Genomic DNA, 141,782 nt, shown 5'->3' on the forward strand with positions numbered 1-141,782 from the left:
AGAAGGTCCAGCCATAGAATCCAAGCTTCTGGGTGATTTGCTTCAGTGTAATGACCATATTAGTCAGGCCATATGAGATCTGTGGATATATGCCCTGAAGGGAAAGTACATTAGGAGCTGGGAGTCAAACCTCACAAACCCTTAACTACCGTCTAGGGTATCCATTGAGACTGACTGCTTGGCTTCAATCCTCCATAGACCAAAGGGAGGTGGAAGAAGCTTATCTGATATTCCATATGTAGTAGCAACACAGGTGGTGCTCTCCTCACTGGCTTCAACTACTCCCCTAAGAGCTTGATGTGACAATAGTTAATCAGATGGCTCGGTATAACCAATGTAATCAAAGCTGGGGTGTGCAGTGATGTGGCGCCACTTGTACCATCTCCAGATGAGCTTTGGCTGCTGCTCAGGTGACGAGAAGTGGAACTGGTTCATTCTGATGTCTTTGGTACCTGCTAAGAACAGGCCACAGCTAAACCCCCAAAGCACAACTAGCCAAGCATAGAGTTTTCCTTTTCAGCAAGCTTATTAGCAACTATATGTGGCTGCTGTGTATCAGTCAGGGACCCTTAGGAGTGAAGAATGTACTGGGGATGCTCTCTCTTGGGAGAGAATCAAATCTGAAGTCAAATCAGGGACTGCAGAGGCTAAAGAGCTCTGAAATTCTTAAATGCATAATGAAATTCTAAAAGAAAAGTTCTGCAGCAGGAGAGTTCTAGTTTGTCCTGTCTGCACCATGGAAGCAGAATAGAAGCAGAGTAACATCTCTAGACAGGTGTGACCAGCTATGCCAATGATGGACATATCTGGTCCTATCTTCTGTAGTACAGGCTGGAAGACTAGTTAGTGGATCTATGAACCTTAATGTGATGGAGAAGGTCAGTTTTCAGCAAGGGGTTTATTAACAATACATCTGTTAAGATTAATGGAATTAGAGTGAACATTCAGGCTACATATGTATTTCAACGCACTTGTTTTGTGTACTACAGATGATTATAGTACATTTCTATGTATCATTAGCATACAATAGAAGGGTTATACTGCCTAAAGGCCATTCTCACACACAAGTTCACAAGATAACACCTCAAAATAACAGGTCTCAATTACCCCCATTTTATTAGTTCACTTAAATGATATAATTGAAAATAAATGGATACGCCCACATTTTTGGAAAATGGAATGTCCTGATCTATTCAATGGCCTTCAGTTAAGTATGTTGTAAGTTCAATGAAAAACTAAAATTATTTAACAGTTGGGATGCAGCAGAAAGCTGAATGGCTATTTGTCTACTTATTTATAAATAGATTAAAAGGAAAACATTGAGAAGACTCCCTTATTTTCCTAAAAATCAGCATTAAAAGCTTATCTTTTTCCAACTGTAAGGAAATAGCAACAGACAACTAAGTGGGACTGCACCAGCAGCAGTTTGCTGTATGGTCACAAAAGTGACTTGCCATCATACTGCAAGGTATATCATTTAATTGCTATGGGAAAAAGTGCCATCCCAAGCAACTAATGTGTTTGCAAGGTGACTGTTTACCGTTGCTTCCACAAAACTGTGATGTCTCCCAGTAAGTACAATACCTGTAATTAATTTCTGTGGTCTTTACAGTCTGGTCATGACAAAGTGGAAGTCCCAAACTCAATATGTGTGTGACTTTCATAATAAAGTCAAAAAAGTTTCGGACTGTCATGACGCAGTATAAAACATCCTCCAAATGACAGCAAACCCTTCAGTTTGGTTTAGTAAAAGCAATACCATTACCTCATGATTAAACATCCTCTGTTCGATAATGTGGCTGTTGCTTAATATGACCCTTTATAGCACTTTACATCTTCAGTATGCTATAAAATGCATTTGTACTCAACACCTCTATTGAAGTAGCTATGTATTCTCCCCATTTTAGATAGGGAAACAGGCACAAAGATTAACCAATTTGACCAAGATCATACCGAAAGTGAGTGGCAAAATGGGATAAGATTTATGAGTTTCCAACTCCTAGTCCCAAGCTAATTCTTCTACACCATATGTTGACTTAACGAACATGAAAGTCTCCATGGAAAAGAAAAAAATTCCCAGTTAATCCAATTAGTATGGATTAAGCCAATGGATAATAAGTATCGGAGTTATAACTTCTGGAATAATTTAAAAAGGAACAAAATGCTTATGTAAATCTGTAAAGTGAATTAGAGAATAAGCTTATGAAATGTCTATCCCCATCACGTTAAGTTTGCATTAGTAGCTGAAAACCATTGTTCCAGAATACAATTTTTATAAACATGTTTTATTTGTCTTGCTTATACCGTTAGAACTGTAACTGCTGGCTGTCATTTCCCTTAAAAGGGGAAACCGATCCAAACACATACTGGTGCTTTTCAAAAGATAGCAATTAAAAGGGCAGCAGCAGCGGGCATTTGAGATTTCTTAAAACCTTCAGGCTGCAGGAAAGACAAAAGGACATGTGACCAAAAGTGTTATGATTATCCATTAGAGATTTCCATCAGTACCTGTATCAGTTATTTAGGTGATAATACAGCAAGGTCAAGTATTAGTGACAGACAATGTGCAAGTCATAAGGAATGATAGAGACAATACCAATCCTTACAAAAGTCATTGCTATCAAAGAAACTTAAATATGTTCAAGAGAGATATCTAAATACTTCACATCAAATATACAAGTGGCCATCCAGATTATATCCCATATTTGTTGCAAAAGTTTTAAAGTGCCAATCAAAGCTAATTTTTTTGGGGGGGAAAAGGGTTAAAAAAACCTTATACAATTATATCAGCAGTTACACAAAAGCAATTTATGTATCCTTAGCCACAGTAAACTGAGCCTGGTGATGGAGAATGCTGTAGCTAAGGGTGTGTCTTGTCTATCAAAAGCTGGCTGTCAGCTTATTTGTCTAGTTAGGGATATATGCATCATTATGCATCTTAAACTGTTCAGTGCTTCATTTTAACATGAAAAAGCTGAAATGCAGTTGCTCTGCCAAACCACACTTCACTTCTTCCATCCTTCTTTCATGAGAAAGTTTAATTTTGTCAACTGCCATCAGAATAAAATCTTTAGGGATTTGCCGATTTTATTTGTTGCATCACTATAGAATGTCAGAAGTGAGGCAGTCTTGCTTTTTTCTGCCACTTCAGTTAACCATGGAGATTTGATCACCCTGAAATTGCCTTTTTTGCTTTACTCATAGCAAGAATAACAAATCTGAATCTCATGTGCAAGGCTCAAGATGATGCTTAGGACAGAACATGCAGAGTAAACGTTGTTTCTTTCCATATCCAGGTAATATAAAGCTGACAACTGTAGTCCTGTCTTTATGGGTAATGAAAAAGGTCCCATTACAATGAACTTCCTGTAAGGGAGAACAATAGATAATAACTCTTCTGGTAACATGTATGGTACATTGGCCAGTGTGTTTTTGGCGTTTAATATAATCCTGTGGATTAGTTTAATTCACTTGTTGAGCATTCATTTGAGGCATCCCTCTGTTGGGTCTTGGGGGCCCTCCACGACCTAGAAAATAAAAACAGCATTTAAATTTTGTATCAAATCAGACCATTATAGAGTTCATAAAGGGTGTGACTCAAGTTTGGTCTCAATAACTTTGGTTTAGAATTCATAGGTATATGTTTACTGCACTAATACTTGGTCAATATCCTTATCCATTCAAACACAATTGCACGTGTATGCCTATTAAATCATTTAATCAATTCCTTGGTTTCCCCCCTCTTGGTATTTTTCATAATTTTCTCAGAATCTTAGATGAATTTAACTTAACTTCTAAAGCGATTTTCCCCTTCAGTTAACAAACAGCAACTATTGACACAAGTCGCCCACACATGTATGGGATAACAGATCCAGTGCAAGTTAAACTAAGACTTTTTAAAAATAATTTGTTAGCATTTTAAAAAAATTCTTATTTTAAAGCCATTAAGCTAAAGGGTCTCTTAAATTATCAAACAGCAAGACGCAGGTTTGCTTTCACTTTCCTGCTCCTTTGTATCGAGCCACTTTAGAGTCTCAAACAGCACTCTGAAAATAGATCACAAGCTATTGTTCTGTTGAAGATAGACATACCAATTTTAAAAAACCTATCTTCAATCAATCCACCCTTCTGCTAAATACTTACCTGCATTTTACTGGCAATGAGCCCTGGACTTTCCTATTTGGAATATATTTATGGACAGCTTTGCTATAACTTCACCACAATTAGATAGACACTCAATCCCCATTCCCATCACACCATTTATTAGGACAGTTCCTTTTGACAATGCATACAGACATTTCCACGAGGTGGCTAATGTTATAGATTTCAATATTTTAGGCTGCAGAAATAGAGAACATGCAATGTAGTTACCAAATGCCTGTTGAAAAACTATGGAAGTATTGTTGAAAAGTAATTGAAGTTCAAATGCAGAAAGATTAGCTCAACTACAGTTTTGGCTATTCAATAAACGTTTAGCTTAAGCTCATACATGACTGAGTGATTTCAATATATTAATATTTTTGTTTCATTCTCAAAATAAAGTATAGTATGCAGCTGCAAATAAGACCGGAAATATTTTAGGAGATTTTACAAAGGGAAAACACATCCATCTCTATAGGAATAAAAAAAGTACTCCGCAACGGGCTGCAGTAACGCAACACATCTTTACTGAAATTGAAGAAACATCAATATACAAATTCAAAAGTCAAGGGAGCTTTAAAAAACGCACAAAAAAAAGCCTGCGGTCAAAATTCTTGCAAATCTTGTCAGCAAAAATTTAAAATTCCAAATTGGGCTAGTAGGGGCAGCAGTGAAATAGGTGCAAAGCTTTACCAAAAAATATATTTCAAGTTTTATGGGCTCATTTTGTTTTAGTAAGAAAAAAGGCAACTGAATAGTGTGGATGCAAAGATAAACTTAATCTCAGCAGACAATGTAACTTCTTACGAACAAAAATACTTCATTCAACAGCCAATTAACAACTTCCAACAAAAGTTCCAGGAAAGTTTAAATGGATTGTGACCTATTAGTTGTATATGATAAAATGTTTTCTGATCCACAACCCTCTAAGAGATTGCATCAGAAACTCCAGTTCAGTAGAATTAGGAATGTATCATTTGAGTATTACCTCGAGGGGCTCCCCGCGGTCCACTCTGTCCAGAGCCACGTTTAAAATTCTGTTGATATCCATCCTAAACAAAGTGTAAAAGTGAGAAAAGTAAATTAAGTTATATTCATTAAACCACCACAGTCATTTGTTGTGCCTTAGAAAGTTAAATATTTGCTATTAAAAATAGCAAGTTTCAAGAGTATTTAGAAATAACCCATCCATTTTTCAGTATATGAATTCAGTTAAGTGATGCCAGTGGGGGCACTGACAACATACAGAATTGTAATTCTTAGCAGGAAATTCTAATCTGCCTCACGAGACTAGAAAGGAGTTAGGTTCATTAGCAACTAATAAACACCTTAAACAGTTTTCACAGACTAAGTGATTAAACTTTACGTAACATATCTAGGCTTGGAAGGATTACAATTTTTATTGGTAAATGAGGATGTCACTGAACACACACAAACTAACGAATAATATTGATAAATAATCAAACTTTACAGCTAGGCAAAGAAAGAAAAATGCTGCTTGAGAACTTAAAGGCCAAAATCAAGTGATTCAGACTTCTGACTTAGGTTTGTTACAAATGGACTAGCAAATGAATAGTAAAAACAGATATGATTTGCTGATTTACAGATATTGACAACATGTTTTAACTGTTTATAAAGCTTTAACTTTTTGAATCTCAATGTTTACTGTCATTAATTAGTCTGACATCCCCCCCATATAATTTATCACAGTTGTGAAAATTTGAATAAAAATTAATCGCGCGATTGAAATATTGATTTCAATTATAACAATACAAAGTGTATAGTGCTCACTATTTTTATGACAAATATTTGCACAGGAAAAAAACAAAAGATAGTATTTCTCAATTCACCTCATACAAGTACTATAGTGCAATCTCTATCATAAAAGTTGAACTTACAAATGCAGAATTATCTACAAAAAAAATAACTACATTGAAAAATAAAAATGTAAAACTTTAGAGCCTAAAGTCCACTCAGTCCTACTTCAGCCAATCGCTCAGACAACCAAATCTGGTTACAATTTACAGGAGATAATGCTGCCCGCTTCTTGTTTACAATGCCACCTGAAAGTAAGAACAGGCGTTCACATGACACTATTGTAGCCAGCATCACAAGATATTTACGTGCCAGATGCGCTCAAGATTCTTATGTCCCTTCATCTTCAACCACCATTCCAGAGGACATGTGTCCATGCTGATGATGGGTTCTGCTCGATAACAATCCAAAGCAGAGCAGACTGATGCATTTTCATTTTTATTATCTGAGTCAGATACCACCAGCAGGTGGTTGATTTTCTTTTTTCGTGGTTCGGGTTTTATAGTTTCTGCATTTGAGTGTTGCTCTTTTAAGACTTCTGAGAGCATGCTCCATACCTCATCCCTCTCAGATTCTGGAAGGCACTTCTGATTCTTAAACCTTGGGTCGAGTGCTGTAGCTAATTTTAGAAATCTCACGTTGGTATTTTCTTTGCATTTTGTTGAATCTGGTGTGAAAGTGTTCTTAAAACAAACATGTGCTGGGTCATCATCCAAGACTGCTATAACATGAAATATATGGCAGAAAGCAGGTAAAACAGAGCCAAAGACGTACAGTTCTCCCCAAAGGAGTTCAGTCACAAATTTAATTAAATTATTTTTTAACAAGCATCAGCATGGATGCATGTCCTCTGGAATGGTGGCTGAAGCATAAAGGGGCATACGAATGTTTAGCATATCTGGCACGTAAATACCTTGCAACACCAGCTACAATAGTGCCATGCGAACGCCTGTTCTCACTTTCAGGTGACACTGTAAATAAGAAGCAGGCAGCAGCATCTCCTGTAAATGTAAGCAAACTTGTATGTCTTAGCCATTGGCTGAACAAGAAGTAGGATTGAGTGGGCTCTGAAGTTTTATATTGTTTTGTTTTTGAGAGCAATTATGTAAAAAACCTGCAATTGTAAGTTACACTTTCACAATAAAGAGACTGTACTTGAGGGGTTGTACTGTACAACTGGAGAATTGCTAACATACTTCCTATTTTTTAAGAAACGGGAAAAAAGCAATCCGAGTAACTATAGGCCTGTTAGTTTAACATCTGTAGTATGCAAGGTCTTGGAAAAAAATTTGAAGGAGAAAGTAGTTAAGGACATTGAGGTCAATGGTAATTGGGACAAAATACAACATGGTTTTACAAAAGGTAGATCGTGCCAAACTAACCTGATATCTTTCTTTGAGAAAAACAGATTTTTTAGACAAAGGAAACGCAGTGGATCTAATTTACCTCGATTTCAGTAAGGCATTTGATACGGTTCCACATGGGGAATTATCAGTTAAATTGGAAAAGATGGGGATCAATATGAAAACTGAAAGGTGGATAAGGAACTGGTTAAAGGGGAGACTACAACGGGTCATACTGAAAGGTGAACTGTCAGGCTGGAAGGAGGTTACTAGTGGAGTTCCTCAGGGATCGGTTTTGGGACCAATCTTATTTAATCTTTTTATTACAGACCTTGGCACAAAAAGTGGGAATGTGCTAATAATGTTTGCGGATGACAAAGCTGGGAGGTATTGCTAACACAGAGAAGGACTGGGATATCATACAGGAAGATCTGAATGACCTTGTAAACTGGAGTAATAGTAATAGGATGAAATTTAATAGTGAAAAGTGCAAGGTCATGCATTTAGGGATTAATAAGAAGAATTTTGGTTATAAATTGGGGATGCATCAGTTGGAAGTAACAGAGGAGGAGGACGACCTCGGAGTATTGGTTGATCACAGGATGACTATGAGCCACCAATGTGATATGGCCGTTAAAAAAGCTAATGTGGTTTTAGAATGCATTAGGCGAGGTATTTCCAGTAAAGATAAGGAGGTGTTAGTACCATTATACAAGGCATTGGTGAGACCTCATCTGGAATACTGTGGGCAGTTCTGGTCTCCCATGTTTAAGAAGAATGAATTCAAACTGGAACAGGTACAGAGAAGGGCTACTAGGATGATCCGAGGAATGGAAAACCTGTCTTATGAAAGGAGACTCAAAGAGCGTGGCTTGTTTAGCCTAACCAAAAAAAGGCTGAGGAGAGATATAATTGCTCTTTATAAATATATCAGAGGGATAAATATCAGGGAGGGAGAGGAATTATTTAAGCTTAGTACCAATGTGGACACAAGAACAAATGGATATAAACTGAACACTAGGAAGTTTAGACCTGAAATTAGACAAGGTTTCTAACCATTACAGGAGTGAAGTTCTGGAACAGCCTTCCAAGGGGAGTAGTGAGGGCAAAAGACATATCTGGCTTCAAGACTTAGCTCGATACGTTTATGGAGGGAATGGTATGATGGGATAACCTAATTTTGGCAATTAATTGATCTTTGATTATTAGCAGGTAAATAGGTCCAATGGTCTGTGATGGGATGTTAGATGGGGTGGGATTTGAGTTACTACAGAGAATTCTTTCCTGGGTGCTGGCTGGTGAGTCTTGCCCACATGCTCAGGGTTTACTGATCGCCATATTTGGGGTCGGGAAGGAATTTTCCTCCAGGGCAGATTGGCAGAGACCCTGGAGGTTTTTCGCCTTCCTCTGCAGCATGGGGCCCGGATCATTTGCTGGAGGATTCTCTGCACCTTGAGGTCTTTAAACCACGATTTGAGGACTTCAGTAACTCAGACATAGGTTAGGGGTTTGTTACAGGAGTGGGTAGGTGAGATTCTGTGGCCTGCATTGTGCAGGTCAGACTAGATGACCATAATGGTCCCTTCTAACCTTAAGTCCATGAATCTATGAATTGAAAAGAGAAGGTTACTCACCTTGTGCAGTAACTGAGGTTCTTTGAGATGTGTCCCCCTGTGGGTGCTCCACTTTAGGCGTTCATGCACCCCTGCCCTTATAGTCGGAGACTTTTAGTAGCAGTGCCCAGTTGGGTTGCATATGCGTGGTCCCTTTCTCGTGCTGTTGCAGGCAATTAACCAACACTGTGTGACCAACTCCGAAGAAGTAGAGGGGAGGAGTAAGGGAAGTGGAGCACCCACAGGGGGACACATCTCAAAGAACCTCAGTTACTGCACAAGGTGAGTAATCTTCTTTTCTTCTTCTTGTGCTGTCCATGTGGGTGCTCCACTTTAGGTGACTTCAGAGCAGTGCCCTCCGATGGAAGGAGGGGCTTTGGAGTTGAAGTTGTGACCTCTGATAGTAGAGAGCATCTGAAGGAGGTGTCAGATGTTGCCTGTTACTCTAAGGCATAGTGCTGTCTAAAGGTATGGGCCGAGGCCCAGGCAGCAACTCTACAAACGCCCGTCATAAGTACATTGTGCAGGGAAGCCGGGGAGGCTGATACGGCTCTAGTGGGATGCGAGTGAATCCCCATGAGGGATTGGCAGTTGCACTGATAGCGTTTTGTGCGATTATGGATCTACGTGGAAAGTCTTTGTTTAGATACGGTGCTCCTTTTGGAGCATTCAGTGATGGATAAAAACAGTGTGGGTGATTTATGGAATGGTTTAGTCCTGTCTATGTAAGAAGCCAATGCGCTCCGAACATCAAGATTATGAAGTGATGTCGCAGAGGTAGGCAAGGAGTAAGCCTTATGGCCAAAACTGATCAAGTCTTTTCCAGTCCTTATCATGAGTTGTGTTTCAGGGCTGTTGTTGCATGCCAACGTCGCTGGACTGCATGTATCACTAAGAAATTAGGCACTGGATGTGAAGTCCATGCCCTTTGTTAGTACACACCTCCTGTCGGACCTCCCGCCGGCTGGAAGGGCACCTGCAGGGGTCCACAGAATGACCCTTACAGGGTCCATCAGTGCCTCATTCATGTGAAAGGCAAATTTTTTTATTTTATTATTTTTTTTTTTAAATGAAGCAGATGTATGCAAAAAGTCCAATAGCCCATGCTGTATCACAGAGACCTCCTCAAGGGAAATATCCAGAGAAGGCCACCCTCTCAAATGAGCCATGGAACAGTTTGAAATCATCCCCTATATTAGGAGGGAAGAGGCATTAAAGCAGGGGTCAGCAACCTTTCAGAAGCGGTGTGCCGAGTCTTCATTTATTCACTCTAATTTATGGTTTCGCGTGCCAGTAATACATTTTAACCTTTTTAGAAGGTATCTTTCTGTAAGTCTATAATATATAACTAAACTATTGTTGTATGTAAAGTAAATAAGATTTCAAAACGTTTAAGAAGCTTCATTTAAAATTAAATTAAAATGCAGAGCCCTCCCAGAGCAGTGGCCAGGACCTGGGCAGTGTGAGTGCCACTGAAAAATCAGCTTGTGTGCCGCCTTCGGCACACATGCCATAGGTTGCCTGCCCCTGCATTAAAGTGTCCTCTGTGGACAATGATGGCAAGTGGGTGGTTCTTCCTCGTCTTCCCCTGGTACCACTGAGGATGCTGGTACAGAAGCTGTGGGGAATTACTGTGTGCTGGGTCTGGCCGTGGCAGGCACTCCCCCCTTGTGTGGGGCATATGACCCATGGAGTCCAGTATGCCCACTGGGATGGGAGCGGGATGGGAGCGGCATGGGGGTCCCCATACCACTGTAAGTACTCGGAACAGCATAATATGCCCCAAGAGACTCCTGGGTTGACTGACTCCTGATGGATAGGAGCCTATGCAGGAATAGCTCCCTGTTCTTCCTCATTTTCCTTCTTCAAATAAGGAGCGAGACAGCGAGTGATGTTGGGGACGCAGGAAACTTGGTGCCGAGGGAATCATTCTCGTATCGGTACTGCAAATAGGGGGATCAGGGCCAGAGCTGAATACCAGAACCCTCTGTCTGAGGAACTGCTGCTGTGCTGGTTTGATTGGCCCCTGGGGCTGCCTCCTTGTCAGTGCCAGAAGGCGGCACTCCTGGCTGCGCCTGTGCATGCTGGGTGCACCTTTGAAGAAGCTGCTTTTTGTAGCAGCACCGCCCTGCTGTTTGTAGATCACGGTGCGGAGGCACAGGTTTTTGGTTTCCCCTTAGTGCCTGTGTTGGAGCCAGCTCTTGTAGAGTCTCCGGCTCTAGCAGTGCCGGGAATTTCCGCTACTTCGGCTCCGGTGCTGACAGCACAGCTGGTGCCAGTATTGAATGCCTGCCCACGGAATGAACATACATCGTGGTGCAGAGGCATGGGGTTTTGATTTCCCCTTAGTGCCTGCATCGGAGCCTGCTCCTGTAGAGTCTCTGGCTCCAGCGGTGCTGGGGTTTACCATCATCTTGGCTCCCGGCACTAAGAGCACAGGCAGTGCCAGCACTGGATGCCTGCTGGTGGAGCGGCTGTAGACTGTGGCGTGCAGGCATGGGGCTCCAACCTCCCCTCAGTACCTGCACCGGAGCCGTTCCCCGAAGTCTCTGTCTGCAGCAGTGCCGAAGCTCTCAGCGACCCGAGTTCCCAGCGCTGACAGCACAGCCGGTGCTATTACTATCCACAGGACGGCTATGGGATTCCCCGCCCTGTGGAGGGGACCCGAGTGCTTCCTCGAGCAATGCCCAGCGCAGCACTCCGATGTAGGGTTGGAGAAAGCATTCCTGTCCAAAGCCAAGGCTGGTGAAGTGTGCGCGCACTGGGGGGTGGTGTCCCACGCCTCATGCCCCAACGCAGGTCCGAGAGACTGCTCCCTCCCTGCCTTTCTGTGAGCCTGAGGCAATGCAACACTTTGTTAGTGCCTGCATCGGCGGCACTAACACACAGGCAGCAAACACACTGACCGTGGCTGTCAGGGACAGGCACTTTGAGCCTGGAGGCAAGGCACTGAGAGCCCAGGAAACCGGGCATTCCCCCCACCTTTTTTTTTTTTTTTGGGAGGGGGGCGCAGCCTTTTCGCCCTCAAAACAGCTGTCTTTCTGAAGTTCCTGTCTATGAGGGGTTTTTTTGGTTTTAAGCAAGGAGAAAAGAAAAAGGAAACAAGCTAAGTAGCTGCTAATAAGGAAACTAACTAACTAACTGACTGTAACTAATTAACTACAAAGTAGCGAGAGGCGCTGCTGATTGCTCCCACTCGTAGACACGGAAGTGAGTGGGGGTTAGTCACACAGCGTAGGTAAACTGCCTGCAGCAGCATGAGACAGGGACCACGCATGTGTGATCCAACCAGGCACTGCTACTAAAAGTCTCCAACTACAAGCGCAGGGGCACATGAACACCTAAAGTGGAGCACCCACAGGGACAGCACTCTAAGAAGAAATACTATTTATTTTGTTTATATTATTTTTATTATAAATAATTGCACTGTAAAAATGATAAAGTGAGCACTGTACACTTTGTATTCTGTGTTGTAATAGAAATCAATATATTTGAAAATGTAGAAAAACATCCAAAATATTTAATAAATTTCAATTAGTATTCTATTGTTTAACAGTGTGATTAATCGCAATTAATTTTATTGTGATTAATTTTTGAGTTAATCACATGAGTTAACTGCCATTGACAGCCATAATAAAAATCTAAAAAATGCTTAAAGTCCATAATTTTGTACAACTGTGAACATTTAAAGTGATAAATCTAAAAAATGCTTAAAAATAAATATTAGCAGCTGAAATTTAAAAAAAGCAAATTCTGCCAAGCATATAGATATATACAAATATAAACATAGGGAGTGTATCTGTTTAGTAATACAGTTATTACATTTTATTTGTTAGCACTGCAGAGCCAAAACTTGTAAGAAAGTAAACTATTTCATTCTGGCTCATCCATCAACAGAATCATTAACCAAGTTCCAACTGCAGGATAAAAATATATTTTCCAGTATGGCTGTGTGTAAAGGGTTGCCCATAGATAAATGACAGAGGAAAAAAAATTATATTTTTACTGGTGAAGTCACAAAAAAAAGCTTTATTTTCAAATCCCAGGGTGAGTAAGGCTGGCCATTTGGATGGTTGTGGAGCAGGGAGCTTTACTTTCACTTGTAAACTAAGCACATTTTATATGGAGTCGTCGAGATTTTGCAATTAAAACTCTACGAAGAATACTTACTAGTTATTTTAAGCAAGTTATTTCATTTAGTTTAACTAATTTTTCTATTCCTATAATTTTAGTTTAAATGTCAACTCACCCGTTGGTAGTTGGAGTAGTCCCGAGGAGCATTAAATTGGGGCTGCGAGTAACCACTGTTAGGAGTGTTGGAAAATGAAGGGCGGTAGCCATCATACCCTCCTAAGGATTAGAATACAAATGCTTACTGAAGGGCACATAACCTGTCTTCATAAATTATGCTACACACATAAAAGGCCACTGAGGGACTTAACTGACTTTTAAGAAAAAAAAATTGAATAAAAAAAAGTGTGTGCCAGCAGACTGTGTAAACATCTGTAAAATAACTTATATCTTCTCATTAAGACCTTGTAAAAAACTGGGGAAGTGGTATCTGAGGATGTTTCTCTGATAATCTTTAGTACACGTGCTTAATCTGTTATTTATTATTTGTATTACCATATGCCCAGGAACCCTAGTCATGGACCAGGATCTTGTGCAAGGCACTGCACAAACATTGAACAAAAGATGATTCTTCATTCAGTTCTCAGAGACAGTCCAGCAGAAGCCTAGAATTTAAACTGCTTTGTTAAGATAGAACAAGATGAATACCACCACCACAAGCTTAAATATCTTCCCAATATATTTCTGTATTAAACAATAATAGGGTCAACATAAAACATAAGGTGTTGTACCATTCTGTGGTCCTGAAAAAAAATTTCATATAAAGTCTCAAAATTTTGATAAAAAATATATATATTTATTTTTTTACCTCTAAACCCATTGGCAGGTCCCCTGTATCCATTCATTAAGCCCCGAGTGCCGCGTGATCCACCACGAGACACTCCCCGGCTGTTATAATAAGGCTGACTGTTACGTGGGAACCCAGTATTCTGTTGTGGAGGCTGCTGGTGGTTACCTGCCACTTGATGGGACTGGTCCGGGGAACCATGGTAGGTGCCAACCACTATAATAAAAAACCAACAATGGAAGTTTATGTTTTCTATGTTCTCCAAAGATCGAAAGGTATCAATTTAAACCAATCAAGTCTGCCTTAGTAGCATCAAGTAGAGCAGTAAATGTTTATGAACCCAAAGAGATGATTTTCAGAACTAAAAGTTGCTATTCTGACACACTCCACAATATTAAAATAATGCAAGATGTCTAGAGTTCAGTGAAGTCAGTGTCAACAGGCCTCAAGTTAGTACACTGGTGTTTGTCGATTTAAAAAACAAAACAAAAAAAACCCACCACAATGAACTTCACACCACACAAGCCTGAAACAAGTGGAAACATTCTCAAGTGACTTCCACAATCTTTCTAGGAAGTTACTAAACACAGGGCCCAGAGGCAGCGATACTTCTCCACAAAATTTTTTTATTCTGCATGCAGAACTTCCCCTCATTAAAGAGTTTCGGTTTTGCAGAGACTCCCCCGATGAACAAAATTTTACATATTCTAAATTTCATTTAATTTTAAGTTGGCTGCCAGGTTTCTTGGAATTTGGTGTCCATGATTATCCTCCACTGGAAGCCTCCCTTTTAGGCTAAAATAATGTTTTAATTTTGTCTAACAAGTTTACCTGTCTGGAGCTGTTCTTGCTGAAGTTCTGATTGTTCTACTTGGTGAGGCTGGTTGGAGAAACTCTGGTTGTAACTGGCCTGGTACTGATTTTGTTGCTTTAGGGTTTCTGGCTCATTGACAGGAGGAACAGGTGCATTCATATTGAATACCTACAATGGTAGGAAAAAACTAAATATCTCTCTGGTCTACATTTTCCCAGTTTGTACTTACGTGTCTTTTGCATACAATCCAAGACTATATGCTTTATAAACTGACGACAGAAGCAATTACCTTCCTTTCTGTAACTGTTCTTTGAGATGTGTTGCACATGTCCACTCCACTGTGGGTAGGTGTGCACTTTGTGCACAGATGTCATTCCCCCCCAGCAGTGCCCATCAGGATGGCTGGAGCGCCCCGTCCCATGCCAATGCATGGTGAGGTAAGAAAGCAGAGACAACCCAACCCCCCTCGGTTCCTTTGTACTGAATGTACTCTGATGGAGAGGGGAAGGTGGGCAGGCTGTGGAATGGACATGTTGAACACATCTCGAAGAACAGTTACAGAAAGGCAGGTAACCGTTTCTTCTTCGAGTTACTGAACATAATTTCCACAGTAGGTGATTCTCAAGCAAACATCTATGGAGGCGGATTTGAAGTTTATCTGAATAGTGATTGCAAGACCACCCGTCCGAAGCTGGCATAATCCCTGGACTGATAGTCAATGGTGTAATGAGAAGAAAAGGTGTGGCTGATGACCAAATTTCTGCTTTATTAATGTCAACAAGTGATACGCGAGCTAGGAAAGACGTAGAAGCTGCTTGTGCTCTAGCAGAACATGCCAGTATTCCAGATGACAAGGTCACATTAGCCAGCTGGTAGTATAAATGGATGCCTGGGATTCTCTAGGAGGAAACTGGCTTGGCCCTTAACTCTATCAGCAACTGTAACAAAAAGCTGTGTAAAAGTCCAGAATGATTTAGTATACTCCAGGTAGATAGCTAATGCTCTTCTCACATCCAATGAGTGAAGTCTTTCTTCATGCTTATGGTGATGGAGTTTTGGAAAAAACGGGGGCAAATATATTGTTTGGTTAACGTGAAAACTAGAGAGTACTTTTGTAAGTAACTTTCATTGCAGCCAAAGATAAACCTTATCTTTCTTTAAAAAAATGTATAAGGGGGTTCTGAAACTAAATCTCTCAAAATGCCACCTTCATAGAAAGGTGAAGGAGAGAGCTAGTCACAAGGTGTTCAAAGTGGGGTCCCATTAAAATTGCCAGGACTAAGCTGAGATCTCAAGGAGGAATGGGCACCTGCACTTGAGGGTATAATCTATTATCCACCCATACATCAAAGCTGAGATAGCAGCCAAATGCACCCTTACAGAAGAGTCAGATTCTGTTTTAGATCTAAAAGATAGTCCAGCACAATATTCAGGGGTGCTTGCCAAGGAGATAAACGTTTCTCATTAACCCAAATGGAGTAGCACTTCCATTTAGCCAAGTAAGTGACCCTAGTTGAGGGTCTTCCATTATTTAGAAGTACATTCTGGACATCCTGTGAGCAGGACCTTTCAAAGGGATTCAGCCATGAAACATCTATGTTGTGAGATGGAGAGCTTGAAAGCTGGAGTGGTGAAGACAGCCATGGTCTCAAGAAATTATGTCTGGAGCCAACAAGAAGAATAGAGGAGGCTCTGTTGACAGAATCAGGAAAGCTGAGTTCCAGTACTGAAAGGGCCACACCGGTACTTTAAAGGATGAGACAAACATGGTCCTTTTTTATTTTTGAATATTACTCTGAAGAACAAAGGAATTGTAGGGAAGGCATATAGAAGGGAATTCTCCCAGGATGGGAGAAAGGCATCTGTTGGGGGCCTGGGCTGAGACCCCTGCGAACAGAACTGGCAACATTTTCTATTGGGTCTTGTTGCAAAAAGGTCCACTTGGGGAAACCCCGAGAGTTGGAGGATAAACCTGGCTACATCTGGGCATAACGACCACTCGTGTTGATCAGTGAAGGATCTTCTCAGCTGATCTGCCACTGTGTTCTGTTTCCCCTGAAGGTAAGCAGCTTTGAGGTGAATCCACTGAGTTGAGATGTACTCCTTGACATTTATGACCAAAGGCCTTGTCTCTTCAGGGACCCATGTGAGCCCCGCAACCTAGAGATGATGTGTGCGCAACTAGAGTGCATGTTCATAGCATGGGAAGGAAGCCAACTTCCAAGCAAACTCTTGGAGGGTCTATCCACCAATCCACAGACAACATGACTAGCTCTGGCACTTGAACCATCTTGTCCAAATGGTGGCAATTCAGGGCATACACTGATGTTAGCCATGTCTGCAGCTTCCTGAATGGCAGTTTGGCATGCTGCACTACAGAGGTTCATGCTGCCATATGACCTAGCAATCTGAGGCACTTACATGCTGTTATGAGCAGGTAAGCCTTCATTCAAACTATTAGGTCTCAAATGGTTTTGAACTTCGTTTGTGGTAGAAAAGCTCTGGCTTTATGGAGTCAAGGATTGCTCCACTGAAATCTATTGTCTGTACAGGCTTCCATACTGATTTTTCTCAATTCATTCAGCACCCCAGAGCACTGAATAAGGATAAAGCAGTGAATATGCTGGACAGGACCTGCGACTCTGATCGACCTCTGATCAACCAGTCACTCAGGTATGGGAAGACATGAATACCTAATTTTGGAAGATGAGCTGGTACCACAGCTGCCAAGCCAAACGGAAGCACTATGAACTGATCATGATGAATATCAGGCATTAACCTGATAAATTTTCAATGATCAGGACATACTGCAAAGCAGAAGTATGTGTCCCTCAAATCAAGGGCCCCATACCAGTCTCCTCCTCCTAGGGAAGGTATAATTGACACTAGGAACAGTGTGGGATATTTTCTGCAGGAATTTATTCAACTCTCTTAGATCTAAGATGGGCATGAGATCTCCTTTTGTCTTGGGAATCAGGAAATAACAGGAATAGAAGCCTTCTCTCCTGAGGCTCAACGGTACTTCCTCTACAGTCCGTCTGAAAGAGATTCTCGACATTGCCCTTCAGTGGGAGGTCCAGAGTGGTCCCTAACGGGGGGAGCGGGAGTATATAGAGAGGGGCAGGGTGTATTAAACTGGATGGCATACCTCTGTTCCACCACACTTAAGGCATGCCGGTCTGACATTACGTGGGTCCAAGTACTTAGGAAGCGGGACAAGCATTTAGTAAACAAAAAAAAGGGGGAGCAGACAAAGTGAAGAGACTGGTATAATGTCCTCAACTACCCAATCAAAATGCCTGTTTGGAAGGGGCAACTGGATGTGATGATCTCATTGACACTGAAGAGGAGGGCGCCTTCTATAGCTCCTTCTCTGTTTTCCTAGGCCAATCTTGGGAACGGGGAGCAAAGCTATGGTGACAAAAAGGTGGCTGTTGATGAACATCCGTCCTTTTTGTCACAGGGATTTAAGTGTAGTCCTGGAATCTTTAAGGCTATGAAGCTTGCCATCAATTTTCTCAAAGAATAGGTAGGCCCTTCAAACAGATGGTCCTGTATCAGCTGTTTTATTTCTGGCAGGCAGTTTGGATGACTAGCGATAAACATCTTCTCCCAGAAATCGCTGGTGCCATGGTTCATGCCACTGACTCTACACTATCCAGATTGTTCTGGCAACCAATTTACCCTCCTCCACCACTGCAAAGAACTCTTGTTTGTAATCCTCTGGTAATTTGTCCTAGAATTTAGCAATGTTCTCCCAGTGTGTATAGTTGTATCAACTCAGGAATGCCTGCTGGTTTGAGATCTTGAGCTGCAGGCTCCCTAAGGAATAAAGTTTGTGACCAAACAGATCTAGTCTTCTTGAGTCCTTGCTCTGAGGTGGAGATATGCTCACCCTTTCTTTCCTGCGCACTGGCAGTTGAGATACCACAAGAGAAGTGGAGGAGTGATTGCAAAAATATTCATACCCTTTAGAGGGAGTGAAGTATCTTCTCAATCTGTTTTGCTGTTGCAGCCAGGGAAAAGGGTCGTGATGACAGAGTTGTGATGAGCTCCATGACGGCCTCATTGATTGGCAGAGCAATCTCAGTCAAGGTGGCAGATACACCTCTCCTGCCTGGATGCTAAACACCTGAGACCACTCTTTTCAGGAGATCATGGGGAGCACTGTAGCCTTCTGGAGGAGGTGTGTGGGCACAGAATTCATGCCCCCCCCCCCCCAAATTACTTTGCTTCTCTGCCAAAAAAATGACACTCTGATGGGGAAGCAAAGGGAAACCTCAAGAGCGGTCACGTGCCCCTCCCCAGCAGCACATGTGCATCTTTTCCAACACCTGGGGCAGCTGAAGGAGAGAGAAATCACTGTGGGCTAGGGGAAGCAGAGAGGCAGTGGCTGAAGACGCCCCAGCCGGTGCTGGGTCAGACCCATCCAACTGGTGTGCATCCAGACTCTACCCATACCCAGAACCCCTGCCAAGCCTCACCCGCCTTCACCCAAAAACACCTCTCCACACTGAAAGGCCCCCACCCCACCTTGCCTTGGGGACGCCCTGGCCAGTCCTGGCTGGGCTCGAGGAAGAGCACACGTCCCCTGCACAAAGTGGCCAGGGCCGGGCCAGACCCCCCCTTGCAGAAATCTCCCCCTGCTACAGGAAGCTCCACATCCTCACACCCCTCGCTTCCTGCCCCCATTGCTCCTCAGTGTAGGGGGAGGGGTCACTATCGGGGGAGCTGCTCCTCCATCTGCCCACCCTCATGTATCTAAACACCCCCCCCATAACCAGACCCCTACACCCAAACCCCCACCAAGCCCCACCCCCTGCACTCGGCACTTCCTGCCAAGCCCCACCCCCTTGCATCTGCCCTACCCCTGAACCCAGGCCATCCCCCCAGTGAGCTCAACCTGCCCGCACTAGATCCCCCAACACAACAAACTCCACACCCTATGTACCTGGACTACCCTGACTGCCCACACCTGGGGTGCCTGGCACAGAGGGACAGGCCTGGCCCTTGCGCTGTGTCAGGGTGGGTGCACCCTCATTGCCAAGTCCATGTCCCTGAAGGGGATGGGGAGGGGAGTGGATGGCCTGCAGGGTGATCTCCCACCTCCGTGCAGCCAGTGGCCCATGCTCGCCGCTGCCATGCTGGAGCCTCCACCTTTATTTATTTACAAATAAAATTTGCAGAATTTTAAAATATTGTGTGCAGAATTTTTAATTGTTTTGCACAAAATTCTATCAGGAGTACTATTTACAAGGCGTGAAGAAGGTATTTGAATAAACAAGTCTGAAATCGCAGACAATGATCACTGTCGGTAAGAAGGAACTGAAAAGAGTTAAGGGTGGCTCCTCTTATACTAGCACACAGTGGTGAGCAGCCGCAGGGGGCACTCCAGCCACCCCAACAGGTATCACTGAGGGAAAAAAGTCTCTGACATCTGTGCACTAGGCACACACACACCTACAGTGGAATTAACATGTGCAACCACTCGAAGAAGAATAGAGCCTATTCTAAGTGCAATTATACAACACATTCCAGGGTCAAAATAATGGCTATCAGAAGATTTGATTAACAAAACAAAGTGATTCAGCATTAAGTTCATTTAGTACTTACTGTTTGCATGGATTGGAATGGAGCTGCATTAACGTTGATTCCACTGCTATGTAAAGGTTTGCTAGACCCAGCCTGGAATACCTGTGGCTGGGGTGCAGTAGGAAGTGGTGACGATGCTGGGGTTTGGTCTGCACTCAAAGACATTGAAGCCTAGCAATTGAAATGAAGACCACTTAAGCAATAATTCATACAGCTACTGATTACGTCAAGTCATCCTATACCAAATTATAGGCAAGGCCTGAAAAATATTGCTATTGACATGTGGAGGTTCTGCCTCAACTAAACTATAGCCCCCACCCCCCCTTCACAGGACAATTGGATGAATGAAAACAAAGAAAAAAGTTCTCCCACTCATGAACCTCAGAGGAGGACAGAGAAGTGAGTGAATGGAGGAAAAGCAAGTGACCTACTAGCCATAGTCAATAACATGCCCCTCTTCCTCCAAGCTAGCATCCTGCATGCTTCTGCGATGAAATTCTCCACAAGATGCTCCACTGAAAAGTACTAGCCCCTCACCTCTTTATCAGCAACTAGCTGACGGTGATTTAATGAATTTAAGCCTTGACTATAGAGGACTCAAATAACTGCTACCAAAAATGTAAGATTTCACAAAATTTGAAGTCACAAATAAGGTCAAGGCATTTGTAAACAGTTACTCACCTTTGTAACTGTTGTTCTTCGAGATGAGTTGCTCATATCCATTCCAATTAGGTGTGCACGGCTGTTGGAGAATTTTTACCCTAGCAACAGCCGGTGGGTTGGCTGTGGAGCCCCCGGGAGCGGCGCCTTCACAGCACTTGATATATACCCCAGCCGACCCAGCACCTTCCCAGTTCCTTCTTGCCTGCTACTCCGACAGAAGGGAAGAGGGGGCAGGTTTGGAATGGATATGAGCAACGCATCTCGAAGAACAATAGTTACAAAGGCGAGTAACCGTTTTTTCTTCTTCAAGTGCTTGCTCATATCTATTCTAATTAGGTGACTCCCAAGCCTTTACCTAGGCAGTGGGGTCGGAGAGAAGCAATGTGGATTGTAGGACTGCTCTACCAAACACTGTGTCATCTCTGGCGTGCTGGATGATGGCACAGTACGAAGCAAAAGTGTGTACCGAGGACCAAGTCGCGACTCTGCAGATCTCCTGGATCAGGGCCAGAAATGCCGATGACGAAGCCTGGGCCCTTGTGTGTGAGCAGTGAGGGGCGGGGGCGGTACCGGCCAGATCATAGCAAGCACAGATGCAGGATGTGATCCATGAAGAGATCTGCTGAAAGGAGACCAGGAGGGCTTTCAACCGGCCCGCCACCACAACGAAGAGCTGGGTCGTCTTCCTAAATGGCTTCGTACCCTCAGTGTAGAAGGCAAGGGCCCTATGAACATTGAGGGAACGCAGCCGCTGTTCCTGGCGACTGGCGTGCAGTTTTGGATTAAAAAAACTGGAAGAAAAATGTCCTGGCTGATATAACCTTGGCAAGAAAGTCTGGGTGAGGCCGAAGCTGCACCGTATCTTTATGGAAGATCGTGTAAGGTGGTTCCGAAGTAGAGGGCTCTCAGCTCGGAGACCCGCCACGCCAACGTGATAGCAACCAGGAAAGCCGTTTTCCAGGAGAGGTAGAGAAGGGAGCAGGTGGCCAGCAGCTCGAACGAGGGCCCCATAAGTTTGGAGAGGACCAGGTTAAGGTCCCATGTGGGGACTGGCTGTCGAACTTGTGGGTAGAGACGATCCAAGCCCTTGACGAACCTGCCAACAGAGGTGGACGCCCCATCCCAGGGCTGACGCATCCGTGACGAGGGAAAAGGACGACTGCGGGCTGTGAAAAGGAACTCCTTCGCATACCGCCTGGGGATCTAGCCACCAGCGGAGGGAGGCCAGGACTCGCTCCGGGACAGTGACCACCAAGTTCAGGCATACCAGTCTCCAGGATCCAGGGAAGGTATAATGGTGCCCAAGGAGACCATGCAGAACTTCAACTTTACCATGAACTTGTTGAGTCCACGCAGGTCCAGAATTGGCTGAAGCCCACCCTTCGCCTTGGGGGGGATTAGGAAATAATCGGGAATAAAATCCCCTGCCCCTTAGCTCTCTCGGGACCTCCTCGATTTTCCCCCATGGCGAGAAGCATTTGAACCGCCTGAATAAGGAGTTGCTCATGAGAAGGGTCCCTAAAGAGGGATGGGGAAGGGAGGTGGAAGGGCGGGAAAGAAGAGCATTGGGGAGAGTATCCCACTTCCACCATGCAGAGGACCCAGCGGTCCGTGGTTATCCGAGACCAAGCACAGTGGAAATGGGATAAACGATTCAAGAAAGGTGGAGCAGAATCCTGAATGAGGTTCAGGGCGCCGTCCTCGGGTGTCCCTTCAAAAGGCCTGTTTTGAGCCAGACAAAGGCTTGGTTGGACCCTGGCCATGTCCTGACGGGGGGTTGGAGGGCTTCCTCCTGCCATTACGTCCCTACCACCTATAGAAATCCTGCCTCAGCCAAGGACGATACGGGAGCTGTTGTAACTACTGAGGCTTGAAGGGTTTCTGCTGGGTAGCCGACGTGTGCATGCCCAGGGACTTCATTATTGCCCTTGAGTCTTTAAGGCTTTGTAGCCTTGAATCTGTCTTTCCCAAAAACAGGCCCTCTCTATCAAAAGGGGAGGTCCTGCCGTGTCTGCTGAAGTTCCAGTGGTAGGCCGGAGGCTTGCAGCCAGGAGATATGCCTCATTGTGATCCCTGAGGACAAAGTATGAGTGGCAGAGTCTGCAGCATCCAGCAAGGCCTGCAGCGAGGCCCGTGCCACTGTTTTGCCCTCTTCTGCCAAAGTCCCAAACTCCTCTCTGGACTTGGGAGGTACTAACTCCTTAAATTTCAGCATGGAGTTCCAGGAGTTAAAATTGTACCAGCTCAGGAGCACCTGCTGATTTGCGATCCTGAGCTCAAGTCCCTCCTTCCCCACCCCCCCAAGGAATAAACTTTGAGCCCAAACAAATCAAGGCACTTGGCGTCCTTCAATTTGGGTGCTGGGGCTTGCTGGTCATGCTGTTCTCTTACTGATGCCACTACAAGCGAACAGGGCTGTGGGTGGGTGAACAGATAGTCATACCCCTTCGAGGGAACAAAGTATTTTCACTCCATTCCCTTAGTCCGATCCCAAAGAACGAGAAGCAGAACATGAGGGCCACGGTGGTGCCAAGCGGATCTGCATAAGGTCACGTCTACGTGGCGATGGGGAATGGTGCCGCGACACTGGGGAGCGGTGCCAGGATGTGGACCGATACCAGGACCTGAACCAGCGCCTGGATTTGGATCACGGTCGAGATTATGACCAGTGGTGAGAGCAGTGTCACGTCCGGGATCTGCTCCTCAACTGCGATCGGCAGGCAGATTGGCGCCGCGACCGGGATTTGGAGCAGTGCCGTGAGCATGACTGGCACCACGAAGGAGAACTGTGCCAGGACTGCAGGCAGCATCAGGAACGGTGCCGAGAACGGGATCAGTGCCATGGCTCGACCGACAATGCCAATGGGTGGATTAGGGCCGGTTTGCCCTGGATCAGTGCCGCACGTACAGGAACTGGTGCCTTGGCACGAGGCTGAGGGGATGCTGATGCTGTCATGACAATAAGATCCCTTGAGGCAGCAAAAGTATCCGGGGTGGACGGCAACTGGACCTGAACCACGCTGCATGTCGGGGAGTCCAGAGGCATCAGACTCAACAGCTCTCCCCTCGGGTCCGGAGTCAACGGTGCTGAAGCCATAGGCTGTGCCCCTAGATGCTCCCCTGCGGGACACTTCTCCATGGACAGTTCCAAGGAGGCTGGTCTCTGAGGAGGCGGGGCACCTTTTTCCGGCTTCCAGTGCTGCTTCTGGCCAGAATGGGAGCGGTGCCAGGCTGATGAAGTTGGTTGCAGTGCTGGAGAGCATTGGTGCCGCGGGTCTCATTCAGAGTCCAACCATGGTGCAGCTTCTTCCGCTGCCGCCGGGCTGCTACGCACCGAGGTGCTCGGTCCTGGATCTTGGCACGCCGCAGGAGGCTGAGGGGTAAGAGCCGCCTCCATGAAGAGCTGTTTTAAACAAAAGTCCCGCTCCTTCATAGTCCGGGGATGAAACCCTTTGCAGATCCTGCACTTGTCTGCTTGATGAGACTCCCCAAGACGACACTTGAGGCAAGAGTCATGGGGGTCGCCCTTTGGCATGGGCTTAGAGCAGGAACCGCAGGGCTTGAATCCCGGAGCCTTGGGCATGAGCCCAAGAGAAAAATCATGCAGGAGGGGGAAAAAACCCAACACCACTACTACTAACTATAACTATCAAGAACTGTAACTACACAGGACCCTCGCTAGAAAGCGAGATTTGGGATCCATGTGGGGGACCGCATTAATGCGGGGACCGCGTTAAAATGAATTGCAATTAAAGTAATTGAATTTGGGATCCATGGCGGTGACTGCGTTATATGCGAATTTGTGCTATATAGACGCGCATTCTATAGAGGGTCTGGTGTATTAACTATTAACTGTAAACTATTAACAATAAACTATGCTAGGGAGAGTAGTGAAGCAGAACTCCACAGTTCCAGTGACCATCATGGGCGGTAAGAAGGAACTGAGGAAGCGCTGGGTCAGCTGGGGTATATATCAAGCGCCATGAAGGCGCCGCTTCAGGGGGCTCCACAGCGACCCACCAGGTGTTGCTAGGGTAAAAATTCTCCGACGGCCATGCACGCAGCACGTGCACACCTAATTGGAATTGATATGAGCAAGCACTCAAAGAAGAATAATTACAACAACATAAAAAAGGCCCTATCAATTGACACCTGAAACAAATATTTAACTATGAAGCTTTATCTTCAAAGCATCATACACTACCCCTTTATTCACACCTGCAGCTTGAGATAGTATATTATTGCTCCCAAAATAAATTCTAATAGGACTTGCCTGAATCTGGTCAATTGATTCTTTCTGTGGCCGTTGCTCTGTTGCATGAGAAGGCTGATACATGGGCTGGGATGCTGTGTAACCCTCACTTGTAGAAGAAACCAAGGGAACCTACCAGAAAGAATTTAAGATTTAGCAGAAGCTCTTCAAGTTTTACAAACAGGAGAACCAGACATTACAACTTTGAAAGGAACTGTGCCTGTGGTAAAAATCTTGTTATGGATACACAACATTTTTACTAATATCCACAGTAGCAATATACTTATGCACAATTTGATTAAATTTAGAAATGCTGAAACTGGGGCAAAGTGAATTTATTTTAATTGATTTGTTCTAGTGTACACCCACTGCTCTGGATAGAAGTTCCAAATTCATTGATATTTTTGTCCAGTCAACGGTGTGCGTTTTGTTTTAAATGAAAATTCTTCCTACTGTTATGTCTCCTAAGGTGACCACAAGAGAAAGCATATAGAGTACCAGGGATGAGGAACAGTGTGTAGGAGCAGGCACAGAGGTGATATTTGTCATCATGAGCCCACCCTAACTAAATGTACCTCCCTTTTAACTAAACATCCTTGCAGGCTTTGTGCCTGAGGCCAGGTTATGGGGTGAAGCAGACCAGTAAAGTTGGTTTAAAAACGGCTCTGCTTTCATCACCAACATGATCTGAAACCACCTGCAGAAAAATAAACATGCTGCCTTGCAACAGAGGTTTTATGGCAATTCTTGAGAGGAAGCCCACAAGACTGGTTGCCAGGGTCACCTTTTTGAACCATCACATGTCCCTAATTCACGGTACAGCAAAGCTGAAAGCAGTTTAGCTGCTAGCTATATAAATGGTTGAGGAATTACTGTTAGAACTGGTTTGGACGGGGGGGAGTGCATTTAGGAAAATGCATAAGCACCACTTAACACTGTAAAAAAAGCCCTGGAAAATATAAAGCTGGGGGGGTTGGAGGGGGGGATATGAATGCACCCAGGGCACAGGCATGGCCCCAACAGCAGAATCTTGTGCGGACAATCACTCTAAGAACACACATTTCCCACACAGAGTTCAGTCTAAAAGGCATGTTGCTCCTAATGAACATTCTCAATCTGTTACTCCACATGGCACTTCCTGCTGATCTTCAATGGTGAAGCATTAGTCAGTCTTCTAGCAGGGACGCTTCCTGCTAGCCTCCATTCATTCCAAGGCTCTTATGCATCTACTGAACAAAAAAGTCATAAGACCCTCTACACCACTGGCCCCAACCTTTTTCGTCTGGCGGGCACTAGATGATGAGCCACGGAGGACCATGGCGGTGGATGAGCATCCACTGCAATACCACCGACAAGCGGCGTCATTGCCAAAATGCCGCCAAAATTCAGCGGCGGTGCTGTTTGTTGGCGGCAAGCAGCATCATCCAGAGGCATCGCTGATGAAATGTCGCCGAATTTCGGCAGCATTTCGGCGGATGCTCGTCTGCTGGCCAGTACCCGGGTGCACTTAGACACCCTGGCGGGTGACATGGCACCCACAGGCACCGCGTTGGGGACCCCTGTTCTACACTGTCACTGATTCTTGTATCAGCTTTTTCTGATGTAAATTCAGCCACTATCATGTTCGCAGACACCAAAAATTGAAGGAGAGTAGAAACAATATAAAAAAATCTTACAAGAAAAAATAAGCTTGATTTCTGATGCACCTAATGGTTAACCTCTTCCAACACAATCCTCACCAATTAAAATAAACCTAAAGCCAATTAAAGATCTAGTAAACGGTTTATTGAGCCTAGATCTTACCTGCGTAGCTTCTGATTGCACAGGAACTTGGTTAGGCTGGGAAAGTCTAGATTCAGCATGAACTGGAAATACAATAAATTTACTATGTAACTTTACAATGAGACGTCTTACATGGTATAAATTATAAGCAGGACTGGCAACACTACCTTTTACTAAGATTGCCCAACACATCCTGTAAGACCATTTTGGGTTGAAATTTACCAGGCTGACTGTCAGTCTCAGGAGGAATTTGGGGAGGGGAAATTTCAGCTAAAATGGTTCATCCATTGCAGAGAACAAGGACAGGGAATCTTGGGTTCCATTCCAGCCTCTGGAGGGGAGTGTCCCCGTGTGGGTATAGATTCTTCTGTTTTACCTCTTCTGCCCATCACAGTCCTCTCTCTTCCTCACCCTGGCTCCTTGTCCCAGTTTCTAGCAAGTCCCAGTCCCGTGCCTCCTGACTCCATTCAAGTGCCAGTCCTCCCTCCCTCCCATGTCCCTGTCCCTCCCCCCTTGTCTGCATCTGAATCAGGCAGCGTGCTGCCTGGGCCCAGCAGTGAGTCATTGAGAGTACAGGAAAGAGATTCTCTGATCACATTTCAGGTGCCCAAACCTGGCATAGCTGGCAGCAGCCTAGAACTGCAGTTGCAGCAAAAGGCTTGCTCAACCCTGAATTGGAATATGCTCAGTGCAGATGGAATCTTTGGGGAATTTGGCTGCTAAAACCAAAGTCTCTACTGAGCACATGAACCACAGTTTTTCAGAGGCTTATAAGTTGGCATGATGTGGGTGGGTTTTCATGAGGACAGAAAGAGGAACAGCCACAGCCTTCCAAATTTCAGGTCTCTTCTCCAAAGCATCATGCACTAAAGCTATTTGTAGAAAAGCTCCACAAGAGTTTTTAAAATGGGCAAAACATATTTTTCTTGAGTCTCACCATTCCTCTATCAAATTCCTTTGAAACCCACTGGCAAAGTGTCCCATTTTCTCTAGTGCTAATTGACACAAAGGATTACAACCTACTACTATCAGTTACTCTGTTTGCTCCAAGCTCTGACATTTAAGCTGTGGATCAGAAGATTCCAAACCCACTGATGACTCATCATATGATGATCAATATGTCACAAAGGAATTCTGATATTTTGAGTTTGCTTTTTTTAAAATAAGGAAGTTACATACACACGTGTTAAATGTTCATTACAGTTGCAAAGTTAAGTAGGGCTGTCGATTAATCACAGTTAACTCACACAATTAAAAACATTAATTGCGACGAATCGCAGTTTTAATCGCACTGTTAAACAATACCAATGAAAAATGTAATGTTTTTGCATGTTTCTCTACATTTTCAAATATATTGATTTCAATTTCAAAAAGGATACAGTGATCACTTTATATTACAAATGTTTACACTGTCAAAAATAGTATTTTTCAATTCACCTAATACAAGTACTGTAGTGCAATATCTTTAACATGAATGTTGAACTTACAAATGTAGAACTATGTACAAAAAAACTGCATTCAAAAATAAAACAATGTAAAACTTTAGAGCCTACAAGTCCACTCAGTCCTCCTTCTTGTTCAGCTAATTGCTCAGACAAACCAAGTTTGTTTACATTTGCAGGCGATAATGCTGCCCGCGTCTTGTTTACAATGTCACCTGAAAGTGAGAACAGGCATTCACATGGAACTGTTATAGCTGATGTCACAAGATATTTACGTACCAGATGCGCTAAAGATTCATATGCCCATTCATGCTTCAGCCACCATTCCAGAGGACATGCTTCCATGCTGATGATGCTCGTTAAAAAAATAATGTGTTAAGTTAAATTTGTGACTCAATTCCCTGTGGCAGAATTGTATGTCTTCTGCTCTGTTTTACCCACATTCTGCCATATATTTCATGTTATACCAGTCTCAGATGATGACCCAGCATGTTGTTCATTTAAAGAACACTTTCATTGCAGATTTCACAAAATGCAAAGAGGGTACCAATGTGAGATTTCTAAAGATAGCTACAGCACTAGACCCAATGTTTAAGAATCTGAAGTGCCTTCCAAACAATCTGAGAGGGACAAGGTGTGGAGCATGCTCTCAGAAGTCTTAAAAGAGCAACATTCGAATGCGGGAACTACAGAATCGAACCACCAAAAAATACAAAACAAACAATCTTCTGTTGGTGGCATCTGACTCAGATGATGAAAACGAACATGCGCCAATGTGCACAGCTTTGGATTGTTATCAAGCAGAACCCATCATCAGCATGGATGTATGTCTTCTGGAATGGTGGTTGAAGCATGAAGGGATATAGGAATCTTCAGCACATCTGGCATGTAAGATATCTTGCGACACCGACTATAACAGTGCCATGCGAACGCCTGTTCTCACTTTCAGGTGACATTGTAACAAGAAGCAGGCACCATTATCTCCTGCAAATGTAAACCAACTTGTTTGTCTGGGCGATTGGCTGAACAAGGAGAAGGACTGAGTGGACTCATGGGCTCTAAAGTTTTAAATTGTTTTATTTTTGAATGCAGATATTTTTGGTACATAATTCTACATTTGTAAGTTCAAGTTCCATTAAAAAGATATTGCACTACAGTACTTGTATTAGGTGAATTGAAAAATACTATTTTTTTTGACAGTGCAAATATTTGTAATAAAAATATATAAAGTGAGCACGGTACACTTTGTATTCTGTGTTGTAATTGAATATACTTGAAAATGTAGAAAACGTGTAAAAAATGTAAATAAATAGTATTCCATTATTGTTTTAATTGCTTGACAGCCCTAAAGTTAAGCCCTAAAGTTAAGCACTTAGGCAATGTCAGAATTAATGTTGCCTGTGCAACCGTAATTCTGCCCCCTTGTGCATATGCATGATAGAGTCTTTAATTACATAGTCACAAACTATTTCCCCCCCCCCACAGGATTCCTGACTCATTCAGAGCACAGAATGGATAGTACTCACTTAAATGAGCAGTTATTCAATGTTTTGTTTTCTCCTTATTGTTTAATGAGTGACCCCCATGCCTTATTTACTGCAGGCTGATCAAACCCTGCTCTGAAAACAATTATTAATTTTCTCATGGGCTTTTCTATGGTGTTCATCACTATAGCGTCTGAGTGACTCAAGTATTTTTTGACTACCCCTGTGAGATGAGGGAGTATTATCTGAATTTTACAGAAAGGGAACTGAGGCACAGAGATTAAGGTCAGAATTATCCACTAAATCCAGAAATACTAGTCTATAGCACAATGACATCATGTCCTCCATAAGCCAAATGCTTGGTCTTGAGTTCAAATAATTGAAAGGACACCCAATTACCAGAGATTTGGGGCAATAAATTTATACATCAATGCCACAAATGAAAATTAGAGCAACAGACTATTAGATGTCTACAAAGTGCTGCACAGCAGCGCTATATTCCATGAAAATCACATAATGACCTCACTGAACACCAAGTGGGTTTAAGCTTAGAGATAGCAGAGTTAGGAATGCCTGAAATCAAGTTAATTTTGCAAACCTTCCCCAAGATGCAGTTTTATGATTTACCATTACAAACCTGGAGGGCAAACCATCTGAGGCATATCCAAGTTTTGTGCTGGATTCATGGGCTGTGCTGATACGATGGCAGGATCAAGAGCCTGATTCTCAAACTCCAACATGGAATCCTAATAGAATAATTCAACAGGATTCAAGCATACTTTTAAAAATGTATTAAATTATATTGTTATGATCAGGGATTTGGTTTTTTTTTTTTTTAAGAAAAACAAAAAACAGGAATATCAATATATTTAAAATCAACTAAGATTTCAAGGATTTTCCTGCACCATTCACAATCCCAAAATTACAGAACTTACCTCACGACTATGAAGTATACACTGAAGAGAAGATAATGTAACTATGGCAGCTTGTTTTCACAGGCAAACAGAATAAAGTACAAAAGACAAGCAGGTAACCTGCTCTTTACTATTTAGATGGCTTTATTATTTTTACTTTATATAACTGAGGAATTACTAACAAATGTAAGAGTTTAGCATCCTTCTTAAACCAATTCACCACAGCAGAGCAACTACATACCTGCATGAAGTTGTATGGGCCCTGCATCTGTGCCATAAGGTCCTGTACTCGCTGTTTCCTAACAAGAGGGTCTGCTTGAGTCACAGTAGTGAGAGCATGGGGTTCAGGAACTGGAGGAGATGTAGCTTGTGGTTGTTGCTGGAGTGAATTTACAACCTAGTGAGGAAGTAACAATTGGTTCATGGGTTTCATCTACATATCTTGTTGAGACAATATCAGAAGCAATTTATCAGAAAGTAAAAACTTGGAACTTTAATGACAAAGGTTTGGCAAACTAGTAAGTGCAAAACACCAAGTTCTTGGAAAAGAGTATTACTGTAGCTTTCTACAATGCCCGCACAAGGACCTCTATTACTAGTACGTAGATTTCCTAGAAGGAGGTTTAATGCCTTTTTTTCCTATAGATTTCCTTTGTTTTTTTCAAAACTATGAACTGCTCAAAGAATGCTGCTGTGACAAAAGGTTTAGCAACCACTGCAATTACTTCAATTATTCAGTATCCATCCACCCACCATTGTGGTGCATTGTTTTTGACAGGTGAAATGCAAAATCAAATCAATCGTTTATTTCTCTACCAAGGAGACTAAGGAAGTGTCTCCACTTGGAAGTTTACCAAAATAGCTATTCCAGTATAACTCCCCATGTGGACACTCTTAGGGCATGTCGACACTTCCAAAGTTACAGTGCTGGCAGTTACAATGCCGCTCAGAGAGCGCCAGAGGAAAACCGCTGTTGTGTTCTCACACTGACAGCTGCCTGCGCAATAGCGTGTTCACACTTATAGCACTATTCAAAGTGGTGCACTATGGGCAGCTATCCCACAGAGCACCTCTTTCTCTTTTGCCGCTAAGACTGTCCCAATGCCCCGTGATTCATTGCTTCGCATCCCAGCAATCCCTGTGCTTCCGTCTGAATTTGGCACCATCTTTCAACAGTTTGCGTACTGCGCGCCCTGCCCTGCCTCTTTTGGACAGCAGGAATGGATCCCGAGCTGTTGACCAGTATGCTATTCTCACTGACCAACACATCATGAGTGGCAGTGGAGTTATTCCTTAAACTACAAAGGCAAGAGGAGTGCGACATTGATCTCGCCACACGTAGTAGCTATGACATGAGATTGCTTGTGACATTCATGGAGGTGCTGATGACAGTTGAACGTTGCTTTTGGGCTCAGGAAACAAGCACTGAGTGGTGGGATCACATCGTCATGCACGTCTGGGATGACGAGCAGTGGCTGCAGAACTTTCAGACGAGGAAAGCCACATTTATGGGACTACGTGATGAGCTCGCCCCAGCCCTGTAGCGCAAGGACACGTGAATGAGAGCTTCCCTGTCACTGGAAAAGCATGTGGCGATTGCACCATGGAAGCTGGCTACTCCAGACTGCTACTGATCGGTTGCTAACCAGTTCGGAGTGGGAAAGTCAACCATTGGAGTTGTGTTGATGGAAGTGTGCAGGGCCATTAATCGCATCCTGCTCTGAAAGACCGTGACTCTGGACAACATGCGTGACAGTGTGGATGGCTTTGCACAAATGGGCTTCCCTAACTGCAGAGGGGCAATCGATGGCACAAACATTCCAACTCTGGCATCAGACCACCTAGCCACTGAGTACATTAATTGCAAGGGGTATTTCTTAAATGGTTCTCCAGGCGCTTGTGGATCACCGTGGGCGTTTCACAGACATTAACACAGGCTGATCTGGTGCATGACGCACGCATCTTTTGGAACACTGGCCTGTTCCAGAAGCTGCAAGCAGGAATTTTCTTCCCTGACCAGATCACCACCATAGGGGAAGTCGAAACACACATTGTGATCCTGAGAAACCCCACCTACCCCTTAATGCCATGGCTCATGAAGTCATACCTGGGGCAACTTGACAGCAGCAAGGAGCGGTTCAACAACAGGCTGAGCAAGTGCAGAATGACTGTGGAGTGTGCATTTGGCCATTTAAAAGCCCGCTAGCGACGCCTGTATGGGAAGCTGGACATGGCCGATGATAATATTCCTATGCTTACAGTCGCGTGCTGTACGCTCCATAATATTTGTGAAGGGAAGGGCGAAAGCTTCACTCAGGGCTGGACCGCAGAGGCTCAGCGCCTGGAGGCGGAGTTTGAACAGCCAGAGACCAGGGCTATTAGAGGGGCATAGCACGGGGCCATAAAGATCAGGGATGCTTTGAGGCAGCAATTTGAAGCTGAAAGCCACTAATTTGTTGCTATGCTTGGGATTGCAGTCCTTGTAATGCTAGAAGGTGACTGGTGCACATCATGCAAGAAGGGGCCTCAACATAATTGTATGTTGATTTGCAGTGCTCTTTTCGCTTTCACTTCTTTATATCCTGCAAATGTAAATCAACTTGTTTGTCTGAGCGATTGGCTGAACAAGAAGGAGGACTGAGTGGACTTGCAGGCTCCAAAATGTTGAACTGCATTAAAAAATAAAACAATGTATTTTTGTACATGGTTCTACATTTCTAAGTTCAACTTGCATGATAAAGAGATTGCACTACAGTACTTGTATTAGGTGAACTGAAAAATACTATTTATTTTTTGCTTTTTTACAGTGCAAATACTTGTAATAAAAATGAACATAAGCACTGTACATTTTATATTCTGAGTTGTAACTGAATCAATATATTTGAAAATGTAGAGAACGCCAACAAAAATTAAATAAATGGTATTCTATTATTGTTTAATCATGTGACTAAACAGATTAATCGCTTGACAAGCCCTAATTGTAAGTCAAGGAATGGGATATAAGCATCAGAATATGGCACAGTCATCAGCACAGTTATACAAATGGAAAATCTTCTAGCTACAGACTGGTGTCTCACATCCATTCCAGGTACTGTTCATTCTGAAGGCCATGAATAAATCTGTGGATCATGAATTTCTGATGGACTGGTTATATCTGGCAGAGCAGATATCAAGATGGTTCCTCTTCTCCAAGAAATCCTGAAGCAGCGACAGGCAGTTACTCCATCTCATGGCTGAAAGAGCCAGGAAGACACCACATGGAGTCAAAGGGGGAAAAATATATCATTCTTGGAAGGTGGCAGCTCTGGAATTTGCTTCTGAAGGAAATTAAGCCGAACCAAGCACTAATCCAGTGATACAATGAAAGATTACTTTGTTTATATATACACACACACACACACACACACCCCCTCACAATGGACGGAATAGTTCATGTCCAATCCACCGATCAAGAAGTTATGATCTAAGACAGTGGATAACTATTCTCTCCAATACATGAAAATGTGTGTAAAGAGCCCGTTATAGTACAGTGAAGGATTTAAATATGTAGATAATAAATCTATGCAAGTCACAGTATTTGTAAAATTCTTCCTATTAGTGTTGTAATTCACGTGTGCAAAACACTCATTTTCATGACTTGTATGAAGAATACATTAACAATTTTCTTTACAAGTATGACTTTTCTTCTAGAAGTAATTATATGTAGTACATATAGGTGTAGTAAGAGGAGGCCCTAAGATATACACCTTGGTATCAGAGGCCTGGTATGAGGCCTGAGGCCTAAACTAAAGTAATGGTCAAGACTTTGCTAACAAAGCAAAGTTAAGCTGTGAGCTAGAGGCAGGCCCTGCTCACAGAAGCTGGCAAGGAAAGGGCTGATGTTGCAAGAAGATACGTACATTCCACACAAACAACAAGGAACAGGCTGACCCATCTCAATGACAGGGCCAAAAGGGTAATATGATGGATAGAGTTGTTTTGTTCGAACCAACATGTACAAGGTGAGAGGCGGCACCTTACTACGTAGAGGGGTTGTACCTTGCTACGTGGAAGGGTTGCACCTCAGTACGTCAGGAGTGATGTGTAACTTGTTTGTACCTGTGTATAATAATGCATCCCTGGGGCGGTGTCTGGGTCCAGCCAAGGGGCAGTGGAAAGTCCCGCCACTGACTGAGCTGAGTCCATTGCCAGGGGGCACATAGTAGTATGCCTTTTACTAGAGTAACAATCTAGGGGAACTATCATTGTGCTTCGTTTGACAATAAACCTGGCCAACGTGCCTTCGTACCTTACTAGAGAGTCTGTGGTCATTGGGGGTTCTCTTGGGTCTGCTGTGTCAGCGATCTGCGCAGAGCTGAGGCAGCACACAGAGGGAACACACGCACGCAGCCGATTGATATCAACATTGAACAGAGCAGAGCACCACACCGGTAGCATCTGACAACAATAGGTTTATCTACTTCTGAGCAGACTTGTGCACACCTGGCGGGCAATGTAAGTTGTGGTTGAGTTTACATGTGGCATTAACTGTATCACCAGGGAACTGCATAAAGCAATACATCTCCATAATGCTGTCAATAGCTGCAACTACAATTTAGAAGTTCTACATTGGCTATATATCAGTGACAATTTTAAAACTGCTTGTTACTCTTCTACTTCCGCCTCCCCAACCTACTACTACACTACTAAAGCAACTTCCCCACTGAGATTCAGCTACATGCAAGGTTAGTACTATAGAGATCTTCGAGCTGGGTACACAATACAGGAAAATATGGCCAGCTCAAGACTGGTAAAAAGGTTTATTTTTGGGTTAAAATCTATTATGAATGTTTTGAAGAGTTGCGAGTCAGTGAAAACAGGGACTGCAATTTTACCAGCAGCACATAAGACATCTTACCTCAACTGTTTCAACTGTCCACTCATCTACCTGTTCCTTCTCACTGCTGCTGAACTGAGTCTCCGCCATGAACTGTCTGTTTACATACTAAAATAAAAATGAGAAAGTATGAAAGACAGACAGTGGCATTAAAGTTAAAATAGTGACTGCAATCTTTCCACTGAATAGTACCTCAGTTGATTCAACTTCACTTGGTTCAGTGTATTCTTCTGTTGGCTCAGGTTCTATGAGAAAAATATACTATTTTAGGCACATTCCATTAAGTAAATGTGTATGTTACTCTTTCCTTTAAACTTTTTTTTTTGGGGGGGTGGGGGGAAGGGAGGACAGTAAAATCCCAACCAGTAGTTTAACAGTTTATCTTCCTTTGACAAACACTGTTTTGTTTAATCTTTGTGATTTTAGAGTTATGAGAACATAGGTTCTGCTCTTAAATCTACAGCAAACTGGAGTAGAAAGATGTAGGAAAGCAAGATGTGGTGACCAATTTTAATCTACATGATACCACATAAGCATTTACACTGTTAAGATGTATTCCTCGTTTACAAGTTGCAATGAGCTTTGTCTTAAGTGCATATATTGAACCTTTGCCCACTCAGTGTAGATCCCATTAAGTGGCTGGGCCTCGTTAGGCTGCTGCTATATTCAGGATTTTAAATCGCTAGTTAGCTCATTCTTCACATTTATTCACTTTGCATTTATCTATTATGTAGCCAGGCTACATATGTTCTTTTACAAACCATGAAATTCTGTCTAAGGCACTAGACTGACTGAATAGTTTAGATATAAGAGCTTGATTTCTTTCACATTTATAATTATTTTTCCACTGCTCTCATGGATCCCAGCAAGTAGGGATAACAGTAGACCTACAAGTTACACATGGAGACCCAAACAGACAAATGTACTTACCAGCTTCTGCTACAGGATCTTCCACTGTAGGTGCAGGAGCTGCCTCCTCTTCCTCACACAGTCCATTCTGATGGTTGTGGGTACTATCAAAATAACTAGTTTGAAGAATGCGTTCAACAACATCCTTCAAGGCCTTGTCTGCAAAGGAATTAAACTCTGGTCAAGTATAGACTAAAAGATCATATAACTATTTTCCAGGATGATGTCCACTCCCCACAAATCTCATAAAACATATTTTCCATTTATTGACAGGAAACATTTACTGTCCAGAACTAGTCTAATATCACTTTGAATTTAATTATCTACCACAGAATGCCCACCTGGATTTTAACGATCAGAAATGAAAAGCATTTCCTAAGTTGTGTCAGCACTTCATACTGCCTGTTTGCACATTAAACCATGGTAATTTAAAGAGCAGCTGACAACTCCAAAGTCATTTTGAAGCAATTCTGCTTCTTGAATCTATGAAAAGCTGAACTTCATTTTTGACTAAATCCTAGGGGGTAAGTATCTTAAAATGTACCATGAAAGAAGTTGTTAGACATTGATAATGCAAGAATAAGCAAGATCTCCGTGAGGTCTGTGTACACCCCCCAGAATCATAGCATAACCCTAGAGTCCTGGAATGAGAGCAAAATCTAGGGTTAGGCTATGATTCTGGGGGGTGTACATGACGGCGGTGCAGAGGTACCACTATGGCAGTCAGTGACAGCAGTATCATCTGCAGCGCACATTTGGGCAGCGTTTTTCACCCAAGACAGGGGGACTGCCCCAGAAAGGGGGCACAGATCCCACAGGAGGATGCAGACAAGTTGGAGTTTTGAGCAATCCACATGTCCTCCCTGATGGTCCCTTGCCACTTGAGTGCATTTGGTAAATAATCTGCAAATTGAACACTGCTCTTTGATGTAGGCTTTGCCTAGGCCCCGCATGTTCCACATGTGGGGATCATTCCCCCACACCACAGATGTTTAAACCCTGGTGAAGACATCACCAGGGAAAGACAAACTAAACTACAGCTAACAAACACTAAATCTAACACTATACTAAGGGATTGTGAGGTGAAAACGACAGAGCTCCAATCCCAGACACAGGCAGTAAAACAGAAGGGGAGGCGCACCTCAGAGCCAGGGGAGGTGCTAGTCATAAGGCATAAGCACTGCCCCCCTACAGGTACAGCTATGAAAAGTTTCTTCAGCTTTGGCTGGCATAAACGCGCACACACACACCCTAAACGGAATACACAGCTGCATCTACTCGAAGATGAAGAACAGCAACAGCCAGGCCAAGTAATCTGCCAATGAGAACTTTTGACATGTGTCCAGTCTTTATCTCACCAACATATTACAACCAATAGAACTGTTGCATACAAATTAGTTGCAAAGGAATAGTGGCAATTGGTTGGGATACATGGAGTCATTTGACATCAGAGGTAAAAGCTGATCTGAACCGATCTGTAAGCCTATCTCATAACTACCATATTGTTCCGAGTATAGGCCGCTCTCATAACTACCATATTGTTCCGAGTATAGGCCGCTCCTGATTATAAGCCGCACCCTTAAAGTTTGGTGCTATTTTAAAAAAATTAAATTTTTAACTTTTTTTAACTTAAAAGACCGTATGTGGCGGGAGCCGGACGGCCAGAGCCAGGTAGCTGGCCGGCCAGAGTAGGGCAGCCGGGAAGGGATGCGGGGCCAGAGCCGGGCGATGCGGGACGCGCGGCCAGGGCCAGCGCCGGGTGGCGCGAGGCCAGGCAGGGCCGCCCAGAGAATTCCGGGGGCCCGGGGTCTTCGGCGGGGGGGGGGGGGGGCGGAGGAGCGGCCTTCCATTCTGGAACCTGCCGCCGAAGTGTCCCGAAGACCTGCCGCGGGGCGCCCCCGCCGCCGAATTACCGCCGAAGACCGGGCTGAACTTCGGCAGCGGATCCTGCTTGGGCGGTAACTCGCCAGTGGGGGGTCCTTCCGCCCCGGAGCGGAAGGACCCCCCCCCCCCCCCCCCCGCGCAGGTGAAGACCAGGAGCAGAAGAAGCTCCTGCGCCTGGCCCCGCAAGAGTTTTCCGGGCCCCCCGGAACGAGTGAAGGACACCGCTCCGGAGGCCCCGAAAAACACTCGTGGGGGCCCCTGCGGGGCCTGGGGGCAAATTGCCCCCTTTGCCCCCCCCTCTGGGCAGCCCTGAGGCTGGGGCCGGCGGAGGCGGGTACACGGGGCTGGAGCCGGGCGGCGTGAGGCCAGGGCCGGCGGAGGCGGGTACGCGGGGCCAGGGCCGGGCGGCGGGGGAGGCGGGGACACAGCTGGGGCAGCCCAGAGCCCTCTGATTCCCCGCCGCGGCTGGGATTTAAAAGGCTCTGGGCTCCCCGCCGCGGCGGGCAGCCCAGAGCGCTCTGATTCCCGGCCGCGGCTGGGATTTAAAGGGCTCTGGGCTCCCCGCCGCGGCGGGCAGCCCAGAGCCCTCTGAGTCCCCGCCCCGGCTGGGATTTAAAGGGCTCTGGGCTCCCCGCCGCGGCGGGCAGCCCAGAGCGCTCTGAGTCCCGGCCGCGGCGGGCAGCCCAGAGCGCTCTGAGTCCCGGCCGCGGCGGGCAGCCCAGAGCCCTCTGAGTCCCCGCCGCGGCTGGGATTTACCGTAAAAGGCTCTGGGCTCCCCGCCGCGGCGGGCAGCCCACAGCCCTCTGATTCCCCGCCACGGCTGGGATTTAAAGCGCTCTGGGCTCCCCGCCGCCGCGGGCAGCCCAGAGCGCTCTGATTCCCTGCCGCGGCTGGGATTTAAAGCGCTCTGGGCTCCCCGCCGCCGCGGGCAGCCCAGAGCGCTCTGATTCCCGGCCGCGGCTGGGATTTGAAGTATTTTTATTGTTTTTTTTTTCAAGTTCCTGATTATAGACCGCACCCCTAATTTAAAGACTTAAATTAGGGGGAAAAAGTGCGGCCTATACTCGGGACAATACGGTATATACAATTTTTAATAACGTAGCTTTTTACAACAAAAGCTCTTCAAATATAGCATAGACAAGATTTCTATTACTTTTATATATGGAGAGTTTGAAGAATTTTCTTCTGTTAAATTGACTCCCAGATGAATTTAAGTATGGTAGATGCTAAATTTCTTAAAGAACACAGTTTTCAATGGATTTTATATCCAACTAATCTACTGAATTTTCTAAAATTTACTTCTGTGCTCAAAAATTAAGTTGTGTAACTTTGGAGGATACATTGCATTTTTCACATATAGCAAAGAAATTAAATCCCTGCTTTAAGTGCAAAATGGAATTCAGTTTAAAATATGGAGTCACAACCAGCACTTCCATAATAAGCTGAATGTACTGTAAAGCACACATTACATATCTTGGGCCCATACAGGAAAATCCTATAGTATCTAGTTGCCATTTAAAATGCCATGTTTTGTTACGATTACAAGTAATTATTCCTTTGTGCATTATTTGTAATACTAAAAATAAATACTAGAAACAAAACCCTGATTTTAACACCACGTTTTGTAACGATGAAGAAAATAGAGGACAATTTCAACTGTAGAATAAGGAGCAACTGTAAATAAAAGCATATGCAAAGATTGCTTTTTCTTGCCAAAATTCTGCTCTACGTAAAAAAAAAAAACTTCCTAAAACTCTTGTTAGTTGTATTCAACAATTCTTGACAAGGTTAGCACATCCTTCTGTCACATTTTCAGCCTAAATTATCTACTTGGTCCAAAATCACAAAGTATCATTATGTCAGAGAATTATTACCTCAACAGTTATAGCAGTTTTCAGAAAAAAGCAACCAACCCTGAAAATATTAAGCCCCTTATCCTTTAATGGTTTATCTTATTCTTATTCACACAAACATACTTCAAAACATCCATTCTGTGAAATATAACAAACAGCCATTACAAGTTGTAATTTTACTGAGACTGGTTTTAAAACCACACTCCTTTAATTCCTCCAACAGGAAGTTTCACTTCATCTCAAATTAAGCAATACGTTTGGATATAACAGTAGACAATCTATATATATTACAGCTGTTTTCATAAAACCACATATGTAGATGGATTTACTTACACTAATGAAACAAACCATTTCTTGCTAAGAAACCAGATGCTATTCTTGCCAGATTTTCCAAAAAGCTTAACTGCCATTTAAGCACCTCAACAGAAGCTGAGCTCTCCTGAAAATTTGGCTACCATTTAAGCATTCCATTAAAAAAAAGTCATAACTTGCCTTGTTTAAGGTCTAAAACTAACCAAGCACACATTTCACTGAAAAATATTCCTCGCCTAACCCCCAGTTTTCTAGAAAGCAAAAAACAGCTACTGAGCACCATCAGTGACAGAACACCGCTGAAGCAGCAGAAACTGTGGGCCCAGTAAGTGATGAGTAAGGCTATGTCAGTGCCAAATAAAACATGCAGTAAGTCAGCATTTCATTCAACTATACAGTTACAACATAGCTGAGACCAAGATAATTCAGTCACTATCCAGACAAGCTATTAGCAAAAGATAGCAATTCTGACAGTTAAAACTATAAATCACAGGCATTTGTAATGTAACTTTTACTCATATATTTAGTATATTTTTTCCTTGCATTCAATGTTCTACTTTAAACATACTTACAGGTAGTTCCACAAACAGGCTTATCCTTCCCTTCCAGTAAGTCCCACAGGTGAATGGATGCTTGTTCATACTGTTCGTTCAACCTTCAACAAAAATATTAATTAATTGAAGCATAACATTACTCAACAGGTCTCAAAATTCTTATGCTGGAGATAATTAGAATGAATGCACTGATCAATATTAACATTACAGAGATTACTTAACAGTAAAACTAGCACATTACCTGATATTCATGTCCCGCTCAGGGTCAACTAGCTTGTAAAACTCATCCAGCATTGTCAGTTCCTCCTCTGTTAGTACAGGGACGCCATTTGATCCTTGTTTCAGGTCACTGCGCACTTCATCGTCTCCTAACTTGTCCAAAATAAACTGCAGCTCAAGTACAGTCTTTAAACGTTTCTGTTCAGCTTCTTCTCGCATCAGCTGCTCCCGCCGGGCTGTCTTCTTTATTGTTTTCTGGATCTGCTCACAAGGAAAGGGGAATGTTAGACTACTTAAGATAGATCATTTTGAGTTGTAGTCCAAGTCGATCCGGTACAGAATCTATGTATCCAGGGAACTGGCTTTTAAATGCCACCACAAATACTATATTTTGTTTATATAAAGCAGTGATAGTCAAGACTGAGGCACACGAGCCGCAAGTGGCTGTTTGATATGTCTTTTGCAGCTCTTTACAGAACATATTAAAATACTGTGATATAATTAACAACCAATAAGGATGCTTTTACATTATTAACCAATTGTAGTTGACAAAATATTTAGATAAATTCTCACAGCAAAATGATTGACCATGTATCTATCTATACACATGCACCCCTGTCATACTGTTTAAACATGAATATATAGTACTATGGTAAATGAATGTATAAATTCCCACAACTGTGGCTCTTTTGGGTAACGCAAATCACTAATTTGGCTCCTGAATCACTGAGGTCTAAGCACCACTGCTATCAAGCTACTGGCTCTAATCATAATCAATATAACCATCATTAAGATTTACCAAGATATTCTTCATATGTAGTGCCAGTGAAAGTATACTCCAGTAAAAGAGAAAAATAACTGACATTTACCAACATTATCTAAGATCAACTTTAGAGACCTAGTGTTGGAATATTATATCATGATCCCCCAACAAATCTACTTGTCTATTCATATACAGAGTTTTAAAAAGTCAGATGGAAAGGGCTGTGCCAGAGCAGTACAGGAATTCAGCTTCAGGAAAGAAAAGGAGCTCCAGAGGAGGAAGAATAACCCTTCACCACCAATCTGCATAAGCACTGGTGACAAACAGAATAAATCTTCTGGCTAGTGACCTCAGGGGTTCTCAACAAATTTTTTGGTGGCCTCAGAGTGTGGCCACCAACTATTGCTGTTCGCGGCTCTGACAATTTTTCCTAAAATACTTTATTTGGTTTTCCTAAAGTTAGTTATGCACATACACATTCCCAAATCATTGCAATTTATTTATTTAGGGTTTGGGGTGTTGGGTTTTTTTGCAGACTCAGTAATAAAAATGTAGTTGCCTCTATTCTTTATTGGACCTAAACAGAATAGAAAAACAAATAAGGTGCTTTGCACATTCTTGTCTTCGTTATTGTTTCTTTTGCACCCCCCCCCCCTTTTTTTTTTAAGGCTTGTAAGTCTGCTGCTGTAAAAAAAAGTGAGACTTTTATGTTAACATCACTTTTCACAGCCTCCCAGCTAGCTACTAAGTCTGCTGTGAAAAGTGGTATTAAACAAATACAAATATCCTCGTCCACAGCAGATTTACTCGGCCCTGGCAAGCCCATGGACAAATTAAGTCCTGGATGGGGAGGTGAGTAGGGAGGCAGCAGGGCAACTGGGGGGGACAAAGGGGGAGAAGAGGGGAGAAACCAATTCTATTTCTCCAAGTCACGGAAGGACAATGACTTTGTTCCTTGGCAGATTGAGGGATTCATTTAAAGTGATGCAGCAGGGAGAAGACTAGGTGGCATGGTAGAAAGAAGAATGGTTACTTATTTTACAGTAACTGTTGAAGACACGTTGTCAGTGTGGATGAGACAGTTACTCACTTTGTGCAGTAACTGAGGTTCTTCGAGATGATTGTCACTGTGGGTGCTCCACTTTAGGCATCTTGACACCCTGCACTTGTAATCGGAGGTTTTATAGTAGCAGTGCCTGGTTGGGCCGCGCATGAGCTGTAGCCATCTCGTGCTGCTCTGAGTGGTTACATAGCGATGCACAGCCAACCATCCCCCAGTCCCTTCTCCACCCCAGAAGACTGGCATAAAACTCCGAAGTGTGTTGGGGGGATAGTGGAGCACCCACAAGGACAACCATTTTGAAGAACATCAGTTACTGCACAAGGTGAGTAACCTCCTCTTTTTCAAGGAGTGTCCCTGGGGGTGCTCCACTTTAGATGAATGTTGAGCACTGCCCCTCAGTGGAGGGGAGGGGCTTCAGAGTTGGTTCATTGGACAGTGGATAACACAGAGTCCAAACTGAGTGTCTGCTGCTGATTGTTGTTCTAAAGCATAGCGTTTAGCAGAAGTATGGGCGGATGTCAGTCATAGGACACAGACGTCGTTAACACTCTGGTGGAGTGTGTGGGAACTCCAAGTGGAGGTTGCAGATTGCTGTTTTGATAGCACAAATGGATACATCCAGATATCCATTTGGATAGTCTGTTTTGAGAAGGCTTGGCCCTTCAAACATTCTGTTATGGAAATGAAAAGTTGAGATGATTTTCTGAATGATTTTGTTCTATGTAGAAAACTAATGCTCTGCAAATGTCTAGCGCAGGGGTTGGCAACCTTTCAGAAGTGGTGTGCCGAGTCTTCATTTAGTCACTCTAATTTAAGGTTTCGCGTGCCAGTACTACATTTTAACATTTTTAGAAGGCCTCTTTCTATAAGTCTATAATATATAACTAAACTATTGTTGTATGTAAAGGTTTTTAAAATGTTTAAGAAGCTTCATTTAAAATTAAATTAAAATGCAGAGCCCCCCGGACTGGTGGCCAGGACCCGGGGAGTGAGAGTGCCATTGAAAATCAGCTCGCGTGCCGCCTTCGGCACGTGTGCCCATAGGTTGCCTACCCCTGGTCTAGCGTGTGGAGTGAGGCCTCCCTGCTGTCAGTATGGGGCTTCAGATTTTTTTTTTAACAGTTAAGTAAATGGGCTGATTTAAATGAAAAGGGGAAGCAACCTTGAGTATGAACTTAGGGTGCAGTCGTAGGATTACCTTATCCTTAAATAATGTAGTATAAGGTGGGTGTGCCATTAGGACATCTAATTCTCCCACCCATCTTGCTGATGTGATGTCAATTAGGAAAGCAACCTTCACTGATAAGTGCAACAAAGCAAGCTGCAAGGGATTCAAATGAGTTTCCCATGAGACTGCACAGAACAAGGTTGAAATCCCACATGGGAGTAGGGTTTCTTAGTGTGGGATAAGTGTTTTCTATGCCTTTAAAGAAGCATTTAGTCATCAGATGAGCAAAGATAGCAACTGCGTCCACTTTGTCATGGAAGGTGGTGATGGCAGTCAAATATAATCTGACTGAGCTGGTGGATAGCCCTGATTTTTTTAAGTCCCAGAATCCTCGACTATATACTAGGTATACTAGGGCCGACTGTGGAAAAAACTGTTTGTCCTGGCACCAAGTGCTGAATCGTTTCCACCTACGTGTGTGTCTTTCTTGTGCTTAGTCTATGACTGTTCAGTAGTATATATTTCACTTCCTTGGAACAGTCCTTCTCGACCCCCTATTAGCCATGGAGTAACCAGGCCTTATGGCAGAGTACTGCGAGGTTGGGGTCACGGACATGCTCTGCATCCTGTGACAGAAGGTGAAGCACTAAGGGAAGGGTTCGAGGCAGTTTCACTGCCATCTGTCTCAGGTATGGGAACCACATTTGTCTGGGCAACGTGGGTGCAATGAGAATGACCCTAGATTTGTCCTGCCTGATCTTGTGAATGACTCAGTTCAGCAGTGGGATCAGAGGAAAAGCATACATCTGTGGCGCTTCCCATTTTATGGAGGAGAGTGTCACCCAGGGAGTGGTGTCCCAATCCAGCCCCGGAGCAATACTGTGGGCACTTGGCATTCTGAGCTGCTTCAAATAGATCTATGGAACCCCCATAGGTTGAATATGGCTTTGAGAATTCCAGGATCCATCTCCGACTCATGGGTTTGTGAGAAATCCTTGCTTAGTTGGTCCACTGTTGTGTTCTGACATCTCAGCAGATAGGATGCCAATATCTCTATGCTGTTGGTGATGCACCAATTCCAGAGGCGTATTGCCTCTGCACAGAGAGGGTGTGATCGTGCTCCCCCATGGCGATTTATACAGTACATGCATGCTATATTGTCTGTAAGGATCTTGACGGCATTGTTCTTGTTTAAAGGGAGAAAGTGCTCGCATGCGTTTCGGACTGCCCTTAGCTCCGATGTTGGACTCCACTGTCACATAAATGTGCTCCCCAACCAACTAGAGAGGTGTCTGTCATGACTGTCATGGTTGGAACTTTTTGTTGGAACTTTTTGTTGGAAAGGGATTCCTGAGCAGACATTCTGTGGTTGTGTCCACCTTGTTAGCTAGTCTTTTACCCTGCGGGGCTTCTGTTGAGAGAATGCCTGTGTGTTATATACACTGTTCAAAGCCAGGCCAGTAAGCATCACATGTGGAGCCTGGCATATTTTACGATAAACACTGCTGGCGACATGTGGCCCAAGAGTTATATAGATGTTTGGCAGATGTTTGTGGGCTGTCCATCATGGTTGAAATTAGGCTGACTAGAGTGAGAAAACACTACTGGGGTAACATTGCTGTTTCTGTGAGATGGTTGAAGTAGGCTCCTTTGAATTCCAACTGTTAGACAGGAACCAGGGTGGACTTCTGTACATTTATTTGTAACCCATGGTCTGTGAAAAAGGGTTATCGTGGTTTGCATGGCATTTATTGCACCTTGCTGCATTGGTGCCCTTATAAGGCAGTATGGAAATATCACCATTCCTTGTTTGCAAAGGTGAGCTGCAACAACACTGAGAACCTTGGAAAAAACTCTCTGGGCAGTTGATAGGTCGAAGGGTAGCGCTCTGTATTGGAAATGCGGATTCCCTTGGGTGAATCTCAAGAATCTTCGATGCGCCGGGTTAATCTGTAATATGAAAATAAGCGTTCCAGAGGTAGAGGGCCGAGAGACAAATCTCCTTTCTCGAATGCCAGAATTATTGTGGATAAGAGTCACCATTTTGAAATGTCATGTTCTCACAAATTTGTTGAGTTTTCACAAATCCAGGATGAGTCTCCACCTGTCGTTCTTTGTCTGAGCAAGAAAATAAATGGGAATAAAAAACCTCTCCCTGTATTCATAGAATGCCAGGGTTGGAAGGGACCCTCAGGAGGCCATCTAGTCCAACCCCCTGCTCAAAGCTGGACCAATCCTCAGACAGATTGTTGCCCCAGATCCCTAAATGGCCCCCTCAAGGATTCAACTCACAACCCTGGGGTTAGCAGGCCAATGCTCAAACCACTGAGCTATCCCTCCCCCTGAGATGGTACAGGTTCTACAGCACCCAATTGTACGAGGTGGTTTACTTCCTGTTGTAACAAGTGCTCATGAGAGGGGTCCCGGAAGAAGGATGGGGAAGTGGGGTGGGTAGGTGGGATAGAAATGAAGGGGATGGAATAACCCTTCTGGATAATCTCCAGAACCCATTTGCCTGTTGTGATGGTGTTCCAGACAGGATAGTATGGTGACAGACGGCCTCCAAACAGGCAGGAAACCGGATGTGGTTCCAGAATCAGAGAATGTGGAGGTCTCCTGCCCTCGACCACACCTTCAAAATGATTGTCTGGAGGTAGATGGTTGAGACACTGAAGGCTGATCTTAGCTCTGCTAACGTCTGGTCTGTCTTTGTTTACGTCGTTGGTCATACTGTCTTTGGGACCGAGAATATGGGGTAGACTAGAATCTCTGGTTCTAAAACTTGCCTTGTTTCTTTTTGTTTGCAGGTACATATATGCCCAGGGTTTTTAAGGTTGCCTGTGAGTCCTTTAAGGTGTGTAAGGACACATCGGTTTTGCCAGCAAACAATTTTTGACCCTCCAGCTGTATCCTCTTCTGTCTCTAAGGGTGCTGAGACAGCTGGTGAAGGGGACCATGTTGTTCTGGACCTCGGTGGGTTAGGGGGCCTGAGGTTTTGGGCCATATACTTAAGGCTCAATGTTTGTCACAGAGGTCATGGATTCTGTTACTTTCCAGGACTTCAGCAGCGGCCCGTGCGGCTGGCCCGGGAGCCATCTTAGCAGCTTGGGCAGTCTTGGGCCAGTCGTACTGGCTGTTGCTGGGGCAGTCTCAGGGCCACCTATAGCAGAAGTTTAGGTGTGTGTGTGGGAGGGGCGGGTGTTTCAGGGCTGGAGACTGGGGTGTGGGGCCGTGCTTACCATGGGGAGGGGAGGTGGGGGGGGGCTCCCCAGAAAGGCAACAAACTCTCCTCCCTCAACTCCTAGCTCAATGTGCTGCCTCTGCCCGCAGGCACTGCCCCCGCAGCTCCCACTGGCTGCAGTTCCCAGCCAATGGGAGCTGAAGAAACAGGACTTGGGGCAGAGCAGAGGCATATAAGCATACGTTGCCACTTCCCAGGAGCCAGGCAGCGAACCTGCCCCAGCCCCACTCCCAAGTTTTAGTCAGGTGTATATAGTAAAAGTCATGGACAGGTCACAGGCCGCAAAGTTTTATTTACTGCCTGTGACCTGTCCATGACTTTTACTAAAAATATCCATGACTAAAACATACCCTTACCTATACATTGCTGTGTTTGCCCCAGCCAGTGCTCTTACCCTTCACTGGGCTCAGCTGCTAGTCCTAGGTGGGCTGCGGGAGGTCAGGACTCTCTCTTCCCCTACAAAGAGCAGCCAGGGCTGCAGACACATCCCCTGGTTGCAGGAAGTTCCACACCCCTGCCTACCTGCTTCCTGCCCCCACTGCTCCTCAAATCACAGTTGGAGTGGAGTATGGGGAGCTGTTCTCCCATCCACCCAACCCCATGCATCCAGACTCCCTCACCAAGCTTCATCCTTCTGCACCCAGACCTATACCAATCACCTGCACTCGAACCCCAACCCCCCAGAGCCCTCCTGCACCCAAATCCCCCGCTGAGCCCCTCCTCCCTTAATCTGGACCCCCACCCCTGCACCAAGACCATCCGCCGCTGAGCCCTGCACTCAACCCACAAAGCCCCACCCCCCATGCACCACCCTAACGAGCCACTACACCCCCCAAACCCCACCCCACCAAGCCCCCAGTACCCGGACCCCTCCCTCTGCTGAGCCCTCCTGCCAAGTCTCATTCCCCCACAACCAGACCCCTCCCCCTGTTGAGGCCCAAACACTTCACCTGGATCCCCCTGCAGAGTCCCATTACCCCTGCACTCAGAACACCCCCAACTAGCCTCCATGCATCCAGATTCCCCCACACTCTCACACCCCACTGAGCCACCCTCACCCAGATTGCCCCACACAAAACCCTCTCAATCCACATCTAGATACCACCACACTAAGCCCCCCCATCACACTTGGATCCTGCCCAAGCCTACTTGCCCACTCCTGGTGCGGAGGGGCAGGCCCGGCCCTTGCACTGTGTCAGAATTGGATGCGGCATCAACACTCCCTTGCTCGTTGGATGCTGACTTGGCAATCTCCCACTTCCGTGAAACCAGTGGCCTGTGCTCCCCACTGCCATGCTGGAGCCTCCACATTTATTTATTGGCAAATAAAACTTGCAGAATTTTAAAATATTGTGTGCAGAATTTTAATTTTTTTGGTGCAGAATTCCTTCAGGAGTAGCAGTATGAATGATGAGGTTTAGCACACCTTGCTATGGTTGAGGCAGTGGGCGGAGGAAACAAAGAAAGGAAGTTCACAGGACTGGAAATTTCTACACATCCAATGGAATTTCCAATAAAATTAAAATGTTAAGATGTATGAAAATAAGTATTAATAGTTTATCATTGTTCATTAGAAGATTATTTTAACCTATAAACAACATTTGAACGAAGAATCTTCAATTTAGTAATATCCAGTTAACTTTAAGACTCAAATTTTCCTTTATGAGAGCCACGTCTTATCTGACTTGACAACTTTCCTGTATTCGTATGTCCTCTCAGAGTAATAGGGTTCACTCAGGCTTGGATTACACTACAGAGTTAGGTGGATGTAACGCAACTTACGTCGCTCTAACTCTAAGTGTCTACACTACAACAGTGCTCCTGCTGATGTAAGTCGCCCACTACATCAACTTAACTCCACCTTCACGAGAGGTGTAGCCCTTAGGTTGATGTAGGGTACGTCTACACTACGGGATTATTCCGAATTTACATAAACCGGTTTAGCAAAACAGATTGTATAAAATCGAGTGCGCGCGGCCACACTAAACATATTAAATCGGTGGTGTGCGTCCACGGTCCGAGGCTAGCGTCGATTTCTGGAGAGTTGCACTGAGGGTAGCTATTCAGTAGCTATCCCATAGTTCCCGCAGCCTCCCCCGCCCCTTGGAATTTCCGGGTTGAGATCCCAGTGCCTGATGGGGCAAAAATCATTGTCGCGGGTGGTTCTGGGTAAATGTCGTCAGTCACTCCTTCCTCTGGGAAAGCAACGGCAGACAAGCATTTCGCGCCTTTTTTCCCTGGATTGCCCTGGCAGACGCCATAGCATGGCAATCATGGAGCCTGTTTTGCCTTTTGTGACTGTCACCGTATGTGTACTAGATGCCGCTGACAGAGGCGATTCAGCAGCGCTACACAGCAGCAAGCATTTGCTTTTGCATGACAGCAGAGATGGTTATCAGCCATACTGTACCATCTACCATGCCATAAATTGGCAATAAGATGATCATGGTTACCAGTCCTTTTGCACTGCACCATCTGCTGCTGTCATAAGTGCCCCTGGCTGAGATCAGCCGGGGGCGCAAAAGCCAAAATTGGGAATGACTCCCTGAGTCAATCCCTCCTTTTTGGTATCTAAAAATAGAATCAGTCCTGCCTAGAATATGGGGCAAGTGTACTAGAGAACCAGTGTATCATAGAACCAGAGAGCATAGCTGCTCTGTGTCAGATCCCACAGAAATTATGAGCTGTACGCTATTCACAGGGGGTGCTCCTGCAACAACCCCACCTGTTGATTCCATTCTTCCCTCAGCCTTCCTAGGCTACCGTAGCAGTGTCCCCCCACTTGTCTGATGAAGTAATAAAGAATGCAGGAATAAGACACAGTGACTTGTTATTGAAAAATGAGTGGAAGGCAGCCTCCAGCTGCTATGATAGTCCAGACAGGACATTAAGCAGTGTGGGGGAGAGGAGCCCAGCATCCCGCTGCTAGTCCAGGGACAATTGAATCTTTTCTTTACACATGAAGGGCGGGGGCTGATGGAGCTCAGCCCCCTGTTGCTATGATGAAGACGGTTACCAGCCATACTGCACCATCTACCAGGAAAAATCAGGAGTTTTTTACACAGGCGCCCATGGTCGACCTCACTGGATGCTAGTCGGCATGGTTACCAGTCCTTTTGCACTGCCCCATGTGCCAAAAGGCTGATGATGACGCTGGATAGCAGTCATATTGTACCATCAGCCACCCATGGCGGGGGGGGAGGGAGCGAGGATGTTGGTGTTGACTGCTGCAGCATCGCGTCTATCTGCAGCATTCAGTAAAGATAGGGTGACAGAGTCAAGAGAGGATTGTTTTCCCTTTCACTTCGCGGGGGGGGAGGGGGGGGAGAAATGCCGAGCTATGCCCTGAACCACCGCAGACACTGTGTTTGACCCTAGAAGCATTTGGAGCTCAGCCAAGAATGCAAATGCTTTTCGGAGACTGCAGGAACTGTGGGATTGCTTGAGTCCTCCAGTCCCCGCTCCCCCCCTCCATGAGCGTCCATTTGATTCTTTGGCTTTCCGTTACGCTTGTCACGCAGCAGTGCGCTGAGTCCCTGCTATGGCGTCTGTCTGGAGGTTTTTAAAAAATGCTTTTGAATTTCGTCTTCTGTAACAGAGCTCTGATAGAACAGATTTGCCTGCCCTTACAGCGATCACATCCGCATGGTCCATGCTGGAGCTCTTCTTTTATTTTGATTTTTGACTGCATCACCACCCATGCTGATCGGAGCTCCACGCTGGGCAAACAGGAAATATTCAAAAGTTCGTGGGGCTTTTCCTGTCCAGATCTGAGTCCAGATTGCTGTCCAGAGCAGTCAGTGGTGCACTGTGGGATACCACCCGGAGGCCAATACCGTCGATCTGCGGCCACACTAACCCTAATCCGATATGGTAATTCCGATACTAGCGCTACTCCTCTCGTTAGGGAGGAGTACAGAAATCGATTTAAAGAGCCCTTTATATCGATATAAAGGGCCTCTTAGTGTGGACGGGTGTGGCATTAAATCGGTTTTACGCTCCTAAAACCGGTTTAAAAGCGTAGTGTAGACCAGGCCGTAGTTAGGGCAACGCAGTGTTCATGCTGGCCCCACAGCCCAAACCATCAGCTTGCCACTGGCAGCTCTGGCTGTCAACCCCAGTACAGAAGGGCTACAGCTATCAGTGCCACACAATGCAGTAATTACTGTGTTGGCTGTTCATCAACCTAACTTAGGTCGACTTAATTTTGTAATGTAGACAAGGCCTAATTTATCTGAGGCAGAGACTATAGTTTATTATGGCACAGTGGCCTAGCATAAGGGGACCTGCAATATAAATATTTAAAAAAAACCACCACCACTCAGCTTCTGAACAAAAGCCTAAATATATCTGTGGCATCCCTCCTGCTTCCTTTTTAATTTGTTCGTTTATGACAATTTTACCATTACTGAACTGGTGGGTTACTGTTGTATACCACTCATGTTATGTGTTCAGTAGATTGTGAGGCATTTCATTATTTTTGGTCACGTTTTGTCAAGTGCTTTAAAGGCCTTAGAATTCAAAGAAGAAAGTAATACATTAATTTTTTTCATGCTGCTAAGTGTTACAAAAAAAACTTTTAAACAGACTTTTTGAGCTCAACTTCTTTTAACAGGAAACCAACTTGTAACAATATACTGAATTGAGTCTGAAAGACTCAGAAAAAGAGTAAGTCAGAAGTTTAAATGCATCCTTATTTTCAGGCAAGTGTTTAGCATGTTGCAATTTAAGAAGTCAAATATACAAAATATAACATGCATTAGGTTCTTTCTAGATAAAAAGTCATTCAATATTACTTATTTGTAGAAAACAGTTTAGTTTTTCCTATTTCAACTGTTAGCCTGCATCTGATTTTCAATCCTTTACTTACATCTTGGCTCAGAGCCATGAAACTCCTCTGCAGTTCTTTAGCAAATTCCAGGTTATTCGTGACCTCCTGGTACTTAGACACTGCATCCTTGAAAAAAAATTAAAGCGACACTTACTACAAAGAAAGAGATATGCACTTCCAAGTGATAACTTTCTGCATAAAGCACTGCCTTGCCCTAAAAATAAGTTAAGCATCTTTAAACAATAATGAGACTACTAAAAATGAGAGGTTAGGGTTGGATATTTGAGGCTTCAAATATATCAAGTAGAAGAGACATACAAATGTTTGAAGTATTAAGGACTTAGCTTTCTGGAATAAAGGGGCCAGTGTGCATGTGCACACGCACGAGAGAGTTGTTTTAATATTTAGTTTGATCACTCTATTTTAGTCAACTAAAAATGGGTAAAGTGTCATGAAAACAAAAAGCAACTCCTAGAAAGTCATATGCAAAACAAAACATTTTGAAGACTAACCCAGGTCAGACTAACCTACAATTAATGCAGTCTAGAAAAAGGGTGGAAAGCAGGATGGATAAAAACTAAGGATTTTAAAGAAAAAAGCAAAAACCTGATATTTAATTTAATACATTTCTTTTTAAAAATTAACGTTTAAAATAAAATTTTAAATTACCAACTATGTTAAGGCCTACTTTTACTATAAGAAACGGTTACTTTCTGTAACTGTGGTGCTTTAAGATGTGATGCAGATGTGTATTCCACTTAGGTGGGTGCATGCTTAAGTGGAATACATGCCTACATCTATGTGAAGACGACTCTGGGTTCAGTTTAGTTAGCAGGTGCAGAGAGAATATTTTCTTCATTTGGACTAATTCATTCAAAATTGAGAAACTGGGGAGCTGAAAAAGCAGGAAAGTTTGTTTTCCTCTTCCAAATTATGAATAAAAATCAAGTGGGAGAGGATGAGATCTACTAATTCTAAAAACCAGGAGGACATGGGGCCAGATTTTCAAAAGTTATTTGAGTACATAAGATGCAGACATGTGACTAGTGAGATTTAGATGCCCAACCTGCTTTGCAGGGTGGATTAAAACAAAAAATTTAAAAATGATTTTTTTTAAATTGATTTTATTTAAATAATACATTTTTCTTTTTAAAAGTAAACCTATTTAAAATGAAATCTCAATTAAGATATGTTAAGGCCTGAACTTCTTATAATCTCTTAAAACATTTAAATAAAAAAACAAATAGGCTGAATCCATAAGCCTCTATCAAAAACATTAAAGGCTGCTTGTCTATTTAATGAAAGAACCAGCAGAAAATCTTTTGAGGTCAAGCTTTATAAATTTGGCACAATAAGTGAGCCTAAGTAATTTGGAAGACTGTCACTTTCATGAAACATAGGCGAGCAGGAACTTCAGCTCCAGTCACTTTTAACATAGGCATATTTGAAATTTTTCCCAGGCTGACCTGAAAATCAAATTAATTCACTGACTACAGTCAATCCCTCTGTTTTATAAATCATTTAGTTGTAAAAAATGTGAAATGTTTTAATAAAGACAAGTTTTGTATCCAAAACATTTAAAGTTGTCTTGGTTAATAAATATACATTTTATGCACCATTTTGTGTTTAATTAAATTTCAGTTACCGTCCTAATGCAGCTTAACATGAATCATGAGCAAAGTTAACTTGTAAATAAGCAACATATCATTCACCATTTTCTAACATACTATACACACTCACACACCCCACTTACTAGGAATCTGAAAATATTAAACTAATCACTTAAATGTATATATACTCCTACCCCGATATAACGCGACCCAATACAACATGAATTTGGATAAAACATGTTAAAACAGTACTCTGGGGAGCAGGGCTGCGCGCTCCGGGGGATCAAAGCAAGTTCGATACAACGTGATTTCACCTATAACTTGGTAAGATTTTTTGGCTCCCAAGGACAGCGTTATATCAGGGTAGAGGTGTAGTTACAGTGTACCTTTCTTGGTAGCAAAAATGTATCAAATCTAGTGTAAAGGCTCTATTTAGCACCTTTCATTTGAAAATAACTGAAGTACAAATGGAAAAGGGAATTAAAATTGCTGTTACTTCAAGGCACTTGGTGATTTAAAAATCAATCGACCCTGCTGCACAGGCACTTTTGAAACCACATACACACCAACTCCTCCCCACTGGTGACCTATCTGCATCTTTAGGCATTGTGATCATGATGGTGGCAATATGTCCATTCACTAACAATAGTTAATACATCCTTTGCTGAAAAATCATTTAATTCTAAAACACAAAACATGTGCATTTAAGGTAGTTTTATTTAACTAATGACAAATTTAAAATGCTGTTTGCGTATTTTTAATTTAATTTCAATTTCCATCCAACTGCAACTTGACAAATCCCGAATAAAAATTTATCTGGCAAATAAGTGTCATTCACCATTTCTGAATAAATGATGAGCAGTATAATTGCTTAAGTATTTGTGGGCAGACATAATAAATCCTCTAGGTTAGCAAAAAGTGCAAAATGTAGTGCAAATGGTATATTTAAATGGCAAATTAACATGTTTTAATGTTTATACCAATCAGTGAGAATGAACTTTTTCTTAAGAAAATAACTAAGTACAAATGCAAAACAAGATTAAAACAGATAGTTTAAACCAAGGTTTCCTGCTTGCTGATTTAAATCATGATTAAAATAATTATTATTTAAAGCAATAGATCCTGGTAGACAATTTCCTTCCTAAGCAATTTTAAACATTTGCTCACGTCTTACATTTATATTCCTTCATCCCTTCCACCAAAACCAGGCCAGACTCTTGCAAAACTCTGAAGTTCTACACACAAGTTTGAGGAAGGAGACACTAGACAGCTGAAATCCCTGTTGGGGTAGAATTAATGGTGGAGCATTTTTCATGAATTATGATTTTGCTAACAGAGATGTCTCTCTCAGGGTGAAGGAATAGAGGATATGTATAATTTGTTGCCTTTAATTTTTCCACTCCCTTGCTTTAAGTTCTTTTAGGTGTATTACATACAGCTAGCTTAACTGACACAAGGCAGTGTTTGTGTAATTAGGTTCTCAGGTGGTTTGTTTTAAAGATAAGTGATTTTGAAGATCACCACTCAAGTGACTCAGAAGCAAAAGTCCCACTGAAAACTAAATGTGGATATTCAGTGAAGTAACGGCACTATTCAGAGATAGGATCTTTACAAATGTACTCATTACAATATTAAATATCATGCTCTTCATGAAATTCTCTCATTTCCCCAAAAGCTCCACTCCTGATTATGAACAGCAACAGAGCTAGATGAAAATTTCTGAACAAAAAGCATTACTATCTGAAAGTTTTTCCCCCAAAAGTGAAAATGTTCATAAAATATTTTCTATGTTAAAAAAAATTAAGTACCCCAGAAAATTTAGCCTGTAGAGTTTAGTCGTTGGTTGTCTTCACATTCAGTCATTGTCTTCTGTCAAGTAGCCAGTGTGGTCCAAAAGGTGGTTAAGCCTGTGGGGCCCAAGGGATCAAGTGGCCCAGTCAACTAGCTAGCCCATGTTTTCAAACTGCTCTACTTAACAGTTTCATGAACAACAGTATTTGTGACAAAGCAACAAGATATTTAGGCTTTATCTAGACTGTGCACCTTTTAGCGACACAGCTGTGCCGCTACACCCATGCCACTAAAATGCTCACAGTGTAGCTGCTGCTTGTAAAATGCTTTTGGAGGGGGCTGAAGCACTGTTCAAACCAGCGATTTTCATCAGTAAAATTTCTGTCATGACAAGGGGGCGGGAGGGGGGGAGTTAAATAACCCTGAATGACAGAAGTTTTGCTGACAACATTCCAGTGTAGACAAAACTTTAGATGATAATCCTGTTTTAGGAGATTGTTCAGATAGGTCAGCAGCTCTGGTTCAGATCTAGGTCTTCATCAAAGCAGCAGCAGCTGTTATGCTGAAGACCTAATCTTTAACAAAGTTGCCCTTCTTTTGTAAAAGATCTTCCAATGTAACAAATCCTCTTCAAATTGCTAACTCCATGTATCAGGTTAGCCCTCAATTCCAGACACAGAGAACATTAATGGGGCATATGAGAAAGATGGTGTGGCTACTCCTTTCTTAAATCATACCAGGCAGCTTTCACATATTATGAAGAATGAGAACATCAAATGTAAATCATATTTTCCCTCAGCTAGCTATAGCACATAAGGATTCAGTTATGGTCAATGTTAATTTATTTCACCTTGTTAATTAACCAATTTATATTAGCCGAGAGAGGCCTAAATTATCACCTATGCACAAATTGTTCAGTTTGTATTTTTTAAGACAGAAGGGTCCAAAAAATTATGGGTCTCAAAATGTGAATTTGGGAGCCAAATTTTAACTGATAGATTTTCTTGAAACTCCCCCAAAACTTCAAGTTTGATTTTGAGATTATGTGCTGAACTTTTGGTCATTACACTGTTTTCCTATAAAAGAGGCTGAACTCCTGCTTTAGGTGTGAAACAGAACATAACCCTAATTATGGCACCACAACAGATCAATTTCAATAGTACTGTTAAAATATTTAAGTCAGTTTTCACCACAGTATACTAACAATTGTGAACCTAAATAAACAAAAATACCAACACACAAAATATATCGTTGTAGCTTTTCAATCATTAGTATAGCTGAAGCCAGATCTACTCAGTTATTTTTAAATTTGAGTTCATATTAAAAAAATAATTAAAAAAATCAAGCACTGACAGCCCGTTAAAAGAGATTTGTGGAAGTTGCAATTTTTACCAATTGATCTTGATTAAGGCGCTCTCCCTTGTTCATTCGATCCTGGTAATCATCAAGTTTGCCCTAGGGGGGAAAAAAAATGCTTTTATGTTTTGCGTACTACAAGTCATAAAGCGTTAAGCACAAGAGAAGTGAGAGTTATGTTACGGTTCCTCCCGCGCTGTCACAATACCTATTTTATATGAAATTACATTGTAACAGAAGGTGCAAACTGACATGACTTTGTATACAAATATCTGAACTCATTTTACATTTAAAAATATACTTTTACAAGCAGGAAATATTTTAATCTCATTTACTCTGTTACTAAAATGCACATCTTAGTGACCTTTCTTGCAACCACCAGAAAGTTACTTTGCATCAGCATTGAAAGTGACCTGCAAAGAAACAAAACGAGGTGTGTGTGCCCTGTTTAGTTTCATGATCCATAAAGACAATTCGAAGCTTTTTTCATTTTTGTTTTTCACAGTAACTACCCAGGGTCTATCTGCTCTGGGAAATTCTAAAGAACAAGAACCAGAGAAATACATCACAGGTTTCAAGAAAGTGAAACCTGATTAACTGGGAAGAGGCAATTTTTATTTATGATGTTTAAGCCTTTATTTTTGCTAACATTCATTTTCCTAATATTTGACAGAAAAACCTTTTAGGATTCAACACCTACCCCCCTGCAGTTATGGGCTGAGAAAACTGCCAATCCATATGTGACTCTATTAAGTCCTCAAGTAAATCAGGAAGGACCAGACCAGACTTAACATTCCTCATATTTAACGTAGGACACCTCTATACATTAAAAGACAAGAAGGGTGCGCACACATTTCTTTTGCTGGTGACTTAAGAGTTAAGCCAGATAGGCAAATATCTTCTAATTCCTTTGTGTTCATTTCCTGCTAACCCAAAGAGTGAAAAACCAAGCTCAGTCCTGAACTAAAATCTTATGCACTGCACTAAACTGACAGAGATGCGACTCCAAATGAAATGAGACTCCAAAACCAAGCTTGGTAAAGTCAAACCAATACTCTTCAAAAGCAAAATGTTTAATGTAGTTAGGTAACTGCTAACTGTCACTTATCACTTAGTTTACAAAACAAAAATAGTTAAGTACTTCCTAAATCTGGAGTGGGCAAACTATAACCTGCGGGCCGAATCCAGCCCTCCAGCCGTTTTAATCCGGCCCTCGAGCTTCCACTGGGGAGCGGGGTCTGGGGCGTGCCCCCCTCCAGCTCGGAAGCAGGGTTGAGGCTGTTCCACACAGCTCTTGGAAGCAGCGGCATGGCCCCCCCTCCAGCGTTCCAGCTGGGGAAGAGGGTCAGGGGCCACGCCACGTGGCTCCCAGAAGCAGCAGTATGGACCCCCTTCTGGTTCCCACGTGTAGGGGCAGCCAGGGGGCTCTGCTCTGCACGTTGCCCCCGCCCCCCCCCCCCCCAAGAACCACCCATGCAGCTCCCATTGGCCGGGAACCACACCCAAAGGGAGCTGCAGGGGCAGTGCCTGCAGACGGGGCAGCGTGCAGAGCCGCCTGGCCGCGCAGGAGCCACAGAAGGGACATGCTGCTGCTTCTGGGAGCTGCTTGAGGTAAGCACTGCCCAGAGCCTGCACCTAAGCCTCTCCCCACACCCCAACCCCCTGCCCTGATCCCCCCTCGGTCCCAGCCTAGAGCACCATCCTGCACCTCAAACCCATCATCCCCAGTCCCACCCCAGAGCCTGCACCCCCAGCTGGAGTATGCGTTCCTTCCTGCACCCCAACCCTCTGCCCCAGCCCTGATCCCCCTAGCAGCCTCCAAACCCCTCGGTCCCAGCCCAGAGCAACCTCCTACAGCCCGAATTCCTCATCCCCAGCACCATCCCAGAGCCCAGACCCCCAACCAGAGCCCTCACGCCCTCCCCCACACCCCACTCCACCACCGCAGCCTGGAGCTCACTCCTGCCCCCTGAACTCATTTCTGCCCCCCCGAAGCCCACACCCCTAATCAGAGCCCTCACCCCCTCACACAAACCCCAACCCCAACTTTGTGAGCATTCATGCCCCACCATACAATTTCTATTCCCAGATGTGGCCCTCAGGCCCAAGAGTTTGCCCACCCCTGTCCTAAATGATACACTGGCCACGTAATAAACACACTTATCAAACAAAGAAATGCCTATTTTGTCAAAAAGAAAACTGCCATAACTCTGACCCATGTTATTTCTGTGATCTTGATTTTAATATTTAAGTATTCTCTTTTCATGTGTAAAGTTCAATGTATTTATAACAGTTTTTCAACAAAGTGTTCTGCCATTTCTTGCAAATAATGTTTATACACTGATTTATGTAATGACTATATGGTATGATTTGAGACTGATCAACATGCTTCAATGCGCACATACAACTTTCATTTTTCAGTGGTTGTATGTTGTATTTATATTGGTGAAATCGATTTACTTTGGGTCAGAGTTAAGGTTTGCGTGTACAGTTAACCTGTACAATGGGAGATGTTAAGCGAAATTGTTTAACACTTATCTTACGATAGAGTACGAGGTTAGACAGAAACCAAAAGAACGTATGCTGCTGGGTACACAGAAGTTTGGACTCTCGGCTGAAGCTCTACCTAGACTGCCCCTATGCAACTTGGGAGGTTTTGAATTTGAAGGGTCATCAGTTGGCTCCTGAGAAGAGAGGGACCAGGATGACTGAGGGGATTGGAGAGTCAGACTGCAATCAGGACAGGAAGTACTACCAGGCTCTTAAAATATTAGGTTTTCCTTCTGCAAGTAAGCAGCAGAAGGACCACTGAAAGCTGCTGTTATGTTTATTCTGGTTAAATAAAAGTTCAGTGGTTTGTTTTTTTTTCAAAAAATTTTCAGAAGTCAGAGTCAGTCAATCAGAGTTTTGAAGAGACCTGCAGGGTCCCTGAAACAGAGTTATGACAAGCAGCCAGGATCGCCTGATAGTTATAGGCAAGTGTCCTGAGAGGAAACTTAGAGGGGCTAAAAGGGTTGTACGAGTAACTCAAAGATCCCAGAGTTTAACAAGGTGTGTGCCAGACCATGACAGTTGTAATGAAACATTTCTTAATGTTTAAGAATTAGTCCAGACTGCACAGTGCATCTTGGGAGAGTGTGCCACAGTGCCCTGAAGTGCAGCTTTGACATAACTCTGAGCTACCTATAGAGTAGCCAGAGACAAACAGTATAAAGGGAAGCCCCAGCCAGATACTCTACATTGGCAGCAGGGACAGGATAGCACAGGATCTTCCCATGGCCAGCTATGCTGGCTTCAGGGCCAATCTACTTATATTATGAACACGGAACAAGCTGATGTTCTTAACTACTGGTTTGTTTTTAAACTTGGGTTCTTTAAATAATTTGACAGATAATTACACTTTACTTGGAAAGGCTGTCTTTTTAAATAAAGTTTTAGATTTGTCAGAGTTTCTTTCCTCCATTTCCTCCCCCTACCCCAAAAGCATCTCTCCCCCCACCCTCCTCCTTGGGCATATAAATTTATTGGTCACCAGATTATTAAACCAGGACTGGTGTGCACCAAGCTAACATGAAACTGATAAGACATTCACATATGTTGCATGCAGTATAGTTGTAGCCATGTCATTTCCAGGACATTAATAATCAACATAGAAGACACTGAATTTAGCTGTCTGAAATGGAAGCTCTACAACAGAGTTTCTCAAACTGGGGGTTCTGATTCAAAAGGGGGTCGCAAGACAATTATAGGGGGGCCATGAGAATGGTGGCTGCTGGCCAGGCGCCCAGCTCTGAAGGCAGAGCCACTGCCAGAAGTAAGGCTGACACGTTATGGGGGGAAGGGTCACTTTTTTGGAGGGGCTCATCACAGTGTGAAACATTTTCAAAAGGAGTCCTAGCATAAAAGTTTGAAAACTCCTGCTCTACAACATGAAGAAACAGGAAGCAAAACTTAACAGTGACATCTACTTCCTGAGCAAATGCAAGAATCAAAACATCATCCCCTGTAACCATCTATAACTAGGGCCCTACCAAATTCACAGCTGTGAAAAATACTTCCCAGACCATGAAATCTAGCTATTGTATTTGAGGGGAAAAGGCTGCGGGCATCACAGTCGGGGACTCATACTGTATGCCAGACTCTAGCTTTCACGAGGGAGATAAAGGCAGGAAGCAGGAGTGACCTTCCAACAGCTAGGAGAGGTTCCCAGAGGTGGGTCTGACACCAGTCCTGGGGAGCACCCTGTGTAGGGCAAGAGGAAGTCCCATCCCTCCCCAGCCTGGCAACCTCTGCGGCTCCAGGCCCAACCCTCAGAGATTAAAGTGGCCACAGCACCCCCTTGACCACAGTCAGTTGCCCACTCATAAGGCTGTCCCTGCTCCCCCAAAAAGTGATGACCCCCTCAACCCCATACCATGCAACCCTCACTTCTTTGCTGCTGTTGGTGGCAGTGCTGCTTTTAGAGCTGGGCACCTGGCTAGTAGCCCTGCTCTCCAGCTGCACGGCTCTGAAGGCAATGCTGCCACCAGAAGCAGCATATAAGAAAGGGTGGCAATATCGCGACCCCTCTATAACAGCCTTGCAAACCCCTCAGCCCCTTTTTGGGCCAGGACCCCCAGGGTTACACCACCATGAAATTTCAGATTTAAATATCTGAAACTGTGAAATTTAAAACATTTTAAAAATCCTATGACTGTGAAATTGACCAAAATGGACCATGAATTTGGTAGGGCCCAATCTATAACCCTCTGACCACTACATACAACTCTAAATATGCTGACTAGCTCTGCAGACACACTTCAGAGAAACTGAGGAACCACTTACTTCACCTCACATACTCCAGAAGGGACCACCTCAAAAGTGAAAAATCACATGTGCTCACTCACTGGAGGGAAAACAAAATAAAACAGGAAATCATGCAAAAAAAAGCACAATCCATTTATCAAGACTGAGTTGGAACTGAATTATCCGTACTTGCTTGAGCTGGATTATCTGTACCCATTCACACACTTTCATCACTGTGCACAGTGCTAAGCTAGCCATGTACAGATATTCACCCATTCACACTTCCTTATACACCAACATCCCTCAGAATGACAGCATAGCTGCCTGCTTCAAATTTTACAAGACAATGGACAACTCTCAGATATACACCCCAAATACATCGCCAAACTCATGCATTTCATCCTCACATAACCATTTTACATTCAACAAGAAACACTTTGTCCAAACCATGGGAAAAGCCATGGGTACTAGGATGGCACCGCAATATGCCAACCTCTTCATGGTCCACCTTTGAAACGAACTTCTGGATCAATGCACCACAAAGCATCAAAGATATTTTTATCCTCTGGACAGACATCTTAAACTACCTCACAGATTTCCACCACAAGTTCAACAACCCTCACTGGTCCATTAAAGTCTCTCAGGAACATTCCCACATAGCACCAACTTCCTGGACATCACAAACAGCTTTAACAAAGGAACCCTACAGACAACTATATACAAGAAATTCATGGATCACCACAACTACCTTCATAAATCCTGTAACCACCGCAAACACACCAAGAAAGCTGTTATCTTCAGCCAGGCACTCAGATACCACAAAATATGCTCTGAGAAGTCAGTCCAGGATATATACCATAACACACTTAAAACTTCCTTCACCAAACAAGGACACTCCACCAGAGAAGTAGATTGCATCATGGAACAGGCCTCCAAAATACCCCAAAAGAACCTATTTCAATACAAGGGGAAAAAACCCACTGACCACCTAAAACCCCACTCTGAAACACATACAGGGCATCAAACTACAACTCATACTTTATAGGGGCCCCATCCTGAAAAAGAATCTTTCCTGAACCCACTCTTCTGGCCTTCCAAACAACCCCCAAACTTCTCCATGCTCATCAGAAGCAAGTTCCCCACAGATCAGGACACAACAACCCAAAGCAGCACTAAACCCTGCCATAACAGATGCAAATCTGCAGACATATCTCCACTGCTATAATGATCAAACATACCTTTCAAGATCAATGGATCCTACACATTCCATATCACATGGGGTATACCTCATCCAGTACATTAAATGCACCAACAATTATTCACCCAGCGAGCTTGTCCAGTCAATGACAACTACTCCTGACACCACTGAGAGCAGGACTGGGCTTCCCTGCCACAAAAACCCTCTGCTTAAATACAACTTATTTTCTTTAGAGACAACCAAGTGCATGAGTTTAAAGAAGATTACATGGAAAGTCTGAAGTGGTAGAAATTAATAATAGCACTAGAAGACAAACAATGGTCAACAAGAGTTAGTATTTCAAACTGCAGTAATTTTTAGTGGCCTCTATCAGAGGGGTAGCCGTGCTAGTCTGGATCTGTAAAAAGCAACCAAGAGTCCTGTGGCACCTAATAGACGAACAGATGTATTGGAGCATAAGCTTTCGTGGGTGAATGCGTCTGACGAAGTGGGTGGTCACAGACGAAAGCTCATGCTCCAATACATCTGTTCGTCTATAAGGTGCCACAGGACTCTTCGTTGCTTTTTAGTGGCCTGTAACTCAAGTCAAATGATAACTTCTCTTCAAACTTCAAAAATTCCCCTTCTGCCTTTAGAATTAATTTAGCAATTCTTAGAACAAGGTAGTCATCCCAAGACAATTACAGAGACCTAAAACAATAACCAGCTTTCATTATAAAGCCGTTTGTAATTATGGATTCAACACTTTAATCTACACTAAAATCTTTACCAATTGCTATAAAGCAGGGGTGGCCAACTTGTGCCTGAGAAGGAGCCAGAATTTGCCAAATGTACATTGCCAAAGAGCCACCGTATTATGTCAGCAGTCCCCCATCAGCTCCCCTGCCCCACCAATCCACGCCTCTCCTCCCTCCCTGTGCCTCACACAGGATGCAGGAGGCTCTGGGGGGTGAGGAGAAGAGCGAGGGCATGGTAGGCTCAGGGAGGGGGGCGGGAAGGGACAGGGCCTTGGGGGAAGGAGTGAAGTGGGGGCAGGGCCTGTGGCAGAGGCAGGGGTTGAACAGTGAGCATTGGAAAGTTGGCACCTGTAGCTCCAGCCCCGGAGTCTGGGTCTATGCAAGTAGCTGCATACTAACCTCTGAAGAGCTGCATGCAGCTCCAGAGCCACAGGTTGGCCACCCCTGCTATAAAGCTTTGAAGACTAAGACAATGTATAGATATTAAAAGGAGTGCTTGCCCACGCAATTCAGATTAATGTTTGTGAAATACAACATACTGGGAAAGATATTACCTTGAACAACCAAAATTCAAGTCAAAACTTTGTTTTAAAAAAAAAAAACAAAAAAAAAAACAAAACCAAAGAATATCCTGATAGCCATAATACCAAAAAGACTACCACAAAAATCATAACACTCAAATTTTCTTTTGGGGGATAATCACTGCAAAGAATATTCTAGTTACAGGTTGTAACCTATTTATTTTAAAGAACAGGGCTTTTTAGTTTTAGTCACCGGTCAGTTGTTCTTAAAATTGAGAGGTCACATATCTTGGGAATATAAGATTAATACTACACAGAACTATTTTTAGTCACTTGAATTTAAGGTTGGAGAAGAACTACAAGAATCAAAATATATTACTGAAAAGTTAGTCCCAAAAGGACAAAAACTTCCAGTGAATGTTTCCCCCTTTTATATTTTGTCACTAACCCTACTACTTAGCACTACATCTGTGGGTAATCCACGATGAAACTTTTGACACCAAAGGACTTCTCTGTCTTCACTCAGGGCTTGGCTACACTTGAGAGTTGCAGCGCTGGGAGTTACAGCGCTGGTCATACAGCTGTGAAGGGAAAGCGCTGGTGTGTGGCCACACTCACAGCTACCAGCGCTGCAGTGTGGCCACATTTGCAGCGCTGTTGGGAGTGATGCATTATGGGCAGCTATCCCAGCGTTCAAGTGGCAGCAACATACTTTTCAAAAGAGGGGGGTGGGGTGGAGTGTGACAGGGACTGGGGGAGAGAGAGAGAGTGGATTTTTGGAGCCGACACTGTGTATCAGCTCCCTGCCTTGCAAAATCAGAAATTTTCTCCAACCCCTTACTCTTAACTGCAAACAGCCTGCAAACCAGATAAGCAGCTGCTCCAACGGACTCCCTTTCTCCCCACTGCCCCCGCTGTTTCTATCCTCAAGCAAACACTCAACCCACTACCTTGCTGTGAATGAGGCAGGCAGGCGGATATCTCATTTCATTGCTGTGATCAATCTGTAAGTGACTGTGAACAAACAGGAGCTGTGTTTGTTTTTTAGATAAGCAGCTCCCGGAGCCCCGAGTTCACAACAAAACAAAGAGAGGCAGCATAACAAAACAAAGAGTAATTTAGTTAAAAGCATTCTGCGATATCTCCTAATACCCTGGAGGCCAATAACACGAGCAGCGCTGCATCACCAGCGCTGCACTCATTATACCCCAAGCAGACCAGGTGTACAGCCAGCGCTGCAGCCAGGGAGTTGCAGCGCTGGATGTGCCTTGCAGGTGTGGACAGTTACTAAGTTGCAGCGCTGGAAAGCCTCCACCAGTGCTGCAACTCTCAAGTGTAGCCAAGCTCTTAGAGACAGTAAAGCCAACACTGGGATACTGGTTTTAAATCAGCAACTTTAGCAACGCAAGGACCCCCATTTTGATTTAAAAATTTTCACAGACCCAACCCCACACCCACCCACAATACCCCATCCCCACCTCACCTCTTCCCACCACTGCCCCCCTCTTTCCAAGCGCCTCCCCCGCTCCTCCACCCCCCAGCACCTCTTTGCACACCTCTGAACAGCTGTTCCCCAGCATGCAGGAGGCACTCAAAGGGAGGAGGAGGAGTTGATCAGTGAGGCTGGCGGACCTCCCTGGGTCCGCAGACCCGAGTCTGAAAAATGCTGCTTTATATAGAAGCATTGTAAAAGGTAATATAGGTTAAATCTTAAACTTTTCCTAGCTCCATATTTAATACCATCTGAGGCTATTATAACTGGAAGAATTTTCAAAGTTTAATTTATTTTTCAGTGATTTGCACAATTTTACTATATTTGTCCACGGAAGGGGAATGTTTGTCTAAAAGAACCGTTTCCATTAGAATTCTAAAAATTGACACACATTTGATTTTGTAATAACAACAACTAAAAAAAAGCTTGTTTTTAACTAGATGTATGTTTTGGGCTAAATGTGACCTAATAGTTGCTTTAAAGTTATTAAATAAGGCCTGTTGGATCCAACCTCGTAACAGCAAACTTGGTCTTAAAATTCTATTGCTTACATATAAGATTTAGTACAAGTCTACCTAGACCTAAAAGTTAATGTATTCATATCTCTGGAATTTTCATCATTTCTATATGACTGAGCATATTTCATGTTCCTATGAAAAGCTGTTTGGAGATCTGGATTCAACCACTACTTCGTGTCCTGTCAGTTTTAAATTCCAGAGTCAACTAAAGCCATCAAAAGGAATCACTAATAGTAACCAAAACAGGAAGGCACAAAAGGAGGGGAGGGGCAGAAAAACAAATACCATAGCATGATTGTGTTCTAGGTTTAAACGTTTCTTTAACCATCATTTGTTGACAGTGACAAAGTTCTGATTGAAAGATAAAACAGATAGTGAAAGCTTCTGAAACAATTCACTTTCAGAAACTGAGCACAGAAGAGTTCAGCCCAAAGGATTTATTCTGGAAAGCTGTGGGCTTGTGAAAGTAAGGATAACATGCAAACTACCATGCAAGATAAATTATAGACAGTGGCCTCAGACAGATAGTTACAGCCACTCATACTCCAGCTCCATCTCTGGAGCTATTTATGAGTAGGTTAGATAAATGTCTATCAGGGATGGTATAGACAGTATTTGGACCTACCATGAGGGCAAGGGACTGGACTCTATGACCTCTCGAGGTCCCTTCCAGTGCTAGAATCTATTAATCTAAGTCACCTCCTGCCAAAACAGCCCATTTTACTCAAAACTCTACAATTAAAAAAGGTAGACAAAGTAGTTAATTTTTTTTAATGGAAAGGTGAAAAAGATGTTCAACATTAGCCCTGACACAGAAAATTAATTCTCCAACTAAGGATTTCCTGAACTCCCAATAATATAATGCTGCCTGGCCAAAAGTTTGATTTGGGTGATAGCTAGCAACCATAGCATTGTGGTCAAATTAAACCACAACAATGGGACACAGTAGGTGAGGTAGTTACCAACAGATAGATCAGAAGATACTTTGATGAGCACTAAACTATACCTAAAAGACCATTAGTCAGGTAGGAGTAAAACACCTTTGCTTCTTGCTCTAACACCCTACCACCATTTAAGAGGTAAGCAACAGTGTTCAGCACTAGCTCAAGCTTCAGGAGGGGGGAGGGATAGCTCATTGGTTTGAACATTGGCCTGCTAAACCCAGGGTTGTGAGTTCAATCCTTGAGGGGGCCACTTAGGGATCTGGGACAAAAAAATCAGTACTTGGTCCTGCTAGTGAAGGCAAGGAGCTGGACTCAATGACATTTCAAGGTCCCTTCCAGTTCTAGGAGACAGGTATATCTCCAATTATTATTATTTTTTTTTTTTTGGCAGTCGTCTTAAATAGAGCATTGAGCACATTACAGTTAGCCTAGTCCAGGGGTGGCCAACCAGTGGCTCCGGAGCCACAGGCAGCTCTTCAGAAGTTAATTTGCAGCTCCTTGTTTAGGCTCTGACTCTGGGGCTGGAGCTACAAGTGTTAACTTTCTAATGTGTTTGGGGGAGGGAGGGTGTTCACTGCTCAACCCCTGGCTCTGCCACAGGCCCTGCCCCCACTTAACCTCTTCCCATCCCCTCCCCTGAGCCTGCCATGCCCTAGCTTCTCCCTCTCCCCTCCAGAGCCTCCTGCATGCCATGAAACAGCTGATCGGGAGGTGCGGGGAGGAGCGGATCAAGGGGGCTGCCAGTGGCCGGGAGGCACTGGGAGCAGGGGGAACTGATGGGGAGCTGCTGACGTACTACTGTGGCTCTTTAGCAATGTACACTGGTAAATTCTGGCTCCTTCTCAGCCTCAGGTTGGCCACTCCTGGCCCAGTCAGTCACACAATGCACAATGTTTGACCACCAAAAAAGAAAAGTCTGCCATGAACCACCATTTAATTTGGTAACCTGGCTTTCTTTCAAAAAGAGTTTTAACTTTTGGAAACAAATGTTTTTATACAGGCTTCTCCATCACCACAAACTGGAAGAAAAGTCATTCCTGTTTAATGCTACTTTCTCACAAAGCTTCCAGATATTTAGTATGCCAAAGTGAAGCTAAAGGAAGGCAGCCTTGCCCTCTGCAATGCAGTGAAGTGCCACTCTAACCAAATGCATATTACCACAAACGGGATTCTAAATGCAGACTAAGTGTTACTTTTTCATTTTAGACACAGTCCAGAAGGTCACCTACTGCATTAGGCTAAGATACTACTAGATAAGATAAAGAGAAAGGTTTACAAAATGACATCTTGATTTACTCTGTTAACTAACATCAGCAAGAAATGAATATTTACCATCATTTAAATTAGGGCTGTCAATTAATCACAGTTAACTCACATGATTAACTAAAAAAAAATGAATTATGATTATACTTCTTGTTCAGCCAACTGCTAAGACAAACAAGTTTGTTTACATTTACAGGAAATAATGCTGCCCTCTTCTTATTTACAATGTCACCGGAAAGTGAGAACAGGCATTTGCAGGATACTTTTGTAGACAGCATTGCAAGGTATTTATGTGCCAGATATGCTAAACATTCATATGCCCATTCATGCTTCGGCCACCATTCAGAGGGCATGCTTTCATGCCGATGACGCTCGCTTAAAAAAGTGTGTTAATTAAATTTGTAACAAGTCCTTGGGGGAGAACAGTATGTCTCCTGCTCTGTTTTACCCACATTCTGCCATATTTCATGTTATAGCTGTTTCGGATGATGACACAGCACATGTTGTTCAATTTAAGAACACTTTCACTGCAGATTTCACAAAACGCAAAGGTGGTACCAATGTGAGATTTCTAAAGATAGCTACAGCACTCGACCCAATGTTTAAGAATTTGAAATGCCTTCCAAAATCTGAGAGGGATGAGGTGTAGAGCATGCTTTCAGAAGTTTTAGAAGAGCAACATTCCGATGCGGAAACTACAGAACCCAAACCACCAAAAAAGAAAATCAACCTTCTGCTGGTGGCATCTGACTCAGATAATGAAAATGAACATGCTTCAGTCTGCACTGCTTTGGATTTTTATCGAGCAGAACCTGTCACCAGCATGGATGCTTGTCCTCTGGAATGGTGGTTGAAGCATGAAGGGACATATGAATCTTTAGCGCACCTGGCATGTAAATATCTCGCGATGCCGGCTACAACAGTGCCATACAAATGCATGTTCTCACTTTCAGGTAACGTTGTAAACAAGAAGCGGGCAGCATTATCTCCTGCAAATGTAAACAAATTTCTTTGACTGAGCTATTGGCAGAACAAGAAGTAGGACCGAGTGGACTTGCAGGTTCTAAAATTTTACATTGCATTCAAAAATAAAACAGTATTTTGTACATAATTCTACAGCTTTAACTTTCATGATAAAGAGATTGCACTACGCTACTTGTATTAGGTGAATTGAAAAATACTATTTCTTCTGGTTTTTTACAGTGCAAATATTCGTAATCAAAAATATAAATTAAGCGTTGTACACACTGTATTCTGTAAAAATAATGAGGGGTCCTTGTGGCAACTTAGAGACTAACAAATTTATTTGGGCATAAGCTTTCATGGGCTATAACCCACTTCATCAGATGCATGGAGTGAAAAATACTGTAGGCAGGTATAAATATAGAGCACATGAAAAGATGGGAGTTGCCTTACCAAGTGGGGGGTCAGTGCTAATAAGGCCAACTCAATCAGGGTGGCTGTGTCCCATTCCCAACAGTTGACAAGAAGGGGTGAATATTAACAGAGGGAAAATTACTTTTTGTAGTGCTAATGAGGCCAATTCAATCAGGGTAGATGTATTCTGTGTTGTAACTGAAATCATATTTTAAAATGCGGAAAGCACTCAAAATATTTAAATAAATAGTATTCTATTATTGTTTAACAGTGTGATTAATCGCATGATCAATCATGATTAATTTTTTAATTGCTTGACAGCCCTAATTTAAATATAAAATCTCATTTTATCTGAATTGGTTTTTAAGAACATTATTTGTTCATTCCATTAACTGGAAATATCTAACAGAAGTATTGGCGCATAAGCTTTCATGGGTGAATACCCACTTCATCAGACTAACATGGCCACCCCCTGATACTGAAAATATCTAATATCTTAGGTGAATAAAATCACTCTTGAATATGCAAGGCAATACATGTATGTGTCTTAACTTAAGAATACCAGTGATTTACCTATTAATGCCTATTAATCTTACTGGGAATTAGTCAGTAAATTATTTGTGCATTGGTGACAAAATATACCTAGATATTTTGTAAATCTTCCTAGTGGATGAATTTCCTATTGCTAGCAAATTTCAGTGCAGAAATAGTAATACAATGCATTGTCTACAGTATTTTTATACCAATCTGGACATCCCTAGTCTTACTTCATGCTTTAGGGCAGTGGTTCTCAACCAGGAATATGCGTACCCATTGGGAGCCTTCCAGGGGGTACATCAGCTCATCTAAATATTTGACTAGTTTTACAACAGGCTACATAAAAAGCACTAGTGTAAGTAGAATACTTATATTCCAATTGATTTATTTTATAATTGTATGGTAAAAATGAGAAAGCAAGCAATTTTTCAGTAATAGTGTGCTGTGACACTTTTGTATTTTTATGTTTGATTTTGTAAGCAAGTAGTTTTTAAGTCACGTGAAACTTGGGGGTACAGAAGACAAATCAGACTCTTGAAAAAGGTACAGAAGTCTGGAAAGATTGAAAGCCACTGCTTTAGGGCATGTCTATACTACCAAGTTAAGCTGACATACAGCCACCACGGTAATTACTTCAATTGGTAATGTCCATGCTATGCTCCTTCTGTCAGCAGTGTGTGTCTTCACCAGAAGGGCTTGCATGGATTTAACTAACAGTATGGGATATTGTGGGGCACTGACCGGTCAGTCCCGGGGGCCAACAGGCAATGTAAACAACTCAGGCCTGGTCTACACTAGGAGTTTGTCGAATTTAGCAGCGTTAATTCGACTTAACCGTGCACCCGTCCACACCAGGAAGCTAATTAGTTCGACCTAGAGGGCTCTTTAGTTCGAATTCTGTACTCCTCCCCGACGAGGGGAGTAGCGCTAAATTTGACATGGCTATGTCGAATTAGGCTATGTGTGGACGGAAATCGACCTTAGTAGCTCCGGGAGCTATCCCACAGTGCACCACTCTGTTGACGCTCTGGACAGCAGTCCGAGCTTGGATGTTCTGACCAGCCACACAGGAAAAGCCCAGGGAAAATTTGACACGCTCCGGTGCCTTGTGGATGTTCTGCAGGACCGCAGGCAGGAGGACAGAGCCCCCCTGCACTGTATCTGCAACCGCCCTCCCCCGCCACAAAGTCCCAACCCCCCCCACACAAAGTAACAAGAAGGAGGGGCAACAGGGGCCGTGAAAACTGTCACTGCACCCCTGCAGAGTGCACAAATACAAGAAGGCTCTCATTCCCTAAATGTTGAGAAGTCCTTCCCTTCCTGGCTCACCGAAGCCCCAATCCCAGTTTCATCCCCTAACTGTGTAGTTGATTATTAAAAGTAGTTTGCTGTTAATTACAATTTCCATCAAGTGTTTCTACAGAAGACTGTCTGTAAAGGGGGGGGGGGAAAGAAGGGGGTTGTTAATTGCATAGGACAGTCACCTTTACCAGGGTACAGACACGGGGGGCAGGATCAACAGCAGGTCACACACACAGTGCAGTCAGTAGGCACCCTGGTCGGTGTTTTCCATGTTCTGTGTGGGTGGGGGGGGGACGTGACTTTGTGGCATGGGAGGGCGGTTACAGAACTTATGCAGCGGTCCTTGTCCCGGACCACAGAGCCACGCAGCAGGGGAATCTGTAACCATCCTCCCCTGCCACAAGGTCACATAGCCCCCGCACACAGAGTCCCGAAAAGGAGGGATGGCAGGCTCCGTTGAAACAACCAGTCCGGCACTGCAGACCGCTCTAGGAGCGGGAGCCTATCATTCCTCGAGTGTAGAAGCGGTGTTAACATCACTGCACACCCTACCCACCACAGTCTGCGTCCCTGTTTCAACCCTTTAACGCGAATTCATTAATAAAGAAAACGTTGTTAATTAACAATGTTCCATTAACTTTATTTTTAAACGTGTGTTGGAAGGGGGGAAAACGTGGTGAACGGGGTATGTAACCGCAGAAGAAAGTCAACAGTAACTGAAGCAGGGGCAGGTTCAGCTTCTCTGTAAAGAAACTGAACAGTCACAGGTTACCCTGCTCCCCGAGGAACCTAGCTTTCAAAGCCTCCCGGATGCATAGCGCTTCCCGCTGGGCTCTTCTAATTGCACGGCTGTCTGGCTGAGCGTAATCAGCAGCCAGGCGATTGGCCTCAACCTCCCATCCCGCCATAAAGGTCTCCCCCTTGCTCTCACAGAGATTGTGGAGCACACAGTAAGCTGCAATAACAATGGGGATATTGGTTTCGCTGAGATCCGAGCGAGTCAGTAAGCTCCTCCATCTCCCCTTGAAACGTCCGAAAGCACGTTGAATGATGACAGTTACCCAAGACCACCCTCGACACATTTTTCCCCCCAGCATGCATGGTGGGGAAATCCCAGAATTCAAATGGGCAACGGGGACTGCGGGATAGCTTCCCACAGTGCACCGCTTCCAATGTCGACGCTTGCCCCATTAGTGTGGACTCACAAAGTCGAATTAGTGTCCTTAGTGTGGACACACAAATTCAACTTTGTAAGGTCGATTCCACAAATTCGAATTAAGTTAAATCGAACTAATCTGGTAGTGTAGACATACCCTCAGTGTCTACACAGACACTGAATCAACTTACGCGCTACCCCTTTCACGGAGATGGAGTTATTAAGTCGGTGTAGTGGGCAACTTACATTGGCAGGAAGGGCATTTTAGTGCCGATGCTTACAGACTGAAGTCGACATAAGGCAGCCTTAGTGAGTTTTACTGATCTGAGCTACCTTTTGTTCATTATGAAAGTACAATCTTAATTGGTTTTCACAGTCCTTTAAATACACACATTAAGTCTAGCCAAAGGACTCTTTCAGTTATCAGTAGCTTAATCCAGAGTCAAAACATAAATATGATATTTTAAGAAGCATCTAAAGGGGAAAGCAGTCCAGACAGCTGGATGCTCTAAAATGTTGTGGCAAACACATGCTTCCATCAAAGGAAAAAGTCAGCAAAATTACTTACATTAGTAACTGAGCTATTTTGCCCAACTCATAGAAAAGGAGTCTATTTTCTCTTCAGTGAGCATGTATAACTAGTTAATAGACGTTATATCAAGCATTGAGAGAAATAACTTCTATACTCTTAAAAATCTAATTGTTATAAATGAAACAATGAGCTGAAACAAGGAACTAGTGCCTCTAAATATAAAACTATTTATTTATTTAACAGGTATGAGAGCTTAATTTTGAGGGTTGGAGCTGGGACTTAATATGTATCCAAAAATTAGTATATCCATGAGGCCATTCGGAGGTTCCAACACAAACGAATTCAGCTGTGGTTTCACATAGTCTGCCTCCACTCAAAATTTCACTACAGAAACCTCCAGTCACATTTATTACAACTAATTTTGAGTTTCATTTTAGATGACATTTCTTTGAGTCTGTTTCCTTAAAAAACAAATGCAGGGACTGGGCCCACCACTCTGAACATGTGTTGTGCAGAGCAATAACAGTGCTGACTAATACTGTCCTAAGACAGGCCATGCTGGATATCGAGTAACAAAAGAAAGTAACTTGGAAAAAAAAAGAGACAGTCTCAGGACTGATTTAGTGCTATTACACAAGGAAACAAGATGATAGCCCTCCTGACAGAACATGCAACTGCTTCACCAAAGGTTCATGGAGATCAGTGTATCAGTGAGAAGAGACTTGGATCACCAGAGGGGCCTTAACCCTAGCAACAATGGTTGCTTCCATAAAACCTCTTCAGAAGAAGCTTATCACAATGCTCTAGTATAGACTGATTGTTAGTCAGATATTTCATGTGGCAAGTTTAGCACATCTATCAAGAAATGGAAGCAGAGAGACAAATACTATCTAAAAAGTTAGGCCAATCTGAAATACCCGCTTGATGTATTCCAATGGAAATTTCTATGTTACTGAGGATGGTAGAACCATTTGTGAAATATATATTGGCAAACGTCACTATATTTAGATTCTCATCTACAGTTTGGCTACAAGACAAAGTTGGAGTAATTTAAAATTAGTGCTAACCCCAGGATGGCCACCTATTTTAGTTTAAACCATTTCCCAATTGATTTCAACCAAGGCAAAATTAAGGTTGGTTTAAATCAAAAGGAGTGTCCATGTAGCTCTTTGCACTGGATTAACCAAATTCATTTTAAACCCACAATTGTTGTTAAATTGGTACAGCCTTCTCATGAAGACAAGACCTAAACTATTCCTATTTATCAGTTTATAGAATATGGTTTTAATACAGCAGCTTTCATATTTTTAAGCATTCTAAAGCTTCATAAGAATGGCACAGTTAGCATAGCACATGAAGTTTGGTTGTGTGTGGTATTAAAGGTGAACTGAAAGACAGGAAGTAATTGGGGCATGTGTTTCTCTCCCGTCCGCACGTTGTAAAATGGAGACAAAATTTGCTTTCACCCCACCCTCAATCCCCCGCAAAAAGCTTCTGTATTAAAACACAAGAACAGAAATTGAGATTTAGGTCTAGCCTGCTTTTCCTGGAAGACTGAGTAATTACAGAACTAGTAGGATTTTAACATCACACATCATGCAAGTGAAGTCGAGAGGTTTAAGTGATTTTTATTCAGACTGTTAAAAACTTTTTTAAACACCTATTTAATTCAACTCATAAGCAGATGGAAGAAAAGACTTTAGATAACAGAACGTCCCTTGAATTAAGACCTAAGGAAGCTCTTAACACATAAGAGACCTTCAAGAAGTCCAAAACCAAGATTCTGCATTCCTGATCTTTCTTAAAGGTAAAAACACACCCTCAGGCTTTCTTTATACATCTAAAAGGACAGTAATTCAGTTTCTTCTATCCCCCTTTAAACTTAGGCTCTTTGAAACTTTTCTTAACATTTTAGTTCTGAAGCAAACTGAAAACAAGACAACTGAAATATAACTAACAATTTAGTATAAATACCTGTAATTACTATAGTTTCTAGCTTGAATTATTTTCAACATATTTTGAACAAATACTGTATTGTAATTGCAAAATTATTACTACTTGAGTTTAGCAATATCATTTTACTCTTACAGAGCCAGCTAATGAAAGTGAGAAACTAAGAAGACTTCTCTGAGTCAAGATGTAGCATTTCTGATTTCTACAGCAAAAGTGCATTTATTAGACCACAAGCCACACTTACCATTTAAGATTTAAATATCGAAAATTGCACAGGCTTAATTGCACAGGTCATCAAATCAATTGTAGTTTTACTTTGTTCTTAGCTAATAAACATTCAAAACTTAACTCCATTGTCCTTCTAGATGAACACCTACAAACTCCTTTAGTGAAAGCATTTAATCTTTCACATTTAATGTTTTTCGTCCACTTGTCTCTAGACTCTGTATAATTTCTGATCTTATCCTTTATATGCAAAACATCTTCAGAAATTTAGAAGATCATACAACTACATTTTTTAAAATACTGCATTTAAGAATCAGCATGTGATCACAAACAATACATAATCACATAAATATTGCATATCTAGCCTCTGTCATTTCCTTACTTCTGATTACTTAGCCATGCAATCTTCAAAACTTCAGAAAATATTAAAACCTTTGATTTTTTTTTTTTTTAAAGACGGAAAAAAATCCATAGTTTAACAATTTGGCTTGACACATCCAAGAACCATTTATCCTATGCACATTATGAGGTCTGCAGCAAGACTTCAGAATTGTGCAGGAGCTTTTGTCCCCTTCACACACTTTCATCACCGTGCACAGTGCTAAGCTAGCTATGGACATACAACCTGACCTTAACTGCACACTTTGTGCGCAACAAGAAAAAAGCAAAATATAGTGCTAATACACAATAATTTCTCAAGTCAAAAGCAGTTCACACCACAATCACTCAAAGGTTCTTCTCCTCTATGAGGGAAGTTTCCATGCCAAGTTTCAAAAAGTAATAAGCAGTTACAATGAAATGCTCATGACACCTTAATTAAAGCAGTCACTACTGCTCTCCGTATATTATAACAGGTATAGGGAACTAACAGAGACTGAGGAATTCACAAGCTAAACCATCCCAAATTGCATGTATTTGTATCAGAATTCTGAGGTCTTCTACTTATAACTTTCTAGTTTAAGATACTATCCATACAACTTTACCAGAAAGTCCATTAAAACAGTGGTTCTCAACCAGGGATACGTGAACGCTGGGGGTACGCAGTGGTCTGCCAGGGGGGTACATCAACTCATCTAGGTAATTGCCTAGTTTTACAACAGGCTACATAAGCACTAGCAAAGTCAGTACAAACTAAAACTTCATACAATGACTTGTTTATACTGCTCTACATACTATACACTGAAAAGTACAATATTTATATTCCAGTTGATTTATTTTATAATTATGTGGTAAAAATGAGAAAGTAAACAATTTTTCAGTTATACCGTGATACTTTTGTATTTTTACGTCTGATTTTGTACACAAGTAGATTTTAAGCGAAGTGAAACTCGGGGGTATGAGAGACAAATCAGACTCCTGCAAGGGGTACAGTAGTTTGGAAAGGTTGAGAGCGACTGCATTAAAAGACTAACACATTTGTTAACATGTAAGTTTCTTTAAAACAAACTGCTGCATATAGACAGCAACAGGTAAAAGTAACCAGCAAAGGCAAAAATGCTGTACTTGTGCAGTTTTTGCTTGTTTTAGGGTAGAAGGTCTGAAGAGCTCTTCTCCCCACCTCTCTGCCCCCCACTCCCCTAATTTTTAACTGAAAATTCAAGTTGTGTCCACCCCGGAAAACTAGCAGGTTTATGATATTGTTTCACTTCCTTACTTTGTCTGAAGTTTTTTATTCAGACCATTTACAATCTACTTAATTCACTTAAAACACCTGGGGGAAATTTTAAGGATTGATTGAAAATCTCGAAACCTTCAGTTAAAGACTAAGACTTTGTCTAAACATAAACTTGCACTGTTTAACTGTTTAATATCACACCTTTGCTTATACAAATATAAGTCTGTCTACAGGCAAAGTATGAGAGAACTCCCCTGCCACATTTTAAAGTAATACAAAAAGCCTTCCCCCGCTCTCTTTAAAAGACAACACTTAACATTCCTGCTATTTCTAGCAGGAAAAAAAAAAAGCAGTGTACTCATGCATACAGGTGTAAAGCAGGTAGAATTTTTGGCTCCTTTGCAAGTCACCTTTACAGCCTTAATATAGTGAATTAATCCCAAACTAGACTACTCATAGTTCCAGTTTTGTTTTTAAATAAAAGTGAAACAGAAAATTTCATAACTGAATTCATATTTTTTTAAACATTAAAAACAAAAGCAGAATTAAGAGATTAACCTTACTGCAGGTCAGAATTTTTTGGTAGCATCCCAAGTTTTAACCTGTAAATATACTGATTTCTCAAGTGTATCACCAAAATGCCAGAGCTTTTAATGGGGGGGGGGGGGGAATAACCATTCAAACTTGTATTTGCTACTGTGTCCTATTACATTATCTATTAAGCTTTGGAAAACAGGGCCACTTGCGTGGCACGTTCCATCTGACACACAGCATCACGTACACAACTGGTACCATAGAAATGATAAGTAACCACAACACCATCACTCTCCTTAGGCAACCCAGACCCTCTGAGATTAACTGATATTCCCACAACAGTATAATATCCTAGATGCCTTCGAGTCTTGGTTGCGAGACCCATAGAGAGGGAGCCTCCAGGGGCTGGGAATCTCTGGTAGGATGGCCGGCTGGCCCCGGCTTTGTGCTGCCAGTGCCTGCTCACACAATGCAGCTGCCTCGGAGAGGCTGAGACTGCCTCTCACCGCCGCCATGTTAGCTTCAGCCTCCATGTGCACAGTCCGTGAGCCCCCCAGACTGCAGATCCTATCGCCCCGCACCCACCCAGCTCTCTGTCCCGGGGGGAAAGGGCCGCTACTCCATGGGGCGGTTACAAGCCTAATTCATCACCCCCAAAGGCTGAGCACGCGAAGCCCTCAGCCCACAGGAACAAAGGGGTGGGGGGGAAGGGGGGCTGTGGTTCACCGCACCGGTGTCTCACCGGGAGCAGGGACACCGAACGCGACTGAGAGGGCGGGAAAGGGGGCAGTAGCGGCCCCTCCTGCCTGGGTCCGAGCTCAAAGAGCCCCATGAGGGGGACGCGCATCACCCCGCATGGCTTTGCGGACAAAGGGCTGCGCGCTGGGCCGAGCGGGACAGGAATCCCCCGGGCGAGGCGGCCGCTCTTCTGGAACCTTCCGGCGGGAGCCTCCGCCGGGCCCACACCGGGAACGCCCCGAGCAGTCCCGCGGCAACTCCCCGGGGACCAGGCCGGCCGGGGCAGGAGCACCGATACCCGGAACCTCGCTCCCCGCGCAGCGGGGCACGGGCCGGCCAATCCCCGCCGTGGCTGATGGGAAAGGTGATTCCGCAGCCCCGGCGTGAGCCAGAACAACAGGCCGCCGGGGAGCGGAAACTCCCGGGCGGGGAAGGGAACCTGGAGACCGAGAGGGAAAGTGCGGCCGATGAGTCCGGGGGGGAGGCTGGAGCAGAGGAAGCCGGAACACGGGAGGGGGTGGCAGGGCCCAGACGGGGGTGCGGGGAGCTACGGTACCTTCTTCTTCTCCAGGTTGCGCAGCTTCTTGTCGATCACTCCCAGGATCTGCTTCATGGCCTCGGTCTGCACCGAGCTGGTGGTGCCGCCCGCAGCCGCTACTGCCTGGGGGGGAGCCGCTGCCGGGGCGGCCTCGCTACCCGCCGGCACTGGCCCCACTTTGCCGCTGCTACTCGCCATAGTGCTGTTGGTAGCCGAGGGCATCTCTACAGGCGAGAAAAGAGAGCGCGTTAAGGGGGATGGCTGGACGGGCCGCCGGAGGGGACACGCGGGAGGGCGCGCGCGCACCCACAACCTTCCTCACCCACCCCCAGGACGCGCGTCGGAGCCGCACCTGCAGGCGCGCGCCCCACGATCTCGCCACCAAATCGATTCGGCTCTGTCCGCCTGCGACGAACGCGCTCGGGCGTCACGTGACCAGCAGCCTCCTGGCGCCGCTCGCCCCCTATCCCCGTTCAACGGTCACTCACGGAAACCCTCCCGACCCCTGTGTCTGGAACCCGTCGTCACCCCCCCCCCCTCACCGTGTGTGTTAGTGTCCCAAGGGGAGGGGGCTCAGTGCGCTGCGCTCTCGCTATAGTGAACGGCCGCCTCAGCCCACTCCGGCCCCGCCGCCTGCGCCGCTCCTGCTACCTCTGCACCGAGCTACTAAAGGAAGAGACCAGAGCGCGCGCGCCTGAGACAGGCAGGGCCGGGTTGCGAGCGAGCGAGGGGTCCTCGGCGGCAGGGTGTGTCTTCGTAGAACGCCTGAGCCACTGGCCGCTCTGCGGGCCATAGCGGGACGGGCTCAGGGGTGCGGCGCGTCCCCATCGTGCATCCAACAATGCCCCTTCCAAGTGCCAACGCCTGCCCGGGCCGGGTCGTTCAGGCGCGCGCTGGCCACGTAAACCCGGCACACAATGGGAAGGGCAGAGGGGCTCTTGGCAGGACCCCGCGGGAACGGGCTGGGCAATGGGAAATCGTCCCACTCGGGACGCCTCGGCCCCACGGCGTGCGAGCCCGGCCCGGGGAGCGGCAGTTTGGGCAGCTCCAGTGGGGCCGGTTGCGTGGATCCCCCGGAGGGGCTCTGACCCCCCGCCCGGGCAAAGCGCTTAACTGCAACAGCCCCTTCGCCGCCGAGCGCGGGCCCTGGGGCCGCTCGGCTCCGCTCGCAGGCCGGGGGGCGCCCGGGGGGCTGGGCAGTGGCCGCCGAGCCGGACCCGTGGTGGCGCGCGCTGGGCATCGTAACCGGCGGCGCCCGAGCGAGGCCGCCTGCAGCACGCGGGAGGCCCGCGGTGTTTCGAGGCCAAGAAGCCCCATTGCCCGAACGGTACAGGGCAGGGGCGCTTTGTCCCCGTGAACTTCTGACCCGCAGACGTGTGGCTTGAAAACTTTTAGTTTTTGCCTAATCAGCTAATGCTCAGTAGCTGCTCCTTACTGGGTAGGCTCATGGGATGTTTGGTACCACGTAAGGAGCATCCCTGAAACAACAGGATAGGTGATCAACCTCTCCAATGCGAGCCACCTGCTACATCCACATTTGGGGGTTGAGATCTAATATATGCATTAGCAGCAAAGAATCCTGTGGCACCTTATAGACTAACAGACGTTTTGCAGCATGAGCTTTCGTGGGTGAATACCCACTTCTTCGGATGCACCCACGAAAGCTCATGCTGCAAAATGTCTGTTAGTCTATAAGGTGCCACAGGATTCTTTGCTGCTTTTACAGAACCAGACTAACACGGCTACCCCTCTGATACTTGAATATATGCATTGTAGCCACCGGCAAACAATTGCCTCTCTTTCCTTACCTGCCAAGTGTGGTGTTAAAGGTTCCTGTGTCTTTCTTGCAGATATTGATGCCTGTCTAATACTTACATACATATTAAACTTCATATACATTTCTGACATCAGGCAGTAAAATGAATCTAACCCCTTTAGTGCTATTAATGTTGTCAGCTATTGCTGGACTTTGATTTCTGGTCCAGGTAACTAAAAGCCTATTACTTTATTTCTTTATCATTTGCAGGAATTAGCAGTGAGACAATACCAGGTTTGTGTTGTACAAAGGAAAATTTGCATTCAAAATGAGTGCTATACCTTTTTTAAGGAGATACAAGTGTGACATCAGGAAGCAACTGAAATGCCCCTAAATGTGGCAAACCAAACTGGAAAGGCTTTGGCAATTATTCAGCTGCCCTTTTTTATAATACAGAGGGAATGTTTTCCTTGGTATTTTAGGGAGAGAAATGCCCCTTACATTTCTTGTGAATTTGATAATTAGCTAACTTATGTTCCTATACTTATTTTCTGTTCCTCATTTTACAGCTAATTTTAGCTCCATGCTAAGCAAACCTGCTCTCTGGCTTTGCTATAATTTCTGACAAATAGTTCGCAATAGTTAATGTCCTTGCATATATGAAGTATCATTTATTCAAAGTGCCATGCATGTTGATGGTGCAAACTATATTAAGGAAGCAATTCATATAAGTGTAGCCACCTCCAAGATGAAACATAACTGTATAACAGTAATATTACACAAGTTTGGTCTGGAAGTGAAGAATACCTTTTCTAGCTGTCATTACAAAGGAACATTTCAGATAGATCCCAAAGGATAGCATTTGGGTGGTTGTTCATCTACACTGGAGGGTCTTTGTTGTGAATCCCTCCTGTTCATTTGCATGAGATTATTAAGCTAGTGGGGAGACTGGGGGCCAATTTCAATTCTTGGATAAAAATAGAAATGTAGGACTGGAAGGGATCTCCATAGGTCATCTAGTCCAGTCCTCTGCGCTGATGCAGGATTAAGAATTATCTAGACCCAAGAGGTGTTTGTCTAACCTGTTCTTAAAAATCTATGATGGAGATTCCATAATCTCCCTAGGTAATTTGTTCTAGTGCTTAACTACCCTGACAGGAAGTTTTTCCTAATGTCTAAACTAAACCTCCCTTGCTGCAATTTAAGACCATTACTTCTTGTCCAGTCCTTAGTGGTTAAGGAGAACAATTTATCATCCTTCTCTTTATAACAACCTTTTACATACACTGCTACCTCGATATAATGCCACCCGATATAACACAAATTTGGATATAACGTGGTAAAGCAGTGCTCCAGGAGGGCAGGGCTGTGCACTCCGGTGGATCAAAGCAAGTTCAGTATAACACGGTTTCATCTATAACGTGGTAAGATTTTTTGGCTCCCAAGGACAGCGTTATATCAAAGTAGAGGTGTACTTGAAGACTGTTACCAGGTTGGAGGGAGGGGACCCTCAGTCTTACGTTTTCCAGATTAAACAAGCCCAATTTTTTAATCTTTCCTCAAAGGTCATGTTTTCTAGACCTTCAATATTTTTTGTTGCTCTCCTCTGGACTTTCTCCAGTTTGTCGACATCTTTCCTAAAATGTGGTGCCCGGAACTGGACACAATAATCCAGTTGAGGCCTTATCAGAGTAGAGTGGAAAAATTACTTCTTGTGTCTTGCTTATACCACTCCTACTAATACATCCCAGAATTATGTTTGCTTTTTTGCAACAGTATTACATTGTTGACCCATATTTCATTTGTGATGCACTATAACCACCAGATCCTTTCCTGCAGAACTCCTTTCTACAAAGTCATTTCCCATTTTGTATTTGTGCAATTGATTATTCCTTGCTAAGTGTAGTATTTTGTATTTGTCTTTGTTGAATTTCATCCTGTTTAACTGAGGCCATTTCTCCAGTTTGTCAAGATTATTTTGAATTCTTATCCTGTCCTCCAAAGTGCTTGCAACCCCTCCCAGCTTGGTATCATCAGCAAATTTTGTATGTTCTATGCCATTATTCAAGTTATTTCTGAAGATACTGAACAGAACCAGACCCAGGACACATCCCTGAAGGATCCCACTTAATATACTCTTCCAGCTCAAATGTGAACCACTGCACTATATAAGTACTCTGAGTACGATTTTCCAGCTGGTTGTGTTCCCACTTTATAGTAGGTTTACCTAGGTTATATTTCTCTAGTTTGTTTATGAGACGGTCATGTGAGACTATCAAAAGCCTTACTAAAGTTGAGATATATTATATCTATTGCTTTCCTCCATCCACAAGGCTTGTTACTCTGTCAAAGAAGGCTATTAGTTGGTTTCACAGCATTTGTCCTTGACAAATGCCTATTGACTGTTACTTATTACCTTATTTTCTTCTAGGTTCTTATACATTCATTGTTAGATTATTTGCTCTGTTATCTTTATGGAGCAAAATAAATTAAGTTGACTGGTCTATAGTTCCCAGGGTTATACTTATTCCCCTTTGCTAAATAGGTACTGTATTTGTCCTTTTCCAGCCCTCTGGTATCTCTCCCATCCTCCACAAGTTCTGAAAGATAATCATTAGTGGTTCAGAGATCTCTTCAGACAGTTCTTTAATTATTCTAGGATGTATTTTGTTAGGCCCTGCCGACTTGAAAACTAACGTCTAAGTAATTCTTAACTTGTACTTTTCCTATCTATCCCATTTACATTGATGATCACTATGTTAGTCTTCCAATCATTGCTAACTTTTTTGTTGAAAATTGAAACACTTCAGCCATCCCTGTGTTTTCTGTTATTGTCTTTCCCTCCTAATTTAGTAATGGACCTATCCTGTCCCCTCTTGCTTCTTATGTATTTGTAAAATGCTTTCTTGTTACTTTTTATATTCCTAGCTAGATTAACCTTGTTTTGTGCCTTGGCCTTTCTCATTTTGTCGCTAACTGCTTGTATTGTTTTTTTAATACTCATCCTTTGAAATTTGACCTATTTTCCATTTCATGTATGACTCTTTATTTTGAGTTCAGGTAATTGAAGATCTCCTGGTTAAGCCAAGGTGGCTTTTTACCATACTTCCTATCTTTCCTCCACATTGGTATTGTTTGCTCTTGTGCGCTTAATAATGTCTCTTTAAAAAACTGCCAACTCTCCTGAACTCTTTTTTCCCCCTGTAGATTTGCTTCCCATGGGATCTTACCTCTCAGTTTTCTGAGTTTGCTGAAGTTTGCCTTCCTGATGTCCATTGTCTTTATTCTCCTGCTTCCTCTCCTGCAATTCCTTAGAATCATTAACTCTGTCATTTCATGATCACTTTCACCCAAACTGCCTTCAGTCTTCAGGTTTTCAACTAGTTCCTCTTTGTTTGTCAGAATCAAATGCAGAATAGCCACTCCCCTAGTCACTTTCTCCACCTTCTTTAACAAAAAGATGTCTCCAGTATATTCCAAGAACTTGTTGGATAATCTGTTCCCTGCTGTATTATTTTCTCAACCGATGTCTGGGTAGTTGAAGTCCCCCATCACCAAGTCCCGTGTTTTGGATGATTTTGTTAGTTGTTTAAAAAAAGCCTCATCCACCTCTTCTCCCTGGTTAGGTGACCTATATTAGACCCCTACCATGACTTCACCCTTGTTTTTTTACCCCTTTTATATTTTTACCCAAAGACTTTCAACAGGTCTACCTCCCAGTTGTCTCAACCTCAGTGCAAGTGTATACAACTTTGATATACAAGGCAACACCTACTTCCTTTTTTCCTTGCCTGTCCTTCCTGAACAAGCCGTACCCTTCTATACCAATATTCCAGTCATGTGAATTATCCCACCAAGTTATCTGTGGTGCCAATTATGTCATATTTGTGATTATTCACTAGTATTTCTAGTTCTTCTTGTTTATTCCCCCTAGTTCTTACATTAGTATATACAGACATCTAAAAGGATTATTAGATTTCCCCTCTTTGTTATGTCATGTTTGTCCTTTGTCCATGCTGAGATTTCCCATGACCCTTCGGTCAGATCTTCATGTTTTGGACTTACCTGTGGGTTTTTGTCTCCTGCCCCCATTGAACCTAGTTTAAAGCCCACCTCACTAGGTAAGCCAGTCTGTATCCAAAGGTATTCTTCCCCTTCCTAGACAGGTGGACCCCATCTCTGCTCAGCAGTCCTCAGAGCAGGATTCCATGGTCAAGTAAACTGAAGCCCTCCTGGTGACACCATCCGAACAGCCATGTATTTACCTCAAGGATGTGTCTATCCCTGCATGGATCCCTACCCTTGACTGGAAGGATCAATGAGAGTGCCCCATACACCCCTAGTTCCTTCACCCTGACTCCCAGAGCCCTGTAGTCACTTCTGATATGTTCAGGGTCATACCTTGAAGTATCATTAGTCCCACATGAGTGAGCTATTCCAGATACACCAAATCTGGAGTAATTTCACTGAAGTCAATGGGATTACTCTGGATATACATGATGTAACTGAAAGTAGAATTTAGTCCACGCGCTGCAGTGTCTTCATTATGCTGATGACATTCACCTCTCTATTTCTGTCTTGTCTGATCTGTCTAAGGCAGTTGAGCGATTTATCCAGTATCTGTCTGATGTTGGGGATTGATTTAGACTCAGTCCATACAACGCAGGAAATGTGATAGGTTGGGGGAAGCAAGCAGAAAAAGTGGCAGAGATTACATTACCTTGATTTGAGGGAGTGCACCCAGGTTTGTTTTTCAGGTTCATAATTTGGGGAGTGAGGGTCTTGCTAAATGTTAAGGGTGTGCAGATAGCAGCTGTGGCCAAGTCTGCTTTTTTCCAGTCTCAGGTTCACAAGAAGGTCATGACTCTTCCTTTTGAATGTGGACATTGCTACAGATAGCAGTTTCTCCTCCCTTGGTGTTCACATCTCAACTGCTAGAAGAGGGCCTCATCCTCCCTGATTGAACTAACCTTGTTATCTCTAGACTGATTCTTGCCTGCATATTTATACCTGCCTCTGGAAATTTCCACCACATGCGTCTGACGAAGTGGGTATTCACCCATGAAAGCTTATGCTCCAATACGTCTGTTAGTCTATAAGGTGCCACAGGACTGTTTGTTGCTTGCTACAGATAGAGTCATTCCTATGTTGCTTTGAGGTTAGAGTAGTGTAGTGTAGTGTAGTGCTCTTTACACAAGGCTACATTTTAAGGCCATTTTGAAGCTGACGCTGGTGTAAAATACATCTGCTTGCTTGTTAAATTGTGATCACACCAAGAGTGCATTAAGCTGGTCCTCCATATACTGCACTGGCTGCCTGCTGGTTTCTGGGTTGAAGTTAAGGTGTGGGTTTTAACTTATAAAGCCTGTGGCTTATTTCTGCAAATATATTTTATGAGGAGTGAATTACACACACACACACACACACACACACACAGAGTGCAAATATTTTAGTTAATCCTCATGACACTCCCATACAATAGGTAAGAAAGAGAAAACTAATGTGAAGTGATAAACTGACATGCCTAAAGCCACAGAGCAAGTCAGTGACAGAACTAGGATAGGTAGTCAAGACTTCCTGAGCCCCTGAACTGTATTTGTTCCGCTAGGCTGTAATTGGATTTCATAATGGAGCTAAAAATGTTATAGCCAGGTGTCATAAACAGATAGTTAAGGGTTAATGTCTCTTTTACCTGTAAAGGGTTAAGAAGCTCAGTAAACCTGGCTGACACCTGACCAGAGGACCAATAAGGGGACAAGATACTTTCAAATCTTGGTGGAGGGAAGTCTTTTGTTTGTGCTCTTTGTTTGGGGGTTGTTCGCTCTTGGGACTGAGAGGGACCAGACATCAATCCAGGCTCTCCAAATCTTTCTGAATCAGTCTCTCATGTTTCAAACTTGTAAGTAATAGCCAGGCAAGGCATGTTAGTCTTATTTTTGTTTTCTCAACTTGTAAATGTTCCTTTTAACTTTGAACCTAAGGCTAGAGGGGGTTCCTCTGGGCTATATAAATCTGATTACCCTGTAAAGTATTTTCCATCCTGATTTTACAGAGATATTTTTTACCTTTCTTTCTTTAATAGCTTTCTTTTTAAGAACCTGATTGATTTTTTCCTTGTGTTAAGATCCAAGGGGATTGGATCTGGACTCACCAGAAATTGGTGGGGGAAGAGAGGGGGGATGGTTAAATTCTCCTTGTCTTAAGATCCAAGGGGTTGGATCGGTGTTCACCAGGAACTTGGTGAAAAAGCCTCTCAAGGCTGCCCGGGGAGTGGAAGGTTTTGGGGGGACAAAAAGTGATCCAGACACTGAAATTTCTGGATGGTGGCAGTGTTACCAGATCTAAGCTAGTAATTAAGCTTAGAATTGTCCATGCAGGTCCCCACATCTGTACCCTAAAGTTCAGAGTGGGGGAGGAACCTTGACACCAGGAATAATATTTATAGATATACCTGTTAAAATAAGAATAGTGAGATCTCATGCTTCTGCGCTTCAGCTTATCAGACAGCAGAGAACAGGAAGTAATTTCTCCCCACCATGTACAGTATTATACAACCGGTCATGTACACTATAGGGGAGTCTTTCATTTTCCTATAAAGTATCAGGCATTTGCCAGTGTTGGAAGCAAGATGCTACTAGACTTGATGGACCAGTGGTCTGATTTGATTTGACAAATATCCTGTTTTTCCAGGAGATCATTGCAAGAACATAAGGTGCTGTGAGGCTAAATGACAAAGACACAATAAGTAAAATTATCTCTAAAGAAACATGTGGGTAGACCAGCTAAGCATCTTTATGGAAGTGCTTGGCACTGCCATGCAGGAGACCCTGGAATCAATTTCTACCTAGCAATATGCCATGTAATACTTAACAGTAGCTTTTCTGTCTTATTAAAGAGTGGTGCTGATAGGCTACAAGTCCAACAGGGATCGGCAACCTTTGGCATGCGGCGCTCCAGGGTAAGCACCCTGGCAGGCCGGGCTGGTTTGTTTACCTGCCGCATCTGCAGGTTCAGCTAATTGTGGCTCCCATTGGCCACGGTTCACCATTCCAGGCCAATGGGGGCGGCGGGAAACAGCGGCCAGCACATCCTTTGGCCCACGCTGCTTCCCACAACCCCTATTGGCCTGGGACGGCGAACCGTGGCCAGTGGGAGCCGCGACTGGCCGAACCTGCGGACACAGCAGGTAAACAAATGGGCCCGCCAGGGTGCTTACCCTGGCGGGCCATGGGCCAAAGGTTGCTGATCCCTGGGCTACAAAGAGAGGACCCTCCTGTCCAGAAGAATGGTGGCTTTGCCTCCAGGGGAGGAGAATATTGCCAGGAACAAGAATGAGTGAGGAAAAAAAAGACAAAACAGAAAAATGTTACAAAGGCTATTTTAAGAGCCTTGTAGTTGAGGTATTGAGGTATGTAACTCAGCTATTCAAATCACATTTTGTGATTTAAATTAATATCAACATCACTTTCTGCCTTGACCCAGAGAAATGGGCAGGTACTTAACTTGTATTTTTCAGATTGTAAGAAAAGAAATAAAATGTCTCACAAGTTCCAATCCTCTTTGAAGTACAAAGGATGAACTATATTTTGGATACTTTATTATTTTGACTGTTTGCAAGATTGGGGTCTTTATCTCATGCTTTCTATTGTATTCTTTAATGGATTTGTGAGAAAACAGCATTTGAAGTACTTCTGCTGCAGGTCTTCTCTGAAAAGCAACTATAAAAATTGTATCTTCTTACTTAGGAGGTCTGTTCCTTGTTTATATTCAGAATCATATCCTCTGACTGAAGTAAGACAATTAGGTTTTTACTGCCATTTTACTCCTGTTATCTATGCATAGTCAATATGGTTTAGATCAGGGGTCTCAAACTCAAATGACCCCGAGGGCCGCATGAGGACTAGTGCATTGGCCCGAGGGCCGCATCACTGACACGCCCCCTTGCTGCCCCTGGCCCCACCCCCAATCCACCCCTTCCATGAGGCCCCGCCCCTGCCCTGTCTCTTCTCCACCTCCTCCCCTAAGCGCGCGCAGTTTTAATAAATATATACACTCAGTAATGCACCTCACTCAAAGGACAAAACACGCACTTAGATTTACTGCCTAAGGCTCTGGGAGGGAGTTTGGGTGGGGGAGGGGGTCTGGATGCAGGCTCTGTGCTCGATGCAGGCTCCAGGCTGCGGCAGGGGGTGGAGGTCCAGGCTTTGGGACGGAGTTTGGGGATAGGAGGGAGTGCAGGGGTGAGGGCTGTGGGGCTGAGGGCGAGGGGTACATGATGCAGGAGGGGGCTCAGGGCTAGGGAAGAGGGTTGGGCTGTGGGGTGAGGGCTGTGGATGAGCGGTTCATGATGCGAGGGGGCTCAGGGCTAGGGAAGAGGGTTGGGCTGTGGGGTGAGGGCTGTGGATGAGGGGTTCATGATACGAGGGGGCTCAGGGCTAGGGAAGAGGGTTGGGCTGTGGGGTGAGGGCTGTGGATGAGGGGTTCATGATGCGAGGGGGCTCAGGGCTAGGGAAGAGGGTTGGGCTGTGGGGTGAGGGCTGTGGATGAGGGGTTCATGATGCGAGGGGGCTCAGGGCTAGGGAAGAGGTTTGGAGTGTGGGGTGAGGGCTGTGGATGAGGGGTTCATGATGTGGGGGCGCTCAGGGCTGGGGCAGAGGATTAGGGTGCGGGGGGATGAGGGGTTCATGATGTGGGGGCGCTCAGGGCTGGGGCAGAGGATTAGGGTGCGGGGGGATGAGGGCTCTGGCTGGGGCTGAGGATTAGGGTGCAGGGGGATGAGGGCTCTGGCTGGGGCTGAGGATTAGGGTGCAGGGGGATGAGAGGTTCATGATGTGGGGGGTGCTCAGGGCTGGGGCTGAGGATTAGGGTGCGGGGGGAATGAGGGCTCTGGCTGGGGCTGAGGGTTTGGGGTTGGAGAGGCTCAGGGTAAGGGAAGCCTGCCTTGCCAGTACTGGCGGAGGGCAGGCACTAGGACCCTGCACCCTAATCCTCAGCCCCAGCCAGAGCCCTCATCCCCCCACACCCTAATCCTCTGCCCCAGCCCTGAGCGCCCCCACATCATGAACCCCTCATCCCCCCGCACCCTAATCCTCTGCCCCAGCCCTGAGCGCTTCCCTTCCCCCCCCCCCAGCCCGGCCCCGGCGGGTCCCGCTTCCCTTCCCCCGGCCCGGCCCCGGCGGGTCCCGCTTTCCCCCCCCCCCCTTACCCGAGCGCGTCTCCGGCGGTCCCGCTCAGAGCTGCGTGGTGAGGGGGCGGGGCTGGGAGCTCCATGCCGAGCGCAGCGCTCAGCCCAGAGCTCCCAGCCCCGCCCCCTCCCCACGCGGCTCGGATCGGGGCGGGGCTCAGGCGCTCGGACGGAGACTCGGCGCTCTATGCGCCGAGGCTCCAGGAGAGGGGCGGAGGCGGGAGCCTCCGCTTTTCTCTTGGGGGCCCCTGCGGAGCTCCCCTGGGGAGCTCCGCGGGCCGCAGGGAAGAGCTCCGCGGGCCGCATGCGGCCCGCGGGCCGCATGTTTGAGACCCCTGGTTTAGATGGATTCTAGCCCTTCTTGAGCATTATTACACAATTGTTAACCAAGTTCCAGTCAGGTGGATGTTCAAAAACCTGCTGAATAAAATGGGACTTCACAAGTGTTACTGACGGCCTAATAGAAGGGAATGGGCCGGCACGGGTCCAGTGTGATCTGCAGAATCTCTATTGCTGGTAGTGATATGCGAGAAGCAAAGAACTAATCTTGATTCTCAGTTCCTAGTTTGTTTGCATGACTGACAATTAGGAAAAATGTATTTTAACTGTCAATTGAGCACATTTGGTCGGGGAATATAATGAACATGGAGCCCACAATGTCTTTATAACAGGGCCCTTGTTTGGGTTGAACCACACCTTCAGCAATATGAACACAGCACAATATCTGCTCAAAAAAAAGAAGATCCGGTGAAATCTACAGACGCTAGCTTTCGCTCAGATTCACATTTTTAAAGCAGACCAAGTTTCATATACTTCAAAAGCTGTATTTCTTAATGGTGATCAGACACTTCTGCAAAATTATGAATCATTTTGTTCTTTTAGTTTCCTATTCCCAAGCAAATTTGCCCAAGGGAGAAAAAATCCTGTTCTATTTAAACCTACAGGCTAAGTTTTCATAATAAAATTAAATTCAAACAAAATAAACCTTTCCCTTGAATAAGAATTAAAAGCTCAAAGGAATTCTTGTCTGAATAAACTGAAATTACAGGTTTTGTGACATAAGTGTTAAATAATGTGTCAGCAGCAAAATCAATAAAATATTCGTAAAGATTTCTGTTGAGAAAGATCTGTGCATAACACACTGGTTGAGGAATCAGGTATTTGAGGTATAAAACAGGTTTTCATACACTACATCTGATGGTACATTGTTACAAAATTAACATAATACAGTCAATATAGCACCTATTATATTAATTAAAAACAGGCTAACTAATGGATTTTACAACATAATTGTTAAAGGGAAATTATCAACAAGTGTGTGTTACTATGAGGTCTCTTGGGAACAGGTTTTTGGTCCCACACTATTTAATATTTTTATCAGTGATCTAGAAGAAAATACAAAATCATTGCCTATGATGACTTGTAGAATGATAAAGAATGATGAGGACAAGGCACTTATACAGAGTAATCTGAATCACTTGAAAAGTTGGGTGCAAACAAACGACGTGCTCTTTAGTACCAAATATGAAGTCCTACATCGAGGAACAAAATACATAGGGCATAGTTACAGGATAGGAGTGTGTTTCGTAGAAAACAGTTTAAAAAGTCTTAGGGATAGTGGTGGGCAAACAAATTAACATGAACTCCCAATGTAATGTTATAGCCAAAAGTGTTAATGTGATTATTGGATATATAAACAGGTGAGTATCAAGGAACAGGCAGGCTATATTATCCCTAAAAGACGCTGGTGAGACTACTATTGGTACTATGGCCAGTTCAGGTTTCCACACTTAAGAAAGGATATTGAAAAACTAGGGAGAGCTCAGGGAAGAGCTACAAGAATGATTTGAGGACTGGAAAACATGCCTCACAGTCTCCTTAAGGAGCTCCAAACTAATTAGCTTATAAATGAGAGGGTGAAGAGCTGACTTCATCATGACTTATAAATGCCTGCAAAGGGCTTTTTAATCTAGCAAAGCCATAACAAGAACCAATGGCTGGAAGTTGTATTTTGACAAATTCAAACCAGAAATAAGGCTCAAAATGTTAACAGTAGGGGCAATTAACCATCTTACCAGTATTGTCTTATTGCTTCCTTGTGCTTCTGTCGTCTGATGAAGTGGGTATTCACCCACGAAAGCTCATGCTCCAATACGTCTGTTAATCTATAAGTTGCCACAGGACTCTTTGTCGCTTTTTACACATCCAGACTAACATGGCTACCCCGCTGATACTGTTTACTGTTGTCACCTGTCACCTCTCATTTTATATTTACATTGCAAGCTCTTCAGGGGAAGGAATATCTTTCTGTTGCTCATTTGTACTACACCTAAACAAGTGGGGCCCTGATCCATGACTGATGCCCCGAGGCACTATCGTAATGCTAAATAGTTAATAAGCATCATCACTTGAAAACTTTGAATCATAACTGGAGGCTTTCTAAAATACATGCTCTAGTTTGACCACGTTATGGGGCTTGATACAGGAATTAGTGCATGAAATTCTATGGTCTGTGTTATGCAGGTGGTCATATTAAATTATCACATTTGTCCCCTCTGGCCTTAAAATCTAAACGTTTATGTTCAAATGTTGATTTTCAGAGTCTTATAACATAGCTAAATCTGAGTGAATTTTCACAAAGACAGGAAAAGGCAGCTGTCTGCCCCCAGCAGTATTTCCTTGCCAAATTTCAAATTCCTGCTCCAGGGTACGAAGGTACTAGAGATCTTCAAAATATGGGTGAAAAAATACTGACATTGCCAAATCTGTTTATTTCTCCATAACCTCATTTCCAGAAATGACTGAACCATTTTCAGTGAAACTTTCCAAAAATTCAGCATGAGGCAAAGAGGAAAGCATGGAAAATTTCAGCCCAAATGGGTGAAGTTTAGCAAAGGGGCTATTAGCAAAGGGATAATTATAAGCAAGGGCTTATAATGGAAAGCACAAGTCAACTGTACTATAGGTGTCACTATCCACTCTGCCTACAATACATATAAAATATGAACATTCTCTACATTCAAATAATCTTACGTTTATGGGCTGGTATGTCTCCATTACACTCAGGCAGTAGCCATTCTCTGTCTTATGTTTCCAGACAGAAATGAGGATAGTGTGACATGTCACATCATGCACGGTGCTCTGATCCTTAGCTGTGTTCTGGCTGCTTTTTGTTGTTGCACGGTGCTAAGCAGCCCTAAACTCTTCTGATCAGACTTCTAGACGATTTCCACCACATAGTGGGATTTTCAGGTGGTGCGACTCCTCCGCACAGGATAATGGCAAGACTGGAAAGAGTGCATGGCTTGGACTTCTGGCACATACGTGATCCCTACCTGCTGTAATGGCCTCTTGAAGTTATTAACAATTGGTTAAAGTCAAAGCCCAGTGCAGAGCACCCAAAGAAGGGGGGAGTCAAAATGGCTCCTTTATTCTCTCCACCCTCTCAGATGTCCAAGGATCTGGCCCTGTATGTTTATAAGTACCTCCAACTATCTGCTTAATGAGCAGTTAAATCTTTCTTCAAAGGCATTATATCACATTCATCATCAGAGTGGTTTCTCAGACATAGAATTGCCAAGTGAAGTTGAACAATTTTAACACAGGTTCAAAATTGTGCATGAGGCACTCTTCCAATAGGGATGATCTTCAGAGACATTTGCACACCTATTAGTAAGTGTGCAAAGATTAGTGATGAATCTGAATTTAAATTACTGACTCCTCTTTCTCAAATGTATAGGATAGAACAGTCTCCCAGTTTGAGCTAGGGACTGCTGAGCAAGAGCTATTGTTTATTTTGTTTTTTATTCAAGCACAAGATACATGCTATTCCAAATTGGAGGAATGTTCAGCTTATCAAGGGGGTGGGGAGTCTGAATGATGAGCACGCCCAAGTGCTTTATAACTGGCAAGATCTGGATACCATTAATTTTATTAATGTAATACTGATTTCATAATTACTTAGGACATAAGAGAGAGCAGATTAGATTATTTGGTTTTATTTAGAAAGTTCCTGGTATATATAACTTTTGGCAAAGGGCTAGCTTGACCTGTGGCTTTGATCTCCACTCTTAGTTGAAGTACTTATAAGCACCTCCTATCACCAGCTTTAAAATGGCACAATCACATTGTCAAATAGAAAATAATTAGTGCTGACGTGTAAATCCCTGTGCACTGAGATGAACATATGCCTCTCTGAAGTCTAGCGCTTCTGGTTTTGTTTATACTGACCTGCTTATCTTAGGAATTATCACACATTTACATTTGTAAACTTGCTGTCAGTTTTCCCACATGGTACACAGTTTGAGTGAAAACCAGAACATACACCTAATGCCTCTCTCATAAAAATATTCTCAAACCAAAAATAACCGTGAGGGTGCTTAGTAAACATATAGCCAAAAGAGTTAAGACCTGCTGTATCAGTGAATCAACAGATGACAAATCCCTATAATACAATCATTACATCATAACAATATAACTTGAAAGTAAGGAAAACTCTCTTTCTTAGGGTTGTTTTATGTTGCCCCTTACATAGTATCTAAGCACTAATGGCTTGATTTTCAAAGGTTCTGAGTAATTAGAGCTCCCATGGGCATAAATAGGAATTGTGGTTGCCTAGCACCACTGGAAATCTGGCCATAGCTAAATATTTTTTAAAGTAAATGTGTATGTGTGTGCACGCACGCGTGCAACAGGAGATACATTGGTAACAGAGTTAACATTTCAGCACAATAGACAAAATTATACATCCACCTGGATAAATGCAAGAAGGGGTGAAAGCTGTCCCTCAGACAGGCATAACCTGGCTCCTAGTACTGAGGAAGACAAGAATGGGATGGTCTATAGGTGCTAGTGCTAATGTGCTAGCAGCCACCCGGGGCCATAGTTCTGCCTTCTCCCACCCTATGCAACAACAGAGTTGCTCTGAGGCCTAGGGAGTACTGGTGATTATACTTGTTGAACAGGTGTAGCAAGGGGCACTTCTCAACAAGCTCCCCACAGCATCCAGATACATATGCCTTTGAAAGGCATAATGCCTCCAGCAAAGTCTGATCACCCTCTCTGTCTCCCACAGGCAGTTTATCTTCCTCAGAGTGAAACAAGTCTGTTGACTAATGCATGATCCTATTTTTTATAAAACACTTTAAATCAACTGAATAAGTAACTGATCCACAAAAAGTGATCACAATAACCAAATGTTACACTCCAAGGATTATAATGACAAACTGTACAACAATTATCTAATTAAAAGAGTAAAGCTAGCTACATTGTAGTTTTTGTTTAATACCAGATCAGAGAAAGAAGTGACTGTCAGTATGAATATTGGTAACACACAAAAAATGGTAGGAGGTAATTTGTTGATTGAATAAAAACAAATTTCTTCCTAGCGTGAGATGTGAAAGTGTCCTTGTAACAGGCCCCATGAAGCCACTGGAGTTTAAATTCCATGTTGTAGCTGCCCTTTTGGAAGAGCCCCAGCTTGGAATGATAGTGGGATTTTAACCCTAGACCTACATACCTAGCAGCAAGAGCTAAGGGTTATTGGGTTAAATGATCTGGATGATACGATGGATTGCACCCTCAGCAAGTTCACAGATAACACTAAGATGGGAGGAGAGGTAGATATGCTGGAGGATAGGGTCCAGAATGACGCAGACAAATAGGAGGATTGGGCCAAAAAAATCTGATGAGGATCAACAAGGACAAGTGCAGACTCCTGCACTTAGGATGGAAGAATCCCATGCACTGCTACGGGCTGCAGACCAACTGGCTAAGCGGCAGTTCTGCAGAAAAGGACCTGGGGATTACAGTGGATGAGAAGCTGGATATGAGTCATCAGTGTGCCCTTGTTGCCAAGAAGGCTAATGGCATATTGGGCTGCATTAGTAGGAGCATTGCCAGCAGATCGAGGGAAGTGATTATTCCCCTCTATTTGGCACTGGTGAAGCCACATCTGGAGTACTGTGTCCAGTTTTGGGCTCCCCACTACAGAAAGGATGTGGTCAAATTGGAGAGAGTCCAGCGGAGGGAAATGAAAATGATTAGGGGGCTGGGGCACATGACTTATGAGGAAAGGCTGAGGGAACTGGGCTTATTTAGTCTGCAAAAGAGAAGAGTGAGGGGGGGATTTGATAGCAGCCTTCAACTACCTGAAGGGAGATTCAAAAGAAGATGGAGCAAGGCTGTTCTCAGTGGTGACAGAGGACAGAACAAGGAGCAATGGTCTCAAGTTGCAGTGGGGGAGATCTAGGTTGGATATTAGGAAAAACTATTCCATTAGGAGGGTGGTGAACCACTGGAATGGGTTACTTAGGGACATGGTGGAATCTCCATCCTTATTGGTTTTTAAAGCCCAGCTTGACAAAGCCCTGGCTGGGATGATTTAGCTGGGGTTGGTCCTGCTTTGAGCAGGGGGTTGGACTAGATCAGTGTTTTTCAATCCGTGGGACATGACCAAGTACTGTGTCACAGCAGGTAAGGCGCTGGGTTGCCTTGCTGTGGTCAGCACCACCGACCGGGACGTTAGAACTCCAGTCAGCGGTGCTGCCTAGCTAAGGCAGGTTAGCACCTACCTTTTCCAACACCATGTTATGTCCTGGAAGTGGCCAGCAGCTGTCTGGCTTCTAGGTGGAGGGCCATGGGGCTCTGTGCGGTGCCCCCTGCCCCAGCCCTGAGCCCTCCCAAAACGTGGAGCTCCTCCTGCACCCCAAACCCCTCATCCCCAGCCTCAGCCCAGAGCCCTGATCCCCTCACACACCCCAAGCCCCTGCCCCAGCCCTGAGCCCCCCAAACCCAGAACCCCTTTCTGCACTCCAAACCCCTCATCCCTGGCCCCAGCCCAGAGCCTGCACCCCAACCCGCTGCCCCAGCCCAGAGCCCCCTCCCACACCCTGAACCCTCATTCCCAGCCCCACCCCACAGCCCTCAGCCCCACACCCAACCGTCTGCCCCAGCCCTGAGCCCCTCCCAAACCCCTCTGCCCCAGCTCCACTGGGTCACGGGCATCAACTATTTTCTTCAGCTGGGTCCCCAGAAAAAAAGTTTGAAAACCACTGGACTAGATGACCTCCTGAGATCTCTTCCAACATAATTTTCTATGATTCTAAGGGGAAAAAGACTTACACTGGCATAGTGTGAGTTATAAACAATCCCTTTATTATTGTTGCCCCTTCTGACCTGAGTGCTAGTCAAAGTTTGGAACCCCATTGGCGTTCCAGTTGGGAGTAGAAATTGGTGACTGGTATTTCTTTAATGCAGTTTTGATTATTTACAAAAAGTGTACAAAATCCTGTGTCTCTGAATGCAGAAGAATCAAATAGCAGGAAACAACTTTGTTTGCTCATAGCACCAAGAGCACTCTCTTCAGCCTTCATCCCTCACCTCTCCCTTGGTTTCTTCAGGTCAGGCACTATGCTTTCAGCTGCTTCTTTAGACTGTGACTCTCTGAGGACTAGTCTACACTGGCACTCTTAAAGCGCTGCCGTGGCTTGTGTAGTCGTGGCTTGTGTAGAGCTCTCCCAGCGCTCTAAAAAACCCACCTCCACATGGGGCATAGCTCCCAGTGCTGGGGCACTGTCTACACTGGCACTTTACAGCGCTGAAACATGCTGCGCTCAGGCGGGTATTTTTTCACACCCTGGCGCGAGAAAGTTGCAGCACTGTAAAGTGCCAGTGTAGACAAGCCCTTGGTCTTTCTTGTCTCTTCTCCATCCCCTCTCCCCACTGAAAACAATACACAGAAAAAGCTCTTGTGTGGGTTCCCACACATCTTTTTGTCTTAGGTAGGGCTTATGCTTACAGTTATGTTAATTGGAGGGTGAGTTCACACCTACCTAGCTCAATTAGATTTTAACTCAGTGCATAACAAGGTCTCACCCAGCTTATAATGTTATTATTACAAATCATGTTTATTATGGTATTGCCTAAGGGTCAACCAAGAGTGGGACCCCATTGTGGTAGGCACTGTACAAACACAGAATAGCGAACAGTTCCTGCCCCAAAGAGTGTACAAACCAGTATGAAACCATTCACTCTTAGTTTGCAAGTATCAGAGGGGTAGCCGTGTTAGTCTGGTTCTGTAAAAGCAGCAAAGAATCCTGTGGCACCTTATAGACTAACAGACGTTTTGCTGCATGAGCTTTCGTGGGTGAATACCCACTTCTTCGAAAGCTCATGCTGCAAAACGTCTGTTAGTCTATAAGGTGCCACAGGATTCTTTGCTGCTCTTAGTTTGCAGTCTTCCCTTGCAATTGTGCTGAGTGCCAGAGTTATTTAGAAAGGTACAGCACTGAGGATCAGACTATATCCCCCCCCTTATGGATCCTGTCTAACAGGTACAAAATGGCTTCCAGGGAAATACACCTGGTATGCAGGGGTTTCCATTACGGGCAAGCATCTGGCAGAACAGTGCCCTCCTGGACAGGCCTTGTCATAAGGACATGCTTGGGGATGGTTTGGAGGATATGGGGGATGGCTGTTGCACTCCAGCTATTCTACAATGTGCAGTAGCTCCTAGGCAGCGATGTAAGGCCAATACAATTTAGAGCAATGCTGGAGCTGCTCTATATTGTGCTAAGGGCCAGGCAGGCACAGATTTCATAGGGACAAAGGTGGTACACGCTGACACAGCACTTCTCCCAGTCCCAATATTTAAAAGAAAAAAATTAGCATCAAATTAACAGTTTCAACTTCAATGAAACACTCATTGCATCATAAAAATAAATTTGCAAAGTGTGTGCATGGAAAAAATATTAGGAATATGATACCTTGGAAAGGATCTTGTGTGATATTTTCATATTGTGGTGCTACAGAGGAAATTTTTCAGGTTGCTCCAGATTACTTTAAAAACAGATTGGTGTTCAGGGTTATGATTATTATTTATTATGGTAGTATAGTCACCTCCCCAACATGTTCAGTGCAGGAAGACACAGTTCATACTAAACCATGAGTAAGAAAGAGGAATAAAACATTCAAGAAAAGTGTGTGGCTTTTTTTTTTTAATAGATAAAACAGGTTTGCAATGCATGTTTAAGTAGGTTTGTGAATAAAGTCTCAAGCAAATATTCATGTGCAGTGTATTAGTAATTCATAAAACAATAAGGGCATTTTGTCATTACTGTCTGTTGCGTGTTTTCTGCTTTAATCTGTCCTTTGGTCTTGGAGCTGCCATATTCTAATAAATGGGTCACCTAGTTCTTTTTGAACTCTGCTTTCTGCTGCAAAGTGGAAATTAGCATTTTCTGCAACATACATGCCGGGCTGCTATAAGGATCTCAAATGGCTATTTTAGTCAATTTTCTTAAAGATTTTCTCCATTTGTTCACATTAACAACAGAATGGAAACATAAAATACCTACAGCTTGTGCAAGAACAACTTCTTCCCAATAATAAATGTACGTACAAATTCTTTGATATGAGTGATCAGTGACCACTGATATTTGCAAACATAAATCTAAGATTAAAACTGCAATTAGTTTGTTGGCCTAAAATAAATGGAAGGTGTGTTTTACTGTATGTTCTTAGATGCAAGATAAAGATATCAAATTCCACTTCTATATTTTGTACAATGCCAACCAATCTATTGGTGGCCAATAAATAATTAATGCAAAAAATAAAATAACCTTTCGACCCAGAAGCATGAGTCATTGCTTATGGGTGATTTATTTAACAGGAATGGCTTGAAATTATGACACTGAAAATATTTTATACCTCATCCACTAGAGGGCACTGAAGAACTGTTCTGCAAAACCATTCAGGAAACCAAAGCCCAGGTTGGGTGTTATAGCTACCGGTAATTCAAGACTCCATTCAAGACCAGTAGAGTGTGTTTTCTTCCTCGGACATGCAAATATAGTAAAATTGATGCATGGCCTTCAGTATATTCAACAAAAGGACATCAGAAATAAACAACTGTATGTCAGATTGTAAGTTAGATTTGACCAAGATACAGTACGTGTGTGTGAATGTCTAATAGGAGCACAGAGACATCTCAATTTTGGTTCATATAAAGGAAATGTGTCATTCCTATTGCCTAATTAACACTTATGTTTAGCATTGGTAAAAAGGCAGTCTCCTTCCATGCAGAGTGCAGGGAAGCTAGTATATTTAATAAGTGATTGGGGCGAGGAGGGGAAAATGGCCTTCACGCAGATTTAAGCACATTTTCAAACAATTGAGGCCTTAAGAGAAACTGCTCTGGCATATGCTGTTTGAGTCATTATGTGCTAGGCAACAGCATGTGGGACATATTCAGAATCTTCCCATCATCAGATGAGGAAAATAAATTCTGGAGTACAAAAGACACAACAGCTGGAGTCAAAGGTCTTACAGCTGTAGGCTGACCCAAGAGAGGTGCACAGAACAACCGTCCTGGTACTGAAAGTCATCAAACACTTTGCTTTCACACAATGTGGATGGCAAGTATTCATTCTGAACCATTTTAGTTGTAAATGGTCTTTCTAATTGAGACTGTGAATGTCTCAACTTTAGGTTTGTAATGGATATCTAAAAATAGTCATCATCGCATTGGGAAGATGGGGAGTTTAAAGACTTGAAGTGTTCCCAAAGTTTCATTTCCACTGTGGCACCAACTTTGCCATGAAATGGCAGGGGGAAAATTTCATAGGCTCTGTACTACAAGGCATCTTCAGCCTCTGGGAAACAGGACTGGGGATGGCTTGAAACACAGAAAGCAAGGGCCAAATTCACTGCTGATATAAGTGAGTGCCACTCCATTGAATCAATAGACTTCCCTGGAATCATATGCATTTACACCAGCACTGAATTTGGCCCTGAATCTTTCCCTCCATTATTTACTGGGAAAGTCTCAGTGGCACAATAAATGACCTGTCCCATCCCATCTCCCCCCATATATGTTGTATAATTTATGATAAAATATTTCAGAATTAAGATTTTCTCTACCCATTTAACTTGTGTAAAGACTGTCTAATGACCTTCTGTATATAATAATGACCTCCTATAAGCTGTGTATCTTGGAATCTGAGGACAGAGGTTATTTCAGGATGCAGTCAGTTAGTGAATGCATTCCCTTTTCCATGTTTGCCAAGTCATTGGAAGGTTAAGAATGTTTAGATCCAGCTAATATCTGAGGAAAAATTGCTAGAAACGATGCCTTCTGAGAAGGCACCTTCTCCTGCATCTTTCCTAAGTGGATCCAAGGACAGGAAAATACACCACATTGATTTTTGCAGAACTTCAGTATTTTCTGATTTAACTTACCATGAAGGACACTGGAGCAGGATGTCAGGTTCTATGAACCAGAAGAGGGACATGGCTATTCTTCTGATACTTATTGCAGCCATACCAGTGGCCTCATTAGCTCCTACTCAAGAGGACAAAATATGAAGAGTCTTGAAGTCAAAATAATGGGTACAGGTTGAGACAAAATACTTTGCAGGGAAAAGTCCTAGGAACAACTAAATCAAACTAAAACTTATGTTTGTTGTCCTTAAGTTAAGAATAAAGGAAAATCCTGGATATAGGTTGGATTTTGAACACTAAACCTGTGTATGTACTGTACTGAGAGCAGATAGGGAACTCAGTCCTTTCATTGACACCTTTGGGCAACATTGAACCTACTGAGTCCTGTCATTCTAGTCAACTTTGATACTCACCACCTTTGTAAAGCACCTTGAGATCTACTGATGAAAAGTGTTACATAAGCGTTAGGAATTATTATCACTATTCCCTTTCATCACAGCACTGAAGCAACTTTTTAAAAGACACTGACAGTATAACCCCACAAATGTTAACCTGTGTGATCCCTGTCTATGAAGTATGTATTTCTATCCTGGGATTGTGTCATTTTCCATAGCAGGTCTCATTGTCTATATCCCTAAATCTACAAATATGTCATTTTCTGTATTCTTTATTCTGTCACTCTAGACCTATATTTGGTTGGCATTTTTTGCCTCCATAAATGATCAAGAGTCACCACAGGTAGGCACAAGAGAAGGGATGGCAGAGGAACGCTTTGTGAATCATATTTGAATAATAGAAGCCATGGTTCCTTTGCAAGAAGGTTGTAATAGCAATGTGTGCTGATATATATCATCATTTTTCAAATGTGGTATTAGATTATTTATAAAAATAATGCTGCATCCATACAAGGTAAGTTGTTGGACCCATCAGTCGAAATCTCATTTGGGAGGAGAGCTAGAATATAATTAAATTTCTGTCCCAAGCATCTCTCTAGAAAGGTACCTGTTGATCTCAATAAAGATACTCCTGCAACCCCACCAAGTATCCTGCTAAGCAGACCAGCTGAAAACAGATGACAGATCCCTAAATTTCAGTGCAATGAAAAGTAATGGGATCATTCCTGCTGAATTAATTACAAAAGGACATAGGGGAGTAAGGACAATGTCATTAAGTAGCAACACTGCCTTCAGTTTAAATTGGCTCTTGATTTTGTAAATCTATTTTTTAAATTATTTTCTGATTGTTTTCAACAAGCAAACATGTTTTTACAACAAAGGCATTAATAGCTGAAAATATGATGACTAACAGTGTGAGTCATGGTTAAGACTGGAACCATTAAGAAAGGAACCATTTTAATACATTCCTTGAAAGAGGCTGCTGTTCTTCTGCTACTACGAAAACATTTATGATCACTCTAATCTTGTACCTGGTATTCTGTGCATAAAAGAGTAAGACTGTCTTGCAGACTCAGCACCAGTAGCTTAACACATTTACTTCCTTGGTTATTTTTGTCATATTAGCTCAGAGTTTTGGGTGAAGGTGACCCAAGATTGCAGCAAGACCTGGTGTAAAAGGAATGACCAGAATAAGAAAATGTAAGTAAGTTGTTTCATGCCACTATTGCTGTGTGCTTCACATTGTCCTTCCCCTTTGAAGTACAGTTTCAGAAGCCAGCTTCATCTAAGAAGCTGATGGTAGCTCATTAATAAAACAAGTAAATAACTTTGGGAGAAATATTGCCTGCACGTTCACTAGCTGTCTCATACTCTTTTATATGAATTTGTATGGTGGCCTCCAGGTGGCATCACTGCTTTGTTAACAAGAAACCTTTAGAAGGATCCTTTAAAAAATGTAATACTTTATCATTTTGAATTTCTGATGTAGTAAAATGCATGCAGCTTTGGTTACCTGGTGTAAGAGGATGAGATATACTCAGAGCCAAAAGAGTGAGCCTGAAAAGAAACAAAGCATGGCTGAGAAGAGAGGAAATAACCAGTAAAAGGACACTACTTCACTTTCCCACTTTTGTGGGTGGACCTGGGGAGAAGAGGCTCTGCTGTTGACACATCTCCTTCCTGGCTTGTAAGGAGGCTTCTTCACATTCAAGGTAGTCTGTGTGAAACCTAATCGATCGGTCATTTTGGTAAAAGAGAATGAGGTTTGATCCTACAAACTCTTGATTATGCAAGCAGGCCCATAACCCATTGATTTAATACAATTGTACTTTGCCTTTACATAGCACTTGCAAAGGTGGGTCAGCATTATTATCCTCCCTATTTTACAGAGAGGGTAACTGATGTTCCCAAGGTCAAATAGCACCTCAGTAGCAGAGTCAGGACTAGACCCTGTGGTGGAATTCTGGCCCTATTGAAATACCTGGCAAAGCTCCCAATGACTTCAACAGAGCCAGGATTTTACCTGGGTCTTTTGACTCTCAGCCCCATGTGCATTCCACTAGACTGCAGCTGCTTGTCTGCATCTCATGATTAAGGATTTGAAGGCTCAAGATCAATAACTTCTCTCTTGGATAGATTATTCTGATGAGATTTGGTTGCCAATACATTTTATGTACATAGGGAACTGTGTTGGGGGAACAGCCTAACAAAATCCTAAAGGCCAGATATCAGAGGGGTAGCCGTGTTAGTCTGGATCTGTAAAAGCAACAAAGAATCCTGTGGCACCTTACAGACTAACAGACGTTTTGCAGCATGAGCTTTCGTGGGTGAATACCCACTTCTTCAGATGCAAGACCAAGGCCAGATTCACTCTCCTCACTCACATTAAATAGCACTTTATTGCACGAGTGGTTCCATTGATTTCTCATTCACCATGAATAAGGTTATCAGTATCTGATACCAGATATGTAAATACCTTCTGTCTGAATGGAAAATGAACATGGAACATGTTAAGTCCTTCCCCTCCTCCTGCCTCCTTCACATGGGAACCTCTTGATTAATATGGTCTGCTTGCTAACGCATAGAAATGAATGCATTTGAGACCTGATTCAAGGCTCAGAAGTCAGTGGGAGTCTTTCCATTGACTTTAATGGGCTTGGACAAGTCCTTAAAAATTATGTATCATTGGTCTGATTACCAGATGTCCTGAACTCCTGTCCCTCCTGTAGACTTCAGCATGAATTGTGGATGCTCAGCACCTCTGAAAATCATGTCAAATAAGTATTATTTGCAAAAAGGAAAACATCTTGGCAAGCATTTTGGCAACATTTTGGATTGAGTATGTAGTGTCCTATGATTAGAGCCCTGCAGATCTGCAGATATCCGATGCTTTATATCTGCAGATATCTGAATCTGCAATATCCGTGTACCATGTTTGCAGATTGTGGATGGATGAGGATCCAAATTTTATATCTAGAGCCCTGCAAATCTGCATACATCCACTTTATATCATGTTTACAGTTCGCGGATCGGATGAAAATAAAAATTTTGCATCCGTGCAGGGCTCTACCTATGACAATGTGAAAACAATTCTCACAAGGTCTCTTGGCAGAAGAGTGATGGCAAAGACAATATACTCAGTTCAGAGTCCTGTCCTCTTAAATTTTGTTGTCATTTGCAAATATACATTCCAAGTCAGCACGGTAACAAGTGCTTCAGTGCCCACTGACTTCAGTGGATTGTGATGAGGTGATCCTCACAGAACCAGGCCCATATTAAAGTTTGATCCTGTTTCATTGAAGTGAAAGCAAGCTCAGACTGAGGGAGCTAGAGCTGATTGAAACTTTTGTTGCTGTGAGTCACAAATATATGATTTTTGCTTTAGTCTTATCTCCTGAGCCATGTATCATGTGGATAATCTGTGCTGCAAAATCCAGTGCTTCTTTTTTCAGTTGTCTCCCCTCCATTTTTGCACTGATATTCTCCTATCTTCTATCTACTAGAAGGCATACATGGGCAGCGGGCTTTTATCGGTACCTTCATCAAATGTATTACACAGAATGGGAAGATTTAAAGCAAGGCTACTACTGCTTGTTGTTATTTATATTATATCTTAATCATCTTACTTCTTACAGAGCATCTTTCATCCTGAAGGATCCCAAAGTCTTTAGAAACTCACACTGGTATTCAAACTATTCACAGGGATCATTTCATCCACAGCAGTGTTGGGTCCACAGTACACTGCATGATAGGACAGGAAGTGAAGAATACCTTATCCAGCTGAAACAAAGGGAATTCAAGGAGGCAGAATGTAATTAATCAAATTGGAATTTGGCAAGGGCAGAAACTTTAACATGTCTGCTCTTGCAAAAAGTGCCATAGGATCTTATCCAGACACATCTGGCATTCAATCAATGAGAAGAGGCCCACCACCATGATTTGCTGTATATGTCTCCCATCAAATACTAATCTTTCTTAGTTTATGAGATCTGACAGGGCAGCAGTGCAAGCTGGTGTGGTTGCAGGCCACCTTGCATATCTGCAGGTTCTACACAATATTTTTTGGTAATGAAACATCAATAATTTTCATTATAACCTTTTGAATACCTGAAGCCATGGGGACAATCTGTTGGAGTTCCAGGAGAGGGAGTTTTAGGGAAAGAGAGATGAGGATAAAATGAGAGGGATATACCATGAATGTGACTGGGAATAAAAGGATATATTTTTATGGAATCCTTCTGGAAAAATCAAGCTTCATACTCTTTATTTTTCTTGAAACTAACCTTTCTGCAAGTACTTGTGGCACCTTAGAGACTAACAAATTTATTTGAGCATAAGCTTTTGTGGGCTAAAACCCACTTCATTGGATGCATGCAGTCATAGGCGGCAGGTTTGTATAATTTTTGGTGAGGCCCAAAATGGTGGTGCCCCCCCCCGCTCCCGCCCTGTAAGCCGATATAAAATGAAGCTACAATGCATCAGTGCCACAAGATTACAAGGGTCAATTAAAAGTGGAAAGTCAGAAGCAGCACTTGCCTACTTCAATATACAGTATTATATTTTGTTGCACCTGTTGTGATGAATTGGGAATGTTCTTAATATTTTCTCTGAATACTGTGTGGGTGCCTCAGTTTTCCCTGCAAGATGCCAACTGAAGGTGTTGGGGACAAAGAGATCAGGTGGCCTCCTTGTCTGGAAGAGACACAGAGGCCAGAGGAGGGAGTGTCAGTTTGGAGCTGGCTGGGGAAATGGGGAGAGACCCAGAACTTGGTTCTGGGCTCCCCACCCCCCAAGATGGACCTGACACAGGGGTTCTGTTTTCTGTACCAACAAGCTCTGTTTAAACTGTGTTCCCGTCATCTAATAAACCTTCTGTTTTACTGTCTGGCTGAGAGTCACATCTGACTGCGGAGTTGGGGTGCAGGGACCTCTGGTTGCCCCAGGACCAGCCTGGGCAGACTCGCTGTGGAAAGTGCATCATGTGGAAGGGCATGCTGAATGCTCCGAGGTCAGACCCAGGAAGGTGTAAGCTTCTTGCCCTGGAGACAGTATGCTCCAAGAGAGGAGGCTCCCCCAGAGTCCTGACTGGCTTTGTATGGAGTTGTTCCAAAGCATCACAGCATCCTCTTCCACACCGTGCACTTCCCAGAAGTCCGCACAGGCACTGACACTCCCTCCTCCAGCCTTTGTCTCTTTTCCAGGCATTAGGAGGCCACCCGATCTCTCTGTTCTCCAACACCTTCAGTTGGCACCTTGCAGGGGAAACTGATTTGGGAGAAATGAAGTAAAAGCTGCCCAAACCGAGCTTGAGCACTCCTGAATTTTGAAGTGTTCAAATCTGGAAGGCAGGTGCTGGGGGTGGGAGAGGGCTGTGGGCTCCATGGGGGAGCATGGCAGCAACTGTCTGGAGCTGCACGGAGCCAGACACGCTGGTCTGAGTGGCACAGTAAGCGGTTTGGGGGTTGAAGAAGAGGTACGGGGTTCCGGGGGCAGTCAAGGGACAAGGAGCAGGGGGGGTTGGATGGGGCAGAGGTTCGGAGGGGCAGTCAGGGGACAGGCAGCAATTGGATAGGCATGGGAGTCCAGGAGGTTTATCAGGGGACAGGTAGGAGGGTCCTGGGGGGAAGTTGGGTGGGGTCTCAGGAGGGGGCAGTTGGGGACAAGGAGAAGGGAGGCTTAGATAGGGGCTGAGGTCCCAAGGCTGAGGCTTAGATAGGAGCTGAGGTCCCAAGTGGCAGTTAGGGGCAGGGGTCTCGGGAGGGGGTAATCAGGGGACAAGGACCAGTGGTGCTTAGATAGGGGGTGGGGTCCTGGGGGGCAGTTGGGGCAGGGGTCTGGGGAGGGGGCAATCAGCGGCCAGGGGCTAGGATTCAAAGGGCTCTGGGCTGCTGGCAGCCGTGGGGAGCCCAGAGCCCTTTAAATCCCAGCTGCGGCCGGGAATCAGAGGGCTCTGCGCTGCCCGCTGTGGCGGGGAGCCCAGAGCCCTTTAAATCTCAGCCGCGGCCGGGAGTCAGAGGGAGTCAAATATTGCTGGAGCAGAGCCCCTGACTGTGAATATTCCTGGGGCTAAAGCCCCAGGAGCCCATATAAGTTGGCACCCATGCATGCAGTGGAAAATACAGACTGGGAGTGGATGGGTCATTATACAAAGTAAAAACTGTTTCCCCATGCTAATTCCCCCCTACTGTTACTCACACCTTCTTGTCAACTATTGGAAATGGGCCATTCTGATTATCACTACAAAAGTTTTTTTTTCTCCTGCTGAAAATAGCTCACCTAATAGCTCACCTTAATTAATTACTCTTGTTACAGTTGGTATGGCAACACCCATTTTTTCATGTTCTCTGTGTATATATATATCTATATATATAGATATATATATATATATCTTCCTACTATATTTTCTACTGCAGGCATTTGATGAAGTGGGTTTTAGCCCACGAAAGCTAATGCTCAAATAAATGTGTTAGTCTGTAAGGTGCCACAAGGACTCCTCATTCTTTTTGCTGATAAAGACTAACACGGCTACCACTCTGAAACCTTTTTGCAAGTGTGATGTTTGCTGTGGTGAATAGAATACTTGGCTTTTAAAAATGGTAACATTCATATAAAGTTCAGGTACCGAATGTATCATTCTTTGAATAGAAACAGACCTGACAAACTCCATTATAATTAAGGATTTCAAAATGTGGACAACATTTTCCTCATCAATCCACAGGGCTGTCTCTTAACCTCATTGTGATATCCAGTATATGTTCCACAGCTAATCTGTTTCCAGAACTCCTACTGAATTCAATAAGTAACAGCCTGCACAGAAAGAGTGTGGAACAGAGATCCATATCGAAGACAAAATAGGAATTGCCAGTCAGACCAGATCAGATCCATGGTCCATCTAAGTCAGTATTGTCTCCATCAGCAGCCAGAACCAGATGCGTCAAACTGCAGGAAAACTCCCTAGTGAACAATTATGGAATAATCTTCCCCCAAAGAAAATTTCTTTCTAACTCACAGAAGTTAGTGATTGGCTTATAACCTGAAGCATCAGGATTTATATTCCTTTTAAAAACAGGTTTTTTTCATATCTGATTGACTTATCTGTGTATTGTTTTCATTATCTGTATAAATGTCTGATCATGGTTAGAATGTAAGTGCCAAGCCTCCATCATATCCCATGGCAGTGAATTCTACGGGTTAATTGTGCCTTGTGTAAAGTCATTTCTTTGTACTGGTTTTAAATGTGTTGCCTTTCAATGTCACTGAATGTTTCCTTGTTCTAGTGTTATGAAAGTGTAAATAGGAGCTCCTCATTATGGTGCTTTTTCTCTACCTTTCAATTTTATGTACATCTCTGTTGAGGAGCGACAAACTGAGTACTACATTTATTCATGATTTGGATTGTAAATTTCTGCCATTTATTGTTAGTATAAACATGGTTCATTATTCAAATGGATGCCCTTGAATATTTCCACTACAGTAAGTGATGTGGTTTCCTTTCACTCTACACCAACTAATTTTTTCCATCATTTTAGTCTGTACTGCATCTCGTTTCTTATGCTCCTCTGCACCCAACAGCTTTCTTTGACTGCTCCCACTCTTGGTTCCACGTTTTCTTTCATGCTGTCTCTATTCTCAGCACACTGACACTTTTAGTGTGCCAATAACCTTTTAATACCCACTCCTTTGTCTCCACACCTTCCTGGACCTGAACCATTGTCCAGTTTATGGCTGAGCTTGAGCCCAAACCTACTGAGTGCCAAGTGTCTTCTGCAAACTACCACGCCCCCTCAGCTCCTGTTGAAATCTGTGGGCGTTGAGAGTGTTCAGCAATTTGCAGGATCAGGTCTTCAGATGGCTAGCTCTTGCGACAGGGAGCTTGACCCAAAGGAATCGCTGGCACAACTCCTTTGAAGTCAATTTCTCTCAGTGTCTCTTTCTGGTTTTGTAAAGGGCATTGCACACTTACCACTCTCTGTAAATAAGAAACATCTTTAAGACTAAAAAAACCCCAAACCAAACCTAGGCTTGTAGAACATAGTTAGGTGCCCTTTCACACCCGATTTGCTTCTCACCCACCCACTCACCCACATGAGTTTTTCAGTGCTTAGTACATTCTGTACACTTCCTTTTTAACCATGGGCTGATACTTACTGAGTCATTCTCCACAGTGCACAGGGGATGGGAGGGGGCATTTCCTGCAGCTGACAGGCAAAAGTGTTCCTCAGAGGGGATTTGCCTAACTCGGGTGTTTCAAGGGACTGCCCATGTTCACTGTGCAGGACTGTGGGCTGCAAAAAGTCCATTCTAAAGGATTCAGCCAAAAAAGAGACCAACGGTCAAGTATATTTTCCTTTGTAATTCCCTTTGGTGAGTTGTTTCTCAGTTGGTTCCGTTGCTATCACTCTGAATACCATTTTGCACGCCCTTCTAGAATGGAGTTTATGTCTGTGTGAGGGACGATAAGACATGATGGGTGGTGGACTTACCCCACCCACTCTGACCACATAAACTTTCCCCTTCTTCCTTTGTTTTTTTTCTTATCCTCTTCTCTGGATGGCAGGACATAGGGGGGAGGAGGGATAGTTGCCTGCTCATTATCAGCACGCTGCAGAGAAAACACACAGCAACACATCCCTTTGCAATATAGCCACCTTTCACACAGCTTCTTCCTAACTTCACTGGCATGTTGTATGCTTCACATTGCCAGTCCACTGTTAAATACTTGTATCGCGGCTACACTTCAGCCCAAAATCAAATATTCATTCGAAGGACTATATCAGCAATGCACAGACAGGGCTCCAAACTATGCTCCATGCTCATGCAAAACTTCATCGGGGGTTTAGTTTGAGTGCGGGATCAGGCCTGCAGCGTTGTGTGTTTCTAGTGGTTGCTGCCACTAAAATCCTATGTAGAGCTGGTTTCAGAGTGGTAGCAGTGTCAGTCTGTATCAGCACAACGAACGAGGAGTACTTGTGGCAATCTAGAGACTAACAAATTTATTTGGGCATAAGCTTTCGTGGGCTAAATCCAACGTCATCGGATGCATGCAGCGGAAAATACAGCAGGAAGATATATATACACAGAGAACATGAAAAAATGGGTGTTGCCATACCAACTCTAATGACACTAGTTAATTAAGGTGGGCTATTATCAGCAGGAGAAAAAAACGTTTGTAGTGATAATCAGGATGGCCCATTTCAAACAGTTGACAAGAAGGTGTGAGTAACAGTAGGGGAAAAATTAGCATGGGGAAATAGTTTTTGCTTTGTGTAATGACCCATCCACTCCCAGTCTTTATTCAAGCCTAATTTAATGGTGTCCAGTTTGCAAATTAATTCCAGTTCTGCAGTTTCTCGTTGGAGTCTGTTTTTGAAGTTTTGTTGTTGAAGAATTGCGACTTTCAGGTCTGTATTTGAGTGACCAGGGAGGTTGAAGTGTTCTCCGACTGGTTTTTGAATGTTATAATTCTTGATGTCTGATTTGTGTCCATTTATTCTTTTGCATAGAGACTGTCCGGTTTGACCAATGTACATGGCAGAGTGGCATTGCTGGCACATGATGGCATATATCACATTGGTAGATGTGCAGGTGAACATGTCTCTAATGGTGTGGCTGATGTGATTAGGTCCTATGATGGTGTCCCTTGAATAGATGTGTGGACAGAGTTGGCAACGGGCTTTGTTACAAGGATTGGTTTCTGGGTTAGTGTTTTTGTTGTGGGGTGTGTGGTTGCTGGTGAGTATTTGCTTCAGGTTGGGAGGCTGTCTGTAAGCGAGGACTGGCCTGTCTCCTAAGATCTGTGAGAGTGAGGGATCGTCCTTCAGGATAGGTTGTAGATCCTTGATGATGCGCCAGAGAGGTTTTAGTTGGGGGCTGAAGGTGACGGCTGAAAGTGTAGAGCTGTTTACCTTCTAGCATTTTCCCTCATCATTCAGGGATGTGCCTATAAATGTTGTGGCTTGTAGTCCTCCCACCTATCCCCTTCAGAAGGCTTTACCCTCCAAGGAGCACCCTCCCGGGACTTGATGCTCAGAGTTCATTTCTTCTTGGCTTCCCACAACTAAAGGAGGCTATCCTGAAAGGTATCCATGATCTTGTAAAAACCCCACTGTTGTGCCTTCAGCAGCAGGTTAGCTATAATTACCACTAGATCCCCAATTATATATATATAGCTCAGTCCATTTCTCACCACTTATAACAAAACCTTTAACCTTTTCTGTTCCAATGGTGTTTTACTCTAACAGCAAGGCCTCATATTTATTACCTTTCCTCCTTCCCCACTGGTTAGTTTTGTCTGAAATTTTTCTGGGTGGCCTTTTATATTATTGGTTATTTTAAATAAATGTGTATTTTATGTTGTTTTTAGGATATTGCATCACACCCCAAGCACTTTGATGTTCCTTTATATAAATAACAGTGTTAGGGTTCAAACAGGCTAGGGAGAAACTTAACAATCAATCAGATGTTGCTGTTCTGTAGATCACAGTGTTGAATTCATCAGCAAGAGTTTAAATTCAATAATGATAAATTTGGGAATCTAAGGAAAAGAATTAGAGTCCAAAAGAGAGAGTTTTCAAAATGGTGTGGATTATCTGGAAAGGAGCTGGCGTTCGTGGAGTGATAGTGTTGACCAGTCAGTGTGTACCAGTTGGTAGCAGGTATAATATTGCTTCTGTCTTCTCTCTCTAACAATGATCTGTGCTGCTATGATGGGAGAGCAATAAATGTGTGAGAAAAGATGAGCTTATGGTTTAAATACTAGCCTACAACTGAGGAGATCTGTGTCCAATTTTTGGCTCTGCCACCAACTTTGGTTGTCTGTGCTCTCTCTGTAAAATGGGGCTAATAATACCTTCCTGAGCCATCATCTCTGTTTAGGCACCGATCTTGCAATGACTTAAGCACATACTTAACTTTAAAATTGTGTTCTGTTGCATTATTCATGTTTATGAGTTTGTAGGATCAGACCCTGGACTGTAAATTCTTCAGGACAGAGACTGCCTTGCTATGTGTTCATACAGCGCCTAGCACAATAGGACCCTGATCTCAGCTGGGGCTGCTAGATACTATTGTAATAGAATAATAAATAGTAGTAAATTTGAGACAGCCAGCAAGGCATGAAGACTAATCCAGATTATGTCATCAATATCTCATGATGTATGTCTTGCTTTGTGCTTAACAGAGACACCTTTGTTGCCTCAAGAGAGTTTTCTTAAACTAACTTTTCACTGGCTGTGCTATTTGGATACAGACTGTCCTACTTCAGTTTACTATACTTCTTGCTATCATACCTGACCAGGAGAAGGGGGTATAATTTACCATACACCTATATATATTGGTCTCCATTAAACCCCCTTTTATTTTATTTCTAGTTGCATCATTGATGAGCATGAGCTTTCTCTACCCATTCAGGTTGTTGTACAATATGAAGGATGTTTAATAGGTAGGCACAGACAGTGCCGGTGTTAGCCCATAAGCAGGAATATTTCCCCCCTCCCTTCCAATACTAAAACAGGCAAGTTCTTATAATAAAAAGCGAATAGGGGTCCCCTTGAGCTGCTCAGAGCCCTAAGCAATTGCTTAGCTTGCTTATGCCTAGCACTGGCTCTGGGCACAGAGCTAGTATCTGGTAAGGAAAGCTGTTACAAAGTGTTATTTAGGTAGATTAGGGTTTGTTATTGCGGGGGGGGGGGGGGGGAATTGAATTTTTTCTTTCTTATTTGGGTCTGAGCCTGTGGTCCTTATTTAGCTAAAATCCCAGTGAAGCCAGTGGAGTCTGGCTTAACAAATAATAATAACAGTAATACCTAGCTCTTATATAGTACTTATTGTCAGTAGAGCTCAAAGCACTTTACAAAGGAGGCCAGTATAATTATTTTATGGATGGGGAAACTAAGGCACGGAGCGGTGAAGTGACTTTCCCAAGGTCGCCCAGCAGGCCAGTGGCAGGGCCACAAAGGCTACAGGATCTGGTCTTTTTTATTCCTTTCCAATTCAAGCAGGAAAGATTTTAATTTTGGAGTCTGCTGTCATCTGTCCTCCTAATCAGTATTCCCTTAGCTATTGACCCTGTATCAGTTTACTCTGACCCATCCTGGACCTGTTTCCTAACCCTTATCAAACACAGCTAACCATTTTTGTTTCTTATAGTGTCCATTTTTTTATTTACCAGGCCTCTGCTCTTCCTGAATTTAGTGCTGTTATCTTGGAAGAGGATTTTCCTGCTCAGTTGCCATAACAAACAAAGGATCCACTTGCAATCTGCCTTGAGTTATTACAGATATTAAGTTCATTTGGATCTTTATTGCTTATGACTTGCTTTGAACAAGGATATGTTCGTGGGAGGTAAGGCTAGCAAATTAGAAGGGAAACTATTTATTCTGAACCAATTTATTCTGGTGAAACTAACCAAGGAGGAGTGGGGATGTTTGGAGAAGTGAGAATTTTACTTCTGGCCAAGAGGATGGTGCAACTGTGAAAGGAGGAAAGCCAGTGACATGGACAGCTGAGCTGCACAATATTTTAACTCTGTTCTGTTGAAATGTGTCTGCTTATTAGTAATAACCCACTGTGTTTACTATTACTATCACTAATTATTGTTTCCTCTCAAAGGGAACTGGATGAGAGAAGTTAAAGTGTTTTTGTGGTTTGTTTTGTTAGTCCCCATTAGCGTGGAGACATCAGAATACATGGCAACAGTAGAAAATGAGGAGCATTCCCTGGTCCAGCTACTGCACACTACTACTGAAATATTGCTTACTTTCTAACTTTTACCATATAATTATAAAATACATTGATTGGAATATAAATATTGTGCTTACATTTCAGTGTATAGTACACAGAGCAGTATAAACAAGTCCTTGTATGAAATTTTAGTTTGTACTGACTTTTCTAATGTTTTTTATGTAGCCTGTTGTAAAACTAGTCAAATATCTAGATGAGTTGATGTACCCCCTGGAAGACCTCCTCATACCCCCAGGAGTATGCGTACCTCTGTTTGAGAACCACTGTCCTAGACAAGGATGAGGTTTTCTGTGCTCCCTAGCACTAAGCCAGTGGTGGCTGAAAGGAGCTTTATTGAGCCAGAAAGTGGTTGTGGGGGTTTGAGACTCTTCAGGAGGCACTTCAGTTAGGAAAGAATGAGAGGCAGCTGAGCCTAGTTAGACTTGGAATCTTGAAAAGAATCTGAGCTAGTTGGAGGCATTACTGGGCAGAATCTAAAGTAGGGAGTGCTACAGGGGACTAGCTAACTGGGTTTATGTTCACATTTAGTTCTTTTTATAGATTTAAGCCTCATAAATAGAATGTGGCTAGAGGCTGCGACAGCTCTGAGGTTTTATGTGTTGTTTTGTTTTACATGATTCCTGTAAAAAACAAACCTGAAAGCTCAGCGGTTTCATTTCTGTTTCAATGACCCTCCGCTCAACTTTCTCTCCAGCCAGTCAGACCCAGGCCCTGCCAAATCAAGGCCTGGTTCTCCTCCCACTTATACCAGTGTAATTCTGTTGGCTTCACTGGTGTCATTCCTGATTTACCGCAATGAATATGAAAGAAGAATCAGGCTCTGTGCCCTCTTCAGGAATCAGGAGAAGCTCTGAGAGTTTCAGGTTCATATCAAACACTGAAACCACAACCCTAATTTTCTTTTCCAAGACTTTAGCACTGATGGTTGATTATATTTGTTATGAGGAATGTTAAAAGGTATTTGTGTGACAATTAATATGATAAAGGTCCAGAGCTGTCACTACAGTAGTTTACTGAAATAATAATAATAAAAAAATTCTTACAGGAATTTTATTTTATTAATTTTTGTCACCATTCATTGCTGCCCATGTTTCATGCATATTGAACTGGAACTACTTTCCTGAACCTTGACATTTGGATTCAGATCTGACCTTTGTTGATAGTTGTATACAATGTACTTAAGGGAAGGTGCTGTGCTTTACAAGATCCTTCATGCTATTCCTGACCAGGATTCCATCAAGTTTACAGCTTCCTTATTGCTCCATGAATCCCCTCTGGAGTCATATGGCAGTGGTGTTTTCATACAATTTCAAACTGCAGTCTTTGTGCTGAAACAAGGCATTACATTTGTCACTATCTCATCAATATCACTCATCTATCACATATATAACAAAATACATAGGGACAAACTTCTTCTTGGTGTAACTGTACTGATGTCAATGGAATTACACCAGATATTAATTTGGCCCATTATTTTTGCTCCCCCTGCAATGAGGAGATACTGTTTATGGTGCAGCCATGAGCTGTAGCAACTTTCTGTTTTTCATCATTCCTATTGATACCATGATGAGTTAATTGAGATTTCTTGGGTGAGTTTCTGTGATCAAAAAAGGTCCATTTTATGTCCAAATATTTCAGTCCCAGGGAAGTAGTTTTACTCTCTGCCTGATTGAAACATCTCAGAGTTCCAAGGCTTAGCAGAAAACCATAGGTGCTGGATCTAGGGGTGCTGCCATATTCCTGGCTTGAAGTAGTAATAACAAAATTACATGGTTTCTGCCTGCAGCACCTCCACTATAAAAATTGTTCCTGCACCAATGCAGAAAGCCCCAGAATCAGACCCAAAGTTTGACTTTATACCCCCATTTTGAAACCACCATAAATTCATGACACCCTGCTAAAGTCTTTATTCTGTAATCAAACCTGCATATGGAGGCTTTGACAAGTTGTCATCTGTAAATGGTCACGTTAAATGTAACCAGCTATATGATAAAGTTCTAATTGCCATAAGTGAAGTTCCACATTGTTGGATACAGGGAGGTATTAGTATGCTAAGAGAGTAATTGGGCTTCTTGACTGCCTTTTACTTGTATGTGCAAATATCCAACTCCCACCACCACCTCCAGGTGACTGTATCAGCAGGAGGGGTGACTGATTGAGGATGATCAAAAAAAGAATGAGGGAAATGAAAGAACGCTACAAGGTGCATTTTCTTGCCAATCTTATGCGCTTCCCTCCTACCGCATTAAAGATGAACAAATGGTTCATTTGTTGCTGAGATGCTGCACATCTGTGTCTGTGTCTAATCATAGTTAATTATAAAGAGTGGAGCCTCTGTAATATTCCCGGTCCCAGAGCTCTGGAGGGCCCATCACTTTATTCTGTAGCTCTCATTGCCAACTTTTGTAGCTGCCTCTTTCTATTATCAAGCATCAAAAAGGTAGAGATTTTACAGGATCCCTGGCAAGTAACACAAAGTATCCCCACTTAATACTACAGCAATGACTAATCAGGGTCCCATGAGGAAAGCTTTGCAATTACTCTTGCAAGGGTAATGAGGACAATTTTCACAGCTGTGACATTTTAAGCCAAGCAAAATGTAAGCAACCAGGTTTGTTCTTTCCTGGCAAAAGTGTTATGGCACAGCAGGTAAACTACCCACTAAAATGAAAAAGATTCTACATAGGAGATGCATGGTACCAAGAATGACCATATGACTAGCTGTAATGTTTGTGTTGTTTTATCATAGCAGAGCTAATAGCTAAATTCTATTAATTGTTGAATGCTGTTTTGTTTGGCAAATACAGGAAGCAGTTTACATGGCTACGTGGTGCTCTGGTTCACAGTGCCTCTGAAATAGTATTATTGTAAGGGGATAATACTGATTAGGGACAGTTCCCTGTGGAAGGAGGGCCTTTTGATGATTGAGTCATTTCCTTTCTCTGCTCTACTTCAGTAAGATAGTGCTTCTCTCACCACAGACACACACCCTTTGTATCCATAGAGTCTCCCAGCAGGGAGTTCAAAGGCACACGCCCTGGCCTGGCCCCGAGATGGTGGTGCTTGAGTTTACGGCTCCTAGAAAATGCAATAAAGCAGTGATCAGTGGAAATATGTCACAAATCTGGGTGCTCCCCTGTCACATAAAACTAATACTACTTTGTAGTTATCCTTTCACTGAAGGATCTCAAAGCACTTTTAACACTCCATTAAGTCACACAATATCCCCATGAGGCATTTAAGTCATATGTTGTTATAGTTTAAGGGATTTGCCCGAAGTTACACTGTGAGTCAGTGACAGAGCTGGGAACAGAATCCAGAAGTGAAATCCTAACCCCACTGAAGTCAATGGAAGCTTTTCCACCTCAGTGCAGCAAGGTTTTCACCCCAGGTGTCTTGAGTCCCAGTCCCTTTTCCAACTACTACATCACACTACTTTTTAATTTTGTATCTATCACTCTGTTAGAAAAGAAATCCTCTTTCCTAGAAAGATGTTTAAATGCTACGTTGAACACTTTTTGGTTAAAAAAGTGAGAGTCAAAGAATCTGCTTTCTTAAAACAGAAATCCTGGACTAGTTAGTAGGACTTTGCTCCATCAAATACGATTGTTAGTCCCATGTTTCATACACCTATTGGGCTTGTTTCTGCTCTGCTAACTTGGTATATATCTGGAGTAACTCCACTGCAGTCAATGGAATAACACCAACTGGGGTAAGTGAGAGGAGAATCGGGCCAAGGGTTTTTCTCCAGTCTTTGAGTTCCAGAGTTATCCTGCCACTGATGCATTAACTCATGAATGCAGAATTTTTGTTAGCCTCTATACTGCTCCACGTCTGCCACTCAATACATTAGAACATTAGTCTTCATAGCCTAGAGAGTTCAGGAAGCTTTTGTGCAGATCAGGAGCAGTCAGCCTTGGTGTTCTTGTTTAATATTTTCTCAAGTGCTGATGACAGGTGCCAGTCCTGGAGAGTGAGGGTCCTACCTCATGCACAAAACACATACAGCCTAGGCAAGGCAGTGCCTCCCCACTGTACCCTAGCCCTGGCCTGGCCAGACCACTTCCACAGGTGACAGAGTGGTTCATTCCTCAGACCATTAAGTCTTTGGTTTTGTTATGAGCAAGGGATGAGTTAATACCAGCTGTAATGGTGTGACATGGACACTTGCCATCAGTGAGGAACATGGAAACCGTCCATTGGAGGAAGACCATTATCTTGTTTCGCACAGACCACTGAACACTCATTACATGGTGGCAACTTCTGGTCACTACCAATTTGGGGCTAATTCAGACTAGGGACATAGAAGTGAAAGGTTACATATCCTATTACTGGAGATGGGCCCAAACCAAAACCCCAGCTTCTCTCCCCCTGAAAAAAACTGGTGAAATTCAGCTCCAGATTGAGATGTTGCAGCTAGGTCCATCTCTATCCAGTCTCCAAACCTGAGCCAGAGAGGATGTTTTAATGAAACTGAAAGCCAAACCATTGATTAGCAAGAAAATGCTTCTATTATCACTTCCGAGCTAAAACAGGATTCTACAAAATGTTTTCCCTTTCGAGGTGCAGTAATTGTTTTACGATTAGACAGGAAGCTGTACCAGCATTATTGCTCTAAAGGAGCCAGTGTTATCAAAAAACAACACATCAGGGCCTGTCCTCACAGGAAGGGAATTGTGAGTAATCAACAGTGCTATAATCCAATTGGCTGCTGGTCCCTTTGTGCGGACAGTACAGTAGGCAGGAAAAAAAGAGTTTAGGGACTCTTTTATGCAACAAAAGTATTTGAGGAGTCCAAATTCCCCTCTGCTTCTCACTGGGGCTTTTCCAAGCATTTATGGTATTTCCTTAATCAGAAAGCACATAAAACCACCAAGGTGACTGTACAAGGCTTGTACAACTGTACAACACCATAAAGGGTAGTTTAGAAACTACAAGCCTGACTCTCCCCTGGCTGCCCCATCACTGCAAAGCTGCCCTACAGCCACAGAAGGGAATCACCCTACTGCAGGGGGAGCCTCAGGCGGCATAGTCATAGGCATCAGCTCCTATGTGCAGGGCCAAACTAACTCTCCTTTGGGCCCGGGGCTATTAGATTTTGTGGGGCCCCTGTATACAAGTCTTTTTCCTAATTTAAAACAAAATGATCAAAATTATGGCATAGAGGCTATTAACACTATACTAAACTTGCCTTTTAATTAACATAAAATTGTTCTGTGGTTACATTTCAGTCTTAAAACATGTAGAATATAGTTAAGTTAATTCAAGATAGTCTACTTCTTACCTTCGAACAGCTGTTATATTAGTTTCTTTCTGGAAGAGAGTTTGGGTGCAGGAGGGGGCACCAGGCTGGAGCACAGTGTTGGGGTGCAGGAGAGGGTGAGGGGTGCGGGCTCTGGGAGGGAGTTTGGTGCAGGAGGGGATTCTGACCTGGGGTAGGGGGTTGGGGTGCAGGAGAGAAATGCAAGGTGCAGGCTCTGGCTGAGAGGTGTTTTCCACAGGCGGCTCCCGGGTGGCGGTGCGCAGGGCTCAGGTAGGCTGCCTGCCTGCCTGCCATAGACCCATGATGCTCCCGGAAGTGGCCGGCTGCTGGCACATGTCTGCACGCCCCTAGGGGGAAGGGGAACAGCGTGTCTCCATGTGCTGCCTGTGCCCACAAACGCTGCCCCTGCAGCTCCCATTGGCCGGAAGCTGCGGGGATGGTGCTGAGGGCAGGAACAGTGTGTGGAGCCTCCTGCCCTCTCCCTCTCCCCCCGCCAGGGGCCGCAGAGATGTGCCAGCAGCTGGCCACTTCTGGGAGCGGCATGGGGTCACGGCATGTAGGCAGCCTGCCTGAGCCCTGTTGTGCTGCTGGACTTTTAGCAGCTCAGAGATCACAATCGACTGGCAGAGGCTCCAGGATCGACCAGTCGATTGCGAATGACAGGTTGGGACCACGGAATTGTATATAATTATGGATTTATTTTTGCGGACGCCCTCTTAGCCCGAGGCCATGGGCTGCAGCTCTAAAGCCCCTGCGTTAATCTGGCCGTCCCTCTGTGGGTAGCTGGTTTGAGAGTTTTATATAAGAGATTCATGTATCTGTACATATGTGTATGCAGATAGTCACTGGGGCAGAGGCTGTGCCCAGGATAAGGAGGTATGGTCAGGGCTCCCATACATGGCTGATTCCCAGCTGCCATAATGCCCCCTTGGCGCTGTTGGCAGCTGGTATAAATTAAAGCTGTGCTCAGGCTTATGTCCTCTAGTGTATGCCTAGGAGACAGCTCTTTCCAGGTTCAGGAAAGGACAAAGATAGCTTCAAGCCACCCTGCCACCGCTGCCATCTTGAGGAACACCAAATGCTCCTTGGTTAGAAGTGAGGATCATGATGACCAGTGAAATGCAGCCATGTCTGGGAGTCAGTGTCAGGGATGCATATACCATGCCGCAGAGCAGTGGGGGAAAACCCAACTCTGACCAGAAGACAAATGTGAGTTATAAGACAATCTTCTTGAAGGGGCTTTGACTTAACCTCCTTTTCCTTGTTGGTGCATTATGGGATTCATAGTTGCAGACTTGAAGTTGACCATTTAGAGAGCTAAGTTCCTGCCTATGAGGGCAAATCAGGTATGTTTGTCTAAATGGTAATATCTGTGCCTGTAAAAAAGGAAGCCAGCACTGAAACCCTGGCTCTGTGTGATTTTCAAAGAGACTGAGAGTTAGAAGTAACATTGAATCTCCAGCTACTCACTCTGATGGATTTGCATCCCTGAGGTGATATAGATGGAGAATGATGGTCACTCATCATTTGAATACTTACTGATCTTGGCATGGCACTCATGTCAGTTTCAAAGGAGGGTCCTCATTCCAATAGCCTAGCTGAAGCAAGAGCATTAACACCACTGCTGTCCAAAGAGAGGCAGAGATTTACATGAGGATAAAACATAGTTGACCAACGGGAAATTCTCAGGAGTTTAACTGAAGTAGCTGGGAGTTTGAATATGTCATGACCGGGACATGGGCAGTCTGACCTAGTGGAAGTCAGGCTAGGTCAGACACCAAGAAATCAGAGTCCAAGCTGGGCCAGAAGGCAAACGAGGAGTCAGGTGTCAGGAGACAGGCAGAGTCAGGTTACCAGGAGATCATCAGGCAGGAGGAGCAGGTATTGCCACGGAAGCAGTCCTAAGCAGGATGAATCCACTTGCATGGACAACTTTCTGTTCCTATGCTGGGTTTAAATAGGAGCTGTGAACCACTGAGGACCCCCAGCACTCGGCCAATCAACTCCCAGGACTGGGGTCCTCTATCAGGGGTCAACTCCTATTCTGGTGACAGTAGGGCAGTGGGTGGCAGGCTGGAACTTACTGGTTCCCAAAAAAGTCCTGTGGCCCAGCATTCAGGACTCATGGTTCCTGACAGAATAGAACCCCTGGCAAAGACAGATGTTTCTGCTGGCATAAAAGGAACTATTTGAAAAAGATAGCCAGTAAAGTTTTCAAAAACCCTGGAGTGCAAATGATCACTTATGAAAATGGTACCCAAGCTCCAGAATCACATGGGAGCTTTTGAAAATTGTACCCAGCATGATTTGCGGTGATGAGAGAATCTCAAACTATTTGTGTTCTGGTTCAATTTGATTAAGCATCCCAAGATTTGAATACTTCTCCAGAGCTTACTCGGACTAACCTACCATCTTTGGGCTACAGAATATCATTCAGAAGATTTCCAAGATTTCCACTGCTGATAATGCTTGTGGACACAAATCGAACTTTTGAATTTCATTTCCTGTTTGGTCAGCGTGGAGAACTCAGCAGCACTCAGCAACACAGGTGACCATGCAATCACCCCAGAATCGTAGAGCGTAGAATGTTTCTACCCTCCCCCTATCATCTCCATCCCTGAGGTTATCGCAGATTAGAAGGTGAAAAAAATGCACTCGCGATGACATGTTTTCCGAGCTCATGTAGTCCTCCCGCACTGATAGGGCACAGCTTAATGCATGGAGGCATTCAGTGGCAGAGGCCAGGAAAGAATTAAGTGAGCTTGATGAACGGAAGCAGGACACGATGCTGAGGCTAATGGAGGACATGATGAAGCGTCTGTTCAAGCTCCAGGAAAGCCAACACGAACACAGTCCCCCGCTGCATCCACTGTATAACTGCCTACCCTCCTCCCCATGTTCCATAGCCTCCTCACCCAGATGCCCAAGAACGTGCGGGGGGCGGGGGGGAGGAGGGGAAGCGGGGAGGCTCCGCGCAGCCAGCCACTCCACTCCAGAGGATGGCCCAAGCAACAGAAGGCTGTCATTCAAACAGTTTGATTTTTAGTGTGGCTACAATAAGCAATGTGGCCTTGTCCTTCCCTCTTCCCCACCCCACCTTGGCTACCTTGTCTGTTATCTCTTTTTTTTTTTAAATAAAGAAAGAATGCATGGTTTCAAATCAATAGTTACTTTATTTCAAAGGGGGGAGGGTGGTTGGCTTACAGGGAATTAAAATCAACAAAGGGGGCAGGTTTACATCAAGGAGAAACACACACAACTGTTACACCGAAGCCCGGCCAGTCATGAAACTGGTTTTCAAAGCCTCTCTGATGTGCAGCGCGCCTTGCTGTACTCTTCTAATTGCCCTGGTGTCTGGCTGCTCAAAATCAGACGCCAGGCGATTTGCCTCAACCTCCCACCCCACTATAAACGTCTCCCCCTTACTCTCACAGATATTATGGAGCACACAGCAAGCAGCAATAACAATGGGAATGTTGGTTGTGCTGAGGTCTGACCTAGTCAGCAAACAGTGCCAGCAAGCTCCTAAACATCCAAAGGCACATTCTACCACCATTCTGCACTTGCTCAGCCTATAGTTGAACTTCTCCTTACTACTGTCCAGGCTTCATGAGCCATGGGAGCAAGGGGTAGGCTGGGGTAGGTGTGACCACGTGATGCTGCTGGCTGGGAGAGCAGCCTGAGGCAGAAGCCTCCAGCTCACATGATATTCCAGGCAGGACTGAATCTCCATGAGACTAAACTTAAAGAAGAGAATGACCTGGAGTCTCTGGCTCTCATTCGGTGCTCTAGGAGGAGGATAGCCATATCTGTCCAGGTGCCTCTGATCGACCTCATCGAGGTCTGTCAGGAGCACCCAGGAGATGTACGACGGCTATCAGTCCTACTGCACGATCTGCTGTGAAGGCAAGGAGCTGCTGCTGTGTAGCAATGCAGTACCACATCTGCCAGCAGCACCCAGGAGATGTACGGTGACAGTGAGCTGAGCGGGCTCCATGCTTGCTGTGGTCTGGCGTCTGCACGGGTAACCCAGGAAAAAAGGTGCGAAATGATTGTCTGCCATTGCTTTCATGGAGGGAGGGAGGAAGGGAGGGGGGCTTGACGACATGTATCCAAACCACCCGCGACAATGTTTTTGCCCCATCAGGCATTGGGGGCTTAACCCAGAATTCCAATGGGCAGCAGAGACTGTGGGAACTGCGGGATAGCTACCCGCACCGCTCTGTAAGTTGATGCTAGCCACGGTAGTGAGGATGCACTCCACTGACTTAATGCGCTTAGTGTGGACATATGCAATCGACTGTATAAATCAGTTTCTAAAAATCGACTTCTATAAAATCGACCTAATTTCGTAGTGTAGACATACCCAAAGGCACTTACGCTGCAGTAACCATGCACCAGTGCCACGTTTCTCCTTATGCTCTATCCCAACAGTTGAGATAATTTCAGATGCTCTTGCTAACGGTCCCTAGATCTGAACTCTGAGGAGTCAAAATCACAGCATTCCCTATGGCAGGTAACACAGCTTCCTGGGTGGTCTGACAAAGCCAGAGATCATTGCCTTCCAAGGCTCACTGCAAAGCCTATTCGTTCAGGCTTTTACCTCCAGGGGCACTTTGAGAGGCTGAGTCACTTTCATGTCTCGTTCTCCCTGAGTTGTTTGTTTCATCAGTGATGTCTTTAAATTGATGCCTCTGCTCAGAGGAGATGTAAGCCAAGAGGCTTTTAAGAACCAAAAGATAAATAAAAATATAATTTTGAATAAACAATGAGCCTGTGTCCTAATTTCCTTTTATTCTTTGATGGAGACGGATAAACAGTCTGAATTTCCAAGTGCATTAATGCCACAGTGACAGTTAATAGGAGACCTCACATCCAATACTACTGATGTGACCAAATCAATAGCTTTCAGTCCAGCATTTATTTCCTTGAACACATTTCTTGAGCCTCCCCTGAGATAGTGCTTGGGGTGTGCTATAGACTGCCGGGATCTGATTTGGATATGGATAGAGACCTTTTAAATATTTTTAATGAAGTAAATACTAATGGGAATTGTGTGATCATGGGGGACTTTAACTTCCCAGGCATAGACTGCAGGACAAGTGCTAGTAATAATAATAGGGCTCAGATTTTCCTAGATGTGATAGCTGATGGATTCCTTCACCAAGTAGTTGCTGAACCAACAAGAGGGGATGCCATTTTAGATTTGGTTTTGGTGAGTAGTGAGGACCTCATAGAAGAAATGGTTGTAGGGGACAACCTTGGTTCGAGCGATCATGAGCTAATTCAGTTTAAACTAAATGGAAGGATAAACAAAAATAGATCTGTGACTAGGGTTCTTGATTTCAAAAGGGCTAACTTTAAAGAATTAAGGAAATTAGTTAGGGAAGTGGATTGGACTGAAGAAAAGACGGTTACTCACCTTTGTAACTGTTGTTCTTCGAGATGTGTTGCTCATATCCATTCCAGTTAGGCGTGCGCGTGCCGCGTGCACGTTCGTCGGAAGATTTTTACCCTAGCAACCCCCGGCTGGGTCGCCCCCTGCAGTGGCGCCGCCATGGTGCCGGATATATACCCCTGCCGACCCGACCGCTCCTCAGTTCCTTCTTGCCGGTTACTCCGACAGTGGGGAAGGAGGGCGGGTTTGGAATGGATATGAGCAACACATCTCGAAGAACAACAGTTACAAAGGTGAGTAACCGTCTTTTCTTCTTCGAGTGCTTGCTCATATCCATTCCAGTTAGGTGATTCCCAAACCTTAACTAGGCGGTGGGGTCAGAGTGAGATGTCGCAGAGTGTAATACTGCGGAGCCAAAGGCTGCGTCATCCCTGGACTGCTGAACCAGGGCATAGTGAGAGGCGAAGGTATGGACCGAGGACCAGGTAGCTGTGCGGCACGTGAGCCAGGAAAGCAGCAGATGAGGCTTGAGCCCTGGTAGAGTGGGCAGTGAGGTGGCTCGATGGAACATGAGCCAAGTTGTAACAGGTGCGGATGCAAGATGTCACCCAGGATGAAATCCTCTGTGAGGAAATGGGTAGGCCCTTCATACGTTCTGCCACCACGATGAAGAGTTGGGGGGTTCTGTGGAAGGGCTTTGTCCGCTCGATATAAAAAGCGAGTGCTCTACGGACGTCTAGGGAGTGCAGTTGTTGCTCTCTGCGCGATGAATGTGGCTTCGGGAAGAAGACCGGAAGGAAGATCTCCTGGTTAACATGGAAGGCCGATACCACTTTGGGGAGAAAGGCCGGGTGTGGTTGCAACTGCACCTTGTCCATGTGGAACACAGTATATGGAGGGTCCGCCGTGAGAGCCCGAAGCTCGGAAACTCGTCTTGCCGATGTGATGGCCATGAGGAAAGCGGTTTTCCAGGACAGGTAGAGAAGGGAGCAAGTTGCTAATGGCTTGAATGGGGCTGACATAAGTCTGGTAAGAACCAGGTTGAGGTCCCAGGTCGGGGCGGGGCGGCGTACCTGGGGGTATAGGCGCTTCAAGCCCTTGAGGAATCTAGATACCATAGGATGCGAAAACACCGAGTGGCCATTCTCCCCTGGGTGGAAGGTAGAGATGGCCACCAAGTGCACCCTCAAAGATGATACCGCTAGGCCCTGTTGCTTAAGAAAGCAGAGGTAGTCCAAGATGGTGGGGATGGAGACCTCGGCGGGAAGAACGTTGTGCTCTCCACACCAGCATGTGAAACGCTTCCACTTGGCCAGATATGTTGCTCTAGTGGAAGGTTTTCTGCTACCTAAGAGCACTTGTTGCACTGGGACAGAGCAACGCAACTCAGACTGGGTCAACCACTCAGGAGCCATGCCGTGAGATGGAGGGACTGTAGGTCTGGGTGATGCAGTATGCCGTGGTCCTGAGTTATCAGGTCCAGGTGAAGAGGTAGTGGGATAGGGGCGGCTATTGACAGGTTTAGCAACATGGTGTACCAGTGCTGCCTGGGCCACGCTGGAGCGATTATGATCAAGTGGGATCTGTCCCTGCATATTTTCAGCAGGACCTTGTGGACGAGTGGGAACGGTGGAAAAGCGTATAGCAGGTGAGTCGTCCACGGTATCAGGAAAGCGTCCGCTATGGAACCCTGTGAGAGGTCTTGAAAGGAACAGAACATCTGGCATTTCCTGTTCTCGTGGGACAAGAAGAGGTCTACACGGGGAAATCCCCAATTCCGGAAGACCGAAAGAATAACGTCTGGGCTAAGTGACCACTCGTGAGAAAGGAATAATCTGCTGAGGCGATCCGCCAGAGTGTTCCGAAACCCCGGGAGAAAGGACGCTATGAGGTCTATGGAGTGGGCTATACAAAAGTCCCAGAGTCGTAAGGCCTCCTGACAAAGGGTCGAGGACTTTGTTCTGCCCTGTTTGTTTATATAGTACATGGCTGTTGTGTTGTCAGTGAATATTGACACACAACGGCCTTGCAAGTGCTGATGGAACGCCTGGCAAGCGAGGCGGACTGCTCTCAGCTCCCGGACATTTATGTGCAAGGTCAGTTTCTGAGATGACCAAAGGCCTTGAGTGCGTAGATGCCCGAGGTGAGCACCCCAACCGAGAGATGATGCGTCCGTCGTCAGGGATGCAGAGGGCTGGGGCAGATGGAACGGCAGCCCTGCACACACCAGGGAGGGGGTCAGCCACCATTCGAAGGAGCCTAAGACGCTCGGGGGAATGGTGACGATCATGTCTATGGCATCCCTGCCTGGTCGGTACACTGAGTTGAGCCATAATTGGAGGGGACGGAGGCGTAGTCTGGCGTATTTCGTCACAAACGTGCAGGCCGCCATGTGACCCAGGAGACCGAGGCAAGTACGAACCGAAGTCAACGGAACAGCTTGCAGACTGTGGATGATGGCCACCATTGTGTGGAACCGGGGCAGCGGTAAGCAGGCTCTGGCGAGGTTGGAGTCCAGGGTGGTGCCAATGAAGTCTATCCTCTGAGTGGGAATCAGAGTGGATTTTTCCACATTGATCATTAGGCCTAGATGTAGGAAAAGGTCCTTGACAATGCCGACGTGATGGATCACTTGTGCCTCGGAGGCCCCTCGGATGAGCCAGTCATCTAGATACGGAAAAACGTGTATCCGACGGCGGCGGAGGTGGGTGGCGACTACAGCCATGCATTTCGTAAACACTCTTGGGACTGTAGAGAGTCCAAACAGTAGGACCGCGAATTGAAAATGTTGGTGGTTGATTACGAACCGGAGGAACCTCCTGTGAGATGGGTAGATGGCTATGTGAAAATACGCATCTTTCATGTCGAGGGCGGCATACCAGTCTCCGGGATCCAGGGATGGGATGATGGTCCCCAGGGATACCATACGGAACTTCAACTTTATCATGTATCTGTTGAGTTCCCGCAGATCCAGGATGGGTCTGAGACCTCCCTTTGCCTTGGGGATTAGGAAGTAGTGGGAGTAAAACCCCGTGCCCCATTCGTGTTACGGTACCCCCTCTATGGCTCCTTTGGCAAGAAGCGTCTGCACCTCCTGGAGTAGGAGTTGCTCATGAGAGGGGTCCCTGAAGAGGGACGAGGAAGAAGGGTGGAAGGTGGGGCGTGAAATAAATTGGAGGTGGTACCCAAATTCCAGCGTGCGTAAGACCCAGCGATCTGACGTTAGCCGGGACCACGCAGGGAGGAAAAGGGAGAGGCGGTTGAAGAAAGGAGGGATCGGATCCTGTGACAATACTGGTACAATGCCCTCGGGCGCACCTTCAAAAGGAGGGTTTTGGCCCTGTGGAAGGTTTGGAGGAACCTTGGTTCTGGCCCCCTTGGTTGTCTGACTGCCTCCGGCAACCGGTTCTACCCCACCGTCTAGGAAAGTCCTGTCTCTGTCTGGGCTGAGGGTAAGAGCGGTGTGGCTGAGGACGGAAGGGCCTGCGCTGAGTCACTGGTGTGTGCATGCCTAGTGAGCGCATAATGACCCTGTTATCTTTTAGGCTTTGCAGCCTAGGGTCTGTCTTATCGGAGAACAGGCCTTGCCCAAGGGGAGGTCCTGGATTGTATGTTGGAGCTCCGGGGGTAGGCCTGAGACTTGCAGCCATGAGATACGCCTCATAGTAACCCCAGAGGCTAGGGTCCTGGCCGCTGAGTCCGCGGCATCCAGGGAAGCCTGGAGGGAAGTTCTAGCGACCTTTTTTCCCTTGTCCAGGATGGCCGCAAATTCCTGTTGGGAGTCCTGCGGGAGCAACTCCTTGAATTTGTCCGCCGCCACCCAGGTATTATAATTATAGCGGCTAAGGAGGGCTTGTTGATTAGCCACGTGGAGTTGGAGTGCCCCTGCAGAATAGACTTTGCGCCCCAGCAAGTCCATGCGCCTCGCGTCTTTTGACTTCGGGGCTGGAGCCTGCTGGCCATGGCGCTTTCTCTCGTTGACCGACTGGACAACGAGGGAGCAAGGAGGGGGATGGACGTATAAGTATTCATAGCCCTTGGAGGGCACCATATATTTACGTTCCACTCTGCGGGCAGCAGGTGGGACAGAGGCCGGAGACTGCCAGATCATGTTGGCATTGGCCTGGATCGTCCGTATAAAGGGGAGGGCCACATCAGATGATAAGATGTCCACCACCGGGTCCTCTACCTCTGGGACCTCCTCGACTTGCAAGTTCATATTCTGTGCCACACGCAGGAGGAGGTCCTGGTGGGCCCTCAGGTCGATTGGTAGAGGGCCTACAGATGACGTTCTGGCTACCGCCTCGTCAGGGGAGGAGGATGAGGAGAGACCTGGGACAAGCGGGTCAGTCAAGGGCTCTTCATGTTGGACAGCCTCTGTCTCCCTTGGGATCTGGGAGTCCTGAGGCTGGACCGACATTTCCTCTGAAGCAGAAGGAGGAGGGCGGCTTATCGTGGCTTCCGGCACCCGGTGTTCTGACGTGGCAGAGCGCGATGGACCTGGATGCGCACCTTGGGCCTGATGATATGCCCAAGGTGTCCAGAATGCCCACTGTTGAGGTCCGTGATCCTGAGCCTGGGGCTCGTGGAATATCGCGGCGGGCACATCGGCGTCTTTGTCTTGGGCATACGCACTGTCCGCCTGCGAAGACACGGACGGGTGCCGGGACGGCCAGGGAGGAGCTGAAAGACCCTGGTACGAGCCCCTTTCTCTCGCTGTTGGTGATCTCCTCGGCACCGGGGAACGGTACCTGGAGTCATACCAGTGCCGAGAGCGAGACCAGGACCTGCGACCGGCGCGGTGCCGGGAGGTCGACCTGGATCTTGAAGGGCTGCGGCAGGAACGGCTGCGAGAGTCACAGTGCCGGGAGCGGTGCCGAGAGCTGGAGCGGTACCGAGAGTACCGGGCCGGAGGTCGAGATGTCGATCTATGCCGCGAGTACGACCGGTACCGAATGGGCGAGCGGTGCCGGGACTGCGAGCGGCGTCGGGACCGTGATCGTCGATGAGACCGCGAACGGCGCCGGGACCTGGATCGTGATCGGTGCCGGTCTGCCGAGCCAACTGAAGGAGGCCTCATTATGGCTGGCTTGCCTCTGGAGTGTAATACCTGCACCGGCGGTGCTGGGGGTTGAGGCAGGACAGACTCAGTCATGGCTATAATGTCCCTGGCTGTGGAGAATGTCTCCGGTGTAGAGGGGACCGTAAGCTCAACCACAGGCCGCAGCGGGGAGCTCTCAGGGACCGGACTTGATGGCCCCCGCGGGACTGGAGTCAACGGTATTGCAGCAGTCGGTGCCGCAGCAGGTGCAGGTGCCGGGCGGTCCGAACGGGGCTGCGTCCGTGGTGCCGAGGGCGCAGAGGTAGAGGACTTCGACCTCTTCTGCTTTGAGGAGAGAGATCGGTGCCGAGCAGAAGCCTGCGCCAGAGATGGCCGGTGCCGCGGTGTTTTGGTGGTGCCGGCACAGTCTGGTGCTGGAGGAGCGCTGCTAGCAGTGTGCTCAGCGGTCGGTGCCGAGGACGCAGGGTTCAAAGCTGCCCCCATGAGGAGATTCTTTAGGCGAAAGTCTCTCTCTTTCTTTGTCCTCGGTTTAAATGCCTTGCAAATACGGCACTTATCTGTAATCTGCGATTCCCCGAGGCACTTTAGACAAGAGTCGTGGGGATCGCTTGTGGGCATCGGCTTATGACAGGCCGAGCATGGTTTGAACCCCGATGAACCGGGCAAGGGCCCCGGCACCGGGCGCAGGGAAGGGGCTAATGCCGAAACCCCGCTGAACTATATACACTAACTATTTAAGAACTATTAAACTAACTATAACTATATATAAAACCAACTATATACAACAAAGATAGCGAAGAAATAAGGAGTAGCTAGGGAAGTGGAGGACAGCTAAGCTGCGCTCCACTGTTCCAACGACCAACACGGGCGGTAAGAAGGAACTGAGGAGCGGTCAGGTCGGCAGGGGTATATATCCGGCGCCATGGCGGCGCCACTCCAGGGGGCGACCCAGCCGATCCACCGGGGGTTGCTAGGCTAAAAATCTTCCGACGAACGTGCACGCGGCACGCGCACACCTAACTGGAATGGATATGAGCAAGCACTCGAAGAAGAACTTGGGGATCTAAAGATGGAGGAAGCCTGGAATTACTTCGTCAAAGTTGCAGAAACTATCAGAAGCCTGCATCCCAAGAAAGGGGAAAAAATTCATAGGCAGGAACTGTAGATCAAGCTGGATGAGCAAGTATCTCAGGGCAGGTCTACACTAAGAATGGGGGTCGAACTAGGGTACGCAAATTCAGCTACGTGAATAGCGTAGCTGAATTCGAAGTACCCTAGTTCGAACTACGTACCCGTCCAGACGCCGCGGAACCGAACTCCGCGGCTCCAAGGTCGACTCTGCTAACTCCAGCTGCCGAGGTGGAGTACCGGAGTCGACCGCGGCGCTTCCGGAGTTCGAACTATCGCGTCTAGATCAGACGCGATAGTTCGAACTCCGAGAAGTCGAACTCACCGCGTCGACCCGCGCGGTAAGTGTAGACTAGGGCTCAGAGAGGTGATTAAGAAAAAGCAGAAAGCCTACAAGGAGTGGAAGATGGGAGGGATTAGCAAGGAAAGCTACCTTATTGAGGTCAGAACATGTAGGGATAAAGTTAGAAAGACCAAAAGCCATGTAGAGTTGGACCTTGCAAAGGGAATTAAAACCAATAGTAAAAGGTTCTATAGCCATATAAATAAGAAGAAAACAAAGAAAGAAGAAGTGGGACCGCTAAACACTGAGGATGGAGTGGAGGTTAAGGATAATCTAGGCATGGCCCAATAGCTAAACAAATACTTTTCCTTAGTCTTTAATGAGGCTAATGAGGAACTTAGGGATAATGGTAGGATGACAAATAGGAATGAGGATATGGAGGTAGATATTACCACATCCGAGGTAGAAGCCAAACTCGAACAGCTTAATGGGACAAAATCAGGGGGCCCAGATAATCTTCATCCAAGAATATTAAAGGAACTGGCACATGAAATTGCAAGCCCATTAGCAAGAATTTTTAATGAATCTGTAAACTCAGGGGTTGTACCGTATGACTGAATAATTGCTAACATAGTTCCTATCTTTAAGAAGGGGAAAAAAGTGATCTGGGCAACTACAGGCCTGTCAGTTTAACTCCATTGACTTCAAAGCGTATGATCATATACAGCCCACAAACGTATGAGTTTCTATATATGAAACATCCCCGTTCAGTGGGCCAGCACATATGCCACTTAAGCAGTCAAATTAAGTCATGCTTTGCTGGCCTTCTTGCAAGGCCAAAAAGTTTGCCCACCCGTGGATTAGAGTATGACATTGAATACTTAGGGCCTGATTTTGAGAGGTACTAAGTACCCTTGCTCCCATTGACTACAATGGGAACTAGTATTCTCACCACTACTCACATCTCAGTCAATAATATCCTGGTTAATTATGGCCTAGTTAAAATAATGATACAGATTCTCCCACTGAAGTGCAAGGAGACGGACATCAATGGAAATTGCACCAGAGGCCTGAAAACAGAACTCTGTGGTGACCACTTTAACATTTCCTGGAGTATTTTCAAATGACTGTTTTGCTTTTGCCTTAACTCCCCTCCCCCTCCCCCAGCACTTCAAATTTCTCCAGTGATTAGAGCCTAGGCCCACGATTTCTGCTTCCAGCAAATTTGATCTATGAGCATGTTTTTCCCAATTGTTCTCCGCACTCTAAACCAAGGGCAAGTCAAAACAGACTGCACACCCACCAGAGGCTTTTGTTTTTATAACTCTCCCTGGGCAGGTCACGCCCAATTCATTTTTCTTTTTGAAAGTCTCAACACAAAACAGGACATACCTTATAATTAAAACATACACATGCACAACACTGTGTAAGGCAGAAATAGGCAGCAGGCAGATCTTATTTACAAAAAATACAACCCTGTACAAGTCTGGACACAGACAGCATCCAGACTATATGTATATATATGTGTACCTAACTTAATGTTTGCTGCTTGATAATGGGTTACATAATATAAATGTTATTTATTCTCTGTGTTCATTCAGTCATTATTATTTATTACAAACTCTGTATAGCACCTTCACCAGAGTATGTTGTCCTGTAGTAGCTTTCACAGTTTGGTTTAATTGTACTTCAGAAATAAGCAAAGAAAACATTAAAACAGACAACAGGAAGGAATGATACTTTATTTGCTATTTTTTTATGTATGTGCATGAATTCAGGACCCTGGAGTGAAAAGCCGGGATTCCCATTGTACTAGTGATGAAGCAGGATGGCATGATAAGTTTCTGAACTGATTTCTGCAAGATCAATGAGATATCAAAATTTGATAACTACCCAATGCTAAGGGTGGATGAACTATTAGAACAATTGGAAGTGGCTTGATATATATTCATCTTAGGTCTCTTGAAAGGTTACTGGCAAATACAATTGATGCCAGAATCCTGACAGAAGATGGCTTTGTCCATGCCTTTCTGCTTGTATAAATTCCAGTTCACACCTCTTGATCTCTATGGGGCAGTGACAACTTTACAGAGGCTATTGTACTGGATACAGCCACATGGGCAGCAGGCAGCTGCCTACTGGGATGACCTTGACTGTAGACAATGATATTGGGACAGCCACATAAAGACCTCGTAGCAGTGCTCCAGGCCTCACAGATGCCTGCCTAATGGCTAATCAGGCAAAATGTAAAATAGGGAACCACAAAGTCACCTTTAGCTACACCATGGGAGGAGGCTGTCTGCAGCCACTAGTCAACCAGGTCCAAGCATTGACAGACTGTCCAGTGCCCACGATCAAGAAATAAGTCTGGCACTATACTATTGGCGCTTCATGCCAGAATTAGCCACGCTTGCAGCCCCCCTCACAGACCTTGTAAAAAATGGATCGCCTAGGAAGGTCCAGTGATCAGAGGCCTGCAACAGGATATATAAACCTCACACTAGCATGGAAGGGGTTAAGGAGCAGATTTGGACTACAGTGGCCATACCTCACCACACCTGCAAATCAAGCCAGGACTGGAGGAGGAATTAAAAAGAGGGAACTCCACTCAGATGGTGCCAACCCTGGGAAAAGAACAGACTGCTGAGCTTCTCCAGCCCTGGAGAGAGGCCTGGCAGCCTGCAGAGCCCTGCCCTTGCAGAAGGAGGATGAAGAGCCCCTGAGTTGAAGAGGAAAAGAACTGAGGCTTGCACTGGAGCCCAGTGCACTCTGAAATGGACACTGACACTCCCAGGGCCCCTCTGAAGTAAGAGAGGCCCATATCCTGGAGGAAGCTGCTTACAGGCTTTTCTTTACCTTTCTTTTGCTTAACTCCTTTTGCTGACTACAGGCTGTTTGGTGGCATCAGAGGGTACACAGAGAGGGGACTAGCCAGTCAAGAGGCCCCAGCCGGAAGGTAAGAATCCACCCGCTAAAAAGACACCCCGCAGTGCCCGCTGTGGTTGGGTAGAGTAATTGGACCCATGTGGGTGCACTCCCCACCTTGCCTATAGGGGGTGCCCTACAATGGACAGATTTGTGACATCCTTCTGCATCCTTCCCCATTCTGCATCCTTCCCCATTCTGCATGCCCTGCGATGGTTACTAAAACCACAATGTAGCCCTACATGGGCAACTCCCACTGAAGTGCAGGAATTCAGATGTCAATGGAAATTGCACCCAGGCATGAGAGGCCTATAAAGTGAACTCTGTGGTGACCACTTTAACATTTCCTGGAGTATTTTCAAATTACTCTGTTTTCCTTCTGCCATAACTTTCCCTCCAAGCATTTCAAATTTCTCCAGTGATTAGAGCCTAGGCCCACGATTTCTGCTTCCAGCAAATTTGATCTATGAGCATGTTTTTCCCAATTGTTCTCCGCACTCTAAACCAAGGGCAAGTCAAAACAGACTGCACACCCACCAGAGGTTTTTGTTTTTATAACTCTCCCTGGGCAGGTCACGCCCAATTCATTTTTCTTTTTGAAAGTCTCAAAACAAAACAGGACGTACCTAATAATTAAAACATACACATGCACAACACTGTGCAAGGCAGAAATAGGCAGCAGGCAGATCCTATTTACAAAAAATACAACCCTGTGCAAGTCTGGACACAGCATTCCAGAATGTGTGTATATATGTGTGTATCTAACTTAATGTTTGCTGCTTGATAATGGGTTACATACTGTAAGTGTTATTTATTCTGTGCTTATTCATTCATTATTACTTATTACTGACTCTGTATAGCACCCTTACCAGAGCATGTCATCCTGTAGTAGCTTTCACAGTTTGGTTTAATTATACTTCAACAACCAAAGAAAATATTAAAATAGGAGAATGGGGAGAAGTCATACATAAAATACAATAAATAAAGCATGTGTATGAATACACATGCTAGCACTAGCACTAGAAAAGGTTCAGAAAAGGACAACTAAAATGATTAGGGGTTTGGAGAGGGTCCCATACGAGGAAAGATTAAAGAGGCTAGGACTCTTCAGCTTGGAAAAGAGAAGACTAAGGGGGGATATAATAGAGGTATATAAAATCATGAGTGATGTTGAGAAAGTGGATAAGGAAAAGTTATTTACTTATTCCCATAATACAAGAACTAGGGGTCACCAAATGAAATTAATAGGCAGCAGGTTTAAAACAAATAAAAGGAAGTTCTTCTTCACGCAGCGCACAGTCAACTTGTGGAACTCCTTACCTGAGGAGGTTGTGAAGGCTAAGACTATAACAATGTTTAAAAGGGAACTGGATAAATTCATGGTGGCTAAGTCCATAAATGGCTATTAGCTAGGATGGGTAAGAATGGTGTCCCTAGCCTCTGTTCGTCAGAGGATGGAGATGGATGGCAGGAGAGAGATCACTTGATCATTGCCTGTTAGGTTCACTCCCTCTGGGGCACCTGGCATTGGCCACTGTCGGTAGACAGATACTGGGCTAGATGGACCTTTGGTCTGACCCGGTACGGCCGTTCTTATGTTCTTATGTTAATACAGGACCCAGGAGTGAGAGAATTCCACAATGCATGTTGTTATTATGTCATAAGAAGAGCATATTAACATCATGGCAAAAAGCAATGATATTTATCTGGCCTCCTGGTTGCATCGGATGCATTATTTTGTTCCTAGGAAGGAGAGCCAACTATCATATAAATAGCTAGGACATCCAGCTGAGCATTTGCCTGAATGAGCATCAAAAGGTGTGGGTCAGTGATTCAGAAGTGTATGTGCAGGTTTATTAAAGATATAGATTGTTATTATAGAAGCATGAGAGAATTTTAGCTTCTTCAATGTAAAACTGGTTTGAGGAAGCAGTGTTCTATCTGACTCTGAATCAGGATTTGAATTAATCTACATTTTGGACATGAGGTTGAATTAAAGTTTGGGTTCATATTACACAGCCAAACCATGTGAGATTAATGCCCAAAATGTCAAAAATCCCTCAATATCTAGTGCTTTCAGACTTCCACCATCTTGAACTGTGATTAGCTGAGAGCAGCACAGCAGTTCTCCCCAGAGCAGTTGAACCAGATCCAGAAAGTACTGTAGATTTAATCTTTTCCAGTTTGGGATCCTACCCAGAATCTAAAGAATAGGAGTGAGTTTGGATCTACAACCCCCCTCCCCTTCTCCCAAACTCTGCATACTGAGAGTTTGCAGAATGCTCTCAACTCCCATTCACATCCCTAGGAGTTGAAGGCATATTGCAGGATCAGGTTTGTGACGGGTAAGCCTAGCTTTGTTATGATCAATTCTCCCAGTCATAATTATTTGGAGAAAATATTGTTCAGTGGCTGTGTAAACAATTTTAATTGGCTCAGGCGCCCAAAATGTGCTTTTTTTGTTTGGCTGCCAAGGCTGCTTTCTCACTCGCTAATTATGCTGCACTTTACCTTTCAGCAAAAACAGGAAATAAAGCATCCATTACTCAAATGACAACTTTTCAACAGGGCAACATTTCAACATCCGTTGTGTAATTTCCTGCCCAGAGTCAGTTAGGAGCTAAATGCCTTTAGAAACTTATAGCCTCTCTTGTAAGGGCCTGCTTGGCTCTCTTTGCTACTCAGTAAGAGAAGACAATGCTTGTTGTTCTAAAATCTGCTCTGAAAAGGTTTCCTGGCGGCCCTACCAACAGTTCCCCCAAACAGTTTGCATCACAGCAATAAATATTTTACTGCTGATTTCTCCCAGTCTGAACATCCTACCTGGCCCCTTCAATAACTTGCATGTGTGGATCATCAGTCTCTAAGATGGGCAATCAGCAACTCCTCCCATAGCACTGGGAACATGAATGCTAACTACTGTTCCTCAAGGATATCCCCTCACAACACTTACCCAATGAGGCCTGCTGTGAGGTATCAGCTGCCTGCAATGCATACCTCATGCACCCAGCAGACAGGGCCGGCTCCAGACCCCAGCGCGCCAAGCACACGCTTGGGGCAGCATGCCGCGGGAGGGCGGCAGGCAGCTCCGGTGGACCCTCCGCAGGCACGTCTGCGGGAGGTCCACCGGAGTCACGGGACCGCCAGAGCGCCCCCTGCAGCGTGCCGCCCTGCTTGGGGCGGCGCAATTCCTAGAGCCGCCCCTGCCAGCAGATTCCCCTAACTTTGTCCAGCAGCCAAAAAATAGATTATCACACATTCTAGTGAGCTACAGTGGCCAGCTGATCATTTTAGGCCTATTCTGGTGAGGCAAGAGATGGAGGGAACGGAGTAGGAGTCAGGGAACTGACTTCTGACTGCAGTAGGAAGACCTGATCTATAAAAGAAGAGGGACCTGGAGTCTTTCTTCAGAAACTGTCCTTTTCTCGAATGCTAAATCACAGATACTTGCTCCAAGCAGAGAGCTGGCATGGAAAAATAACTGATGAGTTATGTGGCTGATGCAAGCCCTTTTTGTGTAGGCTGAGGGTGCACTGAATTTTATGTCCCCAGGACCACTATTTTCTCTAAGTGCCCCTAGTCTTGCATCTACAGTGCATTGTGGGTAGGAGACCTAAAGCAAATGGAATAATGTCATCATGATAAGAGAACTGATTGTTGAAACCATCAAGCTCCACCACCCAAGATTCCATAAACTTTGTATTCCACTGGTTCACAGGCTCCCCTTGTCACTTTCTTCTGGCTTTCTGAGCATACTGTTTGATAGCCAACATTTCCCCAACATTAATTTGGTATTAATTTTAATGAAGTTTCCTTCCTCTTCCTTCATACACAGTATTGGGTCATATCACTTCTCCAACTAATAGTTGATAGCTTGAGTTTATAAATGCAGCGATGGAACATTCCCCAGTTAAGTATTCATCTGCTGTTAGTGTAGACATTCTGGAGATGGGATGAGGATAGGAAATGTGAACTACCATTGTGACCAACTGTACATTACAACATAAAATATATTCTAACTAGCTCATTTACCTCACTAGTTATGTTCAACCCAGTTCATTTTATTATCACAGGAAGCTCATGAGTGTGTTTACAGCTCAGTTAGGCATGTGACTTCTGATATAAAACAGGTACTTTCAAAATAAAGGATATGGATGTAGACTTTCCTCTGTAAATTCTCTTACACAAAGCACTGTAGAATACAGATTTACGCAGGGTGCCTGAATGTTAGACCATAGGGCCTTATGGATAGATAACTTATTCTATTTGGGACACTCAATTGGGTTCAGGCTTGAGTGGTCACAGTGACCCAAGCTTCTTGCTGTAAATTCTCACACGGGGGCAATGTACAGGAATGGGATGGAGATATTTTCTTTTTTCTAATAGATTGAAAATACATATGGACTCCGAGCTATGGCACAAACAGCAGAGATGAGATGAGTCTGCTGGGTGTGGTTTTGTGAAAAGTTGTTGCTTGGGTTTTGCAAAACTCAACCCAGCAGTTGTTAGATCCATATTATCCAAATATTAACATTTGTGTGCATGTGGGGAGGGGGGAGGAGGAGGGGAGATTTCAGATCATGGACCAGATTTCAGATCATGGATCCTCAACACTTTTTTTCTGGGTTCTTCTGGTGAAAGGTGAGTATGAACTCCAGAGCATGGAGATTCCCTTCTGGTTCCCAAGATCGTTCATCCAGGCCATATCCCTCCTAGTCCACTGGTGATAGATACAGGAGGGTGTCGAGTTTGTATCTTCTGAGAAAAGGGGCTTTCCTTTCCTATTTCTCCCCTACCATTTCTAAAGTTTTCCTTTGAAGCGTTGCCGTATTCCCCTTGAGGTAACAAGAAGGTCAGGGAGTAAAGCAGATCTCAGGTTCGCTTAGAATCCATGATTTCTCGGACTTCATATTCTTCCTGACCCTGAACCTCTAAGGGAGTGGAGTGGCCAGGGAAGGGATTTTCTGTGTAGGGCTTCGGGATGGAGAAATGAAAAACTGGGTGAACTTGCACATGGTAGGCTGAGGAGATGAAAAGTTCAATTCCTACAGAGTTTACAGAGTTCACATTAGAACCGGGAGGTGAATTGTGGGCCCCGATCAAACACTATTCCGGTTGGCAATTAATGGAGCCGAAAAACATGGTTTAGGAAAAGGCAGGCTTTTTCTTGAGTGGTGAGGAGAGAGTGAAAAGAAATAAAGCATGCCATCTTAGTGAAGAGATCAACTGCCACCATGATCTTAGGAGCAAGGTACTTCTACAATGAAGTCCAACGAGATCACACACCAGGATTGAGGTGGAGTGTATAGAGGCTGAAGTAGACTGAGTGGTTTAGCATGTAGGCACTTGCTCCAACAGCATAGTCACAGGAGCTGACATACTTTGCCATGTCAGTACTCACCCCTGGCCACCAGAAACATCATACCACCAAGTCCTGAGTTTTATAGCAGCCAAAATGCCAAGCCATTGGCATATCATGGCACATCCACAACACTTCGAGTTTGGGCTGACCTTCTTGTTACCTCATGTGGAATACGGCAACGCTTCAAAGGAAAACTTTAGAAATGGTAGGGGAGAAATAGGAAAGGAAAGCCCCTTTTCTCAGAAGATACAAACTCAACTCCCTCCTGTATCTATCACCAGTGGATTTAACCTCTCTCTTTGTGTGGTGTAAATAAAATAAAGAGGAGACAAGGTGACTTGGCACAAAGAAAGGTAAATGTATTCAGGGTAAAGGTACAGAAAACTGGGAGGAATAGGGGAAAATGCAAACTTAATTAATACAATGAAACAGTGACTGGCTTTGGGAGCTTAAAGCTCAGGCCCATAAACCCTCCCTTGGAAACTGGAAAACAATAAATGATGCCCCAATACAGAAACCTTTTCCTACTGTTCAGGTGCAGTGGATACCACGTACAGGTGTGATGCCCAGGAACTTCCACTCTCCGGCTGATTTAGAGCCTTTGAGGAGGAGCACTGGGGAGTCCAGACGACTGTTGGATTTCGTCGCTGGAAAGGAGGCCCTCTGGGATGATGGACACCAGGAATGCAGGATGGCAGGAATGGTGGTGACAGGCCTCCTTTTCCTCAGTCTCACTGCGGGACCGATGGTATTCTTCACTCTTCAGCTCTGGACAGGGGCTGCTCCAGGCCCAGCACGCCATGCGCGTGCCTGGGGCGGCAAGCCACGGGGGACGCTCTGCCGGTCGCTGCGAGGGCGGCAGGCAGGTTGCCTTCGGCAGCATGCTTGCGGAGGGTCCGCTGGTCCTGCAGCTTCAGCGGACCTCCTGCAGGCTGCCACCAAATCCGCGGGACCGAGGACCTCCTGCAGGCAAGCCGCCGAAGGCAGCCTGCCTGCCGTGCTTGGGGTGGCAAAATACCTAGTGCTGCCCCTGGCTCTGGAGCACTGTGAAGACCCAACCGTGTACGTACTGTCGCTGGGGTGGACAGCCCTGTGCAGGCACTGAACAAGTCCTTATATCACTTTTGTGGCGGGAAAAGTTCTGAGGAGATGGAACGCTGAGGGCTGGTTTTGGCGGGAAAAACTGGTTTTGACTGGTTTGAGCCTGTGTCTTGATGGTAAACAAGTCCACTCTCAGAGATGGAGTCCAAGGGTCAATAGTTCATATACTCCATATTGGATCTTATTTTAAAGCCAGTGATTTACTTCATAAACATCTTATTAAACAACTAATTGAACATATTAAACAGTTTATACTTCTTACACCTAACATTCTGGAATGTAAAGGCACTTCCCATGATACAGTAGACTATTGTGCAAATGCAAATTCAAGTTGGCAGGGGTGTCCCAGTTATCAGGTGCCTGACAGATTTTGACCACTTGTGGGTCTTTTGGGAGTCCAAATAACAGACATTAAATTCTGGGCTGTGGTTCCACAAATAAAATTAGCTGGTTGTAGTAGAGTATCTCCAGGAGCCATGTTAAGATGGGAATATTCGTCCTTGTGGGAGAGGGCTCTGCTTTCCTGTTTCATGTCCCAAGGCAGTAGGTAATTATCAAATCAAATCTGGTGAAAAAAAGTGACAATCGGCTCTACCACTGATTAAGATTATGGGCTGTTAAAAGTTCTTGTGATCTGTAAGGACCTTGACTGGGAATTGAGCCTCCTCCAAAAGATGTCTCCATTCTTCGAATGCTGTTTTGATTGTGAGCCGCTCCTGGTCCCAGATATCATTGTTTTTCTCAGCAGGGTTTAGTTTATGGGAATAATACACACAATGATGGAAGTTGGTTACAGG

At 44.3% G+C, this 141,782-nt stretch overlaps 1 protein-coding gene and 1 long non-coding RNA gene across 4 annotated transcripts; both read right to left on the reverse strand.

The window, feature by feature from the left end:
- Positions 1–2,266: 2,266 nt before the first annotated feature.
- Positions 2,267–79,861, reverse strand: CAPRIN1 (cell cycle associated protein 1). Of its 3 annotated transcripts, none has more exons than XM_045015071.1 (19): positions 79,710–79,861; positions 79,186–79,391; positions 57,239–57,301; positions 52,485–52,571; positions 41,402–41,640; positions 41,179–41,261; positions 36,579–36,716; positions 35,841–35,893; positions 35,670–35,756; positions 31,014–31,169; positions 30,496–30,604; positions 26,954–27,015; positions 25,172–25,282; positions 20,257–20,406; positions 14,661–14,811; positions 13,998–14,045; positions 13,161–13,261; positions 5,129–5,192; positions 2,267–3,527 (listed from the first exon to the last, which is right to left on the reverse strand). In XM_045015071.1, the coding sequence occupies exons 2-19, from the start codon at positions 79,387–79,389 to the stop codon at positions 3,463–3,465; spliced, it is 1,971 nt and encodes a 656-aa protein (XP_044871006.1). In that variant the 5' UTR covers positions 79,390–79,391; positions 79,710–79,861; the 3' UTR covers positions 2,267–3,462. The 3 variants fall into 3 exon arrangements, with proteins under 3 accessions (XP_044871006.1, XP_044871004.1, XP_044871005.1); XM_045015069.1 differs by having other exon boundaries at positions 13,851–14,045; XM_045015070.1 differs by lacking the exon at positions 79,710–79,861 and adding an exon at positions 79,520–79,668 and having other exon boundaries at positions 13,851–14,045.
- A 35,693-nt stretch (positions 79,862–115,554) lies between these two features.
- On the reverse strand, positions 115,555–140,732 carry LOC123370369. Its single transcript, XR_006579388.1, has 3 exons — positions 140,440–140,732; positions 117,453–117,541; positions 115,555–115,791 (listed from the first exon to the last, which is right to left on the reverse strand). It is a non-coding gene; the product is annotated as an uncharacterized LOC123370369 (long non-coding RNA).
- Between the last annotated feature and the right edge of the window lie 1,050 nt (positions 140,733–141,782).

This window comes from Mauremys mutica, chromosome 4 (assembly GCF_020497125.1).
Source record: "Mauremys mutica isolate MM-2020 ecotype Southern chromosome 4, ASM2049712v1, whole genome shotgun sequence".
NCBI lineage: Eukaryota > Metazoa > Chordata > Testudines > Geoemydidae > Mauremys > Mauremys mutica.

Excerpts from the sequence above, each read along its gene's own strand:
- CAPRIN1 (XM_045015069.1), bottom strand. The coding sequence starts at position 79,389 with ATGCCCTCGGCTACCAACAGCACTATGGCGAGTAGCAGCGGCAAAGTG. Across the intron at positions 41,641-52,484 it reads TCATGGCTCTGAGCCAAGAT|ATCCAGAAAACAATAAAGAA; the intron begins GTAAGTAAAGGA and ends CCTTGTGAGCAG. Across the intron at positions 36,717-41,178 it reads GCCTGTTTGTGGAACTACCT|ACAAGGCCTTGAAGGATGTT; the intron begins GTAAGTATGTTT and ends ATTCCTTTGCAG.